The 144,179-nt window shown below is 45.0% G+C and overlaps 2 protein-coding genes across 2 annotated transcripts; both read left to right on the forward strand.

Moving 5' to 3' along the window:
* The first annotated feature begins 23,099 nt into the window (after nucleotides 1-23,099).
* On the forward strand, nucleotides 23,100-91,702 carry dnhd1 (dynein heavy chain domain 1). Its single transcript, XM_078546113.1, has 13 exons — nucleotides 23,100-23,231; nucleotides 30,474-30,665; nucleotides 40,701-41,730; nucleotides 57,221-57,448; nucleotides 58,600-58,791; nucleotides 59,691-59,869; nucleotides 73,853-74,824; nucleotides 75,678-75,852; nucleotides 76,713-76,874; nucleotides 88,114-88,318; nucleotides 88,597-88,688; nucleotides 90,743-90,886; nucleotides 91,629-91,702. The coding sequence occupies exons 1-13, from the start codon at nucleotides 23,100-23,102 to the stop codon at nucleotides 91,700-91,702; spliced, it is 3,777 nt and encodes a 1,258-aa protein (XP_078402239.1).
* Nucleotides 91,703-114,407: 22,705 nt separating this feature from the next.
* Nucleotides 114,408-117,404, forward strand: LOC144682525 (dynein heavy chain domain-containing protein 1-like). Its single transcript, XM_078544924.1, has 2 exons — nucleotides 114,408-115,102; nucleotides 116,983-117,404. The coding sequence occupies exons 1-2, from the start codon at nucleotides 114,413-114,415 to the stop codon at nucleotides 117,325-117,327; spliced, it is 1,035 nt and encodes a 344-aa protein (XP_078401050.1). The 5' UTR covers nucleotides 114,408-114,412; the 3' UTR covers nucleotides 117,328-117,404.
* Nucleotides 117,405-144,179: the final 26,775 nt, after the last annotated feature.

Here is a 144,179-nt window from a genome sequence, read left to right on the forward strand (position 1 = left end):
ATCAGATCATTTTCTTCACTGAATATGTGCGTCACTTTGTACGTATCTACCGAGCGCTGTGCGCACCCAGAAGTCACTGTGTTTTGCTGGCTCTCACTCACTGCACTGGCCGTAAAACACTGGTCAGATTGACAGCCTATCTCACCCTGGCTGTGGTCTTCGAGATCTGTGGTCAGATGTCGAGGGCGGAGATGGCCAAAATGTTTAAGCAGGCGAGTTATGAGGCTGGGATTCAGGGAAGGAGCACGGTGATCTTGGCCCATGGAACTCTGAGGAAGGACACTTTCCATGATCTATGTGATTTGATGACTGAAGGCAAATATCCCGAGCTTTACTCTACCAGTGAATTGGAGCAATTAGCCAAAGTGTTTGCCAATGTCAAGAGGCTGCCATGGAATGTGAAGAGAGAGCAAGTGTTCGAGAGGTAGGTGCTCAATGTTCAATCTTTTTTTCTGATCTTCCATTTGAGAGGCAGCTTGCCTTTAAGAGGACAAAGTTGCCTGTACCATGTGATCAGAAACAACACTACCTGAGCCTCCTGCTGTATGTCAGAGCTCAGTGTTAATGTTGAGAAGGTCAGTGCTGGAACTGAAGGAAATGGCACTGAAATCGTGCACCTCTACGTGAACAGGAGCGAGTATGCTACAGATCATTGCCCCCATGCCTATAAATCAGGGCAAATTAATTTTGTGCCCTCAGAATCATACAGCACACATGGAGGCCATTCAGCCTATTGTGCCTTTGCTATGACTGTTTGAAGGACCTACCCAATTATCCCACTCCCCTGCTCTGTGAATAGCCCTGTAAATGTTTCCTTTCAAATATTTATCCAATTCCCTTTCGAAAGTTCCTATTAAATCTGCTTCCACCGCCCTTTCAGGCAGCGCGTTCCAGATCACAACAACTCGCTGTGCAAAATATATCCTCCTCATCTCCCCCTTTGGTTCTGTTGCCAATTCTCTTCACTCTGTGTCCCCCTGGTTACTGACCCTCCTGCCACTGGAAACAGTTTTTCCTTACTCTATCAAAACTGTTCATAATTTCGAACTCTTAACCTTCTCTGCTCTAAGGAGAACAATTGCAGCTTCTCCAGTCTCTCCACATTAATTGAAGTTCCCCATCCTTGAAACCATTCTAATAAATCCCCTCTGTACCCTCCCCATCCTTCCTAATTTGTGGTGCCCGGAATTGGACACAATCCTCCAATTGAGGCCCAATCAGTTTAGCTTAACTTCCTTGCTATTGTATTCTATGTCTCTCTTAATATAGCCAAGGATTCCATGCTGTTTCTTCCCCTTTCCCTGGCACTTCCCCCAGTCCTACGCTATACCCTTCCCATGCTGCCTCTTGCCAGTGCTGACTTTCTCTCGCTCTCTCTCCCTCTCTCTCCACAATTCAGGTTTTTCTTGGCTGTGTTGCAGTCCCTCCATGTGGTGTTGCTGATGGACACTGTGGACAGCAACCAACCCCTGGGACTGCGGAGTGGACCCCCCGAACACTTGGCTCACTTCCTCCTACACTGTAGTTGTGTCGATGTCTGGCAACCGTGGTCCCACCAAGCTTACATGCAGATTGCCACCTCGCACCTTGGCATCGGCCATCTCTCAACACTCAACAGGACCAGCGGTCAGTCTGATCTCCAGCCTCAATCTCAAGCGGGCCAGAATATCATGTGGGGAGATGGGGTGGTTGGTGGGGTGGGGGTGCAGTTACAATTATGCAGAACTCTGGTGTAACTGTGTTCAGTTCTGGACCCCGCACCTCAGGAGGGTTACAATGGCCTTGGAGGGGGATCAGCGCAGATTCACCAGCATAAAAGAGTTAAATTATAAGGAAAGGTTGCGTGGACAAGGCGTGTATTCCCTTGTGTATTGAAGGTTAAGGGATGATCTAATTGAGATGTTTAAGATGATTAAAGGATTTGATAGGGTCGATAGAGAGAAACTATTTCCTCTGGTAGGGGGCAGAGTCCAGAACAAGGGGGCAGAACCTTGAAATTCGAGCCAGGCCGTTCAGCAGTGATGTCAGGAAGCGCTTCTTCACACAAAGTGGAGTAGAAATCTGGAACTCTCTCCCCATCACCCCAAAAAGTTGTGGAGGCAGGGTCGATTGCAAATGTCAGGACTGAGATTGATAGGTCTTTGTCGGGTATGGATTTCAGAATCAAGGCAGGTAAATAAAGTTTATTCAATGGCAGAACAGATTCAAGCAGCTGAATGACATCCTCCTGCTCCTTTGAATCTATCTTTGGGGCTTCCCTCCCTTGACCAACCCACCAGTCCAAATTCTCTCTAATGCTCCTTCCTGCTCTAGCCTAGTTTCTCCCCGAACACCTTCTCCGAACACATCTTGTCCATGAGGCCCACCTCCCGTTCCCTTGACCCTATTCCCACTAAACTGCTGATCACCTTCCTGGCCCCCATGTTAGCCAATATTGTAAACGCTTCCCTTTCTTCAGGTGTTGTCCCTCTCTCCTTCAAAACTGCCATCATCACACCTTTCAATAAACAAACCCTTGAACCCCCCCATCCCTGAAAACTCACCTCCAATCCCCCTTTCCTCTCCAAAACCCTTGAATGTTGTTGACACCTCAAATCCATCCTATCTTTCCCGGAACTCATGTTTGAATCTTTCCAGTCAGCAAGAAAAGCAGAGTACACAAAGGATTGGGAGAGGCAGACATCACTAAAGTAAGAACGAGTAAAGAATTAGCTGGGGTCAGAGTAAGAGGGAGGGAGGAACTCGGGAAAATTACAAGGGAAGTGGTATTGAGTAAATTGTTGGGGCTGTGGGGCTGACAAATCCCCAGGTCCGGATGGACTTCACCCTGAAGTCTTGAAAGAAGTGGCTAGTGAGATAGTTGATGCACTGGTTTTAATTTTCCAAAATTCCCCAGATTCGGGGAAGGTTCCATTAGATTGGAAAATAGCAAATACAACTCCTTTATTGAAAAAAGGGAGGGAGACAGAAAGCAGGAAACTATAGGCCAGTGAGCCGAACACCTGCCATAGGGAAAATGTTAGAAGCTATTATTAAAGATGTTATAGCAGGGAACTTAGAAAAATTCAAGGCAATCGGGCAGAGTCAACATGGGGCGGAATTTCATCCATGTCAGGCAGGCTCAGCGGGGGCAGGTGGGGCTATTGGGAAGCTAACCGCTGCCTGTGATCGGGGGGAGAAGGTGATTTCACGCTGGTTGAGCTCTGCCTGCGTGGGAGTGAGTGGGGGGTGGGGGGTAGTGCGAGTGGGGTGGGTGTGAACTTCAGGCATGTGCGCGGGTGCCATTTGCAAATCTCCTTGAGGCACAGAGCCACCTCGGGGAGATTAACACATCTTTTTAAAAATGAAGATTTTATTAAAGTTATAAAACATCTCCCCTCATGTGACTCTGTCACACCCGCCCCCGCTGAACCTGCCTGACATGGGTGAAATTCTGCCCCATGTTGATTCTGTCACATGAACAGGGACATGATATTAAAGAAAAAATAAAGTTTTTTAAAAAATTTTTTTCTATTTGCTTTTGTAAACCTCATCCCATGAAAAACTGCTTTTAACTAACTTTTTAATGGCCTTACTAGGCCTTTTAAATGTCAGCGGACGTGCTCCCGACTCCAGCGTGTGCCCAATGCCCGAAACATTGGGCATCATTTTACACTCAGCTGGGTCTGGCGCGTGCCCACCTGCCGAGCTAAAAATTTTACCCATAGTTTTGTAAAAGGGAAATCATGTTTAACCAATTTATTGGAGTTCTTTCAAGGAGCCACATGTGCTGTGGATAAAGGGGAACCGGTGGATGTACTGTACTTAGATTTTCAGAAGGTATTTGATTAAGCGCCACCTCAAAGGTTATTGCGGAAAATAAAAGCTCATGGTGCAGATAGAAGATTGGCTGGCTAACAGGAAACAGAGAGTTGGCATAAATGGGTCTTTTTCTGCCTGGCAGAATGTGATGAGTGGTGTGCCACACGGATCAGTGCTGGGGCCTCAACTTTTTACAATTTATATAAATGACTTGGATGAAGGGACCGTAGGTATGCTTTCTAAATTTGCAGATGACACAAAGATGGGTAGGAAAGTAAATTGTGAAGAGGACTTAGGAGGCTACAAAGTGACATGGATAGTGAGACAAGTGAGTGGGGCAACAAGAGAGGAGGCAGTTCTGGAGTTAATATTCAGAAATGAGCCCGGGCAGGTGGAAGGCATATCAGTGGGGGAGCATTTTGGAGATAGTGACCATAACTCAGTTAAATTTAGGATAGTTATGGAAAAGGATAAGATTTGGCCGGGAATAAAAGCTCTAAACTGGGGAAAGGCTAATTTCACGAAGATGAGATACAATTTGGCCCAAGTAAACTGGGAGCAACTACTTGCAGATAAAACTGTGTCAGAGCAGCAGGAGGCATTCAAGGAGGAAAAATCAAGAGTACAGAACAAATATGTTCCTGTAAAGACAAAGGGGGGGACCAAGTCCGGAGAACCCTGGATGTCAAGGGACAAAAAGGTTAGGATTAAGATAAAAAGAGAAGCTTATGGCAGATACTGAGGGCTCAATACAGCAGAGTCCCTAGAGGAGTATAAAAAGTGCAGAGGGGAACTTAAAAAGGAAATTAGGAAAGGTAAGCGAGTGCATGAGAAAGTATTGGTGGATAGAATAAAGAAAAATCCAAAGGGGTTTTTTAAATATATAAAGAGGAAGAGAATAACTAGGGAAAGAGTAGGGCCAATTAGGGACCATGGAGGTAATGTGTGTGTGGACCCAGAAGACGTGGGTACAGTTCTCAATGAATAGTTTGTGTTGGTCTTCACAATGGAAAATGATGACGTAGGTATAGACATCAGGGTGGAGAACTGTGAAATATTAGAGGAAATTAACATAGAGAGAGAGGAGGTACTAGCAGGTTTAGCAGCCTTAAAAGTGGATAAATCCTCAGGCCCGGATGAGATGTATCCCAAGCTGTTGAGGGAGACAAGGGAAGAGGTATCAGGGGCCCTGGCAGTAATTTTCAAATCATCTCTGGCCACAGGTGAGGTGCCAGAGGACTGGAGGGCTCCTAACGTTGTCCCATTATTAAAAAGGGAGGAAGGGGCAGACCAGGAAATTACAGGCCAGTCAGTCTAACCTCGATAGTGGGGAAGTTACTAGAAAGAATTCTGAGGGACAGAATATATCTGCACTTGGAGAGACATGGATTAAACAGGGATAGTCAGCATGGATTTGTTAAGGGAAGGTCGTGTTTGACAAATTTGATTGAATTTTTTGAGGAGATAACCAGGAGTGTTGATGAAGGTAATGCATTTGATGTGGTCTACATGGACTTTAGGAAGGCTTTTGATAAGATCCCTCATGGCAGACTGGTCAAGAAAGTAAAAGCCCATGGGATCCAAGGCAAAGTGGCACGTTGGATCCAAAATTGGGTGAGAGACAGGAAGCAGAGGGTGATGGTAGAGGGATGTTTCTGTGACTGGAAGTCTGTTTCCAGTGGGGTTCCTCAGGGCTCTGTGCTGGTGCCCTTGCTGTTTGTGGTGTACATAAATGATATGCACTTAAATGTAGGGGGTATGATCAAGAAGTTCGCAGATGACACAAAAATTAGTAGGATGGTAAATAGTGAGGAGGATAGCTGTAAACTGCAGGAGGCGATGGCGTAGTGGTATTGTCATTGGACTAGTAATCCAGAGACCCAGGGTAATGCTCTGGGACTCGGGTTTGAATCCTGCCATGGCAGATGGTGGAATTTGAATTCAATAAAAATCTGGAATTAAAAGTCTGAAGGTGACCATGAAACCATTGTCGATTGCTGTAAAAACCCATCTGGTTCACTAATGTCCTTTAGGGAAGGAAATCTGCTGTCCTTGCCTGGTCTGGTCTACATGTGACTCCAGACCCACAGCAATGGGCCTTAAATATGGCCTAGCAAGCCAATCAGTTGTAACAAACTGCCACAAAGTCACAACAAAGGAATAAAACCGGATGGATCACCTGACATTAACCGAGGTGCCGGAAATGACAACAGCAATCTCAGCCCTGTCGACCCTGCAAAGTCCTCCTCACTAACGTCTGGGGGCTAGTGCCAAAATTAGGAGCGCTGTCTCACAGACTAGTCAAACAACAGCCTGACATAGTCATCCTCATAGAATCATACATAGAAACTAAGAGCAGGAGTAGCCATTCGGCCCTTCGAGCCTGCTCCTCCATTCAATATGATCATGGATGATCCTCTATCTAAACGCCATAATCCCGCTTTCTCTCCACACCCCTTGATTCTCCCTAATATCCAAAAATTTATCAATTTCTTTCTTGAATATATTCAGTGACCCGGCCTCCAGAGCCTCTGTGGTAGAGAATTCCACAGGTTCTCCACCCTCTGAGTGAAGAAATTTTCCTCAACTCAGTCCTAAATGGCCTACCCCGTATCCTGAGACTGTGGCCCCTGGTTCTAGACTCGCCACCCAGGGAAACATCCTCCCTGCATCCAGTCTGTCTAGCCCTGTTAGAACTTTATACGTTTCAATCTGATCCCCTTTCATTCTTCTAAACTCTAGCAAATGCAGGCCCAGTCGAACCAATCCCTCCACATATGGCCAGTCCTGCCATCCCCGGTATCAGCTTAGTGAACCTTCGCTGCACTCCCTCTATGGCAAGTATATTCTTTCTTAGGTAGGGAGACCAAAACTGCACGCAATACTCCAGGCCTGTTCTCACCAAGGCCCTGTATAACCGCAGTAAGACTTCCCTACTTCTAAACTCAAATCCTTTTGCAATGAAGGCCAACATACCATTTGCCTTCCTAATTGTTTGCTGCACCTGCCTGTTTACTTTCATTGACTGGTGTACAAGGACACCCAGATCCCTTTGTACATCCATCTTTCCCAATATATCACCATTTAAATAATACTCTGCCTTTCTGTTTCTCACACCGAAGCGTATAACTTCACATTTATCCACGTTATGCTGCATCTGCCATGTGTTTGCCCACTCACTCAACTTGTCTAAATCACCCTGAAGCCTCCTTGCATCTTCCTAACAACTCACAACCCCAGCCAGTTTTGTGTCATCAGCAAACTTGGAAATATTGCATTTGGTTCCCTCACTGAAGTCATTGATATATATTGTGAATAGCTGAGGCCCATGCACTGATCCCTATGGTACACCACGAGTCACCACCTGCCATCCAGAAAAAGACACCTTTATTCTCACTCTCTGTTTCCGGTCTGTCAACTAATTCTCAATCCATGCCAGTATATTACCCTAAAGCCCATCTGCTTTAATTTTGCCCACTAGCCTCTTATGTGGGACCTTATCAAAGCCTTCTTGAAATCCAAATACACCACATCCACTGGTTCTCCCTTATCTATTCTATTAGTTACATCCTCAAAAAACTCTAGTAGATGAGTTAAACCATGATTTCCCTTTCATAAGCCCATGCTGACTTTGTCTAATCCCATTAATGCTTTCCAAGTGTTCTGTTACCATGTCTTTTATAACAAACTCTAGCATTTTCCCCACTATTGATATTAGGCTAACTGGTCTGTAATTCTCTGTTTTCTCTCTCCCTCCTTTTTTAAATAGTGGGGTTACATTTGCCACCCTCCAATCTGTAGGAACTGCTCCAGTCTATAGAATTTTGGAAGATGACCACCAATGCATCCAATATTTCCAGGGCCACTTCCTTTAGCACTCTGGGATGTAGATTATCAGGCCCTGGAGATTTTTCAGCCTTTAACCCCATTAATTTCTCTAGCACCATTTTTTTACTAATACTGATTTTCTTCAATTCCTCCCTCTCACTAAGCCCTTGGTTCCCTAACATTCCTGGGGAATTATTTGTGTCCTCTTTTGTGAAGACAGAACCAAAATATGTGTTCAATTCTTCTGCCATTTCTTTGTTCCCCATTATAATTTCCCCCGTTTCTGAATGTAAGGGACCTATGTTTATCTTATTGATGGAAGCTTTTACAATCAGTTTTTATGTTCCTTGCAAGTTTACTCTCATACTCCATTTTCCCTTCTTGATCAATCTTTTTGTCTACTTTTGCCGAATTCTAAACTGCTCCCAATCCTCAAGCTTGCTGCTTTTTCTGGCAATTTTATATGTCTCCTGTTTGGATCTAGTACTATCCCTAATTTCTTTTGTAATCCATGGTTGAGCCACCTTTCCTGTTTTATTTTTGTACCAGACAGGGGTGAATAATTTTTGTAATTCATGCATACATTCCTTAAATATTAGTCATTGCTTATCCACTGTCAACCCTTTCAGTAAGGTTCCGCAATCCATCATTGCCAATTCGCACCTCATACCCTCAGACTTCCCTTTATTTAGACTCAGGACCCTAGTTTCGGATTCAACTTCTTCACCCTCCATCCCAATGGACAATTCTACCATTATGTGGTCGCTCTTCCCCAAGGGACCCTGCACAACAAGATTGTTAATCAATCCTTTCTCATTGCACAATACCCAGTCTAGGATAGCCTGCTCTCTAGTTGGTTCCTTAACGTATTGGTCTAAAAAAACCATCACACACACTCTAGGAAATCCTCCTCCACAGTATTATTGCTAGTTTGGTTTGTCCAATCTATATGTAGATTAAAGTCACCCATGATTACAGTTGTACCCTTATTGCATGCGTCTCTAATTTCCTGTTTAATGCCTAACCTTACATCTCCATTACTGTTTGGGGACCTATAGACAACCCCCACCAACGTTTTCTGCCCTTTGGTGTTTCTTATCTCCACCCAAACAGATTGCACATCACGATTTTCTGAGCCAATATCCTTCCTCACTATTGCATTGATTTCCTCTTTTACTAACAGTGCCTCCCCACCTCCTTTCCCTATTTGTCTGTCCTTCCAAAATGTTGAATCCCCCTGGATGTTCAGTTCTCATCCTTGGTCACCCTGCAGCTATGTCTCTGTAATTGCAACTATATCATAACCGTTTATATCTATTTGCGTTGTTAATTCATCTTATTGCGAATGCTCCACGCATTAAGATACGATGCCTTTAGACTTGTCTTTTTAACCTTGTTAGTTGTCTTAGCTTTATTTTGCACGATGACCCTATTTGTTTTTTCACCCTTGTTTTTTCTGCCTTTCACTTTTGCTTCTTACTTTTCTGTCTTTTGCTTCTATCCTTGGTTTCCCCCTCCTCTGTCTCCCTGCACAGGGTCCCACCCCCCTGTTATTCCAGTTTAAACCCTCCCCGACCGCACTAGCAAACACCCACCCCGAGGACATTGGTCCCGGTCCTGCCCAGATACAACCTGTCCTGTTTGCACTGGTCCCACCTTCCCCAGAACCGGTCCCAATGTCCCAGGAATCTGAATCCCTCCCCACTACACCACTTATTCAGCCACATATTCATCTGATATATCCTGTTATTTCTACTCTCACCAACATGTGGCACTGGTAGTAATCCTGAGATTACTGCCTCTGAGATCCTACCTTTTAATTAACGTCCAAACTCCCTATATTCAGCTTGTAGGACCTCATCCCTTTTTTTTATCTATGTCGTTGGTACCAATATGGACCACGATCACTGGCTGTTCACCCTCCCCCTTCAGAATGCCCCACAGCCTCTCTGAAACACCCTTGACCCTGGCACCAGGGAGGCAACATACCATCCTGGAGTCTCCTTTGTGGCTGCAGAAACGCCTGTCTGTTCCCTTTACTATTGAATTCCCTATCACTATAGCCCTACCATTCTCCTTCCTCCCCTTTTGTGCAGCAGAGCCACCCGTGGTGCCATGGACTTGGCTCCTGCTGCTTTCCCCTGAGAAGTCATCTCCCCACAACAGTATCCAAAACGGTATATCTGTTAGAGAGGGGGATGGTCACAGGGGACTCCTGTACTACCTGCCTTCCTCCACTCTGCCTGATGGTCACCCATCCCCTTTCTGCCTGTTCAGTCTTTACCTGCAGTGTGACCACCTCTCTGAAACATAGAAACGTAGAAACTAGGAGCAGGAGTAGGCCATTCGGCCCTTCGAGCCTGCTCTGCCATTCATTATTATCATGGCTGATCATCCAACTCAATAACCTGCTTCTGCTTTCTCCCCATATCCTTTGATTCCTTTCGCCCCAAGAGCTATATCTAACTCCTTCTTAAAAACATACAATGTTTTGGCCTCAACTACTTTCTGTGGTAGCGAATTCCACAGGCTCACCACCCTCTGGGTGAAGAAATTTCTCCTCATCTCAGTCCTAAATGGTCTACCCCGTAACCTCAGACTGTGACCCCTGGTTCTGGACTCCCCCACCATCAGGAACATCCTTCCTACATCTACCATATCTAGTCTTGTTAGAATTTTATAGGTTTCTATGACATCACCCCTCATTCTTCTGAACTCCAGTGAATATAATCCTAACTGACTCAATCTCTCTTCATATGTCAGTCCCGCCATCCCAGGAATCAGTCTGATAAACCTTCGCTGCATTCTCTCTATAGCAAGAACATCCTTCCTCAGATAAGGAGACCAAAACTGCACACAATATTCCAGGTGTGGTCTCACCAAGGCCCTGTACAATTGCAGCAAGACATCCCTGTTCCTGTACTCAAACCCTCTCGTTATGAAGGCCAACGTACCATTTGCCTTCTTTACCGCCTGCTGCACCTGCATGCTTACCTTCAGCGACTGGTGTACAAGGACACCCAGGTCTCGTTGCACATTCCCCTCTCTCAATTTATAGCCATTCAGATAATAATCTGCCTTCCTGTTTTTGCTACCAAAATGGATAACCTCACATTTATCCACATTATACTGCATCTGCCATGCATTTGCCCACTCACACAGCTTGTCCAAATCACACTGAAGTATCTCAGCATCCTCCTCACAGCTCACTCTCCCACCCAGCTTTGTGTCATCTGCAAATTTGGAGATATTACTTTTAGTTCCCTCATCTAAATCATTAATATATATTGTGAATAACTGGGGTCCCAGCACCGACCCCTGTGGTACCCCACTAGTCACTGCCTGCCATTCGGAAAAAGATCCATTTATTCCTACTCTTTTTTCCTGTCTGCCAACCAGTTTTCAATGCATCTCAATACACCACCCCCAATCCCATGCACTTTAATTTTACACGCTAATCTCTTACGTGGGACTTTGTCAAAAGCCTTCTGAAAGTCCAAATAAACCACATCCACTGGCTCCCCCTCATCAACTCTACTAGTTACATCCTCGAAAAATTCCAGTAGATTTGTCAAGCATGATTTCCCTTTCGTAAATCCATGCTGACTCTGTCCGATTCTGCCACTGTTTTCCAAGTGCTCAGCTATTAAATCTTTTATAATGGACTCTAGAATTTTCCCTCCCTACCAACGTCAGGCTGACTGGTCTATAATTCCCTGTTTTCTCTCTACCTCCCTTTTTAAATAGTGGGGTTACATTAGCTACCCTCCAATCTGTAGGAACTGTTGCGGAGTCTATAGAATCTCGGAAGATGACCACCAATGCATTCACTATTTCTAGGGCCACTTCCTTAAGTACCCTGGGATGTAGATCGTGCTGTCCACGATAATCTCAGCATCGCGGATGCTCCACAGTGAAACCACCCACAGCTCCAGCTCCGAAATGCAGTTAACCAGTAGCTGCAGTTGGACACACTTCCTGCACACATGGTCACCACGGACTGTTAGGGGGCCTATAGACTACTCCCACCAGTGTCTTCTTCCCCTTATTTCTTACCTCCACCCATGTGGATTCTACATCCTCCCATCCAAGATCATTTCTTCCTATTTATTTATTCCATCTCGTACTAACAAGGCTACCCCACCATCCTTTCCTTCCCGCCTGTCCTTTCAAAAAGTCACATACACCTGAATATTTAATTCCCAACTTTGATCTCCTTGTAACCATGTCTCCGTAATGGCTATAAGATCATACCCATTAACCTCTATTTGTGCTATTAATTCATTAATTTTGTTCTGAATACTATGTGCATTTAAGTAAAGAGCCATGAATGTTACCTTTTTATCACTTTTTTCCTCTTTGACCCTATTTGCTGCTGAGTTTTTATGTTTGGATTTTTTATGCTGTCCCTTCCTGTCACACTGGGTATCATTGCATAAATAGCTACCCAGATAACTCCTTGACTTTATTTATCCTATGCCAGTTTTCCCATAGCTCAGGTAGTAATCACGAGATTATTACCTTCGAGGTTCTGCTTTTTAAATTTAGCTCCGAACTGTTCAAATTCTTTCAGCAGAACCTCCTTTCTAGTCCTATCAATGTTATTGTTGCCAACATGGACGACAATAACTGGATCCCTCCCCTCCCACCCAAAGTTCCCCTCCAGTCCTGAGGAGATGTCCTTAACCCTGGCACTGGGCAGGCAACACAGCCTTCGGACTCACGCTCACGGCTTCAGAGAATAGTATCTATCCCCCTAATCATACTGTCCCCTACCACTACAGCGTTCCTGTTTCCTCCCCCCACTTGAATGGTTCCCTGTACACGGTGCCGTGGTCAGTTCACTCATCCTCACTGCAGTCCCTGTCCTTGTCCACACAGCTTGCAAGAACCTCGTAACTTTTGTTCAGTTGGAGGGGCTGAAGCTTCTCGAACCCCATCCCCTGGGTCCCCAAATCTGCCTCACCTGCAGACACGCCCTCCTGTCCCTGATCACAGACCAAATTTGAATGACCTAATCTGAGGGGTGTGGCCGCCTTCTGGAGCAAAGTGTCCAGATAACTTTCCCCCTCCCTGATGTGGCGCAATGTCTGCAGCTCGGACTCCAGCTGCTCAACTCAGATCCGAAGTTCCTCCAGCTACATACACTTACTACAGATGTGTTCACTCTGGATCACCCAGCAGATCCCACATGCTGCAGCAGCAACACTTCACCCGTCCTGCCATCACTATCGTATTTTATTTAATTTATTGATTAATTCCTCTCGTATTCCCGCTCTTTACACTTTATTGTGATTTTTTTTTACACTTATATCAATCTTATACCTAACAAGCTATTTTTAAGAAAGAGAAAATAGAGACTAGCAACCTAAACACAAACTATAAACTTTAATTTTACTTTAAAGACTAAAAATACTCACCAATCCAATTCACCAATCAGCTGCTCTCCCTGCTTTTTTTAAATTAAATCTCCCTGCTCCTTGTTTAAAATTAATTCTCCGCACTCTCCCCGCTCGGTTTTTAAATGAATTCTCCACACTCTTCCCACTCAGTTTTTAAATGAATTCTCCACACTCTCCCCGCTCCGTTTTTAAATGAATTCTCCACACTCTCCCCGCTCAGTTTTTAAATGAATTTTCCACACTCTCCCCGCTCGGTTTTTAAATGAATTCTCTACACTCTCCCCACTCAGTTTTTAAATGAATTCTCCACACTCTCCCCACTCGGTTACCATCCCAGTGACTGCATCTGGGGTATTGTGTACAGCGCTGGTCTCCCTATTTAAAGAAAGATGTAAATGTCTTAGAAGCAGTTCAGAGAAGGTTTACTAGACTAATACCTGGAATGGGCGGATTGTCCTATGAGGAAAGGCTGGACAGGTTAGGCTTGTATCCACTGGAGTTTAGAAGGGTAAGAGGCGACTTAATTATTTTCTAAGAAACAACAGTTTAGATGTGATGCAGTAACTAATTAAGCAGAAAGCTTTAATGACCCATGACAGTTGAGAGCGGTTTACTGGTTCCAGAGGGCAGTCTAACAGTTGGCACAGAGAGTGTTGATCTCTTCATCCTCCTCCCTGTCCATCCTAAGACCCTGCAACCTCAGCACGACACCTCACCAGTATCCCAGCCTCCTACCACCAGTATAACACCTATATATATATATATATATATATATATATACACTTACATATATATATATACCTTTTTTGGGGGTTGGTAGCTTATCCAGTGTCAATTATTTATCTAATTATTCTAACCAACGGCAGGTACTCAAACATCAGGGTTGTTACCACCTTCCCTGTGTGTCACCCTGCTCCAGGTTTTTTAGTTTACCTCATGCTGAGAGTCATCTCCTGGCCCTTTCTAAACACTTGCATAGATAAGGGGGCATACAAGATGCCATCCTAACAGTTTAGGAATATCAACATTGCAACCTGAACTAAAACTGTCTAGAGGTCAAAGTGTTTAGAAACCCTGTTTCCAGAGAGAGAATCAATGCTCTTTAACAAATCCCATAAAATGCAGAAAATAGCTGCTTATTAAAGACCCCAATTTCTTACAGAGTTCAGCATAACTCCTTGCTCTTGTACGCTATGCCCTTATTAATGAAGCCTCGGTTATTATGTGCTTTATTAACTGCGCTTTCCACCTGTCCTGCCACCTTTAATGAATTATGTACATATACACCCAGGTCCCTCTGCTCCTGCACCCCCTTTAGTGTTGTACCCCTTATTTTATATTGTCTCTCCATGTTCTTCCTACCAAAATGCATCACCTCACACTTCTCTGCACTGAACTTCATCTGCCACCCATCTGCCCACTCCACCAACTTGTCTGTGTAGTAGCTGTAAGGTGACCGGTTTTGTTTCCTCACTCATTAGGCCAATCAATCGCTCAGATTTGGATGATGATCCCAGAAATCATCAAAGTCATGGCTTTAATTCACCAATCAGCTGTGAATTACGCTAAGCACATGGCCCCCACTCTGGCACTCATTACTCCACAACACTACCTGGATTTCATTGACCTGTTCTGGATGATATCCCACAAGCTGGATCAACATTTGGGCTTGAAAACTGAAAGGTGAGTTAGTCCCACCCTCATTCAGAAAGGGATTGTGGAATATTGAACATAGATCAGGAAAATGTAGCAGAAACCAGCGCCAGGGGTAGGGCAGGGATTAGGGGAATGGATTGGGGATTAAGTGAATGCACCATTAGCGAAACAGGGATTATTAGAAAGCGAGAGGGAGTGGGGAACAGAATTAGGCGAATGAAAGGGTTAGAGAAACGGGGGGTTAGGAGATGGAGATTAGGGGAACGGGAGAGATTAGGGGAATGGGTTTGGGGAACCTGGGGTGAAAAGAATCAGAAGGTATGAGGAGAATGGAGAGCTAGAGGAACAGATACTTGGTGGCAGCGATAGAGTCTCCTTCAGGGAGGAGGATGGAAGTGGCCGAGATGCTTGAGTTCAGAGGAAAGACCTAGAGGTCACTCCATCACAACAGAGGAGGTTCAGGGAGGTCAAAAGGTCATTCAGAGGAAATTAGAGGTTTCATTAAATGGGGGGAAACCCTTTCCTCTGCTGGGGAGTTAGGGCAGAAATTTAAACACCATCAATGGCAAGACTAGGAGAAACTTTTTAATGCAGATTGATATAAAGCCATGGATAATCTGACCAGAAACAGTGGGTGGGGAACAGAATCCACATTGTTTGTGTAAATAAAATAGATAATTGTTTGGAAAGTTTACGATATGAAGGGAAGGGGGCGGATGAATGGGACCAAGGGATAGCTCTTCAGATTTCTGACACAGGGTCGATGGGCTGAATGGCTTGATTTTGTCTGGTACGGTTCTGTGAGAAAAATAACCATTCTGAGTATTATTTACAGGATGGGACTGGCACTGGATAAGATCCAAGAGGTTTATAAAGAAGCAGAAGAATACAGGAGGCAAATAGACCGGTTGAAACACAAACTTGGGCAACTGGCAGAGGTAAGGGAATACACCAAAGTCAACAGAACTCCCAATTCTACAGATTTTCCCAGTCTTCTTCCCTTCCTCTCCTGAAGGACGATCCTGGATCATGGGTTTCAGGGTCAAAGAGCACTGACTCTCCTTGGGTTATAGGCAAAGAGCATTGAATCTTCCTGGGTTACAGGGTCATGAGCAAAGGGAATCCACTGGTGGGGGAGGGAGTGGGGAGCGGGGGTTGGGGTGTGGTGCTACTGAGGGCCAATAGGCCAGATTCGATTGATAGCCAATATCCATACATGGAATTACCACCAGGAGGGTGAACAGTTGGCTGGTTCCCCTCTCCCTAACCCAACTGTAGCTCCCCTCTTCCCATCACACCTCCCCAGACCAACCCTCCCTAATCCCGTCAGAGAATTTATATTTTCACCGAGGTCTCTATTCAGGCAATCTGACCCAATTACACTGTAACCTCTGCAGGTGTCCAGAGATATTTTAAGCAGACCCAAGCAACTGACAGCATTGTTTTACCACAGTACTTTTGGAGCAGCGACATCAAAGATACAGTGTTTGGATAAGAAAAACAGTTTTTATTCCTGCTTTATAATATTTGATCACTGTTTTCTGCTTCGGGTAAATATTTATTTCCATGGTATTTTCCGGATCACATGTTTGTGGTTAGGTATTTTAACGTCATTCTATGATACATAGAAAAATGGAAAATAGGAGCAGGAGTAGGCCATTCGGCCCTTCGAGCCTACTCCGCCAGTCATTATGATCATGGCTGATCATCCAACTCAATAGCCTGCTCCCGCTTTCTCCCCATACCCTTTGATCCCTTTCACCCCAAGAGCTATATTTAACTCCTTCTTGAAAACATACAATGTTTTGGCCTCAACTACTTTCTGTGGTAGCAAATTCCACAGGCTCACCACTCTCTGGATGAAGAAATTTCTCCTCATCTCAGTCCTAAATGATCTACCCCGTATCCTCAGACAGTGACCCCTGGTTCTGGACACCCCCACCATCGGGAACATCCTTCCTGCATCTACCCTGTCTAGTCCTGTTAGAATTTTATAGATTTCTATGAGATCCCCCCTCATTCTTCTGAACTCCAGCAAATATAATCCTAATCGACTCAATCTCTCCTCATATGTCAGTCCCGCCATCACAGGAATCAGTCTGGCAAAGCTTCGCTGCACTCCCTCTATAGCAAGAACATCCTTCCTCAGATAAGGAGACCAAAACTGCACACAATATTCCAGGTGTGGTCTCACCAAGGCCCTGTATAATTGCAGCAAGACATCCCTGTTCCTGTACTCGAATCCTCTGGCTATGAAGGCCAACATACCATTTGCCTTCTTTACCGCCTGCTGCACCTGCATGCTTACCTTCAGTGACTGGTGTTCAAGGACACCCAGGTCTCGTTGCACATTCCCCTCTCTCAATTTATAGCCATTCAGATAATAATCTGCTTTCCTGTTTTTGCTACCAAAGTGGATAACCTCAAATTTATCCACATTATACTGCATCTGCCATGCATTTGCCCACTCACTCAGCTTGTCCAAATTACACTAATGCATCTCTGCACCCTCCCACCCAGCTTTGTGTCATCTGCAAATTTGGAGATATTACATTTAGTTCCCTCATCTAAATCATTAATATATATTGTGAATAGCTGGGGTCCCAGCACCGATCGCTGTGGTACCCCACTAGTCACTGCCTGCCATTCGGAAAAAGACCCGTTTATTCTTACTCTTTGTTTCCTGTCTGCCAACCAGTTTTCTACCCTTCTCAATACACCACCCCCAATCCCATGCACTTTAATTTTACACGCTAATCTCTTACGTGGGGCTTTGTTGAAAGCCTTCTGAAAATCCAAATAAACCACATCCACTGGCTCCCCCTCATCAACTCTACTAGTTACATCCTCGAAAAATTCCAGTAGATTTGTCAAGCATGATTTCCCTTTCGTAAATCCATGCTGACTCTGTCCGATTCTGCCACTGTTTTCCAAGTGCTCAGCTATTAAATCTTTTATAATGGACTCTAGAATTTTCCCCACTACCGACGTCAGGCTGACTGGTCTATAATTCCCTGTTTTCTCTCTACCTCCCTTTTTAAATAGTGGGGTTACATTAGCTACCCTCCAATCTGTAGGAACTGTTCCAGAGTCTATAGAATCTCAGAAGATGACCACCAATGCATCCACTATTTCTAGGGCCACTTCCTTAAGCACTCTGGGATGTAGATTATCAGGCCCTGGGGATATATCGGCCTTCAACCCCATCAATTTCTCCAACACTATTTTCCTACTAATACTGATTTCTTTCAGTTCCTCCCTCTCACTAAACCGTGTTCCCCAACATTTCATGGTATATACAGAATATTGCAAGATCCAGAACAGATTTGGTTCCATGTATTCTAGACTGGAGAGGTTACAGTGTGACCCATGGGTCTGGGGCTGGATATGACCCTAGCCCCCTGAAGGTGAAAGGTCAGTATCTGAACCCTGACCCCAGGGAAATAGCAGACAGTGAGCTCTATAATTACCAGCGTACTGACATTGTCTCAGGGTGGATCTGATTGGATCTGTAGCTCCCTGTATTGAACATAGGAACACAAGAAATAGGAGCAGGAGTAGACCATACAAGCCATCAAGCCTGCTCCAGATTCAGCCCTGATCATAGCTGAACTTCTGTCTCATCTCCTGCAACTCACACAAGCCCACAGCTGTACACCTGACCTAGCCAACTCCATTTCAGGGGTAAGCATCTTCTCGCCCTCCCACAATTGTCATAGAGGTGGGACAGCTTCTCCATGACTCATGGTCCATGGAGAGGAAGCATGGACCATAGTCTGGATTCAGGAACCTTTTGAAAGGCAAGGTCAAATGGCCTTACCCATGCCTACCATGCCCACTCCATGCCAACTCATGCCTGCCAACCAATCCCATGGTCCTTTAGAGTTGTCATGATAACTCAATGTCAACTCATGCCCCCCACCCCACCTCTATGGCTACTTCATATCCTCCATGCCAACTCATGACCTTTCCATGCCCATTTACCCAGTATACACTATATACAGAATCAATGAACGCTATACTAACAATGAGGATTAGCTTTGTTTACACAAGTGCAGAGAACTGTTGACTTTGCTTGATTGACAGCTCTATGTGATTATAATAATCTCTTTTTCTGTGACCTCTTTTGTCAATGGCTCAATGTTTATTTGCACAAAATTAAAAGGTGTCAAGTGCTTAAAGTTTCTGTTAGTGATACCTTAATGGTCTGGTTTTTTGACACTTTTATAAGATTGCAGGATCACTATTTAAAAAAAAATATGAATGAGTGTTTTTTTCAAGCAGTTTCGTACATGCCATTGTTACCGTAGGCTTCATTGGTTCTGTACAGGTTGCATACTGCATCAATGGGCATGGAAGACATGAGTTGGCATAAAGACTATGAGGGGCTATTTGGGGGTAGGTGGTGGAGAGGGGCATGAGTTGACATTGAGTTGGCATGGATGGGGCATGTGGACAGGGTAGAGGGGTGAAGGGTGTGAAGAGTGAGGGCTAAGGGCCTAAAATGTAATCAATTAACTGGAACAACATCCCAGAGAACTGAGGCAGGCCTTTTAACCAGCCCACCTCAGCAGTCAGCCGACCCTATGGCCACGTCCTATCTGCTTGCAGGTGCAGTGGGCCTGAATCTATCATACACACCCACATCCCCCGCCAGGTGAAAATTGCATCATTCGGGACACTTGGTGGCTAAATTTGCTGACGACATAAAGTTGGGTATGAAAGTAAATTGTGAAGAGGATGGAAGGAGGCTACAAAGTGACAAAGATAGTTTAGGTGAGTGGGCAAAGATCTGGTAAATGGAGTATAATGTGGGCAAATGTGAAATTGATCATTTTGGCAGGAAGAATAAAAAAGAAGCTTATTATCTAAATGGTGAGAGATTGCAGAGCTCTGAGATTCAGAGGGATCTGGGTGTCCTAGTGCATGAATCAGAAAAGGATAGTATACAGGTACAGCAGGTAATTAGAAAAGCTAATAGAATGTTATCATTTATTGTGAGTGGAATTGAATATAAAAGTAGGGAGGTTATGCTTCAGTTGTACAGGGCACCAGAGAGACCACACCTGGAGTATTGTGCACAGTACTGGTCTCCTTATTTAAAGAAAGATGTAAATGTGTTAGAAGCGGTTCAGAGAAGGTTTATTAGACTAATACCAGGAATGGGCGGGTTGTCTTATGAGGAAAGGCTGGACAGGTTAGGCCTATATCCACTGGAGTTTAGAAGAGTAAGAGGCGACTTAATTGAAACCTTTAAGATCCTGAGGAGTCTTGACAGGGTGGATGTGGAGAGGATGTTTCCTCTTGTGGAAGAATCTAGAACTAGGGGTCACTGTTTAAGACAGGGATGAGAAGAAATTTTTTCTCTCAGAGGGTTGTGAGTCTTTGGAACTCTCTTCCTCAAAGGCGGTGGAAGCAGAGTCTTTGAATATTTTAAGGCAGAGTCAGATAGATTCTTGATTAACAAGGGGGTGAAAGGTTATCAGGGGTGGGTAGGAATGTGGGGTTGAGGTTACGTTCAGATCAGCCATGTTCTTATTGAATGGCAGAGCAGGCCCTAGGGGCTGAGTGGCCGAATCCTGCTCCTGATTCAGATGTTCTTTATATCAAGGCAGGTTTGCTGCATCAGGAAATTTCCCAAACAAAAAATAAAAAATACCTGGAAAAACTCAGCAGGTCTGGCAGCATCGGCGGAGAAGAGCACAGTTGACGTTTCGAGTCCTCATGACCCTTCAACAAAACTAAGTAAAAATAGGAAAGGGGTGAAATATAAGCTGGTTTAAGGTGGGGGAGGTGGTTGTTGGGACAAGCAAGCAGTGATAGAAGGAGGTAACCAAAAGATGTCACAGACAAAAGAACAAAGAAGTGTTGAAGGTGGTGATATTATCTAAAAGAATGTGTTAATTAAGAGTGGAGAGCAGGACAAGCAAGGTACAGATAGCTCTAGTGGGGGTGGGGTGAAATAAGACTGAAAGGGCATAAAAGGTATAGATAAATGATCGGTGGAATACATTAAAAATAATGGAAATAGGTGGGAAAAGAAAAATCTATATAAATTATTGGAAAAAACAAGGAGGAGGAGGAAGAAACAGAAAGTGGGTGGGGATGGAGGAGGGAGTTTACGATCTAAAGTTGTTGAACTCAGTATTCAGCCCGGAAGGCTGTAAAGTGCCTAGTCGGAAGATGATGTGCTGTTCCTCCAGTTTGCGTTGAGCTTCACTGGAACAATGCAGCAAGCCAAGGACGGACATGTGGGCAAGAGAGCAGGGTGGAGTGTTAAAATGGCAAGCGACAGGGAGGTCTGGGTCATGCTTGCGGACAGACCGAAGGTGTTCTGCAAAGCGGTCACCCAGTCTGCATTTGGTCTCTCCAATGTAGAGGAGACCGCATTGGGAGCAACGAATGCAGTAGACTAAGTTGAAGGAAATTCAAGTGAAATGCTGCTTCACTTGAAAGGAGTGTTTGGGCCCTTGGACGGTGAGGAGAGAGGAAGTGAAGGGGCAGATGTTGCATATCTTGCGTTCGCATGGGGAGGTGCCATAGGAGGGGTTTGAGGAGTAGGGGGTGATGGAGGAGTGGACCAGGGTGTCACGGAGGGAACGATCCCTACGGAATGCTGCCAGAGGGGGTGAAGGGAAGATGTGTTTGGTGATGGTATCATGATGGAGTTGGCGGAAATGGCTGTGGTAGCTACCTCGACTACAGCTCCTCACACCCCGCTTCCTGTAAGGACTCCATCCCATTCTCTCAGTTCTTTCGCCTCCATCGCATCTGTTCTGATGATGCTACCTTCAAAAACACTTCCTCTGACATGTCCTCCTTCTTCCTTAACCGAGGTTTTCCACCCACGGTAGTTGACAGGGCCCTCAACCGTGTCCAGCCTATCTCCCGCGCATCCGCCCTCACACCTTCTCCTCCCTCCCAGAAACATGATAGGGTCCCCCTTGTCCTCACTTATCACCCCACCAGCCTCCGCATTCAAAGGATCATCCTCCGCCATTTCCGCCAACTCCAGCATGATGCCACCACCAAACACATCTTCCCTTCACCCCCCTGGCAGCATTCCGTAGGGATCGTTCCCTCCGTGACACCCTGGTCCACTCCTCCATCACCCCCTACTCCTCAACCCCCTCCTACGGCACCTCCCCATGCGAACACAAGACATGCAACACCTGCCTCTTCACTTCCTCTCTCCTCACCGTCCAAGGGCCCAAACACTCCTTTCAAGTGAAGCAGCATTTCACTTGCATTTCCTTCAACTTAGTCTACTGCATTCGTTGCTCCCAATGCAGTTTCCTCTACATTGGAGAGACCAAATGCAGACTGGGTGACCGCTTTGCAGAACACCTTCGGTCTGTCCGCAAGCATGACCCAGACCTCCCTGTCGCTTGCCATTTTAACACTCCACCCTGCTCTCATGCCCACATGTCTGTCCTTGGCTTGCTGCAATGTTCCAGTGAAGCTCAACGCAAACTGGAGGAACAGCACATCATCTTCCAACTAGGCACTTTACAGCCTTCTGGGCTGAATACTGAGTTCAACAACTTTAGATCGTAAACTCCCTCCTCCATCCCCACCCCCTTTCTGTTTCTTCCCCCTCCTCCTTGTTTTTTCCAATAATTTATATAGATTTTTCTTTTCCCACCTATTTCCATTATTTTTAATGTATTCCACCGATCATTTATCTATACCTTTTATGCCCTTTTAGTCTTATTTCACCCCACCCCACTAAAGCTATCTGTACCTTGCTTGTCCTGCTCTCCATTCTTAATTAGCACATTCCTTTAGATAATATCACCACCTTCAACACCTCTTTGTTCTTTTGTCTGTGACATCTTTTGATTATCTGCTCCTATCACTGCTTGCTTGTCCCAACAACCATCCCCCCTCCCCACCCACCCTTAAACCAGCTTATATTTCAGCCCTCTCCTATTTTTACTTAGTTCTGTTGAAGGGTCATGAGGACTCGAAACGTCAACTGTACTCTTCTCCGCCGATGCTGCCAGACCTGCTGAGTTTTTCCAGGTATTTTTTATTTTTTGTTTTGGATTTCCAGCATCCGCAGTTTTTTTGTTTTTATCAGGAAATTTCCCAACATGTGTGACCCAGCTCAGTAGCGAAAACCCAGTCTATAATCTCAATTTACGAGGCCTCTCATCACAAGACAACAGCAGGGACCAATTTAGTGAACCTTCGCTATATCACCTCCAATGCAATTTTATCCTTCCTTAGCTATGGAAAAAAACTGCTCACAGTATTCCAGATGTGGTCTCACCAAAACCCTACATAACTGTAGCAAGACTTCTTTCGTCTTATACTCCAATCCCCTTGCAATAATTGCTTGCTGTACCTGCATTGAAACACTGTCTGATAGCCTTATCTTACCTTCTGCAGATGAGGGAACAATTGCTCATGCGATACAGTAAAGTTAGAGCAGAATTTCTGAATCTCCTGTCAAAGTGTCGAGAGGAGGAATTTCTCATCACATTGCTGCTACGGGAGTACGAGGCTGCCCGGAAGAAATTCGAGAAGGAATTTGGCAAGGTAAACGTTCAACTGACATCAGATCATTCAGCTTAATCCATCAATACATCAATCAAGCTCTGATTGCCCTTGATGTTATGCTTATTATCCTACCTCATCTTACCCCGTCAATATATCATAGATTCATAGGCCAGAATTTCCTGGCCTCTCCTGCCAGAGTCAATGGACATTTGAATGTCCCGCCAAGGTGGGGCCAGAAAATACCGGCCATCAAATGATAAAGTACAGAAGGAGGCTATTCGGCCCATTGTGCCTTTGCTGGCTCTTTGCTAGAGATACCCAATTAATCCCACTCCCGCTGCTCTTTCCCTATAATTATTTTCATCTCAATTATCTTTTCAATTTTGCTATTGAACCTGCTTCAATGTGTGTTTGAGTGTGTGTGAGAGAGTGTGTGTATGAGAGAGTGAGTGTGTGTATGAGAGAGTGTGTGTGTGAGAGTGAGTGTGTGAGAGTGAGTGTGAGAGAGTGTGTGTATGAGAGAGAGAGTGTGTGTATGAGAGAGAGAGTGTATGAGAGAGTGAGAATGTGTATGAGAGAGTGAGTGAGTGTGTGTGTGTGAGAGTGAGTGTGTGAGAGTGAGTGTGAGAGAGTGTGTGTATGAGAGAGAGAGTGAGTGTGTGTGTGAGAGTGAGTGTGTGAGTGTGAGAGTGAGTGTGTGAGAGTGAGTGTGTGAGAGTGAGTGTATGAGAGAGTGAGTGTGAGAGTGAGTGAGTGTGTGTATGAGAGAGTGAGTGTGTGTATGAGAGAGTGAGTGGGTGTGTGTGTGAGAGTGAGTGTGTGAGAGTGAGTGTGTGTGTGAGAGTGAGTGTGTGAGAGAGAGTGTGTATGAGAGAGAAAGCAAGTGAGTGCCTATCAGAGAGAGAGTGAATGAATGTGAGAGAGTGAGTGTGAGAGAGTATGTGTATGAGAGAGAAAGAGTGAGTCTGTGTGAGTTTGAATGAATGTGTGTGTGAGAGAAAGTGAGTAAATGTGAGAGAGAGTGAGTGCCTATGAGAGAGTGAGTGAGTGCCTATGAGTGAGTGAGTGAATGTGAGAGAGTGAGTGTGTGAGAGAAAGTGTGTGAGAGAGAGTGATGTGCTGTGAGTGTGTGTGAAAGAGAGTGAGTGTGTGTGAGAGAGTGAGTGAATGTGTGTGTGAATGAGTGTGTGTGAAAGAGTGAGTGATGTGTTTGTGAGAGAGTGTGTGTGTGAGAGTGTGTGTGAGAGTGACGTGTTCATGAGTATGTGAGAGAGTGTGTGTGAGAGAGTTAGTGAGTGTGTGTGAGAAAGAGTGAGCGTGTGTGAGAGTGTGTGTGCATGAGAGAGAGTGTAAGTGAGTGTGTGTGTGAGAGAATGAGTGAGTGTGTGTGAGAGAGTGAATGACTGTGTGTGTGAGTGAGTGTGTGTGAAAGAGTGAGTGATGTGTTTGTGAGAGAGTGAGTGTGTGAGAGTGACGTGTTCATGAATGTGTGTGAGAGAGAGTAAGTGAGTGTTTGTGAGAGTTAGTGAGTGTGTGTGAGAAAGAGTAAGCATGTGTGAGAGTGTGTGTGTGCATGAGAGAGAGTGTAAGTGAGTGTGTGTGTGAGAGAATGAGTGAGTGTGTGTGAGAGAGTGAATGACTGTGTGTGTGTGAGTGTGTGTGAAAGAGTGAGTGATGTGTTTGTGAGAGAGTGTGTGTGTGAGAGTGTGTGTGAGAGTGACGTGTTCATGAGTATGTGAGAGAGTGTGTGTGAGAGAGTTAGTGTGTGTGAGAAAGAGTGAGCGTGTGTGAGAGTGTGTGTGCATGAGAGAGAGCGTAAGTGAGTGTGCGTGTGAGAGAATGAATGAGTGTGTGTGAGAGAGATTGTGTGAGAGAAAGTGAGAATGCGTGTGAGAGCATGTGTGTTAGAAAGTGTGTATGAGAGAGAGTGTGTGTGAGAGCGCGAATATGTGTGTAAGAGTGTGTGAGAGAGAGTGGGTCAGCGTGTGTGAGAGAGTAAGTGAGTGTGTGGGTGAGAAAGTGAGTGAGTGTGTGTGTGAGAGAATGTGTGAGAGAGTGTGAGTGTGAGAGTGTGTGTGAGAGAGTAAATGAGTGTGTGTGGGAGAGTGAGTGAGTGTGTGTGAGAGAGTGAGTGTGTGAGAAAGAGTGTGTGTGTGTGAGAGAGTGAGTGTGTGAGAGAGTGTGAGTGTGTGAGAGAGAGTGTGACAGAGCCAGTGTGTATGAGATAGTGAGTGTGTGTGAGAGTATGTGTGCGTGACAGAGAGAGCATAAGTGAGTGTGTGTGAGAGAGAAAATGAGTGTGTGTGTGTGTGTGATAGAGAAAGTCAGTGTGTGTTGTGAGAGTGAATATGTGTGAGTGAGTGAGTGTGTGAGAAAGTGTGTGTGAGAGAGAGTTTGTGTGTGTGAGAGAGTGTGTGAGTGAGTGTGTGTGAGAGAGTGTGTGTGTGAGAGTGTGTGTGTGAGAAAGTGTGTGTGAGAGAGAGTGTCTGTGTGAGAGAGCGAATGTGTGTATGAGAGTGTGTGTGTGAGAAAGTGAGTGACTGGGTGTGAGAGAGTGAGTGTGTGTGAGAGAGTGTGTGAAAGTGTGTGTGATACAGGGTGTGAAAGAGTAAATGAGTGTGTGTGTGAGAGAGTGAGTAAGCATGTGTGAGAGAGAGTGTGAGAGAGAGAGTGAGTGAATGTCAGAGAGTGAGTGTGAGAGAGTGTGTGTATGAGTATGTGTGTGTGAGAGAGTGAGCATGTGTGAGAGAGAAAGAGAGAGTGTGAGTGTGTGTGTGAGAGTGAGTGCCTATGAGAGAGTGAGTGAGTGAATGTGAGAGAATGAGTGTGAGAGAGAGAGTGTGTAAGAGACAGAGTGTGTGTGTGAGTGAGTGTATGAGGGAAAGAGAAAGTGTGTGTAAGCGAGTGAGGGAATGGATGTGTGTTTAAGAGAGATAGAGAATGTGTGTGTTTGTGTGAGAGTGAATGTGTATGAGAGAGAGTGTGTGTGAGAAAGTGCATGTGTGTGTGAGAGAGGGTGTGTGTGGGAGAGTGTGTGTGAGAAAGTGCATGTGTGTGTGAGAGAGTGTGTGTGAGAGAGTGTGTGTGTGAGAAAGTGCATGTGTGTGTGAGAGAGGGTGTGTGTGGGAGAGTGCGTATGTGTGTGTGAGAGAGTGTGTGTGTGAGAATGTGTGTGTGAGAATGTGTGTGAGAGAAAGTGCATGTGTGTGTGAGAGAGGGTGTGTGTGGGAGAGTGTGTGTGAGCGAGAAAGTGTGTGTGAGAGAGTGTGTGAGAGAGAGTGCGTATGTGTGTGTGAGAGAGTGTGTGTGTGAGAATGTGTGTGTGAGAATGTGTGTGAGAGAAAGTGCATGTGTGTGTGAGAGAGGGTGTGTGTGGGAGAGTGTGTGTGAGCGAGAAAGTGTGTGTGAGAGAGTGTGTGTGAGAGAGTGCGTATGTGTGTGTGAGAGAGTGTGTGTGTCAGTGTGTGTGAGAGTGTGTGTGTCAGTGTGTGTGAGTGTGTGTGTGAGAGAGCGTGGAAGTATATGTGAGAGAGAGAATGGTAACCCCCCCCCCAGGATGTTGATAGTGAGGAATTCAGTGATGGTAATGCTATTAAATGTCAAGGGGTGATGGTCGGATTCTCTCTTGTTGGAGATGGTCATTGCCTAGCACTTGTGTAGCGCAAATGTTACTTGCCACTTGTCAGCCCAAGCCTGGATATTGTCCAGGTCTTGTTGCATTTGGACATGGGCTGCTTCAGTATCTGAGGAGTAGTGAATGGTGCTGAACATTGTGCAATCATCAGTGAACATCCCCACTTCTGACCTTATGATGAAAGGAAGGTCATTGATGAAGCAGCTGAAGATGTTTGGGCCACGGAGCCCTGAGCAACTGGAACTGAGATGACTGACCTCCAATAACCACAACCATCTTCCTTTGTGCTCGGTATGACTCCAACCAGTGGAGAGTTTTCCCCCTGATTCCCATTGACTCCAGTTTTGCTAGGGCTCCTTGATGCCACACTCGGTCAAATGCTGCCTTGATGTCAAGGGCAGCCACTCTCACCTCACCTCGGGAGTTCAGCTCTTTTGTCCTTGTTTGAACCAAGGCTGTAATGAGGTCAGGAGCTGAGTGGCCAAACTGAGCGTTAACGAGCAGATTATTGCTAAACAAGATGCCACTTGATAACACTCTTGATGACCCCTTCCATTGCGTTACTGATGATTGAAAGTAGGCCGATGGGGCAGTACGTGGCTGGGTTGGATTTGTCCTGCTTTTTGTGTACAAGAGTACTACAATTCCAAAATGTAAAATAGCTGCTATGTTAGTTTTGATGAAGCACTGTCCCACCAGGCAAAGAAGTTATGTTGAGGTCCTCCATAGGTCTTCCTGTCTCCTGTTCCCTCAGAAGCAAAAGAGTTTTTCACACTTTTTAGAATTCAATGGATGTCCCAGGAAGGGTCTTTGAATTTGGAATAACTCTTCATAGCCAGTCAAGAGATGTGAGACAAGGTTTGAATAAACACAGAAAGATGTCACGATGTTTGTCCATAGTTCCATTTTGAAAAAGGCTTTTAAACTCAATATAAAGGTTTGAAAACAGAAATGTACCTTTAAATAGTTGTCCTTAAAATCGGCAATATCATAATTACACGTTTGTGACAATACTCTATGCCCTTCTACATAAAGCACAACATCCATGTTTGCCTTTTTTAAAAGTTTCCTCAACCCGCCATGCCACTTTAAAGATTTGAGTGCAGATACCCCCAAGTCCCTCTGTTCCTGCTCCCCTTTAGAATTTTACATTGCCACTCACACTCTTCCAACCAAAATGAATCTCTTCACACACTTCTCAGCATTAAATTTCATCCTGCCACTTGTCTGTATATTTCACCAGATTGTCTATGTTCTCCTGAAATCTGTTACTGTCCTACTCACAGTTACTACATTTCTCAGCTTCATGCCATCTGCAAACTTTGAAGTTATGTTCTGTATAGAAATTTCCTGTGATTAGATATTGGGAAGACTGAAGCCATTGCTTTCGATCCCCGCTCCAAACTCCGTTCCCTGGCAACATCGCTCTCTCTTTCTCCCCTGGCAACACTCTGAGATTAAACCAGCCTGTTTGCAAACTTACTGTCACGTGCCAGGGACATAGGTGTAGGAGTAGGTCATTCAGCCCATCGAGCCTGCTCCACCATTCAGTTTGATCATGGCTAATCAACTACCTCAACGCCACTTTCCCACGCTATCCCCATATCCCTTGTTGTGATTAGTATCCAGAAACCTATCGATTTCTGTCTTGAACATGCTCAATGACTGAACTTCCACAGCCCTCTGGGGTAGAGAATTCCAAAGATTCACCACCCTCTGAGTGAAGAAATTCCTCCTCATCTCAGTCTTACATGGCCTGTCATATTCTGAGACTGTGTCCCCTGGCCCTAGACTCACCAGCCAGGGGGAAACATCCTATCCACATCTACCCTGTCACATCCTGTAAGAATTTTGTAAGTTTCATTGAGGTCACCTCTCATTCTTCTAAACTCTAGAGAATACAGACCCAGTTTCCTCAATCTCTCCTCATAAAAAAAACAATCCTGCCTTTCCAGGGATTAACCTGGTGAATCCCCGTTGCACTCCCTCTATGACAAGTATATTCCTCCTTCCATAAGGAGACCAAAACTGTACACAATACTCCGGGCGAGGTCTCACCAAGGCTCTATACAATTGCAGCAAGACACCTTTACTCCTGTACTCAAATCCCCTTGCAATGAAGGCCAACATACCATTTACCTTCCTAATTGTTTGCTGCACCTGCTGTCAGTGACTCATGAACAAGGATTCCTGGACACCAACACACCAATATCTCACATTTAAGAAATACTCTGCTTTTCTGTTTTTTTTCTACCAAAGTGGATAACTTCACATTTATTCACATTGATCCTGAGATGAGCTTCCAACCTCATATTCACTAAGACCGCTTATTTCCACCTCTGTAATATTACCTGACTTTTCCCCTGCCTCAGCTCAGCTGCTACTGAAACCCTCATCCATGCCTTTGTTAACTAAAACTCGACTATTCCAACTCTCTCCTGGCTGCTCTACCATGTTCTACCCTCCATAAACTTGAGGTCATCCAAAACTCTGCTGCCCATATCCTAACTCGCAGCAAGACCCGTTCCTCTATCACCCCTCTCCTTACTCATCAACATGGGTTTCCGGCTAAGCAACATCTTGGTTTTAAAATTCTCATCCTTGTTTACAAATCCCTCTATCTCATTGCCCTTTCCTATCTCTGTAATCTTCTCCATCCCTACAACCCTCCAAGATATCAACACTCCTCTAACTCTTGTGCATTCCCAATTTTAATCGCTCCACCATTGGTGGCCGTGCCTTCAGCTACCTGGGCCCCAAACTCTAGAATTCCCTCCCTAAACCTCTCCACCTCTCTAACTCACTTTCTTCATTTAATCCACTGCTTGGAAGATATCACTTTGACCAAGCTCCTGGTCATCTAAGCTAAAATCTTCCTATGTGACTTGGTGTCAAATGTTGTTTTATACTGCTCCTGTGGAGCACCTTGGGATGATTTAATACCTTAAAAGTGCTATATAAATATAAATTGTTGTTGTATACCCAAATCCAGTTCATTACTATATATGAAAAAAGAACAGTGGCCCTAATTTCGATAACCTGGGAACTCCACTGTAGACTTCCCTCCACTTGTTGATCACCACTCTCTGTTTTCAGTCCCTTAGTCAATTTTGTATCCAATGCTGTCACTGCCCATTTAACCTCATGGGCTCACATTTTGTTCACAGGTCTTTGGTTCATGAGTCTGGTTCACCGGATCACTAGTCCAGGTCTCTGGATCACTAGTCCAGGTCTCTGGAACACAAGTCCAACTCCCTGGATCACTAGTCCAGCTCCCTGGATCACTAGTCCAGGTCTCTGGATCACTAGTCCAACTCCCTGGATCACTAGTCCAGCTCCCTGGATCACTAGTCCAGGTCTCTGGATCACTAGTCCAGCTCCTGGATCACTAGTCCAGCTCCCTAGATCACTAGTCCAGGTCTCTGGAACACAAGTCCAGCTCCTGGATCACTAGTCCAGGTCTCTGGAACACAAGTCCAGCTCCTGGATCACTAGTCCAGGTCTCTGGATCACAAGTCCAATAAAATGACCATATCCCAATGGAGCAAACCTCATCATTGCTATACGCCTTGTACAGAATTTTGCTTATTTGCCAATCAGTATATCATTTCCAATACGTTACTTGATGTTGAATTCATGTCTTCCAGGTTAAGCCAATTTATGCAACAGCATTGAAAGCCCTTCAGGCACTGAGTCCGATGGATCTGGATGAGGTGCGGACCTACCGTGCCCCTCCCCCTCCCGTTGTCATGGTGATGAACACCCTGTGCTGGATGTTTGGGAAACCGGATGGCTGGGACAACGTGAAACAGTTGATTGGTCAGCCAAACTTTTACCAGGTGGGAAGTTTTTATGTTTTTTTCAATTGAGAGGGTGAAAAGATTGTTCTATTCATTCTCAGATTGTAGGCATTGATGGCTAGGACAGCATTTACTGCCCATCCCGAACTGCCCTTGAGAAGGTGGTGGTGAGCTGCCTTCTTGAATACAACTGAGTGGCTTGTTGGGCCATTTCATAGGGCAGTTAACACGTAGGCCAGACCAGGTAAGGGTGGCAGATTTCCTTCCCTAAAGGACATTAACGAACTAGATGGGTTTTTACAATAATCCAATAGCTTCACATTACTCATGTAAGCATTGCTGAGGCTGGACTTATTTAATGAAGTGAATTTAAATTCCCCATTTGCTGCGCTGGGATTTGAACTAATGTCTCCAGACTTAGTGCAGTAACATTAACACTGCTACAGCTCGCTGCTGGAGGGAGGCATAATGCTGGGCAACATCAGCTTGGAAAGACCAGGAGAGAAGATCAGGTAAATCAGCCAATGTTTAAAAGACTGACAATCATGAAAAGAAGGACAGAACAAGGAAGGTAAGGAGTTCCACAGATTTGAGATTCTGGGAAAGATAAGTTAGAGCATGAATTAGAGCAATGGGGATGGACAGAGAGGGGGGCTGTGGACGGACTGAGAGGGGGAGTGTGGACGGACAGTCGGAGGAGCGTGGATGGACAGAGAGGAGGCGTGTGGGTGGACGGAGAGGGGGAGTGTGGACAGACAGTCAGAGGAGCGTGGATGGACAGAGAGGAGGCGTGTGGGTGGACGGAGAGGGGGAGTGTGGACAGACAGTCGGAGGATGTGGATGAACAGAGATGAGGAATATAGATGGATGGAGAGGAGGAATGTGGACACCGGAGAGGAGAAATGTGAATGGACAGTCAGAGAGGAGTGTGGATGGACAGAGAGGGGGAGTGTGGTTAACAGAGAGGTGGAGTATGGACAATGGAGAGGAGGAGTGTGGATAGAGAGGAGGACTGTAGACAGACGGAGAGGAGGAGTGTGGATGACGAACTGGAAGAGTGTGGATAGACAGAGAGGAGGAGTCTGGATGGGCAGAGGAGGAGTAGACAGACGGAATGGAGGAGTATAGACAGATGGAGAGGAGGAATGTCGATGGTCAGAGAGGAGGTGTGTTGATGGACAGAGAGGAGGAGTGTGGATGGTTGGTGGGGGGTTAGTGTGGACAGACAATCAGCGAGGAGGAGTCATAGAAACATAGAAAATAGGAGCAGGAGTAGTTCATTCGGCCCTTCGAGCCTGCTCCGCCATTCATTATGATCATGGCTGATCCCCTATCTCAACACCATACTCCCGCACTCTGCACATACCCCCTGATGCCTTTAGTGTCCAGAAATCTATTTCCTTCTTAAATATATTCAATGACTTGGCCTCCACAGCCTCCATGGTAGAGAATTCCACAGGTTCACCACCCTCTGAGTGAAGACGTTTCTCCTCATCTCAGTCCTAAATGGTCTACCCCGTATCCTGAGATTGTGACCCATTGTTCTGGACCCCCAGCCAGAGGAAACATCATCCCTGCATCCAGTCTGTCCAGCCCTGTCAGAATTTTATATGTTTCAATGAGATCTTCCCTCATTCTTCTAAACTCCAGTGAATATCGGCCTAGTTGACCCAATCTCTCCTCATACGAGAATCCTGGAATCAGTCTGGTGAACCTTTGCTGCACTCCCTCTGTGGCAAATATATCCTCTCTTAAGTAAGGAGACCAAAACTACACACAGTACTCCAGGTGTGGTCTCACCAAGGCCCTGTACAGCTGTAGTGAGGCATCCTTGCTCCTGTTCAAGTCCTCTCGCAATGAAGGCCAACATACCATTTGCTTTCTTAACTGCTTGATGCACCTGCATGCTTGCTTTCAGTGACTGGTATACAAGGACACCCAGGTCCCTTTGTACATCAACATTTCATGATCTATCACCGTTAAAATAATATTCTGCCATTCTGTTTTTAGACTCATAGAAATTTACAGCACAGAAGGAGGCCATTTGGCCCATCGTGTCTAGCCAGTCAACAAAGATCTGACTACACTAATCCCATTTTCCAGTGCTTGGCCCATAGCAAGTGAATATCTAAATACTTCTTCAATGTTACAAGAGTTTCTGACTCAACCACCCTTTCAGGTAGGGAGTTCCAGGCCCCCACCACCCTCTGGGTGAAAAAATTTATCTTGAACTCCCCTTTTAGCCTTCTACCTCTTACCTTAAATCCATGCGCTCTGGTAATTGCCCCCTCGACTAATGGAAAAAGCGCCGTCCTATTCACTCTATCTATGCCCCACATAATCTTCCACACCTTTCATAGAGTCATAGAGGTCTACAGCACAGAAAAAGGACCTTCGGCCCATCGAGTCTGTGCCGGTCAAACAAGTACCTAACTATTCTAATCCCATTTTCCAGCACTAGGCCCATAGCCTTGTATGCCATGGCATCGCAAGTGCACATCCAAATACTTCTTAAATGTTATGAGGGTTTCTGCCTCTACCACCCTTTCAGGCAGCGAGTTCCAGATTCCCACCACCCTCTGGATGAAAAAATTCTTCCTCACATCCCCTCTAAACCGCCTGCCCCTTACCTTAAATCTATGCCCCCTGTTATTGATCCCTCCACTAAGGGGAATGGTTCCTTCCTGCCTAAACTAATTCGGCAGGGGGAGGGGACACAGAATGTGAGCAGAATAGGGACACATCATAATACAGTAAAACAATCAAGTCAGAGGGAGTACAGCTGCAATAAGCTTCAAGGGAGTAAGGCAAGGCTGGATGGCCTGTACTTTAATGCCAGGAGTATTACAGGTAAAATGGATGAGTTAAGGGTGAAGATTGACACGTGGAATTGTGATATAGTAGCCATCACTGAGACGTGGTTGAGGGAAGGGCAGGATTGGCAGCTCAACATTCCGGGATACAGAATCTTCAGGCAAGACAGGGGAGGGGGTAAAAGAGGAGGAGGTGTTGCATTATTAGTTAAGGAGACAGTTACTGCAGTAAGCAGAGATTATATCTTGGAGGGGGCATCGAATGAAGCTTTGTGGGTACAGTTTAGGAATAAAAAAGGGGCAACCACATTATTAGGTGTTTATTATAGACCCCCAGATAGTCAGCGGGAAATTGAGGAGCAAATATGTGCACAATTTGTGGAGGTGTGTAAAAACAGTAACAATAGGGTAATTATATTAGGTGATTTCAACTTTCCCAACATTAATTGGGATAGACATAGTGTTAAGGGCTTGGATGGAGTGGATTTCTTGAAATGTGTACAGGAGAACTTTGTAGGTCAATATGTAGAGGGTCCAACAAGAGACAGTGCATTGCTGGACTTAATTCTGGGGAATGAAGCCGGACAGGTGGCTGAGGTGGTGGTGGGCGAGCATTTTAGCGACAGCGACCACAACATGGTACAGTTTAAGTTTGTTATGGACAAAGAAATTGACAAATTGCAAAAAAATGTTTTGGATTGGGGGAGAGTGCATTTTGGTAAAATAAGGCAGGATCTGGCCAAGGTAGACTGGGAATAGCTACTTGTGGGGAAATCTACAGAGGAACAGTGGGGGGTGTTCAAAAAGGAAATGGGGAGGGTTCAGGCTCAACATGTTCCCTCCAGAGTGATAGGAAGGAGTAACAAGCCCAGAGAACCATGGATGACCAGAAATATTCAGGTTACGATGAGAAGGAAAAGAGAGGAACAAGGGAAGCAAATCAGCAGAGGCATTAGTGGAGTACCGACAGTGGAGCTTAAGGAAGCAATTAGGAGAGGAAAGAGGGGATATGAGAAAGCTCTGGCTGGTAAAAGTAGGGAAAATCTCAAGATATTCTTTAAGTATATCAACGGGAAGATAATAACCAGGGAAAGAGTGGGGCCCATGAGGGACCAAGGGGGCAATCTATGGGTGGAGCCAGAGGACATTGCTAGAGTGTTGAATGAATACTTCACGTCCGTCTTCACCCAAGAGAATGAGGATAAAGGTATCGAACTTGGGGAGAGAGACTGCGAGGTTCTTGAGCAAATTGATATAGGGAGTAACAAGGTATTGGAGGTGTTGGCAGGCTTAAAAGTGGACAAATCTCCAGGTCTGGATGATTTGTGTCCCAGACTGCTGAGGGAGGCAAGGGAGGAGATCGCAGGGGCTCTGACCCAAATTTTTAATTCCTCTCTGGCCACGGGGGAGGTGCCAGAGGACTGGAGAACAGCTAATGTGGTTGCGCTATTTAAGAAGGGTTGTAGAGATAAGCCAGGGAACTACAGGCCAGTGAGTCTCACGTCAGTGGTAGGGAAACTATTGGAGAAAGTTCTGAAGGAGAGTATCTATCTCCACTTGGAGAAGCAAGGTTTGATCAGGGATAGTCAGCATGGCTTTGTCAGAGGGAGGTCATGCCTAACAAATTTGATTGAATTTTTTGAGGAGGTGACCAGGTGTGTAGATGAGGGTAGTGCAGTTGATGTAGTTTATATGGGTTTCAGCAAAGCCTTTGACAAGGTCCCACATGGGAGACTTATAAAGAAGGCAAATGCACATGAGATACGGGGTAATTTGATAAGGTGGATTCAAAATTGGCTTAGTTGTAGGAGGCAGAGGGTGATGACAGAAGGATGCTTTAGTGACTGGAAGCCAGTGTCCAGTGGCGTACCACAGGGATCTGTGCTCGGTTCCCTATTATTCGTCATTTATATAAACGACATAGATGACTATGTGGGGGGTAGGGTTAGTAAGTTTGCAGATGACACAAAGATTGGCCAGTTGGTTAATAGTGAGGTTGAGTGTCTTGGGCTACAGGAAGATATAGACGGGATGGTCAAATGGGCAGATAAGTGGTAGGTGGAATTTAACCCTGAAAAGTGTGAGGTGATACACTTTGGAAGGAGTAATTTGACGAGGAAGTATTCAATGAACGGCATGACACTAGGAAGTTCTGAGGAACAAAGGGACCTTGGCGTGTGTGTCCATAGATCTCTGACGGCGGAGGGGCACGTTAGTGGGGTAGTGAAAAAGGCATATGGGACACTTGCCTTTATCAATCGAGGCATAGATTACAAAAGTAGGGAGGTCATGTTGGATTTTTAAAGAACCTTAGTGAGGCCACAGCTGGAGTACTGTGTGCAGTTCTGGTCACCACATTATAGGAAGGATGTGATTGCACTGGAGGGGGTGCAGAGGAGATTCACCAGGATGTTGCCTGGGATGAAACATTTAAGTTATGAAGAGAGGTTGGATAGACTTGGGTTGTTTTCGTTGGAGCAGAGAAGACTGAGGGGAGACCTGATCAAGGTGTACAACATTATGAGAGGCATGGACAGGGTGGATAGAGAGCAGCTGTTCCCCTTATTTGAAGGGTCAGTCACAAGGGGGCATAAGTTCAAGGTGAGGGGCAGGAGGTTTAGGGGGGATGTGAGGAAAAACTTTTTTACCCAGAGGGTGGTGACGGTCTGGAATGCACTGCCTGGGAGGGTGGTGGAGGCGGGTTGCCTCACATCCTTTAAAACGTACCTGGATGAGCACTCGGCACGTCATAACATTCAAGGCAATGGACCAAGTGCTGGTAAATGGGATTAGGTAGGTAGGTCAGGTGTTTCTCACGTGTCGGTGCAGACTCGATGGGCCGAAGGGCCTCTTCTGCACTGTAATTCTGTCTACCCTATCTATGCCCCTCATAATATTATACACCTCAATCATGTCCCCCCCTCAATCTCCTCTGCTCCAGGGAAAATAACCCCAGTCTATCCAATCTCTCCTCATAACTAAAACTCTCCAGCCCAGGCAACATCCTGGTAAATTTCCTCTGCACACTTTCTCGTGCAATCACATCCTTCCTATAATGCGGATTCCAGAACTGCATACAATACTCTAGCTGTGGCCTAACCAACATTTTATACAGTTCCAGCATAACCTCCCTGCTCTAATATTCTATGCCTCGGCTAATGAAGGCAGGTATCCCATGTGCCTTCTTAACCATCTTATCTACCTGTCCCGCTAACTTAAGGGACCGGTGGACATGCACACTAAGGTCCCTCTGATCCTCGGTACATCCCAGGGTCCTCCCATTCATCGTGTATTCCCGTGCCTTGCTTGTCCTACCCAAGTGCATCACCTCACACTTATCCGGATTAAATTCCATTTGCCACTGATCAGCCCATCTGACCAGCCCGTCTATATCCTCCTGTAATCTAAGGCTATCCTCCTCACTATTTACCACCCCACCAATTTTCGTGTCATCTGCAAACTTACTGATCAACCCTCCTACATTCAAGTCTAAATCATTTATATATACCACAAACAGCAAGGAGCCCAACACCGATCCCTGTGGAACCCCACTGGACACAGGCATCCAGTCACAAAAACACCCCTCGACCATCACCCTCTGCTTCCTGCCACTCAACCAATTCTGGATCCAATTTGCCAAATTGCCTTGGATCCCATGGGCTCTTACCTTCGTTATCAGTCTCCCATGCGGGACCTTATCAAAAGCCTTGCTGAAGTCCAAGTAGACTCTGTCAAATGCATTGCCCTCATCTACACACCTGGTCACCTCTTCGAAAAATTCAATCAAATTGGTCAGACATGACCTCCCCTTAACAAAACCATGCTGACTGTCCTTGATTAATCCCTGGATCTCCAAGTGTAGATTAATTCTGTCCCTCAGAATTGCTTCCAATAGTTTCCCCACCATTGAGGTTAGACTGACTGGCCTGTAGTTCCCTTGTTTATCCCTTCCTCCCTTCTTGAATAATGGTACCACATTGGCCGTCCTCCAGTCCTCTGGCACCTCTCCTGTGGCCAGAGAGATATTGAAAATTATTGCCAGCACCCCTGCTATCTCCTCCCATGCCTCACTCAACAGCCTGGGGTACATTTCATCCGGGCCTGGAGATTTATCTACTTTTAAGCCTGCCAGACCATTTGGAACCTCCTCCCCTTCTATGCTTATTTCTTTAATTATATCACAGTCCTTCTGCATGATTTCCATACCCACGTCATCCCTCTCACTTGTGAACACCGACACAAAGTATTCATTTAGAACCCTACCTACGTCTTCCGGCTCCACACACACACATTACCACTATGGTCCTTAATGGGCCCTACTCTTTCCCTAGTTATCCTCTTACTCTTAATGTACTTGTAAAATAACTTTGGATTTTCCTTTATTTTGCCAATGTTTTTTCATGCCCCCTTTTTGCCCTCCTAATTTCCTTTTAAATTCCCCTCTACACATTCTATACTCCTCTAGGGCTTCCGCTGTTTTGAGCCCTCAGTATCTGCCATAAGCCTCCCTTTTCCCCTTTATCCAATCCTGCATATCCCTCGACATCCAGGGTTCCCTGGATTTGTTGGTCCCGTCCTTTATCTTTACTGGAATATGTTGGCCCTGTACTCTCCCTATTTCACCTCTATCAGGTCCCCTTTCAAACTTCACTGCTCCAAGGAAAACAACCCCAGCCTATCCAATCTTTCCTCATAGCTCAGACCCTCCAGCCCAGGCAGCATCCTGGTAAATCTCCTCTGCACCCTCTCCAGTGCAATCACATCCTTCCTATAATGCGGATTCCAGAACTGCACACAGTACTCCAGCTGTGAATAACTTTACATGTGTAACATGTGTGTAACTTTACACTTATTCACATTTTACTGCATCTGAAATGTATTTGCCCACTCACTCAACTTGTCTAAATCACCTGGAAGCCTCTAACACCCTGTCATAGCTCACATTCCCACCAAGTTTTGTGTTGTCAACAAACTTGGAAATATTACATTTGGTTCCCTCATCCAAATCATTGATATATATTGTGACTAGCTGGGGTCCCAGCACTGATCTCTGCAGTGCCCCACTAGTCACTGCCTGCCATTCCAAAAAAGACCCATTTATTCCTACTCTGATTCCTGTTTGCTAACCATTTCTCAATCCATGCCAATATATTACCCTCAATCCCATGTGCTTTAATTTTACACACTAACCTGTTATGTGGGACTTCATCAAAAGCTTTCTGAAAATCCAAATACACCACATCTACTGGTTCTCCCTTATCTATTCTACTCGTTACATCCTCAGAAAACTCCAGTAGGTTTGTCAAACATGATTTCCCTTCATAAATCCATGTTGACTTTGTCTAATCCCATTGATATTTTCTGGGCATCCTGTTATCACATCCTTTATAATAGCCTCTAGCATTCAATAAAAATATGGAATTAAAAATCTGATGATGACCATGAAGCCATTGCCGATTGTTGTAAAAACCCATCTGGTTCACTAATGCCCTTTAGGGAAGGAAATCTGCCGTCCTTACCTAATCTGGCCTACATGTGACTCCAGACCATAGCAATGTGGTTGTCTCTTAAAAATACCCTCTGAATGAGGATAATTAGGGATGGGCAATAAATGCTGGCCTAGCCAGTTACGCCCACATCCCATTAACGAATTAAAAAAAATTTTCCCTACCATTGAGGTCAGGCTAACCAGTCTGTAATTCCCTGTTTTTTCCCTCCCTCCTTTTTTAAATAGGGGGGTTACATTTGCTACCCTCCAATCTGCCAGGACTGTTCCAAAATCTACAGAATTTTGGAAGATGACAACCAACACATCCATTATTTCCATGGCCACCTCCTTTAATACCCTGGGATGTAGATTCTCAGGCCCTGGGGGTTTATCGGCTTTCAGTCTCATTAATTTCTCCAGCACTGTTTTTTTTAGTAATACTAATTTCCTTCAATTCTTCCTTCTCACTAGTCCTTTGGATCCCTTGTATTTCTGGGAAGTTATTTGTGTCTTCCTTTGTGAAGACAGAACTAAAGTCGTCGTTTAATTGCTCTGCCATTTCCTTGTTTTCTATTATAAATTCTCTCGTTTCAGTCTGTAAGGGACCTACATTTGTCTTCACTAATCTTTTTCTTTTTACAGACTTATAGAAGCTTTTACAGTCCACTTTTATGTTCCTTGCAAGTTTACTCTCATACTCTATTTCTCCCCCCTTAATCAATCTCTTGCTCCTCCTTTGCTGAATTCTAAACTGTTCCCAATCCTCAGGCTTGCTACTTTTTCTAGCAACTTTGGATCTAATACTACCCTTAATTTCCTTTGTTAGCCATGGTTGGACCGCTTTTCCCATTGTGTTTTTGCACCAGAAAGGAATGTATAACTGTTGCAATGCATACATTCGTTCCTTAAATATTAGTCATTCACCATCATGCCTTTTAATGAATTCCCCAATCTGTCTTAGCCAACTCACACCTCATACCTTCGTAGTTTCCTTTATTTAGATTTAGGACCCTAGTTTCAGATTGGACCTCTTCACTTTTCAACCTAAGGAAGAATTCTATCATGGACGGAGAGGAGGAGTGTGGATGGAAGGGGAGGAGGAGTGTGGGTGGACTGTGGAAGAGTAAAAAGAGGAAGCTCAGAGGAGGACTGACCAAAGTCTAAATGCTAAAATACAGAGAAAGAGAGAGAGAGAAAGAGAGAGACTAGAAAAGGGCAGGTGAGCAGGAAATTGGGGATTTTAGGGTGAATTTGCCAACTCCATTCCTGAGATACCTTGACCCTTACTGGTATAAACTGACCAATCACAGGCACAGTGTCCATGACTCTAAGTGCGCCAGTTATAAACAGGCAACTAGGTACTCAACACAGGCTGAGGGCTTTAAAAATCTGCTTCCAGGTGAGACAGGCAGTGGGTATCAGGCAGGGGGTGTCACAAGAACCTCAGTCATTGTGAGAGCAGATCTAACTCCTGGAACTCTGAAACTGGAACTCTTCCAGCACTGAAGAAATCATATTCAACTCCAAATCTTAACTCTGTTTCTCTCTCCACAGATGCTGAGTGGCCTGCTGAGTTTTTCCAGCATTTTCTGTTTTTATTTCTGAGTCCTGGATGTTCATTACAATGTCAATTTCACTGGCATATGGCTCCCAGATCACCCTTAAACCTTTTGGACAAAATTCCTAAACTGGGATCACAGTTGGGGGAATGTTCTAACTCTGAAGTACCGTGGAAAAAAATGTTTATAACTGTTACAAATTCTTCCTATGCAGGAATTGGAATTTTATGACAAGGATAATATTCCGGATCCCCTGTACGAGACTCTGGGTAACATTGTTCACCAGCCTGAATTCCAACCGGAGGTCGTGCGTGAGGCCAGCCAGGCAGTGGAATCCTTCAGTCTATGGATCAAAGCCGTGTACCAGCATGCGACTATTGCTCGTGAGTACAACCCAGCCTTCAACAATGAGTATCAAAAACGTATCGAAGAAAGGCAGATCAAACTAGGTTTGCTGAGGAAACAAGCATTTCAAATGAAGAAAAAACTTGTTGACTTGCTACGGGAAGATGGAGATGACTACTTATCGGACTCTGACTCTGTGACAGACCTCAGTGATGCAGAAGTCCTCAGGCTCCTTGAACAAAAGGAGCAGGACTTGCTTCAGAAGTTGAAAGAGGAGGAAGAGCTGTACTTAGGTGAGATAAAGGAATGGCAGCAGAAATTGAAACATGCTGAAGATCTGATGCGTATACTGAATCCTCACTACTTTGAATGGGATGAAGCCTTGAAGCAGTCAATGGACAGAAAGATCACAGTTTCAGGTGACAGTTTACTGACAGCAGCTGCCATCATTTACTTTGGTTCCTTTGAAGAAAAGATGAGGCAGGAGCTGTTGCAGAAATGGAAGGCAGCTTGTTACACTGGAGAGATACAGATGGAACCAGAAGATGCTCGACAGGAACTGGTAAAGTTACTGCCGGTGAAGACATCACCCACCTCACAAGAAAAGGTCACACCAGACACAGACCATCAACAAGCTTCGAAATTCATCCCAACCCGTAGCGACTTCCTGATCCTGGACATCCTCAGTACGCTGGAAGAGCAGTTAAACTGGAACCATGCCAAACTCCCAGTCAATGCCACAGCCAGAGACAACGTTCTGTTTGCACGGGTCCTGGTCAGTTTCTATCCACTTCCGTGGCCACTTTTTATCGACCCAGATTACCAGTGTGAAATGTGGATGCAAATCTTACAGCAAGGCGCTGGACTACAACTGAACAGAGAGGTGCTGGGAGCCCCAGGTAGAGTGTACTCAGTGTCACCAATGATCTTACTCTGAGGATTGAGGGAACTTCTTGTGACCTCATGTGGGAACTCGAGGACACTTCATGTGTGCTGGGGGACCATGTAGGTAGGAAGTATCTCCATCAGCTTGAGGGGCAGCTCAGGTCATTGTGGAACATCGGGGTGAATGAGAGTTTCCTGGACTGTACATTCCAGGAGGTGGTCACTCCACAGGCAGTGAGAGGTCAGGATAGTCGATGAGTGGCATTCGGGAAGAGTGGGAAGAGACAGGAAACATAGGGGTCTTAAGGATGTGTACCACTTGCAAACCAGTACTCAGCATTGGAAACTGTTGAGAGTGCAGTGCAGTCCAATGCACCGTGGACATGGGACTGCAGAGGAGGGAATGGCTAAGTGTAGAAATGCAGTTGTTATAGGAGATTCCATAGTTAGATGAACAAACAGGCATTTTTGTAACTGTCATTGTGAGTCCCGCATTGTGTGTTACCTCCCTGGTGCCAAGATAAAGAGCAGAATATTCTGCAGGGGGAAGGGAATGAGCCAGAAGTTGTGGTATACGTTGGTACATAAAGAGGGCTGGTATTAAGGTCCTAAGGCCAGATTTTCAGGAACTGGGGAGGAAATTAAGTAGGACCTCGAAGGTAGTAATCTCTGGATTACCCCCAGCACCATGCGCTAGCCAGAGTAAAAACAGGAAGACAGGCAGGATCAATGTATGGCTTGAAGCATAGTGCAGGAGCGAGGGCAACAGATTCTTGGAGCATTGAGATGAGTTCTGGGGCAGAAGCACTTCAACAGACCAATGACCTTGCTGGGAGGTTCACTAGTGTGGTGGGAAGGGTTTAAGCTACATTGGCACCAGTATGTAGAAAAGAGGAATAAGGTGTATAATGTGAGAGAGTTGGACAGTACTAGAGAAGGAAGTAGTGCCATATGAGGAAGGACTACACGGAATACAATGACAGGATTACAATGCATGTATGTAAATTCACAAAGTGTGGCATAAAGTTGCTGAGCTACAAGCACAAATAGCCATGTGGGAGTATGATATGGTAGCAACAACAGAAAATGGCTTAAAAATGGTGAGAGCTGGGTTTCCTATACAAAGATACATAGGTGCAGATTTTCACTCCCAGGTCAGATGTCATTGTGAGCCTGACCTTTAAAAATGGTTCCCCGCAGTTCTGACTTTCCTTCTGGGAGGGCGCAGGCTGGATTAGAAATCGGGCCCATCGCCCCCCCGTAACAAGTGCGAAGGCTGCCGGGTGTGAAGGTGGGCTGGGCAGGAGGCCAGCCTCTGTGCTCCAGCACTGTGTTGAATTAGGTTATAAAAAAGAATAAAACAAAAAACAGCCCTCTAGCGCTCACCCCTCACCACTGCCCCAAACATTCCCCATGCCAACCTATGCGACCTCATGCTCCCCAACCACTCCCCATGGTCTCTCATACCCCTTATGCCAACCTATGTCCCTCTACCCACCCCCCCCCCATGGTCCCTCATACTTCCTATGCCCCCCCGCATCCCCACGGCCATTTATAGCTCTATGCCAACTTAGTGCCAACCCATGCAACCCATGTTCCCCCACCGACTACCCTTTGCCCTTACCCCCTCCTTGCCAACTCACCTAGTATCCTTCAGCAGCTTTGACAGCTTTACAACTCCAATGAGTTTATGCACAACCATGTTTACTTTTAACATTCCCAAAGGGGCTATCCAAACGAAGTTCATACCAGCACTTACCAGCTCTTACCTGGTCTAATCTGCACAGCCCTGGATTCACACTCCTGACCGACCAAAATCCCATTTCAGTGCAGGCAGCTGGTGAACTAAATGCCCGGCTGCCTCCATAAACCCCGGCCTGACTCCAGTCCCACCCACTCGAAAATGGAACACACTGTGTTTGGGAGGCGGAACTTGGGATTCCTGGCCATTTCTGGGATTTTCGCCACGATGAAGAGGTAGTACTGATTAGGGAAGACATTGCAGTGTTGGAAAAAGGGAAAGTCCTTGAGGGGGCAAGGACAGAGTCCATTTGGTTAGAGTTGAGAAGAAAAATGGGATGATCATACTCCTGGGGGTATTCTATAGGCTTTCAAATAGTGAGAGCGAGAAAGAGAAACAAACCTGCAGGGAAATCACAGAGATGGGCAAGAACTATAGAGTGGTGATACTGGGGGACTTTAATAACCCAAATATCCATTAGAATTATGTTAGAGTAAGGAGGGGGAGAAATTTCTAACATGTGTTTAGGAGAACTTCATTGACTAGTATACTCCTGCCCCAACTAGGGAAGAGGTGTTGCTGGATCTGGTGCTGGGGAATGAGATGGGTCAAGTGGACTGAGTGCCTGTGGGGAATGCTTGGTTGGGAGTGATCATCATATCATAAAGTTTTAATTAGTAAAGGAGAAGAGCAAAGGACAATCTAAAATCAAACTTCTAAATTGGAAAAGAGCTCATTTCAATGGATTGAGGGTCGGGGATCCAGCCAGGCTAAAATGGAACCCAAGACTGGCAGGAAAAACTAATGGAACAATGGGTGATCTTTGAGAAGTTGTTTCAGATCCAGGCTTAGCTACATTCCAACAGGGGCGAAAGGTAAGAGAACCAAAACCAGGGCTCCGTGGATGACGAGGGGGATAGAGATTATGATGAAATAAAAAAGGATTGTTTATGATGCACATCAGGTGAATTCTTCAGACGAGAACCAGGCCAAATATATAAGTTGAAAAGGGAAGCGAAGAGGAAAATGAGACTGACAAAGAGAAAATGAGGATAAAACAGCAGTTAACATAAAAGGCAACCCAAAAATCAGAATGTAAATGGAAGAGATGGAGTGGGCTCTATTTGGGACAAAGGGTGATAAATGCTTATAGTTGCAGGGCAGGGCTAGAATACTTAATGAATATTTTGTATCAGTGTTTACAAAAGAAGACGATGCTGACAAAATATCGATAGAAGCAGAGGTGGTAGAGATTTTGGATGGGGTGAAATTTGATAGGCAGAAAGTATTAGAAAGGCTGACCATGTTTAGGGTGGATAAGTCACCTGGTCAGGATGGCCTGCATTCCAGGTTGCGAAAGGAAGTTGCGGTGGAGACAGTGGAAGGGCTTGTCATAATCTTCCAATCTTCCCTAGATACAGAAGAGGTGTCAGAGGATTGGAGAGTGGGTAATGTGCCACCCTTATTCAAAAAAGCGTGTAAAGACATTGAGCAACTACAGGCCAGTCAGTTTAACATTAATAGTGGGTAAGGTTTTAGAAACAATAATTAGGGAAAAATCAACAGGCACTTGGAGAGATTTGAGTTAATTAAGGAGAGCCAGCACAGATTTCTTAAAGACTGATCATGCTTGAGTAGTTTGATAGAATCTTTTGATGAAGTAACAGAAAAGGTTGATGAAGGGAATGGGGTGGATGTTGTCTATATGGATTTTAAGAAAGCGCTTGACAAAGATCCACACGAAAAGCTGGTTAGCAAAGTTGAGGCTCATGGAATAGGAAGGTCAATGTCAGCTTGGATAAAAATTTGTCTTAAGGATAGAAAACAGGAAGTTGTGGTAAATGGTTATTTTTCAGACTGGAGGATGGTAGAGAGTGGTGTTCCCCAAGGGTCAGTGCTAAGACCACCACTTTTTTGATATATTTTATATATATATATATATTTATATAAATGATGTGGATATTGGAATACTGAGTAACATTTCAGAATTTGCTAATGATACCAGACTTAAAGGTGTGGCAAACAGTGAGTTGATACCAATCGACTACAACATGACATAGATAGTCCATCAGAATGAACAGGCAAGTGACGGATGGAATAAAAACAGAAAATGCTGGAAATGCTCAGCAGGTCTGGCAGCATCTTTGGAGAAAGGAGAGTTAATGTCTCAAGTCGAATGTGACTGCCTCAGAACTGATGGCATTAAAAGGAATTTAAAGTGTGAGGCAATACATTTTGGGAGAAGGGATAGGGAGAGGCAATATAGACTAGAGGATGCACATTTCTAAAGGGTATCCAGGAAGCCAGGGACCTGGGAGTTCATGTGCATAGATATTTGACCTTTGGCAGGACATATTGCAAAAGTGGTTAGCAAAACATGTAGAATCTTGGGCTTCAATAATAGAGGTATTGGGTACAAAATCAGGGAGGTTATGTTGAACCTTTATAAAGCTCTGCTCAGGCCATAACTGGAGTATTGTGTCCAGTTCTGGTCACCACACTTTAGGAAGGATGTGAGGGTCCATGTGAGGATGCAGAAGAAATTTACCAGAATGGTTCCAGGGATGGGGGATTTTAGTTACAAGGTTAGGTTGGAGAAGCTGGGGTTGTTATCCTTGGAGTAAAGGAGATTGGGGGGAGATTTGCTAGAGGTGTACAAGATTATGACAGGTTTAGATAAGGTAGACAAAAAATAGCCATTCCTATTAGCAGTCTGCCACATGGACCCATATAGTCATAGAGTCATAGAGGTCTACAGTACAGAAAAAGGCCCTTCGGCCCATCGAGTATGCGCCAGTCAAACAAGTACCTAACTATTCTAATCCCATTTTCCAGCACTAGGCCCATAGCCTTGTTGCCATGGCATCACAAGTGCACATCCAAATACTCCTTAAATGTTATGACGGTTTCTGCATCTACCACCCTTTCAGGCAGTGAGTTCCAGATTCCCACCACCCTCTGGGTGAAAAAATTCTTCCTCACATCCCCTCTAAACCTCCTGCCCCTTACCTTAAATCTATGCCCCCTGGTTATTGATCCCTCCATCAAGGGGAAAAGTTCCTTCCAGTCCACCCTATCTATGTCCCTCATAATTTTATACACCTCAATCATGTCCCTCCTCAATCTCCTCTGCTCCATGGAAAATAACCCCAGTCTATTCAATCTCTCCTCATAACTAAAACTCTCCAGCCCAGGCAACATCCTGGTAAATCTGCTCTGCACTCTCTCTAGTGCAATCACATCCTTCCTATAATGCGGATTCCAGAACTGCACGCAATACTCTAGCTGTGGCCTAACCAGCGTTTTATACAGTTCCAGCATAACCTCCCTGCTCTTATATTCTATGCCTCGGCTAATAAAGGCAAGTATCCCATATGCCTTCTTAACCACCTCATCTACCTGTCCCGCTACCTTAAGGGACTGGTGGACATGCACACCAAGGTCCCTCTGATCCTTGATACTTCCCAGGGTCCTACCATTCATCGTGTATTCCCGTGCCTTGCTTGTCCTACTCAAGTGCATCACCTCACATTTATCTGGATTAAATTCTATTTGCCACTGATCAGCCCATCTGACCAGCCCCTCCATATCCTCCTGTATTCTAAGGTTATTCTCCTCACTATTTACCACCCCACCAATTTTCATATCATCCGCGAACTTACTGATCAACCCTCCTACATTCAAGTCTAAATCATTTATATATACCACAAACAGCAAGGGGCCCAACACCGATCCCTGTGGAACCCCACTGGACACAGGCATCCAGTCACAAAAACACTGCAGTGGTTTTTAATTGTAGGCTGCCACAACCACGGGCAGGATGAGGTTTCCAAAAGCAAATAAAAATAAAATAAAGCTTTAATTTTTCATTAGTAACATGTCCCTGCTCATGTGACAGAATATCACCATATTCCCAAAAATATTAAAGAAAGATAACATCCATCCTCACGACCATGGGCAGTAAGTGACAGCCTAGCCAGCAACACCCACATCCCATGAACACATTTTTTAAACCATAGCTGATGGCACAAGGACTATGGAGAGACAGATTTAAGGTTTTGGGAAAGAGATGGATGAAAGGAAATGTGAGGAAGAACTGTTTTATGCAGCGAGTGGTAATGACCTGGAACTTGCCGCCCACGAGGTTGGTGGAAGTGGAGATAATGAATGGTTTCAAAAGGAAGTTGAATGGGCACTTGAGGGAAAGTAAATGTGCAGGTCTATGGGGATATTGGGGGTATGAGATGGACTGGATTGATCCACAGAGAGTCAGCATAGACTAGATGGGGTGAATGGCCTCCTTCAGTACTGTAATGATTCCATGATTCTACCATTCTACCCCTTTGAATGTAGATGATTATTCTGATTTTCCTCCTAACACATAACTTTGTAATTTTTACCTTGTATTCTCCCTTCCGGACAGGAATGTTCTCCCTGGATCATGCTTGTTAATTCCCTTCAGAATCTGGGAAACATCAATCAGGCCACCACAAAGTCATAGAGTTATAATCACACACAAGGAGGCCATTCAGCCCATCAAGTTGATGCTGGTTTTCTGTGGAGCAATCAGTCAGTCACTTTTCCAAATTAAACATTCTGAACTACCTTAACCCTTGCTCCAAGTTAAGACATGACAGGGCAGCTCAGTCACATGGAATGTGGTCCCTGTAACACGTGGGAAGTCATGGACACTACTGGTGTTCTGGACGGCCACATGTGCAGGAAGTGCTGCCAGCTGCAGAAACTTGGGTTCCGGGTTTCAGAGCTCGAGTGGCGGCTGGAGTCACTGTGGTGCATCCGCGAGGCTGAGAGCTACGTGGATAGCATGGTCAGAGAGGTGGTCACACCACTGCCAGCCAGTCCAAGAGAACCAGGCAGAAAGTACAGGAGTCCCCTGGGGTCCCACTCATCTAATCGGTTTTCCGTTTGGATACTGGTGAGGGCATTGATGCTTCAGAGGAGCGCAGAGAGCGTCAAGTTTGTGGCTGTACAAGAGAGGAGGAAGAAGAAATAAAGAGCAATAGTGATAGGGCGTTTGTTAGTTCGGGGAGCAGACAGGCGTTTCTGTGGCTGTAGACATGGCTCCAGGATGGGATGTTGCCTCTCTGGTACCAGGGTCAAGGATGTCACAGAGCGGCTGCAGGACATTCTTCTGGGGGAGGGTAAACAGCCAGAGGTCGTGGTCCACGTTGGAACCAATGACTTAGGTAGGAAGGGGGATGTGGTCCTGCAATCAGAATTTAGGGAGCTAGGTAGAAAATTAGCAAACAGGACCTTTAATGTAGTAATCTCCAGATTACTCCCAGTGCCACGTGCCAGTGAGTACAGAAATAGGAGGATAGGACAAATGAATGGATGGCTGGAAAGATGGTGCAGGAGGGAGGGCTTTAGATTCCTGGGACACTGGGACTGGCTCTGGGGGAGATGGCACCTGTACAAGCTGGACAGGCTGTACCTGAACAGAGCTGGGACTGAGTTCCTTATGGGGCTTTTGCTAGTGCTGTTGGGTGAGCTTTAAACTAACTCAGCAGGGGTGTGGGAACCAAGAGAAAATATTAGGGAATAATACCAAGGTGCACAAAATACTGGGAGAGACAGATAGCAGTAGAATAAAGAATAGTAAGTCAATAGTGTTATGATCCCCAGCTGAGGTTACTACTGGACAAGCCTCATCCCATAATGGGACCCAGCTTGATGGATCCTAACTTTCATTTGTTTGTTTAGATACGTGGAGAGTAGCTACTGAACAGAGTCACAGGAGTCAGCTACTGAACTTTTAACAAAAGCATAAAACATTTATTAAACAAGAAAGGATGAACTATATTACAATACTCCTTCACCCACAGCTAAACCTTTACAGATATATACAGATTTGTAAGGATAACACAAGTCACAAAAGCTATCTTATACTCTAATGTTCATAGTAAGTATAGTCCATGTAAACCAATAGGCGACCTGTGGTCAGACACACCACACTCTGAAACCAAGTGACAGATACCACCCCAGACAGATGCTATGGATCCCTCCTCAGATCCCCCCAGGCGCTTGTCACACCGTGAGTCAACCAGTCTCACTGAACTCCGTCTTTCACATGAGGGTTTCCAATCTCCACTCTCCAAGAACTTGCCTTAGAATCTTCTCCCAAACCGACGTTTTCTCTCAGGCGCCTTCCACAAGGTTTCAACTCCAGAGTTTCGAACTTCCTTCTGATATTTCTCTTCCCTGGGTCACCACATGCATTCAAAGCTTTCTTCCGCATACTCTGTCTCTCTGACTCAGCTGTCAACAGTACACCACTGCTTCACATGGCCATAGTAAAGAGTTACGGACCTTCAGTTGCCTCTTTGGACCTTCTGACTTCTCACAAGCCTTTATCTTGCTTTGACCCTGCTTCCTGCAGCTTGGAGCTTTAAGCTTGAAGCTTGGAGCCTTTCTCTGCCCCTCACTCTTAACTTCACTTAACAGGATCTTTTCCAGGTTCCTGTCCTTCCTTTGACCAGAAGGTCTGCTTGGGACTTTTTCCTGTTCCACTCCCCTGGATTCTTCAGGACTTTCTTCTTTAGCTTGGGACTGGCTATCTGAGCCTTCTAGGCTGCTTCTGCCTGGTAACTGTCTTCAAAACTGAACTTAAAAACTGCTGTTTCTAGTTTCTTCTGTGTGTGCCTGTGGGGGAGGGGGGACCTGCCTCTCTGGACCCCTGTTGCTAGACAACAGCTCAGTTTTCTACTCTTGTGTTTGTTTAACTTCTCTTACACTCATAAACTCTCATTAGAAATACAGGCACCTTTTAAAGTAAAACTAAAACTCAACTTGGCCTTTTCTTAACACACACATACAGAAATACAAATCAAACTTAAACTTAAACTTTAAAACTCATTCCCAACACCCACAAATACCAATATAACTTATTTAAGCTCTCTCTATTTCCTAACAATAGGCAGAGTCGGAGTAAGGGAGAAAGTAATGAAGTACAAATCAGGGTTATACTGCATGTGTGTGAATGCACAGAGTATAGTAAATAAGATAGGTGAGTTACAGGAGCAGATTACCATGTGGAAATATGGGGCAGAAATTTTCGCTCAGTGGGTGGGTGCGCACTCGACCCACTTGAGTGTGAAATTACCCGTATTGATGTCAGCCAAGCGTGCCGACATCAACACGCAGTCACGCAATAGTTCGGTCAGCGGGCATGCGCCAGAGCCAGCAGTGCACCCACCGACAGCGGAAAGGCCTGTTAAGGCCGTTAAGTTATCAATTAAATTAAAAGTTTCACTGCCCGTCCAACCTAACAGTTGACGGGCAGGCAAAAAGGCCAAGCGGCCTTCGCATTTTTCCAGAAACCTCATCCACGGGCAGGATGAGCTTTCCAAAATCAAATAAAAGTAAAATAAAAACTTTAATTTTTCATTAATAACATGTCCCTGCTCATGTGACAGAGTCACATGAGGGGACATGTTTTATTACATTTTTAAAAATTTGTATTTTATATCTCCTCATCTCCCTGGGACAGCTCCGTGCCTCGGGGAGATTGTGCAGCGCTCACTCGCGCGCATGCTTGATGTTTATGTTCAGCCGGCTCATACTCCTCCCCCTCCCACACGGGCAGTGCTCAGCTCACGTTTCATGCTGGGCAGGCCTTAATTGGCCCACCAGTGTGAAATTGCAGTGCGGTGCCAATTGCGGGCAGCAGTCGGCTTCCCGGCTGCCCCCGCCCACCCCCACCAAGCCCGCCCGCCAAGTACAAAATTCTGTCCATGATGTTGTGGCAATAACAGAAGGACAGGACTGGGTGTTAAATATCCCTGGGTACAAGGTGTTCAGGAAAGACAGGGCAGGAAGAAAAAGAGGAGGGGTGGATATATTAGTTGAGGAGAGCAATGCAATGCTGGAGAAAGAGGATGTCCCATAGGGTCCAAGGACAGAATCAATCTGGCTCGAGCTAAGGAACAAAAAGGGGGGAATTACATTGCTCGGTGTAGTCTATAGACCACCAAATAGTGAGAAGGACGTAGAGGAACAAATCTGCAGGAAAATTACACAGAGGTGCAAACATTATTGAGTAGTTATAATGGGGGACTTTAATTACCCAAATTTAGAGTGGGACAGTGGTAGTGTAAAGGGTGGAGAGGGGCAGGAGTTCCTAGATTGTGTTCCGGAGAATTTTCTACAGCAGTGTGTGTCCAATCCAACAAGAAAAGGAGGCACCACTGGACCTGGTTCTTGGAAATGAGGTGGGTCAAGTGGATCAAGTGTCAGTGGGGGAACATTTAGGAGACAGTGATCATTGTCTCATAAGGTTTAAGATGATGGTAGAAAAGGACAATGGGCAATCCAGAGTAAGAATCATTAACTGGGGGAGGGTCGACTTCAATGGGACAAGAACAGAGCTGGGCTGAATAGTTGGGAACCAAAGGTTGGCAGAAAAAACTGTAGCTGAACAATGGGCTACCTTCAAAGAAGAAATGGTTCGGACACAGTCAAAGGGGAAGGGTAGGGCAAACAAATCTAGAGCTCCCTGGATGAAAAAGGGATCGAAATTAAGAAGAAAAAGTGCACTTATGATAGGTGTCAGGTAGAAAATACGATTGAGAACCAAGCTGAATACAGAAGGTTCAGAGGGGAGGTGAAAAGGGAGAAGCGAAGAGGGATTATGGGAAAAGACTGGCAGCCAACATAAAGGGGAATCCTAAAGTCTTCTACAGACATATAAATAGCATTAGGGTGGTGAAAGGAGGAGTAGGGCCGATTTTGGGCCAGAAAGGGGATTTACACATGGACGAAGGGGCCATGGCTGAGGTATTAAATGAATACTTTGCATCCGTCTTCACCAAGGAAGCAGATGCTACCTAGGCCATGGTGACAGAGGAGGAAACTCTATCACTAAAAGGGCTCAAAATTGACAAGAAGGAGGCATTAAATAAACTGTTGGTACTCAAAGTTGACAAGGCACTGGGACTGGATGAGATGCATCCAAGAATATTGAAGGAAGCGAGGGTAGAAAAGCAGGGGCAACAGCCAAAATCATTCAGTCTTCCCTAGACTCAAGTGAGGTGCCAGAGGACTGGAGAATTGCAAACATTACACCTTTGTTCATAAATAGTTATAAGGATAAGCCCAGTAACTACAGGTCAGTCAGTTTAATTTTCGTGGTGGGGAAGCTTCTAGAAACAATTATTCAGGATAGAATTAGTAGTCACATGGAAAATTGTGGGTTTATTAGGAACGGCCAGCATGGATTTCTTAAGGGTAAATCATGTTTAACGAATTTGCTGGAGTTTTTTGAAGGGGTAACAGAGAGGGTTGATGAGGGTAATGCTATTGATGTGATGTACATGGACTTCCAAAAGGCATTCAACATAGTTCCACACAACAGACTTGTGAGAAAAGTTATTGCTCAAGGAATAAAAGGGACAGTAGCAACGTGGAGGCAAAATTGGTTGAGTAATAGGAAGCAGTGAGTAATGGTTAATGGATATTTTTCAGGCTACAAGAGGGTTTGGAGTGGAGTTCCCCAGGGATCGATATTGGGATCCTTGCTTTTCCTGATATATATTAATGATCTAGATCCTGGTGTGCAGGGGACAGTTTCAAAGATTGCGGATGATACAAAACTTGGAAGCATTGTAAACTGTGAGGAGGACAGTGTGGAACTTCAGAAGGACATGGACAAGTTGTTGGAGTGGGCTGATAGGTGGCAGATGAAGTTCAATGCGGAGAAATGTGAGATGATGCATTTTGGTAGGAAGAACATTGAGAGACAATATAAAATAAGGGGTATGCTTTTAAAGAGTGTGCTGGAGCAGGGGGACCTGGGTGTATACACGCATAAGTCATTAAAGGTGGCAAGACAGGTGGGGAGAGCAGTTAATAAAGCATACAGTATCCTGGGCTTTATTGATATGCGCATAGAGTACAAGAGCAGGGTGGTTATGTTGAGTTTGTAGGAGACACTAGTTAGACCTCAGCTGGAGTATTGTGTACAATTCTTGACACCACATTATAGGAAGGATATGAATGCATTGGAGAGTGTAGAAGAGGTTTACAAAAATAGTTCCAAGGATGAGAAATTTCTGTTATGAAGATAGATTGGAGAAGTTGGGACAATTCTCCTTGGAGAGTAGAAGGCTAAGAGGAGATTTGATAGAGATGTTCAAAATCATGAGGGGTCTGGACAGCGTAGATAGAGAGAAACTGTTTCCACTCATAAAAGGATCGAGAACAATAGTACACATATCTAAAGTCATTTGCAAAAGAAGCAAATGCGATGTCAGAAAAGCTTTTACACACAGCGAGTGGTTTGGGTCTGGAATGCACTGACTGGAAGTGTGGTGGAGGCAGGTTCAATCAAAGCATTTAAGAGGGTATTAGATGATTATTTGAATAGAAACAATGTGCAGGGTTACGGGGTAAAGGCAGGAGAATGGCACTGAGTCATAATGCTCATTCGGAGAGCCAGAGCAGACACAGTGGGCCGAATGGCCTCCTTCTGCACCATAACAAATCTGTAATTTAGATCATAAGCTTCTTTTTTATTCCAGACACCCACTACCCTCTGCGTAAAAAAGTTCTTCCTCATGTCCCCCCTACACCTTCTGCCACTTATCTTGAATCTATGTCCCCTGGTTCTAGAATTCTCCACCAAGGGAAACAATTTTATCCTGTCCACTCTATCCATTCCCCTCATAATTTTGTACACCTCAATCAAGTCACCTCTCAGCCTTCTTTGTTCTAAGGAAAATAACCCCAACCTATCCAATCTCTCCTCGTAGCTACACTTTTCTAACCCTGGCAACATTCTTGTAAACCTCCTCTGCACTCTCTCCAGAGCTATTACGTCCTTCCTGCAATGCGGTGACCAGAACTGCACACAATACTCCAGTTGTGGCCTCACCAGTGTTTTATACAATTCCAACATTATATCCTTACTTTTATATTCTATACCTCTGCCAGTGAAGGAGAGCATTCCATATGCCTTCTTTACAACCTTGTCTACTTGAACTGCTGCCTTCAGGGACCTGTGTACTTGTACGCCAAGACCACTCACTTCATCTACCCCTCTTAGTATATTACTATTCATTTTGTAATCCCTGTAACTGTTTGACCTCCCTAAATGTATGACCTCACACTTCTCTATGTTAAAATCCATCTGCCGCTTTACCGTCCACTCCACCAACCCATCTATATTGTTTTGGAGATTATGGCTATTCTCTACACTATCCACTACTCAGCCAATCTTTCAGGTAGCAATCCAATTCCCTTTCGAACACCTCAATCGAACCTGCCTCCACCACCCTCTCAGGAAGTTTATTTCAGGCTCCAACCACTGTCTGGGTCAAAAAATTTTTCCTCATATCACATTTACTCCTTTTGCCAATTATTTTGAATATGTGCCCTCTCGTTCTTGATGTTCTCTTGAGTAGGAACAGTTTCTCACTCTTTACCCTGTCCATACCCCTCAGGATCTAGAATACCTCTATCAAGTCTCCTCTCAGCCCTCTTTTCTCCAAGGAAACCAGTCCGAACCCCTCCAATCTATCCTCATAGCTACAGTTCTTCATCCCTGGAATCATTCTTGTGAATCTCCTCTGTACTCTCTCCAATGCCTTCACATCCTTCTTCAAGTATGGTGCCCAGAACTGGACACAGTACTCCAGATGAAGCCTAATTAGTGTCTTATACAATTTCAACATGACCTCCTTACTCTTGTGCTTGATGCAGAATCACAGAATTGCTACATTGCAGAAGGAGGCCATTCAGCCCATCGTGTCTGCACCGGCTCCCCAAATGAGCATTATGGCTCAGTGCCATTCTCCTGCCTTTTCCCCATAACCTGCATATTGTTTCTACTTAAATAATAATTTAATGCCTTCTTGAATATCTCGATTGAACCTGCCTCCACCACACTTCAAGCAGTGCATTCCAAACCCCAACCACTCGCTGTGTGAAAAAGTTTTTTCTCACATCACTTTTGCTTCTTTTGACAATGTCTTGAAATCTATGCCCTCTCATTGTCAATCTTTTTACAAGCGGGAACAGTTTCTCCCTATCTACTCTATCCAACTCCCTCATGATTTTGAACACCTCTATCAAATCACTTCTTAGCCTTCTCCTCTCCAAGGAGAACAGTCCCAAACTCTCCAATCTATCTTCATAACTGAAGTGTCTCATCCCTGGAACCATTCTTGTAAACCTCTTCTGCACTCTCTCCAATGTGTTCACATCCTTCCTATAATGTGGTGCCCAGAACTGTACACAATACTCCAGCTGAGGTCTAACAAGTGTCTTATATAAATTCAGCATAACCTCCTGCTCTTGTACTCTACGCCCCTATTAATAAAGCCCAGGATACTATACGCTTTATTAACTGATGTCTCCACCCTCCTGCCATCTTCAATGATCCAAGTATATATACACCCAGGCATCTCTGTTCGTGCACCCCGTTTAGAATTGTACACTTTATTTTATATTGTCTCTCCACGTTCTTCCTATCAAAATGCATTACATCACACTTCTCCGGATTAAACTTCATCTGCCACCGCTCTGCCCACTCCACCAACTTGTCTATGTCCCTTTGAAGTTCTAGACTGTCCTTTTCACAGGTTACAATGCTTCCAAGTTTTGTATCATCCACAAACTTTGAAACTGTCCCCTGCACACCAAGATCTAGATCATTAATACATATCAGGAAAAGCAAGGGTCCCAATACCGACCCCTGGGGAACTCCACTACAAACCTTCCTCCTCCAGCCCAAGAAATATCCATTGACCATTACTCTCTGCTTCCTATTACTCTGCTAATTTTGTATTCATGTTGTTACTGTCCCTTTTATTCTATGAGCTATAACTTTTCTTACAAGTCTGTTGTGTGACATTGTATCGAAGGCCTTTTGAAAGTCCATGTGCACCACATCAACAACATTACCCTCACCAACCCTCTCAAAAAACTCCAACAAACTCCATTACCAATCCATACCACCCTGTTTCCTACAGTTCCAGACATATTGAGTGGTGTGTCATTAAACCCAACAGATCAGAATATGTCTCAGCTCCAACCGCCTGGTCTCATTACCAACCACCCCGCACCTACCCCCTCAAATCTCAGCCCCAACTCCCCCGGTCTCAACTCTGACCCCTGGTCTGTGTCTCTTCAGCTGGTCTCTCCCTGCCTGGTGACAGTGTGGGGAAGCTGCCAAATCCACAGCAGCTGATGGAGGAATTAATTGGTCTGATGGTAACACTGAGTTTTTCCATCTGTGCTCACTACTGAGTGTGAACTACCAGGGCAGTGAATGGGCAAGAAGATTAATAAGACTTTGGACCACAATCTTCTAGTTAATTATAATTCCGTCATTATATTTCCCAGAACTCGGTATATTCTGCAATTGATCTACCCCAATCACTAATTTAATGCATTATAACAGGTTTTCAGAATAATGTGAGTTCATTGGGTTTACTAATAAGCTAACATAAAAGGGTTTCAATATGAAGGACATTTATTACAATTTTGTTCCATTAAAAAGGCCGTTGATATTAGCAGTTTCCTTATAATTAGGTTTCATTATTAGGAAGGTTTATTGTAAAAGGCTTTCCTAATATAGGATATGTATATAAGTTATGGAGAGACGTCATTTTACAAGGGATTATTATAAAATTATATTATAAAGTATTTCTGTATAATGAGTTTTGTTACAAATGTGGTTTATTATGAAAAAGGTTTCACTGTTGGTGAATAATAAAACTGGAGTCATTTTGTTGTCAATTTAGCTGAAAACCTTTTCCCCGAAGAGGAAAAAGTCATCAGCAACGCTACGGTAGTGGAATCGATGGCAGACAAAATTCCGGGTGATATACTGGACGGAATGAGTCCTGCAGAGGATGAAGAGATTGACTGGGTTCCTGTGTCAATAACAGAGGAACCACCCAATAATCTTTGGGTCCACTGCATCACTGATGAGAATCTGGACCACATTCTGCTGACTGCAGCAAGCAATGGTGAGAGACTGCAGGCAACACGAGCTCTGCCATCCATCACACCTCCAAATGCTCAAAGGTAGAGGTGATATGGAGCAGGAATTATAGAGTGAAATAAGAAGCTTAATTAATGACCTTAAGGTCAGAAGTGGAGATGTTCGCTAATGATTGCACAATGTTCAGCACCATTCATGACTCCTCAGATACTGAAGCAGTCCATGTCCAAATGCAGCAAGACCTGGACAATATCCAGGCTTGGCAAGTAACATTCGTGCCACACAAGTGCTGGGCAATGACTGTCTCCAATAAGAGAGAATCTAATTGTTTCTCCTTGACGTTCAATGACATTACCATTGCTGAATTCCCCAATATCAACACCCTGGGGGGTTACCATTGACCAGAAACTGAACTGGACTAGCCAAGTAAATACCATGGTTACAAGAGTAAATCTGAGGCTGGGAATCCTGTGGTGAGTAACTCACCTCCTGACTCCTCAAAGTTCACCATCTACAAGGCACAAGTCAGGAGTGTGATGAATACTCTCCACTTGCCTGGACGAGTGCAGCTCCCACAACACTCAAGAAGCTCAACACCATCCAGGACAAAGCAGTCTGCTTGTTTGGCACTGAATCTACAAACATTCACTCCCTCCACCACTGACGCACAGTAGCAGCAGTGTGTACCATCCACAAGATGCACTACAGGAATTCACCAAGGTTCCTTAAACAGCACCTTCCAAACCCACGACCACTACCATCTAGAAGGACAAGGACAGCGGATAGATGGGAACATCACCACCTGTAAATTCCCTCCAAGTCACTCACCAACCTGACTTGGAAATATATCGTCGTTCCTTCACTGTCACTGGGTCAAAATCCTGGAACTCCCTCCCTAACAGCACTGTGGGTGTACCTACACCACATGGACTGCAGCGGTTCAAGAAGGCAGCTCACCACCACCTTCTCAAGGGGCAACTAGGGATGGGTAATAAACGCTGGCCCAGCCAGCGAAGCCCACATCCTGGGTATGAATTTAAAAAACAAATGGGGCAGCTATTGGGGCAAATGGGGCAAAAGTGTGGTGTGGACTGACTTAATTGAGGTTCCCTCTCTATATTGCTAGTGTAAATGAGGTAAACATTCTGGATGATGGAGTTTTTAAATATCTTTCAGGAATTGCAGTCTTGGTAACTCATATTGAGCGAAGGCCTCTCACCCCCTTTCTAAAGAAGCTGCTGAGAGCTCGTGCACAGTGGAGGGACCAAGGACCCTGGGACTTAACCTTTGGGAAGCAGCAGATTGAGGTGAAGCTGACATTCCGCCTGTACCTGAGTACCACGCTACCCCTTAGGATAATCGGATCAGGTAAATCCCGCCTCCTCACGGGTAAATCTCATCCCAGCCCTCCCTCCCAGCACTCAAGGGAGCCACCGCCCTCATATTCAGATGACAGAATATCTCTCCTCTTCCCCCACCTGCTCACGTAGTTCCCTCTCCTCACTCGGTCTGCACCGTTCAACTCTGTTGATACCCACACGTACGGGGGCTGGATGGGGGGATGGTAACTGGACAGTCATCAAGATCTAGAACTGTCTGTTCACGCCTTTCTTTGGTCCAAGCTTAATGAGCCAGTTATCACCCTTGCCGCTCCAGTTAGGATCAGCGACCTGAGCACAAACTATCGCAGGACCCGGGACTGATACAGTTGAAGTATTGTGATCAATTCCAGGCACCACACTTGTGGAAGGATGTGAACGGCTTGCGGAGAGTGCAGAGGAGATCTACCAGAATAGCTCCAGGGCTGGTGGACAGAGATTCTTACAGCACAGAACGAGGCTATTCAACCCATCAGAGCTGTGTCAGCTTTTTGTAAGAGCTGCCCAACTTAGACCCACATCCCAGCTTCTTCCTCCCATAGATTGAACATTCATCAAATTCAGGAACACAATCACCTTTTGAAAGTTCCTGTGGAATGTGCTGCCACAGCCGGTTCAGGGAGTGTGTTGCAGATCTTAACAAGCCACTGGGTGACTAATTTCTCCATATTTCCTCTTTAGCCAATTATTTTAAACCTCTGCCCTCTGGTTACTGACCTACTGGCCAGAGCAATCACTTTCGCTGTATCTGCCCTATCAAAACCCCTCATGATTTTAGATCTCGGCTGCACCATTTCTGCTCTAAGGAGAACCTTTGCTCCTGTGGAAACTCACCAGAAGTAGAATTAATATCCACACCTTTCAATTCTTCCTCCCTGATGTTTCCAGAACTCGATCCAGCGATCCTGAAGCAGGTAAGAGTGTTCGACTTCACGATCAGCCAATCGGGACTGCAGGAACTGTTCCTCAAGGAGGTGCTGTATTTTGATAGGCACAAGAGCGAAGACATTAGACAGACAAAGCAAATGGACATCATGTACCTGCAGCACCAGCTGCAACTTACACAGGTAAGACAAGGAGAGACGCAGCACACTCATACACTGCAACAACTTTCAGCATCACTGTGCAAGAGCCTTCTCACCTCTGGAGTCAGAGGCTTGTGGGTTCAAGCTGAATCCCAAGACATGTACACAAAATCCATTCTGACATTCCCAGTGCAGTACTGAGCGAGTGCTACGATGTCTGAGGGTAGGTATTGAGGGAGTGCTGCACTGTCGGACAGCCAGTACTGAGGGAGTGCCGTACTGCAGGAGGGTCAGTACCAAGGGAGCCCTGCACTGTTAGAGGGTCAGTACTGAGGGAGCGCTGCACTGTCAGAGGGTCAGTACTGAGGGAGTGCTGCACTGTCAGAGGGTCAATACTGAGGGAGTGCAGCACTGTCATAGAGTCAGTACCGAGGGAGTGCTGCACTGTCAGAGGGTCAATACTGAGGGAGCGTTGCACTGTCGCAGGTCAGTACTGAGGGAGCGCTGCACTGTCGGAGGGTCAGTACTGAGGGTGCGCTGCACTATCAGAGGGTCAGTATTGAGGGAGTGCTGCACTGTCAGAGGGTCAGTACTGAGGGAGTGCTGCACTGTCAGAGGGTCAGTACTGAGGGAGTGCTGCACTGTCACAGGTCAGTACTGAGGGAGCACTGCACTGTCGGAGAGTCAGTACTGAGGGAGCACTGCACTGTCAGAGGGTCAGTACTGAGGGAGTGCTGCACTGTCAGAGGGTCAGTACTGAGGGAGTGCTGCACTGTCAGAGGGTCAGTACTGAGGGAGTGCTGCACTGTCAGAGGGTCAATACTGAGGGAGCGTTGCACTGTCGCAGGTCAGTACTGAGGGAGCGCTGCACTGTCGGAGGGTCAGTACTGAGGGTGCGCTGCACTATCAGAGGGTCAGTATTGAGGGAGTGCTGCACTGTCAGAGAGTCAGTGCTGAGGGAGTGCTGCACTGTCGGAGGGTCAGAACTGAGGGAGCGCTGCACTGTTGGAGGGTCAGTACTGAGGGAGCGCTGCACAGTCAGAGGGTCAGTACTGAAGGAGTGCTGCACTGTCGGAGGGTCAGTACTGAGGGAGTGCTGCACTGTCGCAGGGTCAGTACTGAGGGAGTGCTGCACTGTCGCAGGTCAGTACTGAGGGAGCGCTGCTGTTAGAGTTCTGTTATCTTTATCCCTCCCTGGCAAGGATAAACCTTCCTTTTGACTTATTGCTAGAAAAAACCCCAAATAAAGAGTAATTCAAACATATCATAAGAACTTAATCAGCCATACATGATCGCAATTTGGTCTTCATTTCGAACAGATCTAGCAACTCAAGACTGGGCATCCATGAGGTGCTGTGGGCCATCAGCAGAAACAGAATTGTACTCGAACACAATCTGTAACCTCATGGCCCAGCATATCCCCCACTCTACCATTACCATCAAGTCAGGGGATCAACCCTGGTTCAATGAAGATTGCAGGAGGGCATGTCAGGAACAGCACCAGGCAAACCTAAAAATGAGGCGTCAACCTGGTGAAGCTATAACACAGGATTATTTGCGTGTCAAACAGCATAGGCAGCAAGTGTTAGACTGAGCTAAGTGATCCCACAGCCAACTGATCAGATCTAAGCTCTGCAGTCCTGCCATATCCAGTTGTGAATGGTGGTGGACAATTAAACATCTCACTGGAGGAGGGCGCTCCACAAATATCCCCATCCTCAATGCTGGGGGAGCCCAGCACATCAGTGCTAAAGATAAGGATTTGCTACAACCTTCAGCCAAAAGTGCCAACTGGATGATCGATCTTGGCCTCCGCCGGAGCTCTACAGCATCAGATGCCAGTCTTCAGCCAATTCGATTCACTCCATGTGATATCAAGAAACGGCTGAAGGCACTGGATACTGCAAAGGCTATGGGCCCTGACAATATTCCGGCAATAGTGCTGAACACTTGTGCTCCAGAACTTGCCGTGCCCCTAGCCAAGCTGTTCCAGTCCAGCTACAACACCGGCATCTACCCGGCTATGTGGAAAATTACCCAGGTATGTCAAAGAGCAGGACAAATCCAACCCGGCCAATTACTGCCCCATCAGTCTATTCTCAATCATCAGTAAAGTAATGGAAGGGGTCATCAACAGTGCTATCAAGTGGCACTTGATTAGGGATGTGGTGTGGGAACCAAGAGAAAATAAGAGTAATACCCGAGCCCATGTTATAAAGCTATTAATCACGGACTCACACAGTGCAGAAGAGGCCCTTTGGCCCATCAAGTCTGCACCGACACGTGAGAAACACCTGACCTACCTACCTAATCCCATTTACCAGCACTTGGCCCATAGCCTTGAATGTTATGATGTGCCAAGTGCTCATCCAGGTACTTTTTAAAGGATGTGAGGCAACCCGCCTCCACCACCCTCCCAGGCAGCGCATTCCAGACCATCACCACCCTCTGGGTAAAAAGGTTTTTCCTCAAATCCCCCCTAAACCTTCTGGCCCTCACCTTGAACTTATGCCCCCTTGTGACTGACCCTGGAACTAAGGGGAACAGCTGCTCCCTATCCACCCTGTCCATGCCCCTCATAATCTTGTACACCTCAGTCAGATCTCCCCTCCGTCTTCTCTGCTCCAATGAAAACAACCCAAGTCTATCCAACCTCTCTTCATAACTTAAATGTTTCATCCCAGGCAACATCCTGGTGAATCTCCTCTGCACCCCCTCCAGTGTAATCACATCCTTCCTATAATGTGGCGACCAGAACTGCACACAGTACTCCAGCTGTGGCCTCACCAAGGTTCTATACAACTCCAACATGACCTCCCTACTTTTGTAATCTATGCCTCGATTGATAAAGGCAAGTGTTCCATATGCCTTTTTCACCACCCCACTAACATGCCACTCCACCTTCAGAGATCTATGGACACACACCAAGGTCCCTTTGTTCCTCAGAACGTCCTAGTGTCATGCTGTTCTGGTCACCTCCTCAAAAACCCCCCTCTGACAAAGCCATGCTGACTATCCCTGATCAAACCTTGCCGGTCCAAGTGGAGGTAGATTCTCTCCTTCAGAATTTTCTCCAATAGTTTCCCAACCACTGATGTGAGACTCACTGGCCTGTAGTTCCCTGGCTTATCTCTACAACCCTTCTTAAATAGTGGAACCACATTAGCTGTTCTCCAGTCCTCTGGCACCTCCCCCGTGGCCAGAGAGGAATTAAAAATTTGGGTCAGAGCCCCTGCGATCTCCTCCCTTGCCTCTCTCAGCAGTCTGGGACACAAATCATCCGGACCTGGAGATTTGTCCACTTTTAAGCCTGCCAACACCTCCAATAACTTGTCACTCCCTCTATCAATTTGCTCAAGAACCTCGCAGTCTCAGTCTCCGAGTTCCACACCTTCATCCTCATTCTCTTGGGTGTAATATTCATTCAACACTTTAGCGATGTCCTCTGGCTCCATCCATAGATTGCCCCCTTTGTCCCTAATGGGCCTTGCTCTTTCCCTGGTTATCCTCTTCCCATTGATATACTTATAGAATATCTTGGGATTTTCCCGACTTTTACCAGCCAGAGCTTTCTCATATCCCCTCTTTGCTCTCCGAATAGCTTTCTTAAGCTCCACCCTGCACTTTCTGTGCTCCACTAATGCCTCCGCTGATTTGCTTCCCTTGTACCTGCTAAAAGCCTCTTTTCCTTCTTTTCGTATCCTGAATATCTCTGGTCATCCATGGTTCTCTGGGTTTGTTACTCCTTCCTATCACCCTAGAGGGAACATGTTGAGCTTGTACCCTCCCCATTTCCTTTTTGAACACCCCCCACTGTTCCTCTGTAGATTTCCCCACAAGTAACTGTTCCCAGTCTACCTTGGCCAGATCCTGCCTTATTTTACTAAAATCCACTCTCCCCCAATCCAAAACATTTTTTTGCAACTTGTCTATTTCTTTGTCCATAACAAGCTTAAACTGTACCATGTTCTGGTCGCTATCACTAAAATGCTCCCCCACCACCACCTCAGCCACCTGTCCGGCTTCATTCCCCAGAATTAGGTCCAGCAATGCACCGTCCCTTGTTGGACCCTCTACATATTGACCTAAAAAGTTCTCCTGTATACATTTCAAGAAATCCACTCCATCCAAGCCCTTAACACTATGTCTATCCCAATTAATGTTGGGAAAGTTGAAATCACCTAATATAATTACTCTATTGTTATTGTTTTTACACACCTCCACAAATTGTGCACACATTTGCTCCTCAATTTCCCGCTGACTATCTGGGGGTCGATAATAAACACCTAATAATGTGGTTGCCCCTTTTTTATTCCTAAGTTCTACCCACAAAGCTTCATTCGATGCCCTCTCCAAGATATCATCTCTCCTTACTGCAGTAACTGATCCCTTAACTAATAATGCAACACCTCCTCCTCTTTTACCCCCTCCCCTGCCTTGCCTGAAGATTTTATATCCCGGAATGTTGAGCTGCCAATCCTGCCCTTCCCTCAACCACGTCTCAGTGATGGCTACTATATCACAATTCCACGTGTCAATCCTCACCCTTAACTCATCCGTTTTACCTGTAATATTCCTGGCATTAAAGTAGAGGCCATCCAGCCTTGCCTTACTCCCTTGAAACCTAATGCAGCTGTACTCCCTGTGACTTGATTGTTTTATTGAATTATGATGTGTCCCTATTCTGCTCACATTCTGTGTCCCCTCCCCCTGCCGAATTAGTTTAAACTCCTCCCAACAACACGATCAAACCTGCCCGCAAGGATGTTAGTCCCGCTCTGGTTCAGATGTAGACCGTCCCACTTGTACAGGTCCCACCTTCCCCAGAAATGGTCCCAGTGATCCAGGAATCTAAAACCCTCCCTCCTACACCAACTCTTAAGCCATGTATTCATCTGTGCTATTCTCCTATTTCTGTGCTCACTAGCACGTGGCACTGGGAGTAATCCAGAGATTACAACCCGAGAAGTCCTGCTTTTAGTCTACTACCTAACTCCCTGAATTCTTGATGCAAGACCTCATCCCTCTTTCTACCTATGTCATTGGTACCAACATGTACCATGACCTCTGCCTTATCACCCTCCCCCTTCAGGATGCCCTGCAGCCGTTCAGTGACATCCCGGACCCTGGCATTAGGGAGGCAACACACCATCCTGGAATCACGTTGACGGTCACAGTAGTGCCTATCTGTTCCCCTGACTATAGAATCCCCTATTACTATTGCTCTTCCTCTCTTCCTCCCCTCCTGTACAGACAGGCTGCTTGTGGTGCTAGAAGCTTGGCTCTGTCTGCACTCCCTAGAGGAACCAGCGCCCTCATCAGCCTCCAAAAGGGAATCCGGATTTGCGAGTGGGGCCCCAGGGGACTCCTGAACTACCTGCCTGTTTCTCTTGGACTGCCTGGTGGTCACCCATTCCCTTCCTTCCTCAAGTCCCTTCAGCTGCGGTGTGACCACCACTCTAAAAGTGCTATCCACGATGCTCTCAGACTCACGGATGCTCCACAGTATTCCCAGCCACCGTTCCAGCTCTGAAACATGAGCTTCCAGGAGCTGCAGCTGGACACACTTCCTGCACACATGCTGGTCCCGAGCACTGGAAATGTTCCCGGCTTCCCACATGGAGCACGAGGAGCATTCCGTGGCTTTGAGCTCTCCTGCCATGACTTATCCCTTTAAATTAAACCTTTTAAAACAATTATTCTAGGGCCCTTCTTTCCTGATCCTTGTTACTACAGAATATACAAACTATAAACCACAAAAAGACCTTAAACTATAAGCCACAAAAGTAATAAATACTTAGCCGACCTTACCCACTGCTTACCAGTCATTTCTCTCCCTTGAAGCCTCTACTGCTGCAGCAGGGCAAGGCCACTCTCAGTTCAATTCCCACTGTGCACCAAATTGCCAATACCCAGACTCACTCTGGCTGTGTCTCACTCAGGATGAGGTCTCTCCCCTCCTCATGTGCAAGTTCACTGATCCTGAGGTCTTGATTAATGAGTATAATATTTTTGGAAAATATTTTTTCTTTTAAAATAGAGGTTTAGTCTGCGGGTGTGCCTTAATTGGATTAAAGACAGCTAGTCTGGGTGCTTTGATATGTGCTAGCTTTGATATGTAAGAGAGTTGGCTGCATTTGCATTTTTTAAATAGAGCATTCAAGAAGTGGGGTGAAAACTGACACCTTTCTAGCAGATACCAAGCAATATGGTTATATTACTAATAAAATTGGTGCTATGAAAGGGGTTTCATTATTAAAAGGTACAGTTCAAAGAGGTTGGTGAAACAATGAGAATTTGAATTCAATCAGTGATGGTGAGTATAAAACAGAAATAAAAATACCTGGAAAAACTCAGCAGGTCTGACAGTATCTGCGGAGAGGGACACAGTTAACGTTTCAAGTCCGTATGACTCTTCAAAAGAACTAAGTAAAAATAGAAGAGAGGTGAAATATCAGCTGGTTTAAGTTGGGGGTGGGACAGGTAGAGCTGGATAGAGGGCCAGTGATAGGTGGAGATAGCCAAAATATGTCATAGACAAAAGGTCAAAGAGGTGTTGAAGGTGGTGATATTATCTAAGGAATGTGCTAATTAAGGGTAGAAAGCAGGACGAGCAAGGTACAGATAGCCCTAGTGGGGGTGGGGTGGGGGGAAGGGATCGAAATAGGCTGAAAGGTAGAGATAAAACAATGGATGGAAATACATTTAAAAAGAAAGGAAATAGGTGGGAAAAGAAAAATTTATATAAATTATTGGAAGGAAAGGGAGTGGGGATGGAGCAAAGAGTTCATGATCTAAAATTGTTGAACTCAATATACAGTCCGGAAGGCTGTAAAGTGCCTAGTCGGAAGATGAGGTGCTGTTCCTCCAGTTTGCGTTGAGCTTCACTGGAACAATGCAGCAGGCCAAGGACGGACATGTGGGCAAGAGAGCAGGGTGGAGTGTTGAAATGGCAAGCGACAGGGAGGTCTGGGTAATGCTTGCGGACAGACCGAAGATGTTCTGCAAAGCGGTCAACCAGTCTGCGTTTGGTCTCTCCAATGTAGAAGAAACCGATTTGGGAGCAACGAATGCAGTAGACTAAATTGAGGGAAGTGGAAGTGAAATGCTGCTTCACTTGAAAGGAGTATTTGGGCACTTGGACGGTGAGGAGAGGGGAAGTACAGGGGCAGATGTTGCACCTTCTGCGGTTGCATGGGAAGGTGCTATGGGAGGGGGTTGAGGTGTAGGGGGTGATGGAGGAGTGGACCAGGGTGTCCCGGAGGGAACGATCCCTGTGGAATGCCGCCAGGGGTGGTGAAGGGAAGATGTGTTTGGTGGTGGCATCATGCTGGAGTCGGCGGAAATGGTGGAGGATGATCCTTTGAATGCGGAGGCTGGTGGGGTGATGTGAGGACAAGGGGGTCCCTTTCATGGTTCTGGGAGGGAGAGGAAGGTGTGAGGGCGGATGCGCGGGAGATGGGCCGGACGGGGTTGAGGGCCCTGTCAACCACCGTGGGTGGAAAACCTCAGTAAAGGAAGAAGGAAGACATGTCAGAGGAACTGTTTTTGAAAGTGGCATCATCAGAACAGATGCGACGGAGGCGAAGGAACTGAGAGAATGGGATGGAGTCCTTACAGGAAGCGGGGTGTGAGGAGCTGTAGTTGAGGTAGCTGTGGGAGTCGGTAGGCTTGTAATGAATATTGGTGGACAGTCTATCACCAGAAATTGAGACAGAGAGGTCAAGGAAAGGAAGGGAAGTGTCAGAGATGGACCATGTGAAAATGATGGAGGGGTGGAAACTGGAGGCAAAATGAATAAATTTTCCAGGTCCCGACGAGAGCATGAAGCAGCACCGAAGCAATCATCGATGTCCCAGAGAAAGAGTTGTGGGAGGGGGCTGGAGTAGGACTGGAACAAGGAATGTTCCACATACCCCATACAGAGATAGGCATAACTGGAGCCCATGCGGGTACCCATAGCCACACCTTTTACTTGGAGGAAGTGAGAGGAGTTAAAGGAGAAATTGTTCAGTGTGAGAACAAGTTCAGCCAGACGGAGGAGAGTAGTGGTGGATGGGGATTGTTCGGGCCTCTGTTCGAGGAAGAAGCTAAGGGCCCTCAGACCATCCCGGTGGGGGATGGAGGTGTAGAGGGATTGGACGTCCATGGTGAAGAGGAAGCGGTTGGGGCCAGGGAACTGGAAATTGTTGATATGATGTAGGGTGTCAGAGGAATCACGGATGTAGGTGGGAAGGGACTGGACAAGGGGAGAAAGTGTCCCTCCGGGACACCCTGGTCCACTCCTCCATCAGTCATAACAGTGCACAAAATACTGGGAGGGACAGATAGCACTAGTATAGAGAATAGTAAGTTAATAGGTAAAGTCGTGGCAAGGGAGAAAGTAACAAAATCTAAATCAGGGTTACTGTGCATGTATGTGAATGCACGGAGTATAGTGAATAAGATTGGGGAGTTACAGGTGCAGATTGCCATGTGGAAATATGATGTTGTGGCGATAACAGAGACCTGGCTCAAGGAAGGGCAGAACTGGGTGTTAAATATTTCCGGGTACAAGGTGTTCAGAAGAGATAGGAAAGGAGGAAGGTTGGCGGTATTGGTTAAGGAGATCATTGCAGTGCTGGAGAAAGAGGATGTCCCAGAGGGTTCAAGGACAGAATCAATTTGGCTCAAACTAAGGAACAAAAAGGGGAGAATTACATTGCTCGGTGTAGTCTATCGACCACCAACGAGTGAGAAGGACATAGAAGAACAAATCTGCAGGGAAATTATAGAGAGATGCAAACATTATAGAGTAGTTATAATGGGGGACTTCAATTACCCAAATGTAGACTAGGACAATGGTAGTGTAAAGGGTGGAAAGGGACAAAAGTTCCTAGATTGTATTCCGGAGAATTTTCTACAGCAGTATGTGTCCAATCCAACAAGAAAAGATGCACTGTTGAACCTGGTTCTTGGAAATGAGGTGGGCCAAGTAGATCAAGTGGTAGTGGGGGAACATTTAGGAGACAGTGATCATTGTATTGAATGTTTTCGGATGATGATAGAAAAGGACGATAGGCAATCCAGGATAAGAATAATTAACTGGACAAGGGCCAACTTCAATGGGGCAAGAACAGAGCTGGGCCAGATAGACTGGAATGAAAGATAGGCAGGAAAAACTAGTTGAACATTGGGCTACCTCCAAAAAGAATTGGTTCGGGCACAGTTAAGGTGTATTCCATTGAGAGGGAAAGGTGGAGCAAATGAATCCAGAGGACCCTGGATGGAAAAAGGAGATAGAAGTTAGGATAAAGAAGAAAAAGCGCACTCATGACATGTGTCAGGTAGAAAATACAATTGAGAACCAAGAGGAATACAGAAGTTTCAGAGGGGAGGTGAAAAAGCATATTAGAGAAGTGAAGAGGGATTATGAGAAAAGACTGGCAGCCAACATAAAGGAAAATCCTGTCTTCTATAGACATATAAATAGTAAAAGTTTGGTACAGGAAGGAATAGGGCCGATTAGGGACCTAAAGGGAATTTACACATGGACTGAGGTATTAGATGAATACTTCACTTCCGTCTTTACCAAGGAGGTAGATGCTACCCAGGCCATGGTGACAGACGAGGAAACTCTGTCACTTGAAGGGTTCAAAACTGACACAGAGGGAAGTGTTGAATAGACTGTCGGTAGGTACTTAAAGTTGACAAGGCACTGGGACCAGATCAGATGCATCCAAGGACATTGAAGGAATTGAGAGTAGAAATTGCAGGGGGCACTAGCCACAATCTTTCAGTCTTTCCTAGACTTAGGGGAGGTGCCAGAGGACTGGGGAATTGCAAACATTACACCCTTGTTCAAAAAAAGTTGTAAGGATAAGCCCAGCAATTACAGACCAGTCAGTTTAACTTCAGTGGTGGGCAAGATTCTAGAAACAATTATTCGGGATAGAATTAGTAGTCACATGGAAAAATATGGGTTGATAAGGAAGAGCCAGCATGGATTTCTGAAGGGGGAAATCATGTTTAACTAACTTGCTGGATTTTTTTGAAGAGGTAACAGAAAAGGTCAATGAGGGTAACGCTGTTGATGTGGTGTACATTGACTTTCAAAAGACATTTGACACAGTGCCACACAACAGACTTGTGAGAAAAGTTATTGCTCATAGAATAAAAGGGACAGTAGCAACGTGGATACAAAATTGGCTGAAAAATAGGAAGCAGAGAGTAATGGTCAATGGATATTTTTCGGACTGGAGGAAGGTTCACACTGGAGTTCCCCAGGGGTCGGTATTGGGACCCTTGCTTTTCCTGATATATATTAATGATCTAGATCTTGGTGTGCAGGGGACAGTTTCAAATTCTGTGGATGATACGAAGCTTGGGAGTGTTGTAGACTGCGAGGAGGACAGTGTAGAACTTCAAAAGGACATTGAAAATTTGGCAGAGTGTGGCTGGCAGATGAGGTTCAATGCGGAGAAGTGTGAGGTGATGCATTTTTGTAGGAAGAATATGAACAGACAATATAACATGAGGGGTGAAGTTTTGAAGTGCGTGCAGGAGCTGAAAGACTTGGATGTATATGTGCATAGATCATTGAAGGTGGCAGGACAGATGGAGAGAGCAGTTAATAAAGCACATAGGGTGCCCAGAGGGTGGTGACGGTCTGGAATGCACTGCCTGGGAGGGTGGTGGAGGTGGGTTACCTCACATCCTTTAAAAAGCACCTGGATGAGCACATGGCACGTCATAACATTCAAGGCTATGGGCCAATTGCTGGTAAATGGGATTAGGTAGGTAGGTCAGGTGTTTCTCACGTGTCGGTGCAGACTCGATGGGCCGAAGGGCCTCTTCTGCACTGTGTGATTCTGTGATTGTGTGATAATATCCTGGGTTTTATTAATAGGGGCATAGAGTACAAGAGCAGGGAGGTTATGCTGAATTTATATAAGACACTTGTTAGACCTCAGCTGGAATGTGAGTATAGTTCTGGGAGCCACACTATAGGAAGGATGTGAACACATTGGAGAGAGTACAGAAGAGGTTTACAAGAATGGTTCCAGGGATGAGAAACTTCAGTTATGAGGATAGATTGGAGAGGTTGGGACTGTTCTCCCTGGAGAGAAGAAGCTGAGAGGAGATTTGATCGAGATGTTCAAATCATGAGGGGCCTGGACAAAATAGATAGGGAGAAGCTGTTCCTGCTCGTAAAAGGATCAAGAACGAGAGGGCACAGATTTAAAGTGATTTGCAAAAGAAGCTAATGTGACGTGAGAAAAATCTTTTTCACACAGCGAGTGGTTCGGGTCTGGAATGCACTGCCTGGAAGTGTGGTGGAGGCAGGTTCAATCGAGGCATTCAGGAGGGCATTAGATGATTATTTGAATAGAAACAAGTTGCAGGGGTACAGGGAAAAGGCAGGGCAATAGCACTAGGTCATAATGCTCATTTGGAGAGCCGGTGCAGACATGATGGGCTGAGTGGCCTCTTTCTGTGCCATTAAGATTCTGTGATTCTGTGAACCTGCTCACTGATGCCCAGTTTGGGTTCCGTCAGGGCCACTCAGCTCCTGACCTCATTACAGCCTTGGTCCAAACATGGACAAAATAATTGAACTCCTGAGGTGAGGTGAGAGTGACTGCCCTTGAGATCAAGGCAGCATTTGACCGTGTGTGGCATCAAGGATCCCTAGCAAAAGTGGAGTCAATGGGAATCGGGAAAAACTCTCCACTGGTTGGAGTTATACCGAGCACAAAGGAAGATGGTTGTGGTTGTTGGAGGTCAGTCATCTCAGCTCCAGGACATCACTGCAGGAGTTCCTCAGGGTAGTGTCCTCGACCCAACCATCTTCAGCTGCTTCATCAATGACCTTCCTTCCATCATAAGGTCAGAAGTGGGGATGTTCGCTGATGATTGCACAATGTTCAGCACCATCCACGACTCCTCAGATACTGAAGCAGTCCATGGCGAGAATTTTCTCCCCGTCGGGAGGGTTGGACGGGAGTGGGCGCGAGCGGTCACGTCAGCTGCGCGCCGCCATTTTACATGGGCGGTCCAATCGAGGCCCACCCAGCGTGACATGTACCCGGAAGTGCTGAGCACTCCCTGTGCAGGCGGGGGGGAGTAGGCTGAGTTGGGGCCTGCGCTCTTTCACACATGCAGGAAAGAGCACGGAAATATCCCTGAGGCACAGAGCTGTCTCCTGGTGATTAGTTTGATTTTTTAAAATTTTAATTGAAAAAAAAAATTTTTAAGACATGTCCCCTCGTGTGACAGTGTCACATGAGCTGGGAAATGTCAATGAATTTTAATTAAAAAATGTATCTAATTTATAAACCTTTCAGGAAACCTCATCCCGCCTGTGGATGAGGTTCCATGATAAATGTGAAGGCCGCCTGGGCTCTTTGCCTACCCACCAACGGGTCACTCAGTTAATTATCTTCATTGGTGTTTAAATGGCCTTAACAGGCCTTTGACAGTTTGGCAGTTTCGCAGCCAAATTTGCTGTGCGCCCACCGAACTCAAGATCAGAATGAGGCGCAGTGACGTTGGGATGCACGCCCGATGTCACCGTGCATTATTTTACAGAAGATTCTGGTCCATGTTCAAATGCAGAAAGACCTGGACAATATCCAGGCTTGGGCTGGCAAGTGGTTAGTAACACACGCGCCACGCAAATGCCAGGCAATGACCAGCTCCGACAAGAGAGAATCCAACCATCACCCCCTGACATTCAATGGCACTAGCATCACTGAATCCCCCACTATCAACACCCTGGGGGTTACTATTGACCAGAAACTGAACTGGACTAGCCATATAAATACTGTGGCCACAAGAGCAGGTCAGAGGCTAGGAATCCTGCGGTGAGTAACTCACCTCCTGACTCCCCAAAGCCTGTCCACCATCTACAAGGCACAAGTCAGGAGTGTGATGGAATACTTCCCACTTGCCTGGATGAGTGCAACTCCCACAACACTGAAGAAGCTCAACACCGTCCAGGACAAAGCAGCCCACTTGATTGGCACCACATCCACAAACATTCACTCCCTCCACCACTGGCGCACAGTAGCAGCAGTGTGTACCATCTACAAGATGAACTGCAGGAATTCACCTAAGCCCCTTAGACAGCACCTTCCAAACCCACGATCACTACCATCAAGAAGGACAAGGGCAGCAGATAGATGGGAACACCATCACCTGGAAGTTCCCCTCCAAGTCACTCACCATCCTCACATGGAAATAACTTCTCCCCACCCCCCCCGCCTTAAACCAGCTTATATTTCACCCCTCTCCTAACTATACTCAGTTCTGCTGAAGGGTCATGAGGACCCAAAACGTCAACTCTTTTCTTCTCCGCCGATGCTGCCAGACCTGCTGAGTTTTTCCAGGTAATTCTGTTTTTGTTTTGGATTTCCAGCATCTGCAGTAGTTTTTTGTTTTTATATCTGAAATATATCACCGTTCCTAGGTCAAAATCCTGGAACTCCCTTCCTAACAGCACTGTGGGTGTACCTACACCACATGGACTGCAGCGGCTCAAGAAGGCAACTCATCACCACCTCCTCAAGGGCAACTAGGGATAGGCAATAAATGCTGGCCCAGCCAGCGAAGCTCACATCCCGTGAATGAATAAAAAAAAACATCTCTTTAAGAGTCTTCTCTATCAGAACAAAGAATCTGATAATTAAGAATTGTAGAAGATTTATAGGGTTTGTGGTGTTTTCAGAATGAGACTACAACCTGTTTAATGTTTATTATAAAACTTCATTGTAAATTTATATCTTAGATTAGATGAAAATATTGTTTTGAATACTACAAAGAGTAAATACAAGATAAACTAATTCATCTTTAAAAGTCGTAACTTCAAATCTCAAATCCACTTAAGAATAAAAATAGTTAAGATATTCAAATAAATAAGAAACTAGTTTTAGACTCACAACCCAAGGTGTAAAGTGTAGCCTAGGGTCACCAAGGAGAGAAAAATGGAAAAGGAAACCCATCAGTGTTCCTAACCCTTTCTCTATTTTGTTTCTGTTCCATTAGGAAGAACTGCTAGACAAAGTGATCCAGACAGCTACAAGTCTGTTCAATGACAGCAGCATCCAGGCAGCAGTTCTGGAGAGCCAGGAAGACCAGGAGAAGATCCACAGTCATCTCAAAGCCTTGAGCACCAACGAGAAAAATGCCAATGCGGTGATCGAGGACCCCTATGTGACCATCTCACACATTGGCTCTGAAATGTACTGGGCACTGGTCCACATTTCCCGACTCAATCCCCTCTATTACTTCTCAAAAACCCTTTTCATGAAGGTGGTGAGGGAAATCCTGTCAAGTCGGAATTTAAGAGGGGGCCCGCCTGGGTCTGGGACCTCCACAGACCACTTAATGGACCTGATGCATTACCTCATTTCCAAGATTTACAATTATTTCCGCTGGTGTCTCTTTGTGAAACATGCTAGAGTGTACAGGTTCCTGGTCGCTGTTGGCCACATGAAGGTAATGAACACGATGACACAGATAGAATGGGAACTCTTTCTGAGGGGTACCCGTGATCTAAGGTACGATGCATCGGGTCAGAATGCCTGTGTCCTGAGGCCCGCTTGGGTGAGTGAGGAGGCCTGGAAGAGCTGTACCATACTGGAATTGTTGCCAGCATTTCAGAATCTCAGAGTCTCTCTAGCCAAGCAAGCCAGCCAATGGCAAGAGTACTTTGGCCTTTCATCGACTGTGATTGGTGCAGCTCCTTGTTCTGCTTTTTCACATCTCACCACCTTTCAGAAGGCCATCTTGTGGAGACTCTTCCAACCCCACAAGCTGAGTGTGATCATGAACGATGTGGTCAGCTGTGAGCTGGGAGGAACCCTGGTCAGAGACATACGCCTCACTCTCAGTTCCCTCTTTGACTACAGCTGGCCGAATATGCCCGTTATGTTCCTCATACCCACTGATCTAGTGAATCTCTCAACACACCCACTTTACTGGATTGAACAAATGGCCAGAGAGCAGCAGATGCAGGTGAGTAGTTTTCACTGCTGGATGTGGTAGAGCTGTAATATTGTGGGTATACTGCACTGGCTGAGAACCACACATGCTAGGATTGGAACCTTGCCCCTGCAGCTGTTTAGGTGACCAGGAGGAGGTGCTTAAGTACCTGGCTGTGTGGTATGAGTTGGGATGGGACTCTAGCCTTCATCAACTTAGCATTGCACAAGTGGCTGTCCGGTGTGTGTAGCACCCTCCCTTGGACAACAGGCACAGAGAGACTGCTGGGGCACTGGGTCATTCACTGAGCTCTCATCTTCTATGATCAGACCAGGTTCAGGTTTTTTTCCGATATTCACTCTCAAAATGTTAGTTTCACAGGCTAGGCCAGCATTTATTGCCCATCCCTAGTTGCCCTTGAGAAGGTGGTGGTGAGCTGCCTTCTTGAGCCACTGCAGTCCATGTGGTGTAGGTACACCCATAGTGCTGTTAGGGAGGGAGTTCCAGGATTTTGACCCAGTGACAGTGAAGGAACGGCAATATATTTCCAAGTCAGGATGGTGAATGATTGGAGGGGAACTTCCAGGTGGTGATGTTCCCATCTATCTGCTGCCCTTGTCCTTCTAGATGGTAGTGGTTATGGGTTTGGAAGGTTCTGTCTGAGGAGCCTTGGTGAATTCCTGCAGTGCATCTTGTAGATGGTACACACACTGCTGCTACTGTGCGTCGGTGGTGGAGGGAGTGAATATTGAAGGTGGTGGATGGGTTACCGATGAAGCGGCTGTTTTGTCCTGGATGAGGTTGAGCTTCTTGAGCTTGTTGGGGGTACAGGAAGCTTCTCCAGTTGAATAGTTATCTGTGTGTGACAGACTACTCTGTGTTTCAGAATAACGTCCATATCATTTCTTTCGGATCACATGATCAAACGGGTAAGATTATCTACGAGTTAAGGAAGGCCATGAGCAAGGGAAAATGGCTGGTACTGAATAACTGTCACTTATTGGAACACTGGGACACCCACTTGGTCAGTATGCTGATTCAACTAATCACCGTCCATAAAGGTGAGTCCAACATCCTACAAAAAAACACCCAATCCCTGAAAAATGTAAGAAAAACTCCCTCTTCACCATCCAAACATTCAAATACTCCCAGGGCAGGTACAGAACGGGGTTAGATACAGAGTAAATCTCCCTCTACACTGTCCCATCAAACAGTCCCAGGACAGGTACAGCACGGGGTTAGATACAGAGTAAATCTCCCTCTACACTGTCCCCATCAAACACTCCCAGGGCAGGTACAGAACGGGATTAGATACAGAGTAAATCTCCCTCTACACTGTCCCCATCAAACACTCCCAGGACAGATACAGCACGGGGTTAGATACAGACTAAATGTCCCTCTACACTGTCCCCATCAAACACTCCCAGGACAGGTACAGCACGGGGTTAGATACAGAGTAAATCTCCCTCTACACTGTCCCCATCAAACACTCCCAGGACAGGTACAGCATGGGGTTAGATACAGAGTAAAGCTCCCTCTACACCATCCCAATCAAACACTCCCAGGCAGGACAATACAATGACCATTGATGGACATGGACAGGATTCAGAGAATTAACAAATCAGAGAATAATTACAATACATTAGGAGGCCATTCAGCATCTGTGTTGGCTCTCAGTTAAAGCAACTCACCTCTTGTTATTCTGCCACTTTTCCCCATAGATCTGCAAATTTTAATTATCCAATTCCCTTTTGAAAGCCACGATTGAATGTCCAGCTCACTCTCGAGCAACACATTCCCGATCCTAACCACTCACTGCATGAAAAAGATTTTTCTCATGTTGCTGTCGCTTATTTTGCCAATCATTTTAAATCAGTGTCGTCTGATTTTCCATCCAACTGATGCAGCATTTCCCTTTCAGATTACATTCCCTCCAAAGCTGCTGTTGCCAATGTGTCATCCGAACAGTATCTGTGTGATATTCCCAAAGAGTTGACCGTCCTGACGGAGTCTGGGAACAAAATCCATCAGGATTTCCGCCTGTGGCTGATTTACAGGAGCAATGTTGGTGGCTCCCTGCCAGGTGTGTGTGAGTCTTCATCATCATCACCTTTGCATGCGCTCTGCCCAGAGACAGTTCCTTGGCTCCACATCTCTCCATGTCTCTCTGTCCAGTGCCAGGCTTTTCATTCTCCAATAACTTCCTTCAATTTTCAAGCCATCCAGCATTGATATTCTCTTCCTTCCTCTCCCTCCTTGAAATCTTCCCTCCATAACATCACTTACTATCTGTTTCCTCTTAAGATGTGTCTTACGCAGTCCCTCTGCTTTTTCCTAATTATATTTAATAAATATCTTTGTTCATTCACTCTCCTGAGCACTTGTTATCTTTTCTGTCCAGCTGATCCTTTCCATCCTCTTCCAAACCCACAGTTCAAAGTTATGGGGCAAATTGGTCTCCTCTTTCCATAAGGTCCAAGTCTCACACCTAGACAATACAACAGTGTATGTTTGTATGTTCATGTGTGAGTAGATCAGCTCTTCTCCAACATGGGTAACAGAACACAGACAATAGGACATAGGTTACAGAGCAAAGGTCACAGCACAGCTTCAACTTCCTGCAGTGTTGAAAAGTAACATGGAACAGAGAGGGAGGGAGGAGGAGCCGGAGAAGGGATCTGAACCCTGAGCCCCTGTCGATTACAGGTATTAACTAGCACCAGGATTTCTGAGGGATGGATGGACCTCACTACTGGAAGGTCCAACCCTTTACTCTGGCTCTCTCCGAGGCTGCAAGAATGAAACCACAGCATTTAGGGAATGGATGGGAGAAATCGACTCTGGGATTTTGCTGCCTGGTGATTGATGTGTTTCCTGATCTTCCAACCCCCTCACAGGATCACAAAATGGTTAAAGCACAGAAGGACATCAGCCAGCCTGTCAGCTCCTTGTCACTTCTATGCAAGAGCAACTCGCCTAGTTTAAGCTCTTTCCCCATGGATCTGCAAATCTTTTTTAATCTGATAATTATCCAATTCTCTTTCGATTGCACCTGCCTCCACCACACCCTCAGGCAGTGCATTCAATGAAGGGTGCAGGAGGGCATGCCAGGAGCAGCACCAGGCATACCTAAAGATGAGGTGTCAACCTGGTAAAGCTTTAACACAGGACTACTTGCGTGTCAAACAGCATAAGCAGCAAGTGATGGACAGAGCTAAACGATCCCACAACCAACGGATCATATCTAAGCTCTGCAGTCCTGCCACATCCAGTCGTGAATGGTGGTGGACAATTAAACAACTCACTGGAGGAGGAGACTCCACAAATATCACATCCTCAAAGATGGGGGAGCCCAGCACATCAGTGCAAAAGATAACATTGAAGCATTTACTACAAATTTCAGCCAGAAGTGCCAAGTGGATGATCTATCTCGGCCTCTTCCGGAGGTCCCCAGCATCACAGGTGCCAGTCTTCAGCCAATTCAATTCTCTCCATGTGATATCAAGAAATGGCTGAAGGCACTGGATACTGCAAAGGCTATGGGCCCTGACAATATTCCGGCAATAGTATTGAAGACTTGTGCTCCAGAACTTGCCGCGCCCCTAGCCAAGCTGTTCTAGTACAACTACAACACTGGCATCTACCCAGCAATTATGAAAATTGCCCAGGTATGTCCTGCACACAAAAAGCAGGACAAATCTAACCCTGCCAGTAACCACCCCAACAGTCTACTCTCGATCATCAGTAAAGTAATGGAAGGGGTCATCAACAGTGCTATCAAGCGGCACTTGCTTAGCAATAACCTGCTCACTGGCACCCAGTTTGGGTTCCGCCAGGGCTACTCAGCTCTTGACCTCATTACAGCCTTGGTTCAAACATGAACAAAAGAGCTGAACTCCTGACATGAGGTCAGAATGACTGCCCTTGACATCAAGGCTGCATTTGACCGAGTGTGGCATCAAGGATCCCTAGCAAAACTGGAGTCAGTGGGAATCAAGGGGAAAACTCTCCACTGGTTGGAGTCATACCGAGCACAAAGGAAGAGGGTTGTGGTGGTTGGAGGTCAATCCTCTCAGCTCCAGGACATCACTGCAGAAGTTCCTCAGGGTAGTGTCCTCGGTCCAACCATCTTCAGCTGCTTCATCAATGACCTTCCTTCCATCATAAGGTCAGAAGTGGGGGTGTTCACTGATGATTGCACAATGTTCAGCACCATTCACAACTCCTCAGATACTGAAGCAGTCCATGTTCAAATGCAGCAAGACCTGGACAATATCCAGGCTTAGGCTGACAAGTGGCATGTAACATTCACGCCACACAAGTGCCAGGCAATGACCATCTCCAACAAGAGAGAATCCAACCATCACCCCTTGGCTTTTAATGGCATTACCATCACTGAATCCCCCACTATCAACCTCCTGGGGGTTACCATTGACCAGAAACTAAGCTGGACTAGCCATATAAATACTGTGGCTCCAACAGCAGGTCAGAGGCTAGGAATCGTGTGATGTGTAACTTACTTCCTGACTCCCCAAAGCCTGTCCACCATCTACAAGGCACAAGTCAGGAGTGTGATCCACTTGCCTGGATGAGTGCAGCTCCCACAACACTTAAGAAGCTTGACACCTTCCAGGACAAAGCAGCCGATTGATTGGCACCACATCCACAAACATTCACTCCCTCCACCACTGATACACAGTAGCAGCAGTGTGTACCATCTACAAGATGCACTGCAGGAATTCACCAAGGCTCTTTAGACAGCACCTTCCAAATCCAAGACCACTACCATCTAGGAGGACAAGGGCAGCAGACACATGGGAACACCACCACCTGGAAGTTCCCCTCCAAGTCACTCACCACCCTGACTTCGAAATATATTGCCATTCCATAAGACCATAAGACATAGGAGCAGAAATTAGGCCATTCGGCCCATCGAGTCTGCTCTGCCATTCAATCATGGCTGATAAGTTTTTCAACCCCATTCTCCCGCCTTCTCCCCATAACCTCTTATCCCGTTACCAATCAAGAACCTATCTATCTCGGTCTTAAATACACTCAATGACCTGGCCTCCACAGCCTTCTGTGGCAATGAATTCCATAGATTCACCACTCTCTGGCTAAAGAAGTTTCTCCTCATCTCTGTTCTAAAAGATCTTCCCTTTACTCTGAGGCTGTGCCCTCAGGTCCTAGTCTCTCCTACTCATGGAAACATCTTCCCCACGTCCACTCTATCCAGGCCTTTCAGTATTCTGTAAGTTTCAATCAGATCTCCCCTCATCCTTCTAAACTCCATCGAGTAAAGACCCAGAGTCCTCAAACATTCCTCATATGTTAAGCCTTTCATTCCTGGGATCATTCTCGTGAACCTCCTCTGGACCTTCTCCAGGGCCAGCTCATCCTTCCTGAGATACGGGGCCCAAAATTGCTCACAATATTCTAAATATGGTCTGACCAGAGCTTTATAAAGCCTCAGCAGCACATCCCTGCTTTTATATTCTAGTCCTCTCGAAATAAATTGCCAACATTGCATTTGCCTTCCTAACTACCGACTCAACCTGCAAGTTAACCTTAAGAGAATCCTGGACTAGGACTCCCAAGTCCCTTTGCACTCCAGATTTCTGAATACTCCAGATTTCTGAATTCTCTCCCCATTTAGAAAATAGTCTATGCCTCTATTCTTCCTACCAACGTGCATGACCTCACACTTCCCCACGTTATATTACATCTGCCACTTCTTTGCCCATTCTCCTAACCTGTCCAAATCCTTCTGCAGCCTCCCCGCCTCCTCAATACTACCTGTCCCTCCACCTATCTTTATATCATCTGCAAACTTAGCCAGGATGCCCTCAGTTCCTTCATCCAGATCATTAATGTATAAAGTGAAAAGTTGCGGTCCCAACACTGACCCCTGCGGAACTCCACTAGTCACCGGCCGCCATCCTGAGAAGGACCCCCTTATCCCCACTCTCTGCCTCCTGCCAGACAGCCAATCTTCTATCCATGCTAGTACCATGCCTCTAACACCATGGGCTCTTATCTTACTGAGCAGCCTCCTGTGCAGCACCTTGTCAAAGGCCTTCTGGAAGTCCAAGTAGATAACATCCATTGATACACAGTAGCCCTGTGTCTAACGTACTCGTTACCTCCTCAAAGAATTCTAACAGATTTGTCAGGCCTGACCTCCCCTTGATGAAACCATGCTGACTTTGCCCGATTTTACCATGCACTTCCAAGTATTCTGAAATCTCATCCTTAATAATGGACTCTAAAATCTTACCAACGACCGAGGTCAGGCTAATCGGCCTGTAATTTCCTGTCTTTTGCCTCACTCCCTTCTTAAACAGGGGGGTTACATTAGCGATTTTCCAGTCCTCTAGGACCCTCCCTGACTCCAGTGATTCCTGAAAGATCACCACTAACGCCTCCACTATCTCTTCAGCTATCTCCTTCAGAATTCTGGGGTGTAATCCATCTGGCCCAGGTGATTTATCCACCTTCAGACCTTTCAGTTTTCCTAGCACCTTCTCCTTGGTAATGGCCACCATACTCACCTCTGTCCCCTCAACTCTCTTGAACTTTGGGGATGTTACTCATGTCTTCCACCGTGAAGACTGATGCAAAGTATCTATTCAGTTCCTCCGCCATTTCTTTGTTCCCCACTACTACTTCTCAAGCGTCATTTTCCAGCGGCCCAATGTCCACTTTTGCCTCTCTCTTACCCTTCACTGTCGCTGGGACAAAATCCTGGAACTCCCTTCCTAACAGCACTGTGGGTGTACCTACCCCACATGCAGTGGTTCAAGAAGGCAGCTCACCATCACCTTCTCAAGGGCAACTAGGAATTGACAATAAATGCTGGCCCAGCCAGCGAAGCCCATATCCCATGAATGATTTTTTAAAAATCCCAGATCCGAACCACTCACTGTATGAAAATGTTTCTCCTCATGTCTCTGTCACTTCTTTTGCCAATTACCTTAAATCTGCGCTCTTTTGTTCTTGACCCTTCCACCAATGGGAATAGTTTCTCCCTCTCGACTCTGTCCAGACCCCTCATGATTTTGAATATGTCTATCAAATCTCCTCTCAGGCTTCTCCTCGCCAAGGAATAGAGTCCTAATTTCTCCAATCTATTTTCATAACTGAAGTTCTTCATCCCTGGATCCATTTTCAAGAATGAGTGCTGCCCAGAACTGGACACAGTACCCCAGTTGAGGGTGAACAAGTGTTTTATGCAAGTTTAACATAATCTTCTTGCTCTTATACTCTATGCTCCTGTTAATAAAACTCAGGATACTGTGTGCTCTATTAACCATGCTTTCAACCTGTTCTGCCACCGTCAATGATTTATGCACATATCCACCCAGGTCCCTCTGCTCCTGCACCCCCTTTAGAATTGTACCCTTTATTTTATACTGTCTCTCCAAGTTCTTCCTACCAAAATGAATCACTTCATATTTCTCCGCATTGAACTTCATCTGCCACCTGTCTGCCCATACCACCACCTTGTGTAAGTCCTTTTGAAGTTCTACACTGTCCTCCTCACAGTTTACAATGCTTCCAAGTTTCATATCATCTGCAAATTTTGAAATTGTGCCCTGTAAACCACAGTCTAGGTCATTAATACGTATCAGGAAGAGTGAGGGTCCCAACACTAACCCCTGGCAAACTCCACTACAAACCTTCCTCCAGCCCAAAAAACATCCATTAACCACTATTCCCTGTTTCCTGTCACTCAGCCAATTACGTATCCATGTTGCTAATGTCCCTTTTATTCCATGAGCTATAACTTTGCTCACAAGTCTATTGTGTGGCATTGTATCGAATGCCTTTTGGAAGTCCATGTTTATCACATCAACAGCATTGCCCTCATCAACCCTCTCTGCTACCTCCTCAAAAAGCTCCAGCAGGTTAATTAAACATGATTTTCCCTTAACAAATTTGTGCTGCCGTTCATTAATCAGCCCACATTTATCAATGGGTCAATTAATTTTGTCCTAAATTATCGGTTCTAGAAGCTTACCCGCCACTAAGGTCAAACTCACTGGCCTGTAGTTGCTGGTCTGATCTTACACCCTTTTTGAACAAGGGTGTAACATTTGTAACTCTCCAGTCTTCTGGCACCACCTGAATCTAAGTAAGAGTGAAAATTATGGCCAGAGCCTCCGCAATTTCCAATCTCACTTCCCTCAGTATCCTTACATGCATCACATCTAGTCCTGGTTCCTTAACAACTTTAAGTCTAGAGGTTACAAAAATAAAAAAAGGACAAAACTTAAGGCTCTGTATCTGAAAGCACGTAGCATTCGAAACAAAACAGATGAACTAATAGTACATATAGGGATAAGTAAGTACAATCTAATAGCTATTACAGAGACATTGCTGTGGGATGGGATAAATTGGGACCTGAACAATGAAGGGTATGTGACTTTTAGGAAGGATAGGAAGTTGGGTAATGGTGAAGGGGTGGATCTGTTAATTAAAGATGACATTAACAAATAGAGAGGGATGACCTAAATGCAGGAAACCAGGATATAGCAGCGGTTTGGGTAGAGATGACGAATGATAAAGGCAAGAAGTCGCTTATGTGAATGGTGTACAGGCCCCAAACAGTAATCACATGGTAGGATGGGGTATCAAAGAATAAATAGTGGGAGCTTGTCAGAAAGGTACAGTGATTATCATGGGGGATTTTAATCTACATACAGACTGGAATAAGATGGGCAAAGGTAGCATAGATGATGAATTCACAGAATGTTTTGGGGATAATTTCTTAGATCAGCACATTCTGGAGCCAACCAGGGAGCAGGCTACCTGTATTGTGCAATGAGCTAGGGTTAATTAATGACTTCATAGTGAAGGCACCCCTAGGTAGCAGTGATCATAATATGATTGAATTTTACATTCAGTTTGAGGGAGAGAAGATTGGGTTTAACACTAGTATTTTAAACTTAAATAAGGGCAAGTACAAGGGCATGAAAGCAGAGCTAGCGAAAGTGAAGTGGCAATTTAGGTTACGGGATAGGTCAATAGAGATCCAGTGGCAGACATTTAAGGAGATATTTCAGAATACACGAAATAGATACATTCCAATGGGAAAGAAAAATTCCAAGGGGAGTATCGTCCATCCGTGGTTAACTAAAAATGTTAAGATAGTATCAAACCTAAAAAAAAGCATATAATTGTGCAAAGATGGGAGGCAGATCAGAAGACTGAACAGAATATTAAAAACAGCAAAGAATGACTAAACAATTAACAAGGAGGGAAAGATTAGAGTACAAGAGAAAGAAAGCTAGAAATATAAAGACAGATAATAAGAGCTTCTATAGATATTTAAAAAAGAACAGAGTTAACAAAGTGAGCTTTTGTCCTATAGAAAGTGAGTCTGGGGAATTAATAATGGAAAATAAGGAGATGGTAGATGAATTGAAGAGGTATTTTGCATCGGTCTTCACTATAGAGGATACAAGTAACATTTCAGAAATAACTAAATCAGGAAATGGAAGGGAGGGAGGGGGGAACTCAAAATAATTACAATCACCAGAGAAGTGGTACTCAGCAAATTGTTGGAACTGTGGGTTGACAAGTCCCTGGGTCCTGATGGATTTCATTCTAGGATCTCAAAAGAAGTGGCTAGTGAGATAGTTGATGCATTGGTTTGAATTTCCCAAAATTAACTAGATTCAGGGAAGGTTCCATTAGATTGGGAAATATGTAATGTAACTCCTTTATTCAAAAAGGGAGGGAAACAGAGAGCAGGAAACTACAGGCCAGTTAGCTTAATATCTGTCATGGGGAAGATGTTAGAAGCTATTATTAAAGATGTTATAACAGGGCACTTGGATAGGCTCAAGGTCATCAGGCAGAGTCAACATGGCTTTGTAAAGGGAAAATCATGTTTAACCAATTTATAGGATTGCTTTGAAGAAGTAACAGATGCTGTGGATAAGGAGGAACCAGTGGATGTACAGTGCTTATATTTCCTGAAGGTATTTGATAGGGCGTCACATCAAAGGTTATTGTGGAAAATAAAAGCTCATGGTGTAGGGCTAACATTTAGGTATGGATAGAAGATTGGCTGCCTAACAGGAAACAGAGAGTAGGCATAAAAATTGGTCTTTGTCAGGTTGGTGGGATGTAACAAGTGCCACAGGGATCAGTGCTGGGAACTCAATGTTTTACAATTTATATAAATGATTTGGATGAAGGGACAGAAGGGATGGTGGCTAAATTTGCTGATGACACAAAGATATGTAGGAAAGTAAATTGTGAAGAGGACATAAGGAGGCTACAAAATAATATAGACAGTTAGGTGAATAAGCAAAGATCTGGCAAATGGAGTATAATGTGGGAAAATGTGAGTCATAAGGTCATAGAGTCATAGAGGTCTACAGCACAGAAAAAGGCCATGCGGCCGATTGAATCTGTGCAGGTCAAACAAGTACCTAACTATTCTAATCCCATTTTCCAGCACTAGGCCCATAGCCTTGTATGCCATGGCATCGCAAGTGCACATCCAAATACTTCTTAAATGTTTTGAGGGTATCTGCCTCTACCACCCTTTCAGGCAGCGAGTTCCAGATTCCAACCACCCTCTGGGTGAAAAAATTTTTCCTCACATCCCTTCTAAACTTCCTGCCCCTTACCATAAATCGATGCCCCCTGGTTATTGATCCCTCCACCAAGGGGAAAAGTTCCTTCCTGTCTACCCTATCTATGCCCCTCATAACTTTATACATCTCAATCATGTCCCCCCTCAATCTCCTCTGCTCCAGGGAAAATAACCCCAGTCTATCCAATCTCTCCTCATAACTAAAACTCTCCAGCCCAGGCAACATCCTGGTAAATCTCCTCTGCACTCTCTCTAGCGCAATCACATCCTTCCTATAATGCGGATCCCAGAACTGCACGCAATACTCTAGCTGTGACCTAACCAGGATTTTATACAGTTCCAGCATAATTTCCCTGCTCTTATATTCTATGCCACGGCTGATAAAGGCAAGTATCCCATATGCCTTCTTAACCACCTCAGTTACCTGTCCCACTACCTTAAGGGACCAGTGGACATGCACACCAGGATCCCTCTAATCCTTGGTCCTTCCCAGGGTCCTACCATTCATCGTGTATTCCCGTGCCTTGTTTGTCCTGCCAAAGTGCATCACCTCACACTTATCCAGATTAAATTCCATTTGCCACTGATCAGCCCATCTGACCAGCCCGTCTATATCCTCCTGTAATCTAAGGCTATCCTCCTCACTATTTACCACCCCACCAATTTTCGTGTCATCCGTGAACTTACTGATCAACCCTCCTACATTCAAGTCTAAATCATTTATATATACCACAAACAGCAAGGGACCCAACACCAATCCCTGTGGAACCCCACTGTACACAGGCATCCAGTCACAAAAACACCCCTCGACTATCACCCTCTGCTTCCTGCCATTCAGCCAATTCTGGATCCAATTTGCCAAATTGCCTTGGATCCCATGGGCTCTTACCTTCGTTATCAGTCTCCCATGTGGGACCTTATCAAAAGCCTTGCTGAAGTCCAAGTAGACTACATCAAATGCATTGCCCTCATCTACAGACCTGGTCACCTCTTCGAAAAATTCAATCAAATTGGTCAGACATGACCTCCCCTTAACAAAACCATGCTGACTGTCCTTGATTAATCCCTGCCTCTCCAAGTGTAGATTAATTCTATCCCTCAGAATTGCTTCCAATAGTTTCTCCACCACTGAGGTTTAGACTGACTGGCCTGTAGTTCCCTGGTTTATCCCTTCCTCTCTTCTTGAGGTTATCCATTTGAGCCAGAAGAATAAAAGAGAAGCATATCAACTAAGCAGTGAGAGATTGCAGAGCTCAGAGATTCAGATCTGGGTATCCTCGTGCATGAATCACAAAAGGTTAGTGTGCAGGGACAGCAAGTATTCAGGAAAGCTAATAGAATATTATCATTTATCATTTAAGAATGAGGGGAGATTTGATAGAAGTTTACAAAATTGTGAGGGGTATAGACAGAGTAGATGCGAGTAGGCAGTTTCCACATAGATTAGGAGAAATAAACACAAGAGGACATGGCTTTAGGGTGAAAGGGGAAAGGTTTAGGGGGAACATTAGGGGGAACTTCTTCACTCAGAGAGTGGTGAGAGTGTGGAACGAGCTACCATCTGACGTGGTAAATGCGGCTCACTCTTAGGTTTTAAGAATAAATTAGATAGATACATGGATGGGCGAGGTCTGGAGGGTTATGGACTAGGTGCAGGTCAATGGGACTAGCGGAATAATATTTCGGCACAGACTAGAAGGGCTGAATGGCCTGTTTTCTGTGCTGTAGTGTTCTATGGTTCTATGGTAAGGAGAATTGAATACAAGAGTAGGGAGGGTATTCTTCAGTTGTACAGGGCACGGGTGGGACCACATCTGGAGTACTGTGTACAGTACTGGTCTCCTTAATTAAGGAAGGATGTAAATGCTTTGGAAGCAGTTCAGAGAAGGTTTGCCAGACTAATACCCGGAATGGGTGAGTTGTCTTATGAGTAAAGGCTGGACAGGCCTTGTTGTTTAAAAGAGTAGGTAGTGACTGAAATGTAAAATATAAGATCCTGAGGGGACTTGACAGGGTGACTGTGGAGAGAATGTCTCCTCTTGTGGGAGAATCTTGAACTCGGAATCACTGTTTGAAAATAAGGGATTGCCCATTTAGGACAGAGATGAGGAAAATAATTTCGATGAGACTTTGGAATTCTCTTCCTGAAAAGGGAGTTGAGACAGAGTCCTTGAATATTTTTAAGGCAGAACTAGATAGATTCTTGATAACCAAGGGGGTGGAAGATTATCGGGGGAGGCAGGAATATGAGGCTAAAATCAGATCAGCCATGATCTTATTGAATGGTGGAGCAGGTTTGAGGGGCTGAATGGCCTACTCCTGCTCCTAATTCATTTTTACGTATGTAAGTACAGCCTATCTAATACCTTCTCCTCATCAATTTTAAACCCTTCTATAGTATCTGAAATTCCTCCTCTTTCATCATAACCTGGGCAGCATCTTCTTCCTCAGTAAAGACATGTACAAAATATTAACTTAATACCTCAGCTCTTCCCTCTGCCCCTCAGCCTAAATCCCCTTTATGGCTCCTAATCAGCCCTACTCCTCCTTTATCACCCTTTTACTGTTTATATACCTGTAGAAAACTATAGCTACCGGTTTCTTTTCACACTCCCCCCAACCCCTTTCTGCTTGTGTCATTTCCATCATACCCTGTGTTTGACCTCTTGACCTGTCACCCCAGGCACTGACCCCATATGATGATTTGTTGCAGGAATATTGAGACAATATGTGACAAAACTGGTGATCGAGACACCATCGACGCTGCAAAACACCTTGAAACGCTCGTACACTCAGGCCCAGATCAAATTGGGAGACAGAGTGAGGGCAGAGCGTCTTGCACAACTCACTGCCCTCCACTCTATCCTACTCCACCGGCAGCACTATGGGAGCTGGGCACATGCATACTCCTACCACTGGTAAGTGACTCATAGATCTCCGACCACTCAGAGTCCCTTTGTTCCAACTTAAACCCCCAATTTTACACGTACCCTCCTCTTCAGCCTCTATTCCCCACCAGACGAAGGGGGAACCACAATTTTCTAGAATGGGCCTAACCAAGATCTAGTATAAGTGATACTAGAAGGCTAGATACTAGAAGGGTATGCAGAACTGTGCTCAGGTACTGACCTGATGGGCTGAATGGCCACTTTCTTTACTGCGAAGGTCTTTAATTCTATTATATTTTCTGCCACAGGACTCAGGCAGACTTATTTGCTGCCCTGCACACTCAGGTGAAGCTACAAACAACCTGGGATGACTCAGAGTCCCTGCTTGAACTTCTAGTAGGTAAGAATGAACAATAAACAACAAAATTAATTTATATAGCGCCTTTAATGAAGAAACCTTGGCAATTGCTGCAGTGCAACATGTAGATACACACTGCTGCCACTCTGTCGATGGTGGAGGGAATGTTTAAGGGGTGGATGATGGGGTGATGACCAAGTGGATTATGAACACTGTGAATAACATCTATTGACAACCAGCTCTCGTTAACACCGCAGCAATAAAGAAAAAGCATCAAAAATCTGGATCCAATCTGAACACCAATTAAAACAAAACATCCCAAGGTGTTTCACAGGAGCAGTTACCAAACTAAATATGACATTGAGCTACAGAAGGAGATACGGATATTAGAATAGACAACCAAAAGCTGGGTCAAAGAGGCAGGTTCTAAGAAGTGTCCTAAAGGAACAGAGAGAAAGAGAGAGGCGGAGAGATTTCCGGAGGGAATTCCAGATCTTAGGGCCCCGGCATTTGAAGGCATGGCCGCCCATGGTGGAGCGATGGAAATCGGCGGACGCTTGGGAGAATAGATTTGCTTTTATATTGCAAAGTTCAACATTGCAGGATATCTCCAAGTGCTTTACAACCAATGAATACCTTTTTTGAAGTGTAGTTAATGTTGTGATGTGGCCTACTCCTGTTCCGAATTCTTGTGTTCTTGTGGTTATAAATGAGACAGCTAAATTGTAATTTACATAGAGTGAGATTCCACAAACAGCAAATGTGGCAAATGGTTAGTTAATGTGGATAGACTAGAGAAGCTGGTATTGTTCTCCTTAGAGCTGAGAAGGTTAATATGTTTAATGGAAATGTTTTTATTTAAACATACATTATTGTGTTCAATCTTGTGAGTGGGTTTGATAAAGTAAATAAGGAAAGCTATTTCCTGTGGCAAGGGTGAGTAACTCACCTCCTGAATACCCAAAGCCTGTCCACCATCTACAAAGCTCAAGTCAGGAGTGTGAGGGAATACTCCCCACTTGCCTGGATGAGTGCAGCTCCAACAACACTCAGGAAGCTTGACACCATCCAGGACAAAGCAGTCCACTTGATTGGCACCACATCCACAAACATTCACCCCCTCCACCACCGACACACAGTAGCAGCAGTGTGTGTACCATCTACAAGATGCACTGCAGGAATTCACCAAGGCTCCTTAAACAGCACCTTCCAAGCCCATGATCATTACCGCCTAAAAGGACAAGGGCAGCAGATAGATGGGAACATCACCACTTGCATATTCCCCTCCAAGTCACCCACCATCCTGACTTGGAAATATATCACCGTTCCTTCACTATCGCTGGGTCAAAATCCTGGAACTCCCTCCCTAACAGCACTGTGGGTGTACCTACACCACATGGACTGCAGCGGTTCAAGAAGGCAGCTCACCACCACCTTCTCAAGGGCAACTAGATATGGGCAATAAATGCTGGCCCAACCAGCAACATCCACATCTCAAGAATAAATAATAATAAAAAAAGAGAAACACAGATTTAAGACAACGGACAAAAAACAGCAGGAAAATGAGGGGAAATTATTTTTTTCACAGCGAGTTGTTGTAACCTGGAATGCACTGCCTTGGGGGGAGCAGATTCAATGGTAACTTTCAACAGGGAATTAGATACATACTTGAAGGGAAAAACATTTAAGTTTATGAGGAGGATGAGCGGAGTAGGAATAATTGGACAGCTCTTTCAAAGAGCTGGCACAGTCACGATGGGCCAAATGGCTTCCTCCTATGCCATGTTATTCCATGAAATAATGAGGGACTTGCGTTTATATAGCACCTTTCATGAGCTCAGGATGTCCCAAGACAGTCAATGACGTATTTGTGAAGTATAGTCACTGATGTAATGTAGGAAATGCAGCAGCCAATTTGTGTATAATAAGATCCCAACACAATAGCGAGCAGATCATTTGTTTAGTGGCACTAATTGAGGGATAAAGATTGGTCCAGGACAACAGGGAGAACTGTCCCTGCTCATCTTTGCGTCGTGTGCTCAAGAACCTGACTTGCATTGACTCACTGAACTATTATTTCTTCCCTTGCTTTCCAGGTCTGGCTATGTATGGCGGCCACATGTTGGATCAAGGGGATGAGGCGGTCCTGAACAGCATCATCAGCCACTGTCTGAGGAGCACTCAGCCCTTCTCCACCAAAGGAATTCGCAGCCTCATTACCTCACTCATCAGCTCCAGAGGTAACATGTCCTCAAACCATTATTCCTATTACCTTTAAATCCTCTTGGGGATGTGGATGACATTCCCACTTCAATGTCCACCTTGGGAAGATAGAGGTGGGACTTTGTAAGATGATTGTTACAACCAGAGGGTATTCAAATTAGTGTGAGAGAGGAGTCACTGGTAGGCCCAGAATGAATCAAGATAGCAAGTTTCCTTCCCAAAAGGCATTAGTGAACTAGTAATGTTTATAGAACAATCCAACAGCTAACACAGGAACAAGAGGAGGCCATCTTGCACTTGAGTCTGAGCCACCATTTAATGAGATCTGTGATCTTACTCCATATTCCTTAATACCTCTGGACAAATCAGATTGGCAGAGGTAACATGGAAGATGAATTTGCAGAGTGCATCAGGGATTGTTTCTTAGAGTAGTACATTTCAGAACCTACCCAGGAACAGGCTATTTTAGATCTAGTCATGTGTAATGAGGTGGGATTAATAAGAGATCTCATTGTTAAGGATTCCCGAGGGGGTAGTGATCACAACATGGTAGAATTTCAAATTCAGTTTGAGGGTGAGCAACTCGGGTCTCAAACCAGTGTCTTCAACTTAAATAAGGGCAATTACAGAGGTATGAAGAAAGAGTTGTCTAAAGTAGGCTGGGAAAATAGACTAAGGGGAAGGTCAGTGGAAGAGCAGTGGCAGAAATTTAAGCAGATATTTCATAAAGCTCAGCAAAAATTTATCCCGATCAAAAAGAAGAACTCGACGAGAAGGATGAAACACCCGTGGTTAACAAAGGTGGTCAAGGAGAGGATCCACTCAAAAACTAAGGCATACTAAGCGGCGAAAACTAGTGGTAGGCCAGGGGATTGGGAAGTTTTAGGAACCAGCAGCAGATGACGAAAAAGCGAATAAAGGAGGAGAAAGTTGATTAGAGTCATAGAGTCACAGAGGTCTACAGCACAGAAAAAGGCCATTCGGCCCATTGAATCTGCGCAGGTCAAACAAGTACCTAACTATTCTAATCCCATTTTCCAGCACTAGGCCCATAGCCTTGTATGCCATGGCATCGCAAGTGCACATCCAAATACTTCTTAAATGTTATGAGAGTTTCTGCCTCTACCACCCTTTCAGGCAGTGAGTTCCAGATTCCCACCACCCTCTGGGTGAAAGAATTCTTCCTCACATCTCCTCTAAACCTCCTGCCCCATGCCTTAAATCTATGCCCCCTGGTTATTGATCCCTCCATCAAGGAGAAAAGTTCCTTCCTGTCTACCTATCCATGCCCCTCATAATTTTATACACCTCAATCATGCCCCCCCTCAATCTCCTCTGATCCAGGGAAAATAATCCCAGTCTATCCAATCTCTCCTCATAACTAAAACTCTCCAGCCCAGGCAACATCCTGGTAAATCTCCTCTGCACTCTCTCCCGTGCAGTCACATCCTCCCTATAATGCAGATTCCAGAACTGCACGCAATACTTTAGTTGTGGCCTAACCAGTGTTTTATACAGTTCCAGCATAACCTCCCTACTCTTATATTCTATGCCTCGGCTAATAAAGGCAAGAATCCCATATGCCTTCTTAACCACCTCATCTACCTATCCCACTACCTTAAGGGACCAGTGGACATGCACACCAAGGTCCCTCTGATCCTTGATACTTCCCAGGGTCCTACCATTCATCGTGTATTCCCGTGCCTTGTTTGTCCTGCCCAAGTGCATCACCTCACACCTTTCCGGATTAAATTGCATTTGCCACTGATCAGCCCATCTGACCAGTCTGTCTATATCCTCCTGTAATCTAAGGCTATCCTCCTCACTATTTACCATCCCACCAATTTTCGTGTCATCCACGAACTTACTGATCAACCCTCCTACATTCAAGGCTAAATCATTTATATATACCACAAACAGCAAGGGACCCAACACCGATCCCTGTGGAACCCCACTGGACACAGGCATCCAGTCACAAAAACACCCCTCGACCATCACCCTCTGCTTCCTGCCATTCAGCCAATTCTGGATCCAATTTGCCAAATTGCCTTGGATCCCATGGGCTCTTACCTTCGTTATCAGTCTCCCATGTGGGACATTATCAAAAGCCTTGCTGAAGTCCAAGTGGACTACATCAAATGCATTGCCCTCATCTACATATCTGGTCACTTCTTCGAAAAATTCAATCAAATTGGTCAGACATGACCTCCCCTTAACAAAACCACGCTGACTGTCCTTGATTAATCCCTGCCTCTCCAAGTGCAGATTAATTCTGTCCCTCAGAATTGCTTCCAATAGTTTCCCCACCACTGAGGTTAGACTGACTGGCCTGTAGTTCCCTGGTTTATCCTTTCCTCCCTTCTTGAATAACGGTACCACGTTGGCTGTCCTCCAGTCCTCTGGCACCTCTCCTGTGGCCAGAGAGGTATTGAAAATTATTGCCAGCGCCCCTGCTATCTCCTCCCGTGCTTCACTCAACAGTCTGGGATACATTTCATCCAGGCCTGGAGATTTATCTACTTTTAAGCCTGCCGGACCACTTGGAACCTTCTCCCTTTCTATGCTAATTTCTTTAATTAGATCACAGTCCTTCTGCCTGATTTCCATACCCACACCATCCTTCTCACTTGTGAACACTGACACAAAGTATTCATTTAGAACCCTACCTACGTCTTCCAGCTCCACATTCAAATTACCACTATGGTCCTTAATGGGCCCTACTCTTTCCCTAGTTATCCTCTTACACTTAATGTACTTGTAAAATAACTTTAGATTTTCCTTTATTGTACCTGCCAATGTTTTTTCATGCCCCCTTTTTGCTCTCCTAATCTCCTTTTTAAGTTCCCCGCTACACATTCTATACTCCACTGCGGCTTCTGCTGTTTTGAGCCCTCAGTATCTGCCATAAACCTCCCTTTTTCTCTTTATCTAATCCTGTATAACCCTCGACATCTCTGGATTTGTTGTTCCCACCTTTTGTCTACTGGAATATGTTGGCCCTGTACTCTCCCTATTTCCTTCTTGAATGAGTCCCACTGCTCTAACATAGATTTACCTACACGTAGCTGCTCCCAGCCCACTCTGGCCAAATTATATCTGATCTTATTAAAATTGGCCTTCCCCCAATTTAGAACTCTGATTTCTGGCCCATCCTTGTCCTTTTCCAGAACAACCTTGAATCTAACAGAGTTATGATCACTATCTGCAAAATGCTCCCCCACTGATACCGCTACCACTTGACTGGCTTCATTCCCTAAAATTAAGTCCAGGACCACCCCCTCTCTTGTAGGACCTTCTACATACTGGCTTAAAAAGCTTTCCTGGATGTATTTTAAGAATTCCGCTCCCTCTAAACCTATCACACTATGACTAACCCAGTTAATGTTGGGGAAGTTGAAATCCCCCACTATTACTACCCTATTATTTTTACATTTCTCTGAAATTTGCCTACATATCTGCTTTTCTATTTCTCTCTGGCTGTTTGGGGGCCTATAGTACACTCCCAGCAATGTGATTGTTCCTTTTTTGGTTTTCAGTTCTACCCACATGGCTTCATTTGAGGAGCCTTCTAAGATAGCATCCCTCCTTACTGCTGTAATTGATTCCTTGATCAATATTGTGATACCCCCTCTTCTTATACCTCCTTCCCTGTGTCGCCTGAAGACCCTATATCCTGGAATATTGAGCTGCCAATCCTGCCCCTCTCTCAACCATGTCTCTGTGACAGCAATGACATCATACTTCCATGTGTTAATTTGTGCCCTCAACTCATCTGCCTTATTCGTCAGACTCCTTGCATTAAAATAAATACCATCCAACCTTGCCAAACTCCCTTGTGCCTTAACTGACCTATAATTTCTATGCCTTCCAGACTCACTTGCTCTCTCTTCTAATTTTGGCTGTGCATCTCCCCCTGCTAAACCTCCTCTCAGGATCCCATCCGCCTGTCAAGTTAGTTTAAACCCTGCCCAACAGCACTAGTAAACCTCCCCGCAAGGATGTTGGTCCCATTCTGGTTCAGGTGCAACACGTCTGCCTTGTACAGGTCCCACTGCCTCCAGAAATGGTCCCAATGTCCCAGAAATCTAAAGCCCTCCCTCCTGCACCATCTCTCCAGCCACGCATTCATCTGGACTAATCTCCTATTTCTATACTCACTAGCGCATGGCACTGGAAGTAATCCAGAGATTACTGCCTTTGAGGTCTTGTTTTTTAATCTGTTTCCTAGCTCCCTAAATTCTGCTTGCAGGACCTCATCCCTCTTTCTACCTATGTCGTTGGTACCAATATGTACCACGATCTCTGTCTGTTTGCCCTCCCTCTTTAGAATGCCCTGCAGCTGTTCAGTGACAGCCTTGACCCTGGCACCAGGGAGGCAACATACCATCCTGGAGTCACGTCTACAGCTGCAGAAATGCCTGTCTATTCCCCTTACTATCGAGTCTCCTACCACTATTGCTCTTCCCCTCTTTTTCCTCCCCCCCTGTGCAGCTGAGCCACTCACAGTGCCATGAGCGAGGCTGCACTCCCCAGAGGAACCGTCACTCTCACCGTTTTCCAACACAGAAAAATGGTTCTCAAGCGAGATGCACCCTGGAGATTTCCTGACTACCCACCTGATACCTTTCTTCTGACTGATGGTCACCCATTCCCTCTCTGCCTGCACTTCCATAAGCTGTGGGGTGACCGCGTCTAATAACGTGCTATCCAGAAACACTCACCCTCATGGATGTACCTCAGTGCCTCCAGCTGCTGCTCAAGCTCCGAAACTCGGAACTTAAGTAGCTGCAGCTGGTGGCACTTGCTACACACGTGGTCAGTCAGAGCGCAAGGAGCATCTAGGACTTCCCACATGTTGCAGGCGGTACATAACACAGGATTGAGCTACCCTGCCATGCCTCTAATTGAAAAAAAACCCTTACTTTAAGTTAAATGCAGCAAAAAAAAGTTAAATTATTTATATACTTTAAATAAAAACTAGAGCCCTTACCTTTCCTTAGCTTAATCTATTTTAAACTGGAGAAAAACACTTATCCACTACTCACCAATCAGCTCTCATCTTTGTGCTGATGTCACTTTTTGAAGCTTCCCCACACTCGCGCTGGTTCCGATCTCTCCGCCGCTCTCTCGCGCTGTCTTGTGATGTCACTCTTGTTATTTTCAACAAGAACTGACTGCAGGACACTCTTCCCAGACTGCTTCACCGTGATGCTGACCGCAGGAAACACTTCCCTGACTGCTTCACTGCAATGCTGACTGCAGGACACTATTCCCAGACTGCTTCACCGCGATGCTGACTGCAGGACACTCTTCCCAGACTGCTTCACCGCGATGCTGACTGCAGGACACTCTTCCCAGACTGCTTCACCACGATGCTGACTGCAGGACACTCTTCCCAGACTGCTTCACCAAGATGCTGACTGCAGGACACTCTTCCCAAGATTATGAAAGTAAATTGGCAAGAAATATGAAACCAAACAGCAATAGCTTCTACGGGTATATAAAAAGAGAGAGAGAATAGCTAAAGTGAGTGTGGGACCCTTGGAGGATGTGACTGGAGAATTGATAACGGGGAACAGGGAATTGGCAGATAATTTAAATCGTTATTTTGCATCGGCCTTCACGGTGGAGGACACTATAAACTTCCCAAAGATATCAGATAAGCAAGGAGCTAATGGGAGGAAAGATCTTGTAACAATCTCTGTCACGAGGGACAAAGTATTTGACAAGCCAATGGGACTAAAGGCAGACAAGTCTCCAGGACCTGATGGCCTGAATCCAAGGGTTTTGAAGGAAGTGGCTGCAGAGATAGTGGAGGCATTGGTCGAAATATTCCAGAACTCATTGGATTCCAGGAGGGTCCCAGCAGATTGGAAAACTGCTAATGTGACACCCCTGTTCGAGAAGGGAGGGAGACAAAAAGCAGGAAACTATAGGACAGTCAGCCTAACATCTGTCATTGGGAAAATGCTGGAGTCCATTACTGAGGAAGAAATAGCAGGACATTTAGAAAAGCTTAACGCAATCAAACAGAGTCAATATGGTTTTGTGAAAGGGAAATCAGGTTTGGCATGTTTGCTAGAGTTCTTTGAGGATATAACAAGCAGAGTTGATAAAGGGGAACCGGTAGATGTGGTGTATTTGGATTTCCAGAAAGCATTCAATAAGGTGCCACATAAAAGGTTATTGCACAAGATAGGAGCTCATGGATTGAGGATTGGCTAATACACAGAAGACAGATAGCTGGGATTGATGGGTCTTTTTCAGGTTGGAAAGACGTAACTAGTGGAGTGCCACAAGGATCAGTCCTAGGGCCTCGATTATTTACTATCTATATTAATGACTTGGAGGATACAAAAATAGGTGAGAGGGCATGTTGTGATGAGGACATAAGGAATCTGCAAGGGGAAATAGATAGGTTGAGTGAGCGGGCAAAAACTTGGCAGATGGAGTTTAATGTAGGAAAGTGTGAGGTTAGGCACTTTGGTGGGAAGAATCAAAAGGCAGACTATTATTTAAATGGAGAGAGACTCCAAAAAGTGCAGCACAGAGGGATCTGGGTGTCCTTGTGCATGAAACACAAAAAGTTAGCATGTAACAAGTAATTAAGAAGGTAAATGGAATTTTGGCCTGTATTGCAAGAGGGTTGGAGTTTAAAAATAGGGAAGTCTTGTTACAACTGTACAGAGTGTTGGTGAGGCCGCACCTGGATAACTGTATACAGTTTTGGTCCCCGTATTTAAGAAAGGATATACTGGCATTGGAGGCAGTTGAAAAGAGATTCACTAGCTGAGTCCTGGGATGAAGGGGTTGATTTATCAAGAGCAGCTAAACAGGTTAGGCCTTTATTCATTAGCGTTTAGAAGAATGAGGGGTGATCTTATTGAAATGTACAAGATTCTGAGGGGCTTGACAGGGTAGATGTTGGAGAAGATGTTTCCACTAGTGGCGGAATCTCGAACTAGGGGACATAGTTGCAGAATAAGGGGACAATCATTTGAAATTGAGATGCGAAGGAATGTTTTTGCTCAGAGGGTAGTGAATGTCTGGAATTCTCTACCTCGGAGAGTTGTGGAGGCTAGATCACTGAAAGTATTTAAAGAGGAGGTAGATAGATTTTTGAAATATCGGGGAGTTGAGGGCTATGAGGAGCTGGCACGAAAGAGGAGTTGAGGCTTGGGGCAGATCAGCCATGATCTTATTGAATGATGGGGTAGGCTTGAGGGGCTGAATGGCCTAATCCTGCTCCTATTTCTTACATTCTTATGTTCTTATGTGAACAAAAATCTATCAATTTCACAAGTAAAATTTACAATTGTCTCAGCATCAGCTGCTGTAGCAGGAGAGTTCCAAGCTTGTGTGTCGAAGTGTTTCCTAGCTTCACTCCGAAAAGGTCGGTCTTGAATTTTCAAACTTTTCCCCTAGTCCTAGTCTCTGCAACCAACAGAAATAGTTTCTCACTCTTTATCCTGCTGTTCCCCTTGCTAATAGCTTAAAAAAAACTTCAATCAAGTCACCCTTTTATCTAATAAACTCTAGGGAATATAACCCTAGTTTGTGTAATCTCTCTTAATAAATTAACCCTTAGAGACCATAGAACCATAGAACCATGGAGCAGAAAGGGATAATTCAGCCCATCGTGTCTGCGCCGGCCAAAAAGAGAAAGAAGAAACTAGCTGCTCATTCTAATCCCTGGTCCGTAGCCTTGCAGGTTACATCACTTCAGATTAGATCCAGATACCTTTCAAATGAAAACAAAAATACCTGGAAAAACTCAGCAGGTCTGGCAGCATCTGCGGAGAGGAACACAGTTCTTCACCAGAACAAAGGAAGAATAGAAAAGAGGTGAAATATAAACTGGTTTAAGGAGGGGTGGGACAGGTAGAGCTGGATAGAGGGCCAGTGATAGGTGGAGATTGCCAAAAGATGTCACAGACAAAAGAACAATGAGGTGTTGACGGTGGTGAGGTTATCTAATAAATGTACTAATGATGACATTAAGGGTGGAAAGCAGGACGAGCATGGTACAGATAGCCCTAGTGGGGGTGGGGTGGGGGGAAAGGATCGAAATAGGCTAAAAGGTAGAGATAAAACAATGGATGGAAATACATTTAAAAATAATGGAAATAGGTGGGAAAAGAAAAATATTTATAAATTATTGGAAAAAAGGTGGATCGGAAAGGGGGTGGGGATGGAGGAGAGAGTTCATGATCTAAAGTTGTTGAACTCAATATTCAGTCCGGAAGGCTGTAAAGTGCCTAGTCGGAAGATGAGGTGCTGTTCCTCCAGTTTGCGTTGAGCTTCACTGGAAAATTGCAGCAGGCCAAGGACGGACATGTGGGCTTGAGAGCAGGGTGGTGTGTTGAAATGGCAAGCGACAGGGAGGTGTGGGTCATGCTTGCGGACAGACCAAAGGTGTCACCCAGTCTGCATTTGGTCTCTCCAATGTAGAGGAAACCACATAGGGAGCAACGAATGCAGTAGACTGAATTGACGGAAGTGCAAGTGAAATGCTGCTTCACTTGAAAGGAGTGTTTGGGCCCTTGGACGGTGAGGAGGGGGGAAGTAAAGGGGCAGGTGTTGCACCTTCTGCAGTTGCATGGGAAGGTGCCATGGGAGGGGGTTGAGATGTAGGGGGTGATGGAGGAGTGGACCAGGGTATACCGGAAGGAACGATCCCTGTGGAATGCAGCCAGGGGGGTTGAAGGGAAGATGTGTTTGGTGGTGGCATCATGCTGGAGATGGCAGAAATGGCGGAGGATAATCCTTTGAATGCGACTCCCACAGCTACCTCGACTACAGCTCCTCACACCCCGCTTCTTGTAAGGACTCCATCCCATTCTCTCAGTTCCTTTGCCTCCGTCGCATCTGTTCTGATGATGCCACTTTAAAAACAGTTCCTCTGACATGTCTTCCTTCTTCCTTAACCGAGGTTTTCCACCCAACTGTGTCCGGCCCATCTCCCGTGCATCCGCCCTCACACTTTCCTCTCCCTCCCAGAACCATGATAGGGTCCCCCTTGTCCTCACTTATCACCCCACCAGCCTCCGCATTCAAAGGATCATCCTCCGCCATTTCCGCCAACTCCAGCATGATGTCACCACCAAACACATCTTCCCTTCATCCCCCTGGCTGCATTCTGCAGGGATCGTTCCCTCCGGGACACCCTGGTCCACTCCTCCATCACCCCCTACACATTAACCCCTCCCACGGCACCTTCCCATGCAACCACAGAAGGTGCAACACCTGCCCCTTTACTTCCACTCTCCTCACCGTCCAAAGGCCCAAACACTCCTTTCAAGTGAAGCAGCATTTCACTTGCACTTCTCTCAATTTAGTCTACTGCATTCGCTGCTCCCAATGCGATTTCCTCTACATTGGAGAGACCAAACGCAGACTGGGTGACCGCTTTGCAGAACACCTTCGGCCTGTCCGCAAGCATGACCCAGACCTCCCTGTCGCTTGCCATTTCAACACTCCACCCTTCTCCCTTGCCCACATGTCCGTCCTTGGCCTGCTGCAATGTTCCAGTGAAGCTCAATGCAAACTGGAGGAACAGCACCTCATCTTCCGACTAGGCACTTTACAGCCTTCCGGACTGAATATTGAATTCAACAACTTTAGATCATGAACTCTCTCCTCCATCCCCACCCCCTTTCCGATCCCCCTTTTTCCAATAATTTATAAATATTTTTCTTTTCCCACCTATTTCCATTATTTTTAATGTATTTCCATCCATTGTTTTATCTCTACCTTTTAGCCTATTTCGATTCCTTCCCCCCACCCCACCCCCACTAGGGCTATCTGTACCTTGCTCGTCCTGCTTTCTACCCTTAATTAGCACATTCCTTAGGTAATATCACCACCTTCAACACCTCTTTGTCCTTTTGTCTATGACATCTTTTGGTTATCTCCACCTATCACTGGCCCTCTATCCAGCTCTACCTGTCCCACCCCTCCTTAAACCAGCTTATATTTCACCTCTTTTCTATTTTTCCTTAGTTCTGTTGAAGAGTCATTCGGACTCGAAACGTTAACTGTGTTCCTCTCCGCAGATGCTGCCAGACCTGCTGAGTTTTTCCAGGTATTTTTGTTTTTGTTCTGGATTTCCAGCATCCGCAGTTTTTTGCTTTTAACTTTTAAATGAGTCGAGTGTTTCAGCCTCAACCACCGATTCAGACAGTGAATTCCAGACGCCCATCACCCTCTGGGGGAAAAAGGTTTGTCCTCATGCCCCCTCTAATCCTTCTACCAATCTATGCCCCCTGGTAATTGACCCCTCAGCTAGGGGGAAACAAGTCTTTCCTGTCTACACTATCTAGGCTCCTAATAATTTTGTACACCTTAATTAAGTCACCCCTTAGCCTCCTTTGTTCTAAGGAAAACAACCCTAGCCTGTCCAATCTCTCCTCATTGCTGCAATTCTCAAGCCCTGGCAACATTCATGTAAATTTCCTCTGTCTCTCTCCAGAACAATTATGTCCTTCCTGTAATGTGGTGACCAGAACTGTACACAAAATTCCAGCTGTGGCCTAACCAGCGTTTTATACAGTTCCATCATTACAACCCTGCTTTTGTGTTCAATATCTCATCTAATAAAGGAAAGCATTCCATATGCTTTCTTGACCACCTTGTCCACCTGTCCTGCTACCCTCAGAGACCTGTGAACATGCACTCCAAGGTCTCTCACTTCCTCAACCCCTCTCAATAAAAACCTTCCCATTTATTGAGCATTCCCTTGCTTTGTTTGCCCTCCCCAAATGCATTACCTCACACTTGTCCAGATTGAATTCCATTTGCCACTTCACCCACTCAACCAAACCACTGACATCATTCTGGAGTCGACAGTATCCTCTTCACTATCAACTACACGGCCAGTTTTTGTGTCATCTACAAATTTCTCAATCATGCCTCCCACACTTAAGTCTAAATCGTTAATATATACAACAAACACCGAGCCCTGTAGAACACCACTGGAAACGGTTTTCCATTCGCAAAAATATCCATCAACCATTACGCTTTGTTTCCTGAGCCAATTTTGGATCTAACTTGCCACCTTTCTCTGTATCCCATGAGATCTCACTTTCCTGTTCAGTCTGCTATGTGGGACCTTGTCAAATGCCTTACTGAAATCCATGTAGACAACATCCATTGCACTCCCCTCATCAATCCTCCTTGTTACTTCCTCAAAAAATTCTATTATGAACATACAAACAAGGAGCCAGAGTAGGCCATTCAGCCCCTCGAGCCTGCTCCACCATTTAATAAGATCATGGCTGATCTGATAGTAACCTGAAATCTGCATCCCACCCATCCCCGATAACCCATCACCCTCTTGCTTACCAAGAATCTATTCACCTCTGCCTTAAAAATATTCAAAGACTCTGCTTCCACCACCTTTTCAGGAAAAGAGTTCCAAAGACTCACGACCCTCTGAGTGAAAAAATTTTGCCTCATCTCTGTTTCAAATGGGCAACCCTTATTTTTAAACAGCAACCCCTAGTTCTAGATTCTCCCACAAGAGGATACATCCTCTCCACATCCAACCTGTCAAGATGTCTCAGGATCTTATATGTTTCAATCAAGTCACCTCTTACTCTTCTAAACTCCAGTGGATGCAAGCCTAGCCTGTCCAACCTTTCCTCATAAGACAACCAACCTTTCCAGGTATTAGTCTGATAAACCCTCTCTGAACCGCTTCTAACACATTTACATCCTTCCTTAAATAAGGTGACCAATACTGTACACAGTACTCCAAATGTGGTCTCTCTGATGCCCTGTACAACTGAAGCATAACCTCCCTGCTTTTGTATTCAATTCCCCTCACAATAAATATTAACATTCTATTAGCTTTCCTAATTACCTGCTGTACCTGCATTCTAGCCTTTTGTGATTCATGCACTGGGACACCCAGATCCCTCTGCATCCCAGAGCTCTGTAATCTCTCACCATTTAGATAATAAGCTTCTCTTTATTCTTCCTGCCAAAATGGACAATTTCACATTTTCCCACATTATACTCCATTTGCCAGTTCCTTGCCCACTCACTTAACCTATCTATATCTTTTTGTAGCCTCCTACTGTCCTCTGCACAACTTACTTTCCTACCTATCTTTGTGTCATCAGCAAATTTGGCAACCATCCCATCCATCCCTTCATCCAATTCATTTATATAAGCTGTAAACAGTTAAGGTCTCAGCACTGATCCCTGTGACACTCATTATATCTTGCCAACCTGAAAAAGACCCATTTATGCCTACTCTTCGTCCTGTTAGCCAGTCAATCTTCGATCCATGCCAATATGTTACCCCCGATAACATAAGCTTTTATTTGCCGCAACAACCTTGATGCAGCACTTTATCAAATGCTTTCTGGAAACCTAAGTACAGTTCATCCACCAGTTCCCCTATATCCACAGCATGTGTTACTGCCTCAAAGAACTCCAATAAGTTGGTTAAACACAGTTTCCCTTTCACAAAACCATGTTGACTCTACCTGATGACCTTGAACTTATCCAAGTGCCCTGCTATAAATTCTTTAATAATAACGTCTAAAATTTTCCCTACGACAGATGTTAATCTAACTGGCCTGTAGTTTCCCGCTTTCTGTCTCCCTCCCTTTTTGAATAATGGAGTTACATTTGCTATCTTCCAATCTAATGGGACCTTCCACGAATCTAAGGAGTTTTGGAAAATTAAAACCAATGCATCAACTATCTCACTAGATACTTCTCTTCAGCCCCGAGGATGAAGTCCATCAGGGTCTGGGCTAATGTCAGCCCACAGCTCCAACAATTTACTCAGTACCACTTCTCTGGTGATTGTAATTTTCCTGAGTTCCTCCCTCCCTTCCATTTCCTGATTTATAGCTGCTTCTGGGATGTTACTTGTATCCTCTGGTTATTGTGCCTAATATTTCACACTCCCCCTCTTTAACTAGAATGTCTGCATCATCCCTCTCCTTAGTGAAGACAGAGACAAAGTACTCATTGAGAACCCTGCCCACATCTTCAGCATCAAAGCACAAGTTGCCATATACACCTCTGATCGGCCCTTCCTTTTCCTTAGTTATTCTCTTGCTCTTGATGTACTGGTAAAACATCTTTGGGTTTTCTTTGATTTTACCTGCCAATGTTGTTTTGTATCCTCTCTTTGATTTCCTAATTTCCATTTTTACTTCACCCCTGTATTTTCTATACTCCACTAGGCTTTCTACAGTATTAAGTCTTTTGTGACTGTCATAAGCTTTCTTCTTCTGCCTTACCTTGGCCTGTGTGCTTCTGAATAACCAGGGGGCTCTAGATTTGGCAGTGCCACCCTTTCTCTTTGTGGGGACATGTTTACACTGTGCCCGTAGAATCTCCCCTTTGAATGCCTCCCACTGATTTGACACAGTTTTTCCTGCTAATATCTGTATCCAGTCCATTCTCACCAGCTCACCTCTCAGCTTTGTAAAATTTGTCTTCTCCAAATTTAGAACTTTTACTCCTGATCTATCTTTGTCTTTGTCCATAGTGATGCTAAATCTAATTATAATATGGTCACTATCTCCAAAATTGTCATCCACTTGCCCAGCTTCATTTCCTAAGACTAAATCTAGAATTACGTCCCCTCTCATTGGGCTTGTTATGTGCTGGCTAAAAAAGTTCTCTTGAATGCAGTTCAAGAATATTGCGCCCACTGTGCCCTTCACACTGTTCATATCCCAGTTGATATTAGGGTAGTTGAAGTCCCCAGCTATTACTGCCCTATTGCTTTTGCACTCAGAAATCTGCCTACATATTTGCTCTTCTAACTCCCTTCCACTATTTGGGGGTCTATAGTTCACTCCTAGCAATGTGGTTGCCCCTTTTTTATTTCTGAGCTCAACCCATATGCCTCATTTGATGCTTCATTTAGTATATCATCCCTCCTCACAGCTGTAATTGATTCTTCAACCAATAATGCTACACCCCCACCTTTTTTATCCCCCTCCCTATCCTGCCTGAAAACTCTATATCCAGGGATGTTGAGCTGCCATTTTTGCCCCTCCTTAAGCCAAGTTTCTGTTATAGCGATGATATCATGTTGCCATATGTCTATCTGTGCCCTCAGCTCATCAGCTTTATTCACTATGCTCCCCGCATTTACATATATACCTTTTAATGCTGCCAAATTCCTGTGCTGTACACTTTTTAACCTATCTTGCTTAATTCTCCATCTCCCGTTCCCTGCTCTGAGTTTGCCCTCAAGTCCCCATCTCCCTGCCAATACAGTTTAAAACCCCCACCAACAGCAGTACCAAACCTCCCTGTGAGGATATTCATCCCAGTCCTGTTCATGTGTAGACCATCCAGCTTGTACAGGTCCCACCTTCCCCAGAACCAGTCCCAATGCCTCAGAAATCTGATGCCCTCCCTCCTACACCAGCTTTCCAGCCACGTGTTTATTCACTCAGTTTTCCTATTTCTATACTCACTTGCACATGGGACTGGGAGCAATCCTGAGATTACTGCTTTAGAGGTCCTGCTTTTCAATTTCCTTCCTCACTCGCTAAAGTCTGTTTTCTGGACTCCTCCCCTTTCTTACCCAAGTCATTGGTACCAACATGGACCATGATCTCTGGCTGATCAGCAACCCCCCAGAAGAATGTCCTGCAGCCGCTTTGTGACATCCTTGACCCTAGCACCAAGGAGGCAACACACCATCCTGGATAGTCATCTACAGCCACAGAAATACCTGCCTTTGATACCAGGTATCATTCTGGTAAATCTACATCGCGCTCCCTCCAAGACTAATATATCTTACGAGAATACGAATTGGGGCAGTAACAGGCCATTCAATAAGATTGTGGTTTATCTGATTGTAACCTCAAATCCACATTCCCACCGACCCCTGCTAACCTTTCACCCTCTTGTTAATCAAGAATCTATCTCGCTCTGCCTTGAAAATATCCAAAGACTCTGCTTCCACCGCCTTTTGAGGAAGAGAGTTCCAAAGACTCACCACCCTCTGAGAGAAAAAAATTTCTCCTCACCTCTGTCCTAAATGGGCAACCCCTTATTTTTAAACAGTAACCCTTAGTTCTAGATTCTCTCACAAGAGGAAACATCCTCTCCACATCCACCCTGTCAAGGTTCTTACGTTTCAATCCAGTTGCCTCTTACTCTTTTAAACTCCAACAGATACAAGCCTAGCCTGTCTAACCTTTCCTCAAAAGACAACCCACCCATTCAAGGTATTGGTCTAATAAACCTCCTCTGAACTGTTTCCAACACATTTATATCCTTCTGTAAATAAGGAGACCAATACTGTACACAGTACTCTAAATGTGGTCTCACCAGTGCCCTGTATAACTGAAGCATAACCTCCCTACTTTCATATTCAATTCCCCCTGCAATAAATCACAACATTCTATTAGTTTTCCTAATTACCTGCTGTACCTGCATACTAACCTTTTCTGATTCATGCACTAGGACACCCAGATCCCTCTGCATCTTAGAACACTACAATCTCTCACCATTTAGATAATACGCTTATTTTTTATTCTTCCTGCCAAAATGGACAACTTCACATTTTCCATGTTCATCTTTCTTATGGTGTGCTGTCTAGAACTGCTCATAGTGACTCCAGGTGTGGTCTACTCGCTTGTATTCTAATCCGATATAACTCCATAAAAGCCAGCATTCCATCACTGGCCTTCTATCCAGCTTCACCTGTCCCACCCCCTTTAACAGTATATATTTCACCACATTGCTACTTCTCTTTAGTTCTGAAGAAGAGTCATACGGACTCGAAACGTTAACTCCGTCTTTCTCTCCACAGATGCTGTCAGACCTGCTGAGTTTTGCCAGCAATTTTTATTTTTGTTTCAGGTTTATAACAGCCTTTTTGATTTTTTTCCTGTACCTGTTCATGACATTTTAGTGATATTTGTTCTTGACACCGAAATCTCTTTGGACCTCCACTGTTTTCACCATTTAGAAATGATCCTTTTTTACCCTTTTTAGGTTCTAAGTGGATGACCTCACATTTGCCCCAGTTTTGTCCAATCACGTAACCTATTAGTATCTATCTGCAATGTGGTTTCCACCTACACTGCTTCCAATGGCACCCACCTTTGTGTCATTGGCAAATCTGAATATGAGACTTTCTGTTCCATCCTCTAAATTAAGGCCCCAACACAGATCCCTGTGGGACACCACTAGTCACATTCTGCCAATTCAAGTACCTGCCAATTATCCCTACTCTCCGTCTCCTGTCACTCAGCCAGTTTCCTAGCTGGATCAATAACTTGCCTTCAATTCCAAATTTTTCAACTTCAGCTAGCAATCTGATAGGTGGAATTTTATCAAATGCCCTCTGGAAGTCGAAATAAATAACATCCAATGACATCCCCTGTCCAATACTTCAGTCACCTCCTCAAAAATATTCAATCACATTTGCCAGGTATGATCTACCCTTTACAAATCCACACTGGCTCTGTCTGATCTGCTGACATTTTTCAAGGTGTTCAGTCACTCCATTCTTAATTATAGAATCTAGGGCAGAATTTTTCATATGGCGGGCAGGCTCAGCGATAGCGGGAGTGGGCAGGGGCGGGCGCAGAGCCCATTGCCGCCCGCGATTGGCTCCGCACCGCCATTTTAACCGGGAGGGCCAATTGAGGCCTGCCCAGCGTAAGATGCGACCGGTAGCACTGAGTGCGGGCAGGTGGAGGAGGGAGAGTCAGGGTCGCCCCCACATGCTGACTGAAAAATTCTGCCCTTAGTCATTTCCTGGGGGTCTGTTAGCTCAGTTGGCTAAAGTGTGGCATAGAATAATGCCAAAAGTGTGGGTTCAATTTGCGTAGCTGCTGAGGTGATTCTTGGGGCCTCCCTCTCACATTGCCCATGGTGCTATCATAGCATGACCTACAATTAGCAACACCTAGATAATGAGGATGCTCATTATCTAAGAGAGAGAGAGTAATTTGCCAACAACAGGTGTTAAGCTATAACTCCCTGTTTTCCTCTCTCACCTTTTTTAAATTGTGGAGCAACATGCACAATTTTCCAATCTAAAGGAATGGTTCCTGAATTGAGAGAACTTTGGAAGATTATAGTTAAGGCATCTGCATTGTTCTTATCTCGCTCTCTCTTCAGATACCATGGACCCCCATATTAATCTTGCTCTCGAGGCATGGATCATCTTTGTTGGTGGTACATTCATCCAGTTTGCGAGGCTCTTTAGAGAGATCGTCCCTTGTCTACCTCGATCTCTTTTATCCTCGATCTTCCCCATTAGCATCAGACATTCTAAATCATGATTATTTTTTTACTCATTCATGGGATGTGGGCTTCGCTGGCTGGGCCAGCATTTATTACCCATCCCTAATTGCCCTTGAGAAGGTGGTGGTGAGCTGCCTTCTTGAACCACTGCAGTCCATGTGGTGTAGGTACACCCACAGTGCTGTTAGGGAGGGAGTTCCAGGATTTTGACCCAGCGACAGTGAAGGAACGGCGATATATTTCCAAGTCAGGATGGTGAGTGACTTGGAGGGGAACTTCCAGGTGGTGGTGTTCCCATCTATCCGCTGCCCTTATCCTTCTAGATGGTAGAAGTCGTGGGTTTGGAAGGTGCTGTCTAAGGAGTCTTGGTGAATTCCTGCAGTGCATCTGGTAGATGGTACACACTGCTGCTACTGTGCGTCAGTGATGGAGGGAGTGAATGTTTATGGATGTGGTGCTAATCAAGTGGGCTGCTTTGTCCTGGACAGTGTCCAGCTTCCTGAGTGTTGTGGGAGCTGCACTCATCCAGGCAAGTGGGAGTATTCCATCACACTCCTGACTTGTGCCATGTAGAAGATGGACAGGCTTTGGGGAGTCAGGAGGTGAGTTACTTGCAACAGGATTCCTAGCCCCTGACCTGCTCTTGGAGCCACAGTATTTATATGGCTAGTCCAGTTCAGTTTCTGGTCAATGGTAACCCCCAGGATGTTGATTGTCAGGGATTCAGTGACGGTAATGCCATTGAACGTCATGGAGAGATGGTTAAATTGTCTCTTGTTGGAGATGGTCATTGCCTGGCAGTTGTGTGCTATGAATATTACTTGCCACTTATCAGCCCAAGCCTGGATATTGTCCGGTCTTGCTGCATTTGGACATGGACTGCTTCAGTATCTGAGGAGTCGCGAATAGTGCTGAACATTGTGCAATCATAAGTGAACATCCCCACTTCTGACCTTATGATGGAAGGAAGGTCATTGATGAAGCAGCTGAAGATGGTTGGGCTGAGGACACTACCCTGAGGAATTCCTGCAGTGATGTCCTGGAACTGAGATGACTGACCTTCAACAACCACAACAATCTTCCTTTGTGCTAGGTATGACTCCAACCAGTGGAGAGTTTTTCCCCTGATTCCCATTGACTCCAGTTTTGCTAGGGCTCCTTGATGCCACACTCAGTCAAATGCTGCCTTGATGTCAAGGGCAGTCACTCTCACCTCACCTCGGGAGTTCAGCGCTTTTGTCCATGTTTGAACCAAGGCTGTAATGAGCTCAGGAGCTGAGTGACCCTGGCAGAACCCAAACTGGGTGTCAGTAGCAGGTGATTGCTAAGTGTCATGAAGCTATTAATGTTTGTAATATTATTGCAAAATATGTTTCTTTTCAAATGGAAGTTTAGTCTCTGGGTGTGTCTTAACTGGATTAAAGACAGCTAGTCTGGGTGCTTTGATGTGTACTAGTTTTGATATGTAAGAGAGATATAGTGTATTTGCATTTTTTGAATAGAGCACTCAAGAAGTGGGGTGAAAACTGACACCTATCTAACAGCTACCAAGCGATATGTTTCTATTACTAGTAAAATTGGTGCTACGAAAGGGGTTTTATTGTTAGAAGAGGTTGTTGATACAATGAGAATTTACATTCAATGCGCAGTGGTAGGTATAACTTCAGTAGTTTTCAGGTGTGCAGAGCAGAGGCAATGTGAGATCAAAAGGCAGCTGGAAGCCTCCCACTGGCTCCAAAGTGAAAATAATCTCATTTTGAATCTGTAAGGTGAAAATGCTTTGCCTGGTGTTTGGTTCAGTCTATGGGTTGTTGTTGTCTTAATGGAGATTAGTTTGGGAATTTGTTAAAAGTTATGATAGTAATTTGAAGCCGTGTGTATATATATTTTAATCTGTGTAAATTAATAAAATGTTTCATTTAGTTTAAAGCTTAGAGAACTGGTGGTCTGATTCCTGAATTTAGAGTCACATCTCAAACATAACACTTTAAATAACTGTCATAACCTATAATTTTAAGTTTCCCTCTGGGATTGTTAAATAACTCAGTTGTGCCAACCACTTGATAGCACTGTTTATGAGCCCTTCCATTACTTTACTGATGATGGAGAGTAGACTGATGGGGCGGTAATTGGCCATGTTGGACTTGTCCTGCTTTTTGTGAACAGGACATAACTGGACAATTTTCCACATAGCCGGGTAGATGCCAGTGTTGTAACTGTACTGGAACAGCTTGGCTTGGGACACAGCAAGTTCTGGAGCATAAGTCTTCAGTACTATTGCCAGAATATTGTCAGGCCCCATAGCCTTTGCCTTCAGCTGTTTTTTGATATCATGTGGAGTGAATCGAATTGGCTGAAGACTGGCATCTGTGATGCTGGGGATCTCCAGAGGAGGCAGAGATGGATCATCCACTCGGCACTTCTGGCTGAAGTTTGTAGCAAATGCTTCAGCCTTATCTTTTACACTGATGTGATGGGCTCCTCCATCATTGAGGATTTGATATTTGTGGAGCTTCCTTCTCCAGTGAGTTGTTTAATTGTCCACCACCATTCACGACTGGATGTGGCAGGACTGCAGAGCCTACATCTGATCGGTTTGTTGTGGGATCGCTTAGCCCTGTCTATCAGTTGCTGCTTATATCGTTTTGGCACACAAGTAGTCCTGTGTTGTAGAGATGCTTGGTTGACACCTCATTTTTAGGTGTGCCTGGTTCTACTCCTGGCATGCCCTCCTGCACTCTTCATTGAACCAGGGTTGATCCCCTGATTTTTTGTTAATGGTAGAGTGGGGGATATGCCAGGCCATGAGGTTACAGATTGTGGTTGAATACAATACTACTGCTGCTGATGGCCCACAGCTCCTCATGGATGCGCAGTCTTGAGTTGCTAGATCTGTTTGAAATCTATCCCATTTAGCACGGCGGTAAGTGCCACACAACACGATGGAGGGTATCCTCACTGTGAAGGCTGGACTTCATCTCCACAAGGACTTTGTGGTTGTCATTCCTGCTGATACTGTTATGGACAGATGCACCTGTGACAGGTAGATTGGTGAGGATGAGGTCAAGCAGGATTTTCCCTCTTGTTGGTTCCCTCACCACCTGCCACAGACCCAGTCTAGCTGCGTTCTTTAGTACTTGGTCAGCTCAGTCAGTAGTGGTGCTACCGAGCCACTCTTGGTGATGGACATTGAAGTCTCCCACCCAGAGTACATTCTGCACACTTCCCACCCTCAGTGCTTCCTCCAGGTGATGTTCAACATGGAGGAGCACTGATTCATCAGCTGAGGGAGGGCGGTACGTGGTAATCAGCAGGAGATTTCCTTGCCCATGTTTGACCTGATGCCATGAGACTTCATGGGATCCGGAGTCTATGTTGAGTAACATCAGGCAACTCCCTCTTGACTGTATATCATCTCTGCTGGGTCTATCCTGCCGGTGGGACAGAACATAACCAGGGATGGTGATGGTGGTGTCTGGGACATTATCTGTAAGATATGATTCTGTGAAGATGACTATGTCAGGCTGTGAGACCGCTCTCCTGACTTTGGCAGATGTTAGTAAGGAGATCTGGAGGGAGAAACAGAGCCCTGAAGTGTCGACAGGGCTGAGTTTTAGGTCAATGCTGGTGGTCCATCCGGTTTCATTCCTGACCAAGTGCAGACAGCAGATTTCCTTCCCTAAAGGGGCATTAGTGAATCAGATGGGTTTTTTACAACAATCAGACAATGGTTTCATGGTCATCATTAGACTTTTTAATTGCAGATTTTTCTTGAATTCCTGCCGTGATAATACCACTACACCATCACCTCCTCCTCTGAAAGCTTCATCTCCCAATCCCCATGTTACTCAAGTGTCAGTAAGAGAGCATTTGGGGGACAGTGATCATTGTATCATAAGGCTTAGGGAGGCCATGGAAAAGAACAAAGGACAACCCAGAGTTAGAATAATTAACTGGGGGGGAGCCAACTTCAATGGGTAAAGAACAAATCTGGGTTGAATAAATTGGAATCAAAGGTTGACGGGAAAAATGATCGCTGAACAATGGGAGAGGTCAACAAAGTTGTTGACCTCAACAAAGAGACAGTTCAGGCAGAGTCAAGGTATATTCCTCGAAGGGGAAACAATCCAGAGCTCCCTGTATGACAAAGGAGATAGAAATTAAGAAGAAAAAGTGTCCTTATGACAGGTGTCAGGTTGAAACTACAATCGAGAACCAGGCTGAATATAGAAGGTTCAGAGAGGTGAAGAAGCAAGCAAGGGAAACAAAGAGAGAGTATGAAAAGAGACTGGCAGCTAACATAAAAGGGAATCCCAAAGTCTTCTGTAGGGATAGAAATAGTAAAAGGGTGGTAATAGGAGGAATAAGGCTAAATAGGCACCAAAAGGGGGATTTACACATGGAGGCAGAGGGCTTGGCTGAGGTGTTAAATGAATACTTTGCATCTATCTTTACAAAGGAAGAAGATGCATCTACGGATACTGAGGGAAGTGAGGGTGGAAATTGCCATAATTTTGGCCATAATTGGCCATAAGTTTTCAGTCTTTCTTAGACTCAGGGCTGGTCCCAGAGGACTGGAGAATTGCAAATATTACATCCTTGTTCAAAAAAGGGTTTAAAGAGAAGCCCTGCAACTACAGGCCAGTCTGTTTAACTTCGGCGGTGGGGAAACTTCCAGAAACAATAATTTGGGACAAAATTAATAGTCACATGGGTAAATGTGGATTAATTAGAAAAGTCAGCATGGATTTCCTAAAGGAAAATGGTGTTTAACTAACTTGCTGGAGTGATTTTGAGGAGGTAACAGAGAGGGTTGATGAGGGCAATGCTCTTGATATGATGTACATGGACTTCCAAAAGGTGTTTGATAAAGAGCCACACAATGGACTTGTGAACAAAGTTATTGTAGTAACAACATATATAGTAGACAGTAGCAACATGGATATAGGATTGGCTGAGTGACAGGAAACAGAGAGTAGTGGTTAATGGATGTTTTTCAGGCTGGAGGAAGGTTTGTAATGGAGTTCCCCGGGGGTCGGTATTGGGACCCTTGCTTTTCCTGATATATATTAATGATCTAGACCTTGGTGTACAGGGCACAGTTTCAAAATTTGCAGATGATACGAAATTTGGAAACATTGTGAACTGTGTGAAGGATAGTGTAGAACTTCAAAAGGACATAGACAAGTTGGTGGAGTGGGTGGATAGGTGGAAGATGAAGTTCAATGTGGAGAAATGTGAAGTGATTCATTTTGGTAGATGAACATGGAGACAAAATAAAATAAAGGGTACAATTCTGAAGGGGGTGCAGGGGCAGAGGGAGATGGGGGTATATGTGCATAAACCATTAAAGGTGGCAGGACAGGTTAAGAGAGTAGTTAATAAAGCATATAGTATCCAGGGCTTTATTAATAAGGACATAGAGTACAAGAGCAGGGAGGTTATGTTGAACATGTGTAAGACTCTAGTTCGGCCACGGCTGTGGTATAGTGTCCAGTTCTGGCTGCTGCACTTTAGGGAGAATGTGAAGGCATTAGAGAAAGTGCAGAAAAGATTCACGAGAATGATTCCAGGAATGAGGAACTTCAGTTACGTAGATAAATTGGAGAAGTTGGGACTGTTTTCCTTGGAGAAAAGAAGGCTGAGAGGTGATTTGATAGAGGTGTTCAAAATTATGAGGGGGCTGGATAGAGCAGATAGGGAGAAACTGTTGCCATTGGTGGAAGGATCGAGAATGAGAGGGCGCAGATTTAAGGTATTTGGCAAAAGAAGCAACAGTGATATGAGGAAGAAACTTTTTTATGCAGCAAGTGGTTAAGATCTGGAATGCGCTGCCTGAGCATGTGAACTGTGGAGGCAGGTTCAATTGAGCCATTCAAAAAGGAATTAGACTGTTATCTGAAAAGGAAGAATGTGCAGGGTTACTGGGCGAGGAGTGGCACTAAGTGAATTGTTCATTCAGAGATTCGGTGCAGACACAATGGGCTGAATGGCCTCCTGCACTGTAAAAATTCCCTAATTCTGTTACCCAATGGCAGTTAACCCTCCAGCTACTCATTCAGCCTCTGCACCCCTCACCCTTTGAAGTTTTCTGCTTCATCCTCCATGTCACTAACTCCATCTCTGCTCTCAACTCTTCATTTGTGCCTCCATTCTCTCCCATCCTTCCCCTTATTTTGGACCGCTTGTCATTGGCTGTGTTATAAATGCTGCCGTGCTGAGAATAGGAGTAATTGTGTGAAAGGAGTGAGAGATGATGTTCTCACTTTTTCCTACTCTTCCCAGGGTCACCGTTGATGAATCTTACACATCATGACATTGAGAAAAGGATTGACCTCATGCCCAGCTCGATTGAATCTGTCACAGTCGGAATTTGCAATGGCTTTGAGAAGAAGCTGTTTGAACAGAGCAGCAAATTCATGAGCAAGATTCTCTTGAAGACCCAGACGCTATTTATCCCTTCGCAAGTGGACAGTAGCTGTGATGGTTCATTAAAAGCCTTTGTGAGTGACTGTATCAGGATTCTCCAGCAGTTGCAGGACTCAATCACCTCGATGCATCAAGATTCAGGTGCAGAGGTGGAGTGGGTCAGTGCGGAGCCAATGAGGAGCTTTCTCCTGCAGGAGAGGCGTGACTTTGAGCTCCTGATTGAGCATCTCCTGTGTGACCTGGACAATACACTGCATGTGCTAGAAGGAAGCAGACCCTGGGACGAAGAGTCAGACAACATCACCAGATCACTGGAGAGCGGACGCCTTCCTCGTTCCTGGCAGGTGCTGACTGGGGTTTCTCCACCCCTTCCACAGTGGATGCAGGCCCTGAAGATGAGATTTCAGTTGCTGAACTCTTATCTGGGCAGCCCAGAGAGCCCAGTCTCCTACAACCTGACCGTATTTCAGCACCCACGAATGTTCCTCGTGACCCTGCTACAGCAGAAAGCCCGGATTGAGCATCTGGACCTGAACAGATACAGCATACACGCTCAGGTACGTAACTGCAACATTGGGGTTTCTTGGGCCTTACCATTTCAGGAACAAGGATCAGAGCCTCCTGCCACCACCATGTCCCCACCCCTCCCAAATTTCTGCCCCTCCCCTCTCCATCAATATATTTGCCCATAACCAAAGTTAAACAAATGGTCCTGTTCTTTCCCAGCTCTGACCTGTTGACCTGGATGAATACTGGTACAACTCAAACTTCTCTCCAGTCCCTCAGAACAATTCCTAGTTTCAGTAAACTAAATATACCAACAAGGTGCTCCCAGAGCAATGCCCCTGTTTGGATTAACCCTCTGGAGGTGATTTAAACCAGGTTTACATCCACTTTGCACTTTAGTGTTGAAGTTACAATCCACTTCCATTTTACCCAGTGAGTCTCTTTGTTCCTTTCACTAATCTTCTTCCACAAGAAAGAAATCAGCAAGAGAACCAGAGGGGGAGATGAGGAGAATTTGTTTTACACAGCGAGTTGTTGTGATCTGGAACGAGCTGCCTGAAAGCAGATGGAAGCAGATTCAATAATAACTTTCAAAAGGGAATTGGATAACTATTGAAGGGGAAAGATTTACAGGGCTTTGGGGAAAGACCAGGGGGAGTGGGATTAATAGGATAGATCTTTCAAAGAGCTGGCATGTGTAGTATGGGCTGAATGGCCTCCTTCAAAATTTTATGAATGTGTCAACTCATGTTTTTCTCAATCAAATTTATCCAATCTCCCACCCAGTTCACTAACCTGCCTGTTCACACCACAAGTTCCTTATAGTCCTCTTCAATTACCCATGGCTGATTGGTCAGTGTCCCAGTGTTTGCAATCTATTCCTGACCAGAATTTCTTTTTATTCATTCACGGGATGTGGGCTTCGCTGGCTGGGCCAGCATATATTGCCCACCCCTATTTGCCCTTGAGAAGGTGGTGGTGAGCTGTCTTCTTGAGCCGCTGCAGTCCATGTGGTGTAGGTACACCCACAGTGCTGTTAGGGAGGGAGTTCCAGGATTTTGACCCAGCAACAGTGAAGGAACGGTGATATATTTCCAAGTGAGTGACTTGGAGGGGAATTTCCAGGTGGTGGTGTTCCCATCTATCCGCTGCCCTTGTCCTTCTAGATGGTAGTAGTCGTGGGTTTGGAAGGTGCTGTCTAAGGAGTCTTGGTGAATTCCTGCAGTGCATCTTGTAGATGGTACACACTGCTGCTACTGTGCGTCGGTGGTGGAGGGAGTGAATGTTTGTGATGTGGTGCCAATCAAGCGGGCTGCTTTGTCCTGGATGGTGTCAAGCTTCTTGAGTTGTGGGAGCTGCACTCATCCAGGCAAGTGGGGAGTAGTCCATCACACTCCTGACTTGTGTCTTGTAGGTGGTGGACAGGCTTTGGGGAGTCAGGAGGTGAGTTACTCGCTACAGGATTCTCAGCCCCTGCTCTTGTGGCCACAGTATTTATTTGGCTAGTCCAGTTCAGTATCTGGCTAATGGTAACCCCCAAGATGTTGATAGTGGGGGATTCAGTGATATTAATGCTATTGAACGTCATGGAGAGATAGTTAGATTCTCTCTTGTTGGAGATGGTCATTGCCTAACACTTGTGTAGCACAAATGTCACTTGCCACTTGTCAGCCCAAGCCTGGATATTGTCCAGGTCTTGCTGCATTTGGACATGGGCTGCTTCAGTATCTGAGGAGTCGCGAATGGTGCTGAACATTGTGCAATCATCAGCGAACATCCCCACTTTTGACCTTATGATGGAAGAAAGGTCCAGTCACTCGTACAATGAGCTTGGCTGTGCTCTGTTTGCTAACAGCTGACAGTTTCTCTGAAAGGAGCCAATCCATCCCTTTGTGCTGATCATTTGAGAAATCTGTTTAATATATTCCAGGTACTGAGCAGTTCCGTCCCCCCCACCAGTGCTCCAGCAAATGGCATCTACATAACTGGCCTTGAGTTACGCAACGCGCTCTGGGACACAAGACATGGGCTCCTGCAGGACACTCTCTCTATCAAACCCTGCAGCATGCCAGCAGTTTGGCTCAGGGCAGAGGGTGGTGAGGCAGAGAGCGCCCAGCAACCTTACCCACTGTACGAGTGTCCGGTCTACCAGGGTGCAGAGAACATGGACGTGGACTTGAAGGACAGTAACATTATTACTCACCTTGCTCTCGAGTCGAGGATGGATCCCCTGGTCTGCACACAGAGACGGGTTCACATCGTGAGCATCATCTGAAGCGGCTGCTCAGCATCAACATGTCCCTGTCCCCAATTACATCTGAACAAAATAATAAAATATGTCTGAATTTTTACAAAATCAAACAGAAGAGATTCACATGTTGTGTATTTTATTACAGTGACATGCGCTCCTTAGGGCGTGGGGCCTTAGGCCTTATTGACCTCTTTGCATCCAGGGACAGGGGTTGGAGTGGGAAAGGGGAAATATCAATCATAATTACTGCAGATTGGGAGAGCAAATTCTGCTTCTCCAGACTTCAACAGGCTAAGGATCTTGAACACCGACTTAAACAGGAAGATGAAGGCTCAGTTTAACATCTTATGTGAGAGGCTGCGCTTCCAAAAGTGCAGCACTCCCTCAGTACTGACTCTCTGACAGTGCAGCACTCCCTCAGTACTGACCCACTGACAGTGCAGCACTCCCTCAGTACTGAACCCCCTACACAGTGCAGCACTCCCTCAGTACTGAACCCCCTACACAGTGCAGCACACTCTCAGTACCAACCCACTGACAGTGCAGCACTCCCTCAGTACTGACCCTCTGACAGTGCAGCACTCCCTCAGTACTGAACCCCCTACACAGTGCAGCACTCCCTCAGTACTGACCCTCTGACAGTGCAGCACTCCCTCAGTACTGACCCTGTGACAGTGCAGCACTCCCTCAGTACTGACCATCTGACAGTGCAACACTCCCTCAGTACTGAACCCCCTACACAGTGCAGCACTCCCTCAGTACTGAACCCCCTACACAGTGCAGCACTCCCTCAGTACTGAACCCTCTACACAGTGCAGCACTCCCTCAGTACTGAACCCTCTACACAGTGCAGCACTCCCTCAGTACTGAACCCCCTACACAGTGCAGCACTCCCTCAGTACTGAACCCTCTACACAGTGCAGCACTCCCTCAGTACTGAACCCCCTACACAGTGCAGCACTCCCTCAGTACTGAACCCTCTACACAGTGCAGCACTCCCTCAGTACTGAACCCTCTACACAGTGCAGCGCTCCCTCAGTACTGACCCTCTGACAGTGCAGCGCTCCCTCAGTACCAACCCACTGACAGTGCAGCACTCCCTCAGCACTGAACCCCCTACACAGTGCAGCACTCCCTCAGTACTGACCCTCTGACAGTGCAGCACTCCCTCAGTACTGACCCTCCGACAGTGCAGCACTCCCTCAGCATTTTCTGTTTTCATTTCAGATTTCCAGCATCCGTAGTATTTTGCTTTTAAATCAGTCTCTGGATCCTGGGTTCAAGTCAAAATCGAGTGAAGCTGAAACCCAAATAAATTTTGATTCGGGCGTAAGTTCTATTAACTGAGGCAAGCTGACATCGAATAAAAAGAACTTGATTCCTGAACTAGCAGGAATTCCAACTCCAAGAGACCCCAAAGACACAATGAGACAGGTTATGAAGAGGCTACTGAAGGATGGGGAATGACATGGAGTTGCAGAGGACTTGAGGAGACAGTTCCTGCAGAGGACTTGGGGAGACAGTTCCTGCAGAGGACTTGGGGAGACAGTTCCTGCAGAGGACTTGGGGAGACAGTTCCTGCAGAGGACTGGGGGAGACAGATCCTGCAGAGGACTGGGGGAGACAGATCCTGCAGAGGACTTGGGGAGACAGTTCCTGCAGAGGACTTGGGGAGACAGTTCCTGCAGAGGACTGGGGGAGACAGATCCTGCAGAGGACTGGGGGAGACAGATCCTGCAGAGGACTTGGGGAGACAGTTCCTGCAGAGGACTCGGGGAGACAGTTCCTGCAGAGGACTGGGGGAGACAGATCCTGCAGAGGACTGGGGGAGACAGATCCTGCAGAGGACTTGGGGAGACAGTTCCTGCAGAGGACTCGGGGAGACAGTTCCTGCAGAGGACTGGGGGAGACAGATCCTGCAGAGGACTGGGGGAGACAGTTCCTGCAGAGGACTGGGGGAGACAGATCCTGCAGAGGACTGGGGGAGACAGATCCTGCAGAGGACTTGGGGAGACAGTTCCTGCAGAGGACTGGGGGAGACAGTTCCTGCAGAGGACTGGGGGAGACAGTTCCTGCAGAGGACTGGGGGAGACAGATCCTGCAGAGGACTGGGGGAGACAGATCCTGCAGAGGACTGGGGGAGACAGATCCTGCAGAGGACTTGGGGAGACAGATCCTGCAGAGGACTGGGGGAGACAGATCCTGCAGAGGACTGGGGGAGACAGTTCCTGCAGAGGACTGGGGGAGACAGATCCTGCAGAGGACTTGGGGAGATTGCAGGTTGTGCCCTCAAGGTAGATATGTTAGAGAATGAACAACAGCAGCAGCTGAGAGCAATGCCAATCCACGCCTGCTTTCTGGACACTACATCCAGCTGTCGACTCAGGAGGGGAGAAGTCAGACTGGGACTATCAATCACTCTGCCCAGTGTTTCTCCAATGTAATTATCCATTTCAGACTGATATAAGAAAGTGGTTCCTCTCGCTCCCCAGAGAACACAAATCAAGTTTCAAGCAGTGAAACAAGTAGTGTTGGTGTACAGTCACTACTTTGATAGCTGCACTAAAGCCTGCACTCTTTTCTCCTCCATTCAGAAGGTAAGTCAGTGTGTGATGGCAGGGCCAGGGGTTAACCTGTCTAAACTGCAGCCCATCCAAAACTCTGGTGCCTGTATCAGATCTTCAAGTCCTGTTCACATTTCACCCCTGTGCTCACTGACATACATGTTCACATGTCACCCCTGTGCTCACTGACATACATGTTCACATGTCACCCCTGTGCTCACTGACATACATGTTCACGTCACCCCTGTGCTCACTGACATACATGTTCACGTCACCCCTGTGCTCACTGACATACATGTTCACATGTCACCCCTGTGCTCACTGACATACATGTTCACATGTCACCCCTGTGCTCACTGACATACATGTTCACGTCACCCCTGTGCTCACTGACATACATGTTCACATGTCACCCTCTGCTCGCTGACATACATGTTGACCTTTCACCCCTGTGCTCACTGACATAAATGTTGACCCATCATCCCTGTGCTCGCTGACAATATTGTGTTACCGGAGCAGGAACTAACACAACTTTAAAATTCTCATCCTTGTGTTCAATTCCCTCCATTGCCAAAGTCTGCTGGTGTTTCTGTAATTGGAGGGTTGTTTTCAGTGGGATTCCACAGGGCTCAGGACTGACTTTCTTGCTGTTTGTGGTATATATCAATGATTTAGACTTACATATAGTGGGTGCGGTTAAGAAGATGGAGGTGATCTGAAAATTGGACCCTCCATAACCCGCTCCACCACAACCCTCCAAAATCTCTGTCCTCCCCCAATTCTGGCCCAACATGAAAAGATGCAGTTCTGGACTTCGTTTTAGGGAATGAAGTTGGGCAGGTGGAAGGTGTAAAGCATTTTAATGGTAGTCATCATAATGCAGTTAGATTTAGTGTAGTTATGGAAAAGGACAAAGAACAAGAGCAAATGTTTCCAATTGGGGTAAGGCCAATTTTACTCAGCTGAGATGTGAATTGGCAGAAGTGGACTGTAAGCAGCTACTAGAAAGTAAATCAGTGTGAGACCAGAGAGATGCATTCAAGAAACAAAGTACAAGACACACACACAGGGACAGAGGATCAACATTTGAAAATAAAGAGAAAAAGACAGGTTGTTCCAGATTCCAGTGGAAGATACCACCTGGAAAATTAACTTCAATCATTCAAGAAGGAGATAGTGATGTTTCAGAACAAATCTGTTTTCACAAAGAGAAAGGTACCGAGCACCATTCAAGTGGGGGGAGAAAAGAGAAATGTAATAGTAATAGGGAATAGCATAGTTAGGGGAAGAGATACTGTTCTCTGCAGCAAAGACAGAGAGTCCTGAAGGCTGTGTTGCCTACCTGGTGCCAAGGTTAAGGACATCTCTCCTGGGCTGGAGAGGAACTTGGAGTGGGAGGGGAAGGATCCAGTTGTCGTGGTCCACGTAGGTACCAACAACATGGGTAGGATTAGGAAAGAGGTTCTGCTGAGGGACTATGAGTAGCTCGGGGCTAAATTACAAAGCAAAACCACAAAGGTATTAATCTCCAGATGACTACCTGAGCCACGTGCAAATTGGTGTATGGTAAATAAAATTAGAGAGGCGAATGAGTGGGTCAAAGATTGGTGTGGGAGAAATGGGTTCCGATTAATGGGGCACAGGCACCTGTCCTGGGGAAGGAGAGAGCTATTCCATTGGGATGGGCTTCATTTGAGCCCTGCTGGGACCTGTGAATCGTATAACTAGGGTTGTAAATAGGGCTTTAAACTAATTAATGGGGCAGCGGGTTCAATTGAAGCGAAGTTTAGAAAATCAAAAATTAATGAGAGAGCAGAGGTGCAGGGTAGTGAAGAGATGAGCGATAACCAAAGCGTGACCAGAAGGGGCAGAAAATAGAAGCAGAATGTGTAATAATGGTAAAAAGTCAAAGCTTAAGGCTCTTGTGAATGCACGCGGCATTTGTAACAAGATAGATGAGTTGATGGCACAATTATAAATAAATGAATAGGACTCGATAGCTATTACAGAGACATGGTTGCAGGGTGACCAAGACTGGGGGACTCAATGTTCAAGGGGATTCAACATTCCAGAAAAATAGGCAAAAAGGAAAAGGAGGTGGGGTAGCTTTGTTAATAAAGGAAGGTATCAGTGCAGTGGTGAATAGGATATAGGTGCAATTGATTGTGATGTGGAATCAGTTTGGGTGGAAATAAGGAATAGCAAGGGGAAGAAGTCACGGGCGGGAGTCATCTATAGGCCCCTCACTGTCGGACAAAGTATAAATCGGGGAACAATGAAGGCGGGTAAGAAGGGCACTACAATTGTCAGGGGTGATTTTAATCTGCATATTGACTGGACAAATCAGATTGGCAGGGGTAACATGGAAGACAAATTTGTAGAGTGCATCAGGGATTGTTTCTTAGAGTAATACATTGCAGAACCTACCCAGGAACAGGCTATTTTAGATCTAGTCATGTGTAATGAGGTAGGATTAATAAGAGATCTCATTGTTAAGGATCCCCGAGGGGGTAATAATCACAACATGGTAGAATTTCAAATTCAGTTTGAGGGTAAGCAACTCGGGTCTCAAACCAGTGTCTTCAACTTAAATAAGGACAATTACAGAGGTATGAAGAAAGAGTTGTCTAAAGTAGGCTGGGAAAATAGACTAAGGGGAAGGTCAGTGGATGAGCAGTGGCAGAAGTTTAAGCAGATATTTCATAAAGCTCAGCAAAAATTTATCCTGATCAAAAAGGACTGGATGAGAAGGATGAACCACCCGTGGTTAACAAAGGGGGTCAAGGAGAGGATCCACTCAAAAACTAAGGCATACAAAGCGGCGAAAACTAGTGGTAGGCCAGAGGATTGGGTATTTTTTAGGAACCAGCAGGGAATGACTAAAAAGCCAATAAAGAGGGAGAAAAATGATTATGAAAGTAAATTGGCAAGAAATAAACAAACAAACAGCAAGAGCTTCTATGGGTTTATGAAAAGAGAGAGAGAATAGCTAAAGTGAGTGTGGGCCCTTTGGAGGATGTGACTGGAGAATTGATAATGGGTAACAGGGAAATGGCAGATAATTTAAACCAATATTTTGCATCGGTCTTCACAGTGGAGGACACTATAAACATTCTAAAGATATCAGATAAGTCATGAGCTAATGGGAAGAAAGATCTTATAACAGTCTCTATCTCTTGGGACAAAGTATTTGAGAAACTAATGGGACTAAAGGCAGACAAGTCGCCAGGACCTGATGGCCTGAATCCAAGGGTTTTAAAGGAAGTGGCTGCAGAGATAGTGGAGGCATTGGTCGAAATATTCCAGAACTCACTGGATTCCAGGAGGGTCCCAGCAGATTGGAAAACTGCTAATGTGACATCCCTGTTCAAGAAGGGAGGGAGACAAAAAACAGGAAACTATAGGACAGTCAGACTAACATCTATCATTGGGAAATGCTGGAGTCCATTACTCAGGAAGAAATAGCAGGACATTTAGAAAAGCTTAACACAATCAAACAGAGTCAATATGGTTTTGTGAAAGGGAAATCAGGATTGACAAATTTGCTAGAGTTCTTTGAGGATATAACAAGCAGAGTTGATAAAGGGGAACTGGTAAATGTAGTGTATTTGGATTTCCAGAAGGCATTTGATAAGGTGCCACATAAAAGGTTATTGCATAAGAAAAGAGCTCACGGTATTGGGGGTAATGTATTACATGGATCGAGCATTGGTTAACACACAGAAGAAAGAGAGTCGAGATTAATGGGTCTTTTTCAGGTTGGAAAGACGTAACTAGTGGAGCGCCTCAAGGATCAGTCCTAGGGCCTCAATGATTTACAATCTATATTAATGACTTGGAGGAGAGGGCAGAGGGTAATGTATCCAAATTTGCTGATAATACAAAAATAGGTGGGAGGGCATGTTGTGATGAGGACATAAGGAATCTGCAAGGGGATATAGATAGGCTGAGTGAGTGGGCAAAAACTTGGCAGATGGAGTTTAATGTAGGAAAGTGTGAGGTTAGGCACTTTGGTAGGAAGAATCAAAAGACAGACTATTATTTAAATGGAGAGAGACTCTAGAAAAGTGCAGCACAGAGGGATCTGGGTGTTCTTGTGCATGAAACACTAAAGGTTAGCATGCAGGTGTAGCAAATAATTAAGAAGGTAAATGGAATTTTGGCCTGTATTGCTACGAGACTGGAGTTTAAAAATAGGGAAGTCTTGTTACAACTGTACAGGGTGTTGGTGAGGCCGCACCTGGAGTATTGTGTACAGTTTTGGTCCCCGTATTTAAGAAAGGATATACTGGCATTGGAGGCAGTTCAAAAGAGATTCACTAGGCTGATTCCTGGGATGAAGGGGTGCGCTTATCAAGAACAGCTAAACAGGTTAGGCCTTTATTCATTAGAGTTTAGAAGAATGAGGGGTGATCTTATTCAAACATTCAAGATTCTGAGAGGGCTTGACAGGATTGATATTGAGAAGATGTTTCCACTAGTGGCGGAATCTCGAACTAGGGGACATAGTTACAGAATAAGGGGACACTCATTTAAAACTGAGATGCAAAGGCCTGGGGCAGATCAGCCATGATCTTATTGAATGGTGGAGCAGGCTTGAGGGGCTAAGCAGCCTAATCCTGCTCCTATTTCTTACAGAATAATGAAAGGCCTGGATAGAGTGGACGTGGGGAAGATGTTTCCATTAGTAGGAGAGACTAGGACCCGAGGGCACAGCCTCAGAGTAAAGGGAAAACCTTTTAGAACAGAGATGAGGAGAAACTTCTTTAGCCAGAGAGTGGTGAATCTATGGAATTCATTGCCACAGAAGGCTGTGGAGGCCAGGTCATTGAGTGTATTTAAGACCAAGATAGATAGGTTCTTGATTGGTAAGTGGATCAAAGGTTTGATTTGTCTAGGGAAGAGTGTGTAGATAGCCTGGATCATGTTGAGATCAAAAAAGAAAAGGTGTTAGGCGTCTTGAAGAATATTAAAATGGATAAGTCCCCAGGGCTAGATGGGATCTACCCCAGAGTACTGAGGGAGGCAAGGGAGGAGATTGCTGGGACCTTGACAGAAATCTTTGTATCCTCACTGGCTACGGGTGAGGTCCCAGAGGACTGGAGAATGGCCAATGTTGTTCCATTGTTTAAGAAGGGTAGCAGGGATAATCCAGGAAATTACAGGCCGGTGAGCCTTACGTCAGTGGGAGGGATATTATTGGAGAAGATTCTTCGTGACAGGATTTACTACCATTTGGAAGCAAATGGGCGTATTAGTGAAAGGCAGCATGGTTTTGTGAAGGGGAGGTCGTGTCTCACTAACTTGATCGAGTTTTTTGAGGAAGTGACAAAGATGATCGACGATGGAAGGGCAGTGGATGTTATATACATGGATTTCAGTAAGGCCTTTGACAAGGTCCCTCATGGCAGACTGGTACAGAAGGTAAAGTCGCACGGGATCAGAGGTGAGCTGGCAAGATGGATACAGAATTGGCTTGGTCATAGAAGACAGAGGGTAGCAGTGGAAGGGTGCTTTTCTGAATGGAGAGCTGTGACTAGTGGAGTTCCGCAGGGATCAGTGCTGGGACCTTTGCTGTTTGTAGTATACATAAATGATTTGGAGGAAAATGTAACTGGGCTAATTAGTAAGTTTGCAGATGACACTAAGGTTGGAGGAGTTGCAGATAGTGAAGAGGATTGTCAAAGGATACAACGGGATATAGATCGGTTGGAGACTTGGGCAGAGAAATGGCAGATGGAGTTTAATCCGGACAAATGCTAGGTAATGCATTTTGGAAGGTCTAATACAGGCAGGAATTATACAATAAATGGCAGAACCCTTAAGTGCATCGACGGGCAGAAGGATCTGGGTGTACAGGTCCACAGGTCACTGAAAGTGGCAACGCAGGTGGATAAGGTAGTCAGGAAGGCATATGGCATGCTTGCCTTCATTGGCAGGGGTATTGAGTATAAAAGCTGGGAAGTCATGCTGCAGCTGTATAGAACCTTGGTCAGGCCACACTTGGAATATTGCGTGCAATTCTGGTCGCCACATTACCAGAAGGATATGGAGGCATTGGAGAGGGTACAGAGGAGGTTTACCAGGATGCTGCCTGGTCTGGAGGTTATTAGCTATGAGGAGAGGTTGGAGAAACTCGGATTGTTCTCACTAGAGTGACGGAGATTGAGGGACAACTTGATAGAAGTTTACAAAATTATGAGTGGCATGGACAGAGTAGATAGTCAGAAACTTTTTCCCAGGGTGGAAGGGTCAATTACTAGGGGTACTAGATTTAAGGTGAGAGGAGAAGACTATAGAGGAGATGTGCGGGGCAAGTTTTTTACAGAGACGGTAGTGAGTGTCTGGAATTCGCTGCCAGAGGAGGTGATGGAAGCAGGTACGATAGTGGTGTTTAAGAGGCAGCTTGACAAATACATGAATAGGATGGGAATAGAGGGATACGGACCCCGGAAGTGCAAAATGTTTTAGTTGATGGGCAATATGAGCGACGCAGGCTTGAAGGGCCGAAGGGCCTGTTCCTGTGCTGTACTTTTCTCTGTTCTTGTTCTTGTTCAGGGAGAAGGCGGGAGAATGGGTTTGAGAAACTTATCAGCCATGATTGAATGGCAGAGCAGACTCGATGGGCTGAATGGCCTAATTTCTGCTCCTATGTCTTATGGTCTTATGGTATTTCTTCTCTCAGAGGGTAGTGAATGTCTGGAATTCTCTATCCCAGAGAGTTGTGGAGGCTAGATCACTGGAACTATTTAAAGAGGAGGTAGATAGATTTTTGAAATATCGGGGAGTTGAGGGCTATGAGGATCTGGCACGAAAGAGGAGTTGAGGCCTGGGGAAGATCAGCCATGATCTTATTGAATGGTGGGGCAGGCTTGAGGGGCCGAATGGCCTAATCCTGCTCCTATTTCTTATGTTCTTATGTCTTTCTGATGAGATGTTAAACTGAGTCTCCAACTACCAGGTGTGTGTAAAAGATTCCATTGCACCATTTTGAAGAGGAGGGGAGTTTTCCCTGATGTCCTGGCCAATATTTATCCCTCAATCAACATCATAAAAACAGATTATCTGGTCATTAACGCTGTTTGTAGAAGTTTGCTGTGTGCAAACTGACTGCCACATTCCCTGCATCACAACAGTGATACACTCAAAAAATACTACATTGACTGTAAAGTCATTTGAGGCATCCGTTGGTCATGAAAAGCATTGTATAAATCAAGTCTTTCTTTTTTATTCCATGTGGATTTTAGGAAGAATCTTGACAACATCCCACTAGGCAGACTGGCCGGAAATTTAAAAGTTAATCAAACCCACAGGAAAGTGGCAAGTTGGATCCAAAATTGGCTCAGAGCGAGGAAGCAAAGGCTAATGGTGGCCGGGTGCTGATGTGACTGGAGGGTTATTTCCACTGAGGTCCCACAGGGCTCAGCAAGTTAAACACAACTTTTCCTTAACAAATCCATGCTGCTTTCCTTAACTAACCTGCATTTGTCCATCTGACTATTAATTTGATCCCAAATTATTGTTTCTAGAAGTTTCCCCACCACCAAAGATAAGGAAGACTTAAAAATTATGCCAGTGCCTCTGCAATTTCCACACTCACTTCCCTAGATGCATCTTATCCAGTCCCGGTGCCTTAAGTACAGGCAGCCTACCCAATACCTCCTCCTTATCAACTTTAAACCCTTCTAGTGACTGAATTTCCTCCTCTTTCACCACGGCCTGGGTAGCATCTGCTTCCTTGGTAAAGACAGATGCAAAGTATTCATTTAATACCTCAGCCATACCCCCTGCCTCCATGTGTAAATCCCCTTTTTGATCCCTAGTAGGCACTACTCATCCTTTTAACACCCTTTCACTATTTATAGGCCAATAAAAGACTTTGGAATTCTTTTTTTTTAGCTGCCAGTCTCTTTTCACACTCTCTCTTTGCTTCTCTTATTTTCCGTTTCACTTCCCCTCTGAACCTTCTATATTCAGCCTAGTTCTCCATTGTATTATCTTCCTGACATCTGTCATAAGCACACTCATCTTTATCTTAATTTCTATCTCTTTTGTCATCCAGGGAGCTCTGGATTTGTTTGCCCTACCTTTCCCTTTCGAGGGAATATACCTTGATTGTGCCCGAAAACTCTCTTCTTTAAAGGTAGCCCATTGTTCAGCTACCATTTCTCCTGCCAACCTTTGACTCCAATTTATTCGGCCCAGATCTGTTCTTGCCCATTGAAGTTGGCTCTCCGCCAGTTATTCTTACTCTGGATCGTTCTTTCTCCTTTTCCATAGCAGCCCTAAACCTTATGATATAATGATCGCTTTCCCCTAAATGTTCTTCTACTGACACTTGATCCACTTGGCCCACCTCATTTCCAACAATCAGGTCCAGCAGTGCCTCCTTCTTCACTGGACCGGAAACAGACTGAAGAAAATTTTCATGAACACTCTCTAGGAACTCCTGACTCTCTGCACTTTACTTTACTATTATCTCAGCCTATTTTTTTTAATATTCATTCATGGGATGTGGGGGTCGCTGGCTGGGCCAGCAATAATTGCCCATCCCTTGCTGCCCTTGAGAAGGTGGTGGTGAGCTGCCTTCTTGAACTGCTGCAGTCCATGTGGTGTATGTACATCCACAGTGCTGTTAGGGAGGGAGTTCCAGGATTTTGAGCAGCGACAGTGAAGGAACGGCGATATATTTCCAAGTCAGGATGGTGAGTGACTTGGAGGGGAACTTCCAGGTGGTGGTGTTCCCATGTGTCTGCTGCCCTTATCCTTCTAGATGGTAGTAGTCGTGGATTTGGAAGGTGCTGTCTAAGGAGCCTTGGTGAATTCCTGCAGTGCATCTTGTACATGGTACACACTGCTGCTACTGTGTGTCGGTGGTAGAGGGAGTGAATAAGACCATAAGACCATAAGACATAGGAACAGAAATTAGGCCATTCGGCCCATCGAGTCTGCTCTGCCATTCAATCATGGCTGATAAGTTTCTCAACCCCATTCTCCCGCCTTCTCCCCATAACCTTTGACCCCCTTACCAATCAAGAACCTATCTATCTTGGTCTTAAATACACTCAATGACCTGGCCTCCACAGCCTTCTGTGGCAATTAATTCCATAGATTCACCACTCTCTGGCTAAAGAAGTTTCTCCTCATATCAGTTCTAAAAGGTCTTCCCTTTACTCTGAGGCTGTGCCCTCGGTCCTAGTCGCTCCTACTAATGGAAACATCTTCCCTACATCCACTCTATCCAGGCCTTTCATTATTCTGTAAGTTTCAATAAGATACCCCCTCATCCTTCTAAACTCCATCGAGTATAGACCCAGAGTCCTCAAACGTTCCTCATATGTTAAGCCTTTCATTCCTGGGGTCATTCTCGTGAACCTCCTCTGGACCCTATCCAGGGCCAGCACATCCTTCCTGAGATACGGGGCCCAAAATTGCTCACAATATTCTAAATGTGGTCTGACCAGAGCTTTATAAAGCCTCAGCAGCACATCCCTGCTTTTATATTCTAGTCCTCTCGAAATAAATCCCAACATTGCATTTGCCTTCCTAACTACCGACTCAACCTGCAAGTTAACCTTAAGAGAATCCTGGACTAGGAGTCCCAAGTCCCTTTGCATTCCAGATTTCTGAATTCTCTCCCCATTTAGAAAGTAGTCTATGCCTCTATTCTTCCTACCAAAGTCATGACCTCACACTTCCCCGTGTTGTATTCCATCTGCCACTTCTTTGCCCATTCTCCCAACCTGTCTAAATCCTTCTGCAGCCTCCCCACCTCCTCAATACTACCTGTCCCTCCACCTATCTTTGTATCATCTGCAAACTTCGCCAGGATGTCCTCAGTTCCTTCATCTAGATCATTAATGTATAAAGTGAAAAGTTGTGGTCCCAACACTGACCCCTGCGGAACTCTACTAGTCACCGGCCGCCATCCTGAGAAGGACCCCCTTATCCCCACTCTCCGCCTCCTGCCAGACAGCCAATCTTCTATCCATGCTAGTACCTTGCCTCTAACACCATGGGCTCTTATCTTACTGAGCAGCCTCCTGTGCGGCACCTTGTCAAAGGCCTTCTGGAAGTCCAAGTAGATAACATCCATTGGCTCTCCTTTGTCTAACCTACTCGTTACCTCCTCAAAGAATTCTAACAGATTTGTCAGGCATGACCTCCATGTTTGTGGATGGGCTGCTTTGTCCTGGATGGTTTTCAGCTTCTTGAGTGTTGTGGGAGCTGCACTCATCCAGGCATAGAGTCATAGAGTCATAGAGTCTACAGCACAGAAAAAGGCCATTCGGCCCATCAAGTCTGTGCCGGTCAAACAAGTACCTAACTATTCTAATCCCATTTTCCAGCACTAGGCCCATAGCCTTGTATACCATGGCATCGCAAGTGCACATCCAAATACTTCTTAAATGTTATGAGGGTTTCTGCCTCTACCACCCTTTCAGACAGTGAGTTCCAGATTCCCACCACCCTCTGGGTGAAAAAATTCTTCCTCACATCCCCTCTAAACCTCCTGCCCCTTACCTTAAATCTATGTCCCCTGGTTATTGATCCCACTGCCAAGGGGAAAAGTTCCTTCCTGTCTACCCTATCTATGCCCCTCATAAGTTTATACACCTCAACCATGTTCCCCCTCAATCTCCTCTGCTCCAGGGAAAATAACCCCAGTCTATCCAATCTCTCCTCATAACTAAAACTCTCCAGCCCAGGCAACATCCTGGTAAATCTGCTCTGCACTCTCTCTGGTGCAGTCACATCCTCCCTATAATGCGGATTCCAGAGCTGCACGCAATACTCTAGCTGTGACCTAACCAGTGTTTTATACAGTTCCAGCACAACCTCCCTGATCTTATATTCTATGCCTCGGCTAATAAAGGCAAGTATCCCATGTGCCTTCTTAACCACTTTATCTACCTGTCCCGCTACCTTAAGGGACCGGTGGACATGCACACCAAGGTCCCTCTGATCCTTGATACTTCCCAGGGTCCTACCATTCATCGTGTATTCCCGTGCCTTGTTTGTCCTGCCCAAATGCATCACCTCACACTTATCTGGATTAAATTCCATTTGCCACTGATCAGCCCATCTGACCAGCCCGTCTATATCCTCCTGTAATCCAAGGCTATCCTCCTCACTATTTACCACCCCACCAATTTTCGTGTCATCCGCGAACTTACTGATCAACCCTCCTACATTCAAGTCTAAGGCAAGTGGAGAGTATTCCATCACACTCCTGCCTTGCGTCTTGTAGATGGTGGACACGCTTTGGGGAGTCAGGAGGTGAGCTACTCATCGCAGGATTCCTAGCCTCTGACCTGTTCTTGTAGCCACAGTATTTTTTTGGCTAGCCCAGTTCCTGGTCAATGGTACCCTCCAGGATGTTGATAGTGGGGGATTCAATGATGGTAATGCCATTGAATGTCAAGGGGCGATGGTTGGATTCCATCTTGTTGGAGATGGTCATTGCCTGATGCTTGTGCGGCATGAATATTACTTGCCACTTATCAGCCCAAGCCTGGATATTGTCCAGGTCTTGCTGCATTTGGACATGGACTGCTTCAGTATCTGAGGAGTCGCAAATGGTGCTGAACATTGTGCAATCCTCAGCAAACATGGTTGGGCCGAGGACACTATCCTGAGGAACTCCTGCAGTGATGTCCTGGAGCTGAGATGACTGACCTCCAACAACCACAACCATCTTCCTTTGTGCTAGGTATGACTCCAACCAGCGGAGAGTTTTCCCCCTGATTCCCATTGACTCCAGTTTTGCTAGGGCTCCTTGATGCCACACCCAGTCAAATGCAGCCTTGATGTCAAGTGCAGTCACTCTCACCTCACCTTGGGAGTTCAGCTCTTTTGTCCATGTTTGAACCAAGGCTGTAATGAGGCCAGGAGCTGAGTGGCCCTGGTGGAACCCAAACTGGGTGTTAATGAGCAGGTTATTGCTTTGATAGCACTGTTGAAGGTCCCTTCCATTTCTTTACTAATGATGGAAGGAGACTTATGAGGCGATGATTGGCCAGGTTGGATTTGTCCTGCTTTTTGTGTCAGGACATACCTGGGTAATTTTCCACACAGCCGGGTAGATGCCAGTGTTGTAGCTGTACTGGAACAGCTTGGCTAGGGGCGCGGCAAGTTCTGTAGCACAAGTGTTCAGTACTATTGCCGGAATATTGTCAGGGCCCATAGCCTTTGTAGTATCCAGTGTCTTCAGCCATTTCTTGATATCACGTGGAGTGAATCGAATTGGCTGAAGACTGGCACCTGTGATGCTGGGGACCTCTAGAGGAGGCTGAGATGGATCATCCACTCGGCACTTCTGGCTGAAGATTGTAGCAAATGCTTCAGCCTTATCTTTTGTACTGATGTGCTGGGCTCCTCCATCATTGAGGATGGGGATATTTGTGGAGCCTCCTCCTCCAGTGAGTTGTTCAGTTGTTCCCCACCATTCACAACTGGATGTGGCAGAACTGCAGAGCTTAGATCTGATCGATTGGTTGTGGGATCGCTTAGCTCTGTCTATGCTGTTTGACACACAAGTAGTCCTGTGTTATAGCTTCACCATGTTTACACATCATTTTTGGGTTTGCCTCGTGCTACTCCTGGCATGCCCTCCTGCACTCTTCATTGAACCAGGGTTGATCCCCTGGTTTGATGGTAATGGTAGAGTGGGGGATATGCCGGGGCATGAGGTTACAGATTGTGTTCAAGTGCAATTCTGCTGCTGCTGATGGCCCACAGCACCTCATGGATGCCCAGTCTTGAGTTGTTAGATCTGTTCGAAATCTATCCCATTTAGCACGGTGGTAGTACCACACAACACGATGGAGGGTATCCTCAATGTGAAGGCGGGATTTCGTCTCCACGACTGTGTGGTGGTCACTCCTACCGATACTGTCATGGACAGATGCATCTGCAGCAGGTAGGTTGGTGAGGATGAGGTTAAGTATGTTTTTCCCTCTTGTTGGTTCCCTCACCACCTGCCGCAGACCCAGTCTAGCAGCTATGTCCTTTAGGACTCAGCCAGCTCAGTCAGTAGTGGTGCTACCAAGCCACTCTTGGTGATGGACATTGAAGTCCCCACCCAGAGTACATTCTGTGCCCTTGCCACCCTCAGTGCTTCCTCCAAGTGGTGTTCAACATGGAGGGGCACTGATCCATCAGCTGAGGGAGGGCGGTACGTGGTAATCAGCAGGAGGTTTCCTTGCCCATGTTTGACCTGATGCCATGAGACTTCATGGGGTCCAGAGTCGATGTTGAGGGCTCCCAGGGCAACTCCCTCCTGACTGTATACCACTGTGCTGCTACCTCTGCTGGGCCTGTCCTGCCGGTGGGACAGGACATACCCAGGGATGGTGATGGTGGAGCCTGGGACATTGTCTGTAAGATATGATTCGGTGAGGATGACTATGTCAGGCTGTTGCTTGACTAGTCTGTGAGACAGCTCTCCCAATTTTAGCACTAGCCCCCAGATGTTAGTAAGGGGAACTTTGCAGGGTCGACAGGGCTGAGTTTGCCGTTGTTATTTCCGGTGTCTGGGTCGATGCCGGGCGGTCTGTCTGGTTTCATTCCTTTTTTGTGGCTTTGTAGCGGTTTGATACAACTGAGTGTCTGGATCGGCCATTTCAGAGTCAAACTCATTGCTGGTTCTGGAGTCACATGTAGGCCAGGCCAGGTAAGGACGACAGATTTCCTTCCCTAAACGGCATTAATGAACCAGATGGGTTTTTACAAGATCGACAATGGTTCCATGGTCAGCATTAAACTTTTAATTTCAGATTTTTATTGAATTCAAATTCCACATCTGCCATGTCAGGATTCGAACCCGGGTCCCCAGAGCATCATTCTGGGTCTCGAGATTACCAGTCTGGATAAACAAAGTTCCCCATTATAACTACTCTATAATTCTTGCATCACTCTGCAATTTCCTTGCAAATTTGTTCCTCTACAAATTTCCCACTGGCTGGTGACCCACAGACTACAATAAGCAATGTTTTTGTTTTATTCTTTCATGGGATGTGGGCTTCGCTGGCTGGGCCAGCATTTATTGCCCATCCCTAGTTGCCCTTGAGAAGGTGGTGGGGGTGAGATGCCTTCTTGAACCTCTGCAGTCCATGTGGTGTAGGTACACCCACAGTGCTGTTAGGGAGGGAGTTCCAGGGTTTTGACCCAGCGACAGTGAAGGAACGGCGATATATTTCCAAGTCAGGATGGTGAGTGGCTTGGAAGGGAACTTCCAGATGGTGTTCCCATCTATCTGCTGCCCTTGTCCTTCTATATGGTAGTGGTCGTGGGTTTGGAAGGTGCTGTTTAAGGAGCCTTGGTGAATTCCTGCAGTGCACCTTGTCGATGGTACACACTGCTGCTACTGTGCGTCAGTTATGGAGAGAGTGAATGCTGAAGGTGGTGGATGGGGTGCCAATCAAGCGGGTTTGATGAAGTAACAATATGAACTTTATAAATGCCAACACAGAAGCAAAATATTGCAGATACTGGAAATCTGGAATAAAAACAAAATGGCCTTCTATAAAGGAGATTAGTGAACCAGATTTTTTTTTACTATAATCAATGATAGCTTCACGGCATCATTACTGATTTTGGCAGGAAGAACAGAGGAGCTGAATATTATTTAAATGGAGAAAGACTGCAGAAAGCTGCAGCACAGAGGGATTTGGGGGTCCTTGTGCATGAATCACAAAAAGCTAAAATACAAGTTCAACAGGTAATAGGGAAGGAAAATGGAATATTGGCCTTTATTGCAAAGGGAATGGAGCATAAAAATAGGGAAGTCTTACTAAAACTATACACAGCACTAGTTAGGCCACACCTAGAATACTGTGAACAGTTTTAGCCCCCTTACCTGAGGAAAGATATACTGGCATTGGAGGCAGTCCAGAGAAGGTTCACTATGGGCATGGAGGGATTTTCTTATGAGGAGAGGTTGAGTAGGTTGGGCCTGTACTCATTGGAGTTTAGAAGAATGAGAGGCAACCTTATTGAAACATATAAGATTTTTAGGGGGTTTGACAGGGTAGATGCTGAGAAGTTGTTTCCCCTTGTGAGAGAGTCTAGGACCAGAGGGCATAATCTCAGAGTAAGGGGTCACCCCTTTAAAACAGAGATGAGGAGGAATTTCTTCTCTCAGAGGGTAGTTAATCTGTGGAATTCTTTACCGCAGAGGGCTGTAGAGGCTGGGTCATTAAGTATATTCAAGGCTGAGATAGACAGATTTTTAATCAGTAAGGGAATCAAGGGTTATGGGGAAAAGGCAGGAAAGTGGGGTTGAGGATTATCAGATCAGCCATGATCTCATTAAATGGTGGAGCAGACTCGATGGGCCGAATGGCCAATTCTGCTCCTACGTCTTATGGTTTTATTGTCTTATGATTAGCTTTGAATTCCATTCATTAAATTTATTAATTGAAATTAAATTCAAATTTGAACCCTCCCCATCAAACACTCCCAGGACAGGTACAGCACAGGGTTAGATACAGAGTAAAGCTCCCTCTACACTGTCCCCATCAAACACTCCCAGGACAGGTACAGCACGGGTTTAGATACAGAGTAAATCTCCCTCTACACTGTCCCCATCAAACACTCCCAGGGCAGGTACAGCACGGGGATAGATACAGAGTAAAGCTCCCTCTACACTGTCCCCATCAAACACTCCCAGGACAGGTACAGCACAGGGTTAGATACAGAGTAAAGCTCCCTCTACACTGTCCCCATCAAACACTCCCAGGACAGGTACAGCACGGGGTTAGATACAGAGTAAATCTCCCTCTACACTGTCCCCATCAAACACTCCCAGGGCAGGTACAGCACGGGGATAGATACAGAGTAAAGCTCCCTCTACACTGTCCCCATCAAACACTCCCAGGACAGGTACAGCACAGGGTTAGATACAGAGTAAAGCTGCCATGAAACTATCATTGATTGTTGTTAAAAAAACATTTGGTTCACTAATGTTCTTTAGGACATTTTCTGTTTTTATTTCAGATTTCCAGCGTCTGCAATATTTTGCTTTTGTGTTGGTATTTATAAAGTTCATATTGTAATTTCATTAAGCCAGCTTGATTGGCACCCTATCCACCACCTTCAGCATTACCGTTACCCTATGCCTGACCTGCTGAGCATTCCAGCGTTTTCTGTTTTTATCTATAAATATTGGTAATAATGTTTGAAGTTGCCAACCCAAAAATGAAAACAGCAGACATTGCTTCTCATTAATCACCTGTTCTTTCCAAAGTGCACTGCAGTATTCTCGTGTCAAATTGCAGGAAATGCCTCGTGCCAGCAAACTGAATTGGAAAGCTGGTCCTGACATGTGGGTAAACCAGGACTGAAATCAGTGCAAAAAGACACAGTTCTTAGGAAGAAAATCTTTTTGTGATGTAGGCGATGGTGACAGGGCTGCATTTACTGCCCAGGAGCCCTGAAACATGGATAATAAACCTCTGGCCTGAGCTGCAGTTCTTCTACAGAGCTCTGAAGAAGAGTCATATGGACTCTGTTTCTCTCTCTAGAGAAGCTGCAGACGGCTGAGTTTTTCCAGCATTTTCTGTTTCTGTTTCAGATTTCCAGCATCTGCAGTATTTTGCTTTTATACTAGAATTCGGAATTCTTTAATTGGCTGCATTGAACTTTGGGACATCGTGAGGTCACAAAAGGCACTGTATAGTTTTTTTTTTCCTTCTTAACCAAGCCTTAAATGATTACATGGCTGCCGCTTCAATCCCTAACTCTACACTAGGTCTCATATTTAACATATCTCTGCCCTCTCATCGCAGACTCCTGAAATACAGGAAACTGTGTTCCCATTTATTTTGCCCTATCTCTTCAGCATTTTAAAACCTCTTTTAAATCACCTTGTGATCACCTCTGCTGAAGCAAAAACAGCTCCAATTTGTCGACTTGCTTTTTATTTCCTCACCTGAAACAGCAACTTACAAAATGAGGGAGAGAGAGAACAGGGAACTATAGCCTGACATTAGTCATTATTAGTTATTAATGAAATCTTAATGTACTTAGAGAATCATAGTATGATCAAAGTCAGGCAAGGGGAAATAATGTTCAACAAATGTCTGTGTTTTTTGAGGATATAACTTGTTGTGAAGCCCAGATGTTGTAGGATAGTTGGATTTTCAAAAGGTGCCACACAAAAGGTTAATGGACAAGATAAGAGCTCAGGGAGTTGGCAGTGTTATATTAGCATGGATACAGGATTGGTTAATGGACAGGAAACAGACAGCAGGGAGAAATGGAGCATTTAAGTTGGCAGGCAGTGAATAGTGGAGTGCCTGCTGGGACCTTCGCTATTTACAATCTACATTAATGACTAAGAGGAACAGAGTGAGACTAATGCATCTAAATTTGCTGATGATACAAAGCTAGGTGTAATGTGAGCTGCAGCCTCTGTGCCCTCCCCACAAAGAGATGGAGACAGGTTAAGTGAGTGGGCTATAAGGTGGCAAATGGAGTATAATGTGGAAAAGTGCAAGTTCATTCACTTTAGTAATAAGAGTAGAAAAGCAGAATACTTACTAAAAAGGTGTGAAACTATTAAATGTGGATGGGACTTGGCTGTACTCATACGAGGAACATTAAGTCAGTATGGAGGTACAGTGAGCAATGAGGAAGACAAATGGAATGTTGGTTGGTTAAGATCATGTGTAGTATCTGTTCTTATCAGTTTAAAAATTTTTATTGGAATACAATAATAAAGAAGTCTTGCTACAATTTTCTGTAATATTGAGACAATTGTATTGTCGTGTAGGGCGGTAGAGAGGGCTTTAAACTAAATAGTTGGGGGAAGGGATCATGTGAGAGATGTAGTAACTCAAAGGGTAACAACAAGGTACGATAGCAGGGTAGCAATTTGGGTAAAGATAGCTAACGCGTGTCAGGAAGGGACAGAGAGTTAAAAGCTCTGTATTTGAATTCATAACAAAATGGATGAATTGTTAGCACAGATAGAAATAAATATGTATGAACTGATAGTCATCACAGAGACATGGTTACAGGGTGACCAAGGCTGGCACTTGAATATTGAAGGGTATTTGACATGTTGAAAAGATAGTAACTAGGAAAAGGTGGTGGGGTAGCTCTGTTAATTAAGGATGTCATTAGTGCAGTAGTGAGAGATGACCTTAGCTCGAAAGTACAAGATGTAGAATCAGTTTGGGTAGAGATAAGAAATAGGAAAGGTTAACGATCACTTGTGGGAGTAGTTTATAGGCCCCCTAACAGTAGTTACACTGTAGGAAGAAATAAATTGGGTGTGGAAGATAAGTACTACAATAATCATGGGTAACTTTAATCTACATGTAGATTAGGTGAATCAGGTTGGCAAAGGTAGCATGGAAAATGAGCTCATGAGCGTATGCATGCCAAATTCTTAGAGCAGTTATGTTCTAGAGCCAACCAAGAACCAGACCATTCTAGACCTGGTAATGAGCAACGTGACAGGATTAATCAATAATCTCATGGTAAAGACCCTTTAGGTGACAGCGATCATAACATGACAGTAATTCATGTTCAGTTTGAAGGGGTGAAGTGTGAGTCCATTGTTTTAAACCCAAATAAAGGTATGGGTGTGAAAGCAGAGCTCGCTAAAGTGGACTGGGAAACTAGGTTAAAAGGTAGGTCAGTGGAAATGTTTTCTTTATGCTTTCACAAGATGTAGGCTTCGCCAACAAGGCCAGCATTTGTTGTCCATCCCTAATTGCCCTTGAACTGAGTGGCTTGCTTGACCATTTCAGAGGTTAATTAAGAGTCAACCACATTGCTGTGGGTCTGGAGTCACATGTAGGCCAGACAAGTGTGGCAGATTTCCTTCCCTAAAGGCCATTAGGACAAGCAATGATAGTTTCACGGTCACCATTACTGAGACTCGCTTTCAATTCCAGATTTCTTAATTGAATTTAAATTCCATTGGGATTTGAACCCATGTCCCCAAAGCATTAGCTGGGTCCCTGCAATACTAGTCCAGTGACATTACCACTATGCCACCATCTCCCCTAAATGCAATGGCAGACTTTTAAGGAGATATTTAATAACTCTCAGCAAAAATTTACCCAAGTAAGAAAGAAAGACTCTTTGAGATGGATGCATCATTCATAGCCAAATAAAGAGGTTAAGGATAATATCAAATTGAAAGAAACACTGTATAAATCTGCAAAGATCGGTGGTCAGTTAGAAGATTGGTCAGATTTTAAGAACCAGCAAAGAATGACTAAAAAAGTATGTTCTGACCGATGCAGTTGGTAAAGCGGAGTTATTTAAAAATCCCAGAGGGAAACTTTAAACAACTGTCATAACCTATAATTTTAAGTGTTATGTTTGAGATGCGACTCTAAATTCAGGAATCAGTCCACCAGTTCTCGAGGTTTTACATTAAACTAAAGGAAACATTTTATTAATTTACACAGGTTAAAATATATACACATGGCTACAAATTACTACTATCATAACTGTTAACAAATTCCCAAACTAATCTCCATTAAGGCAACAGCAACCCATAGACTTAACCAAACACCAGGCAAAGCATTTTCACCTTACAAATTCAAAATGAGGTGCTTTTCACTGTGAAGCCAGTTGGAGGCTTCCAGCTGCCTTTTGATCTCACATTGCCTCTGCCCTGCACACCCGAAAACTACTGAAGTTATACCTACCACCACTGATTGAATTCAAATTCTCATTGTCTCACCAGCCTCTTTGAACTTTATCTTTTAACAATAAAACCCCTTTCATTGCACCAATTTTATTAGTAATATTAACATATTGCTTGGTGGCTGCTAGAAAGGCATCAAATTTCACCCCACTTCTTGAATGCTCTATTCAAAAATATAAATTTTTGATACCTTCTGTTTATATCTCAGATTAGTGCATATAAAGCACCAAGACTAGCTGCTTTAATCTAATTAAGACACACCTGCAGGCTAAACCTCTATTTTAAAAGAAAAATATTTTCCAAAATATTATATACATTAATAGCTTCATGACAGCCCCCTCCTTATCAGAAAATGAACCGTCATAATTGTAGAACACAGCTTCATTTTAACAACCCATCTCACACCATCTCCTATACTTATTACACTATTACATTACCAGATGCATGCATTAACATAATAATATATATACACACAAGTCCTTGGTATCAACAGAGATCACTCCAGTTCAGTGTCCAGGTTTTTTCAAAATGTCCCATTTTCCTCTTGATAATGTATCTGTGAACAGACTTTCTCTTCCAGCAATATGTGTAATATGTAGATTAAATGGTTGTAATAATCGGCTCCATCTGAAAAGCCTTGCACTTTTGTCTCGAAATTTGTCCAAAACTTCAAAGGATTATGGTCTATGTAAACAATTGTTTCTGATGAATTGTTTGCCACATAGATGTCAAAATGCTGCAATGCTAACACCAAACCCAACGTCTCCTTTTCAATCATTGAATATCTTCTCTGTTGTACATTCAGCTTCCGTGAATAATACCCTATCGGTTTTTCAATTCCAGTGTCATCTTGTAACAGTACAGCCCCAATGCCGATATCACTTGCGTCAATGGCCAACTTGAATTGCCTGGCATAATTGGGCACTGCCAAAACTGGTGTTGTAGTTAATACAGTTTTCAAACTATCAAATGACTTCTGACACTCCAGTGTCCATTGAAACTTCTTGTTCCTTTTTAATAGTTCAGTCAGTGGAGCAACCACTTGGCTAAAGTTTGGTACAAACTTCTGGTAAAACCCACTCATGCCCAGAAATCCCAAAACTTCTCATTTTGTTGTAGACACTGGGAAATTCACGATAGTCTTGACTTTCACATCTCTCAGAGCCACCTTACCCTGTCCAATGGTGTGACCTAGATACGTAACTTATGCTTTTGCAAATTCACTTTTAGCCAAGTTCATCACCAAATTAGTTTCTTGTAATCGAGAAAAATAATTCTTCCAGATGCTGTAAATGCTCCTTCCATGTCTGGCTGAAAACTATTAGATCATCAATATAAACAGCACAATTGCTTAGACCCACAATTACTTTGTCAGTCTTTGAAATGTCGCAGGTGCGTTCTTCATACCAAATGGCATCACTTTAAACTGATATAGTCCACTTGGTGTTCCAGAAGCTGATATCTCCTTTGCCCTCTCTGACAATGGTACCTGCCAATATACTTTTAGCAAGTCAATCTTTGTGATAAATTTCAATTGCCCCACTTTCTCAATGCAATCTTCCAACCGTGGTATAGGATATGAATCCGCTTTTGTCACCACATTCACTTTTCGATAGTCCACACATAGTCTTTGTGTTCTATCCGGTTTCGGTACCAGTACAATCGGCAAACTCCAGTTACTGCAACTAGACTCAATGATATAATTTTGAAGCATGAAATCAATTTGTTTTTGTAATTGTGATAACTTTGCCGGATTTAATCTATAAGGATGTTGCCTCACTGAAGATGATATTTCTATACACACATCATGTAAAGATAAATGTGTCTTTCCCAACTTATTTTCACAAATAGGTTTGCGTGACTGCAACAGCTTTTCCAAATCACTTTGACACTTGTTTGGAAGGTAACTCAATATTTCATTTAAATTTTCAAGCACCCCCTCATCATCCAATTTGATTAGAGGAAAATCAATTTCAGAATCCAGCACTTCTCCCTCTTTCTCATCATCCACCATCACTAACACCTCTTTTTGTTCCCCTTCCCTGTCAAAGTACTTTTTAAGCATATTTACGTGACACACCCTCTGCTTCTTTCTTCTATCTGGAGTATTTATTCAATAATTTATTTCACTCAATTTCGTTTCAATCCTGTAAGGCCCACTAAATCTTGCATTTAATGAATCACCTAGTACTGGTAACAAGACTATTACTTTCTTCCCAGAAACAAAACTACGAATTTTAGCTTTCTCATCTGCTTCACTTTCATCACTTGCTGTGATGTGTTTAAATGTTCCCTAGCCAACTCACCTGCTCTGTTCAATCTTTCCCTGAAATTTGATATGTAATCCAGGAGAGTAGTTTCTGAATTTTCACCCACCAATTTCTCATGAATTAATTTCAGTGGTCCCCTTACCTCATGACCATAAACTAGTTCAAAAGGGCTAAAACCAGTTGATGTATGAGGAGCGTCTCTAATCGCAAATAACAAGAATGGAATTCCTATATCCCAATCCTGTGGATAATCCTGACAGTTTGCTCTCATCATAGGTTTTAAAGTTTGATGCCATCTTTCCAAAGCTCCTTGTGACTCCGGATGATAAGCTGTTGATTTAAACTGTTTTATTCCCAAACTGTTTATTGCTTCCTTAAACAGCTGTGACATGAAATTTGACCCCTGATCTTATTGTATTTCTTTTGGTAAACCATATCTTGTAAAATATTTAACTAACTCCTCCACAATCTTCTTAGTTGTAATATTTCTTAAAGGTATCACTTCAGGAACCCTGGTAGACACATCCATTGTCAGTAAATACTGATTTCCACTTTTAGTCTTAGGGAGGGGTCCTATACAATCAATCAAGACCAAAAAAAATCCTGGCCAAAAAAAACCCTCTGTATCTTTTCCTGAGTTTTCCTAATTCCTAAATGTCCCCCTATTGGAATTTCATAAGCAATCCTCAGAATCTCATTTCTATACTCTAATGGGATAACAATCTGATGTACCTCCCTCCAGCTTTCATTTGTTGAGATGTTATCCGACCGCTACTTTCTCATTAGTATATTCCCTTGAAGATAATAACATACTGGAATATATTTTGCTCCTGTTTCTGAATCAGCTTTCTGATATAACTGTTTAAATTGCAAATCATTTTTCTGTAACTCCACTAACCTCTTTGAGTTAAACATTTCAACTAAACAGCACTGCATTCCTTCCTCCTGAACAATGTTATCAGATACAGTGCCAGCTAATTGGATTTCGACACCGTCTTCTTGCCTTTGAACTGCCCGCTCATCTTGTTTATCTTGTTCTTCCCAATGAGCCTTTGATCTCATTATAACACAATCAGGAAACAATCCAGGATGTTCTTTCTGTAACACCTCTGTTGAAAACACTATTACAGGCTGCTCAACTGCCATAGGCATCACCTACATTTGCGATCCAGCTATACCATTACCCAGAATAAACTGAACCCCTGCAATCGGCAAGTTTTCCACCACTCCAACTATTGCTTCACCTGCCTTCCATCTGCTCTTTAAATTTACCTTCCACAATTGAATAGATTTAGCATCCCCATCTTAATCTCCACTTATTATTACCTTCTCCTGCAATACTCCCTCTGAACAACAAATATCGCTATCCCACAACATTAAGGATTGACTAGCCCCTGTGTCTCTTAAAATTTTAACATCTTTACATACTCCGCCCTATACACATAGAAAGGCTTTCCCTTCACATACAAAGTCTTTAAACATTTCTGCAACCTGCTCCTCAGAATTATCTTGAGTAAACTTTGAACACAATCCCATTTCTTTACCTTTCACTGATTCTCCCTGTTTCACCTGTACACAAACCACTGGTTTCTCCTGTGCCTGAACCTCAGAACCCACAGTACTTTTACTTCCAGAGCTTTTCTGTGCCCCAATAATTCCTACAGATCTTTCCTGCAACCTCCAACACACTGACTTTGTGTGTCCCACTTTATTACAATGAAAACACCTCAATTTTCAAATGTCACTTCTACCTCAGCACCTTCCTTTTTATTCTGAGAAAAGCTTCTTGGGAACTTCCAGCTCCTCCTTCCCCTCCCTGACTTCCTACCTTCCTTTCACCTTCCCACTTTTTATCCTTTTCCAATTTGAAAGGGTGACAGAAAAAAGGTTTAGCTCTATGAACTAACTCATAATCATCAACTATCTCTGCTGCTCATCTTACAGAATCAACCCTCTGTTCCTCCTCATGAGTTCTCACTATCAAAGGGATTGAATCTTTAAATTCTTCTAAAAGAATGACTTCCCTAAGAGCTGCATAGGTTGTCTCTATTTTTACCGCCCGTATCCACCAGTCAAAATTAACTTTGTTTTACTCTTTCAAACTCAGTATAATTTTGCCCAGGCTGTTTTCTCATATTCCTAAATTTCTGCCTGTATCCTTCAGGAACCAACTCATATGCACTCAAAATAGCCTTTTTCACCACATCATAATTCACCAACATTTCTTCTGACAGTGAAGCATAAACCTCAAGCCCCCTACCTAACAACTTAGACTGTAATAATAATGTCCAGTTTTCCTGTGGCCATTTCATCTATTTAGCTAGCTTCTCAGATGAAATAAAGAATGCTTCAATATCTTTTTCCTTAAAC

Source organism: Cetorhinus maximus, chromosome 7 (genome assembly GCF_964194155.1).
Source record: "Cetorhinus maximus chromosome 7, sCetMax3.hap1.1, whole genome shotgun sequence".
Lineage (NCBI taxonomy): Eukaryota > Metazoa > Chordata > Chondrichthyes > Lamniformes > Cetorhinidae > Cetorhinus > Cetorhinus maximus.

Coding starts and splice junctions, on each gene's coding strand:
- dnhd1 (XM_078546113.1), top strand. CDS start 23,100: ATGCGATACAGTAAAGTTAGAGCAGAATTTCTGAATCTCCTGTCAAAG. Junction 76,875..88,113: donor TGTTGGTGGCTCCCTGCCAG/GTGTGTGTGAGT, acceptor GATTTGTTGCAG/GAATATTGAGACAATATGTG. Junction 88,319..88,596: donor CATGCATACTCCTACCACTG/GTAAGTGACTCA, acceptor TTTCTGCCACAG/GACTCAGGCAGACTTATTTG.
- LOC144682525 (XM_078544924.1), top strand. CDS start 114,413: ATGAATCTTACACATCATGACATTGAGAAAAGGATTGACCTCATGCCC. Junction 115,103..116,982: donor GATACAGCATACACGCTCAG/GTACGTAACTGC, acceptor AATATATTCCAG/GTACTGAGCAGTTCCGTCCC.